The 110,445-nt window shown below is 46.3% G+C and overlaps 2 protein-coding genes across 2 annotated transcripts; both read left to right on the top strand.

The window, feature by feature from the left end:
- The first annotated feature begins 10,312 nt into the window (after window positions 1–10,312).
- On the top strand, window positions 10,313–23,992 carry LOC132836730 (potassium channel subfamily K member 1-like). The gene is made up of 3 exons (XM_060856152.1): window positions 10,313–10,695; window positions 19,778–20,173; window positions 23,339–23,992. The coding sequence occupies exons 1-3, from the start codon at window positions 10,395–10,397 to the stop codon at window positions 23,650–23,652; spliced, it is 1,011 nt and encodes a 336-aa protein (XP_060712135.1). The 5' UTR covers window positions 10,313–10,394; the 3' UTR covers window positions 23,653–23,992.
- A 19,245-nt stretch (window positions 23,993–43,237) lies between these two features.
- ppp5c (protein phosphatase 5, catalytic subunit) lies at window positions 43,238–97,258 on the top strand. The gene is made up of 13 exons (XM_060856078.1): window positions 43,238–43,342; window positions 53,203–53,444; window positions 59,156–59,303; window positions 63,321–63,442; window positions 77,319–77,384; window positions 79,133–79,231; window positions 82,603–82,708; window positions 85,891–86,033; window positions 87,513–87,600; window positions 88,495–88,535; window positions 89,661–89,839; window positions 93,104–93,185; window positions 93,653–97,258. Exons 1-13 carry the CDS (start codon window positions 43,258–43,260, stop codon window positions 93,713–93,715), a joined length of 1,464 nt encoding a protein of 487 aa, XP_060712061.1. The 5' UTR covers window positions 43,238–43,257; the 3' UTR covers window positions 93,716–97,258.
- The last annotated feature ends 13,187 nt before the right edge of the window (window positions 97,259–110,445 follow it).

Here is a 110,445-nt window from a genome sequence, read left to right as displayed (position 1 = left end):
CTGGAACACACGCACCAAACAACCCCACCATCCTGTGGCCAACCACTTCAACCCTACCTCCCACTCCCCCAAGGACATGCAAGTCCTGGGCCTCCTCCACCGCTAAATCCAAGACACCCGCCAACTGGAGGAGATTGCCTCATCTTCCGCCCTGGGACCCTCCAACTTCACCAGTTTCATCTCCCCTTCCCACCACCTCATCCCAGTCCAAAGCCTCGAACTCAGCACTGTCACCTTGACCTGTCCATATTCCTTCCCACTATCCGCTCCACTCCTCACCAACCTAACATAATCACCCCCCAACTGCATCCACCTATCGCCTTCCCAGCTGCCTTTCCTTCCATCCACACCCCCACCCTCCTATTTATCCATAAGCCTCTTTCCCCAACCCCCACCCCCCCCAACCCACACTCCTGACAAAGTGCTTATACCCAAAACGTCGACCTCTCCAACTCCTCAGATGCTACCTGACCTGCTGTGCTTTTCCAGCACCACCCTATCTGACTCTGACGCTCCAGCATCTGCAGTCCTCACTTCCTCTTTTGGCCCATCATGACGATGAGAACCAACCAATACCAAACTGTATTGATCCCATTTCCCTGCACTTGGTCTCCCATGCCCCGACATTTGCCGTTCTCAAAACTTCAAAGTTTGTGCAAAGATTTGTAGCTCGGGTGCTTGTTGTTGTGGTTCTGTTCGCCGAGCTGGAAGTTTTTGTTGCAAACGTTTCGTCCCCTGGCTAGGAGACATCATCAGTGCTCTGGAGCATCCTGCGAAGCGCTTCTTTGATGTTTCTTCCGGCATTTATAGTGGTCTGTCCTTGCCGCTTCCGGGTGTCAGTTTCAGCTGTCCGCTGTAGTGATTGGTAAATTGGGTCCAGGTCGATGTGTCTGTTGATGGAATTTGTGGATGAATGCCATGCCTCTAGGAATTCTCTGGCTGTTCTCTGCTTCTTAAATGCTGTGAGAGTACCTGCCTCCACCGCCCTCTCAGGCAACATGTTTTGTTTCTGAAGATAAACAACAAGACTCACTGTTTTTTTTCTTAGTCCCCTTTCCCTCTGACACCTTCGAGGAGGAGAGTCCTTGTACATGTGCACACACTTGCACTGATCCAGCACTCAAGTCAGGGAAAACACCTGTGTGGTCAAGTGACAAGCAGTGCCCTTCACATCAAAGGGGACACTCCTGTTTTTTTTCCCCCACACTACCGCCTAACTGCGATAGTGCTTACTTTTCCCCAGCACCCATGGTGTGTGTGCAGGTGTGAGACACAGTGAAAGACACAAAGTGTACAAATCTTTATTCAATTTCCACTACCAGGAAAATTGGAAAACACGAAGTGGCCAAGGACTCACTGTTGTAATCGTTTTGCCTCTTGTGGGCATTTAGAGGAGGTGACGGCCTCCTGGTAATGTCCTGGGAACCCAGGTTCAAATCCTGCTGGGGTGGGTGGTGGAATTTACATTCAATAATCTGAGATTAAAAGTCTAATAATGACCATGGAACTGCTGCTGATTGTCAGGGAAAATCCAGCTGGTTCACCAATGTCCTTTAGGGAAGGAAATCTCCCGCTCTTTTCCGATCTGGCCTACACGTGTCTCTAGACCCAGCACAATGGAGTTGACTCTCTTGGTAAGGATGGGCAGTATATACTGGCCCGGTCAGCTACATCCACATCTCATGAATGCATGAAAAAAAATTTGCAAGGGGATGTTATAATGCACCCTCTGGAGAAAGAGGTCTTGAACTGAACCTCCTATCCTAAAGGTAGGCCATTACCACTGCACCACAAGCACTTTCACTTTACTGTGGAACCTAAGACTATTACATAAGGGATATATCACACTCATAGTATATTGCAGGAAGTGAATATTGGCATACATTGCTGGAAGACTTTATCACACTGTGTGTATACTACAAAAGGAAAGAAATAAGTGTATTCTAAATGAGGGGCTTATTACATTGAGTGTATATTACAGGAAGGATGTCTTGCAATGAGTCTATATTGGACAAGAGTATCTTACACTGAGTGTACGTTACAGGACGATGTATGCTGAATGTATATTACAGGAGGAATTTATGACAAACTTTGGCTTCCCCGTACAATAAGCACATCTTTATCACGTGTCGCTACTTCAAAACGCCAGCCCAAGTAACCTCCTTCTGAAATGCATAGGTCTCCAGAGAAAAGTCATGCCGGACTCAAAACATTTAGCTCTGTTTTCTCTTCTGGAAGATGCTGCCAGACGCGTCGTGTTTCTCCAATGTCCTCCATGTTTGGGCTCACTTTCATTCATTCACAGAAATAAATAGTTGCCCTCCTGTGGCATTGCTCCACTCCAGTTGCAATGGGGCTGGAGGCCGGGGAGGTCAGTGAGTGGATTCTGTTTCAAACTTATAATTCGCGTCCTTCTAGTGGGATCTTACAGCAGAGATGGAGGCCATTCAACCCACAGGGCCTGTGCCAGATCTTTGCCAGAGCTATCCAAACAGTTCCATTTCCTTGGTTGGTCCCAACTGGGGAGGTGTATGTTATAATATGGGCAGTATATATTATACTGAATGTATATTACAGGAAGAATATATCACACTGAGCATGTCTTATAGGAATAACCTATTGCACTGGGTGTATATTAGATAAGGGATATATGACACTCACTAATATTACATGAAGCAAATATTACACTAGATATGTATGATGCTGTATATTACAGCAAGTGCATATTAAACTGAGTGTATGTTACATGACATATTATATGGTTGTATATTACAGGAAACAATACACAAGTATATTTTACAGAAGGGTCTAGTTTAATGGTGTATATTCCAATGAGGATGTTGTAATATTCTGTTGCATGTTTACTACACTGAGGATGTATCATTTGGGCTGCATATTATATAAGGGATATATTACACTTTTTAAAATTCACTGATTGGACGTGAGCATTGCTAACTGGTAAGTATTTCCTTTTCGCATCAGAGAGTGGCAGGAACTGGGCAGAAGTGATGTCGGAGCGCAAAGCCGGTCAGGAAGGTAGGTGATTGTTATTTGAGTGGGTGTGTTCCAGACAGAGTGTGGGAAATTCTCGAGGACGAAGGTGAAGAGCCAGAGGTGGTGGTACATGTCGGCACAAATGATGTCGGGAAGAAGAGGAGGAACATACTACAGCGGAACATCGGAGAACTAGGGAGAAGGCTGAAAAGCAGGACGTCCAGGGTGGTTATCTCCGGTTTGCTTCCAGTTCCTCGGGCTGGTGTGGCCAGAAACAGGGAGATAATGGACTTGAATGTGTGGCTGCGGAACTGGTGCAGGAAGCAAGGATTTAAATTCTTGGATCATTGGGGTATGTTTTGTGGTAAACATAAATTCTACAAGAGAGACGGTTTGTACCTTAATAGGTTAGGGACCAGCATTCTGGCAGGCAGGTTTGCTACTGCAACACAGCTACGTTTAAACTAAGTAGCAGGGGGAGGGGACAAACTGGATGTTTAAGAAGGAAATTGGAGGGAAAGTTAGAACAAGGGAAGTCAAGAAAGACAACTGTATCAATGAGGCAGAAAACTCAGAAAGGGATCATGCTGTAAGGTTGAATGAAATAGGAGTTGATGGGAAGGGTGAGGGCAGTAACAAATTAAAAATTCTATACATGAATGCACGAAGCATTAGAAATAAGATGGATGAGCTTGAGGCTCTTTTGGAAATTGGCAGATACGATATTGTGGGGATAACTGAGACATGGCTTCAAGTGGACAGGGCCTGGGAAATGAATATTCAAGGCTACACGTGCTATCGTAAGGACAGACTGACGGGCAGAGGGGGCGGGGTGGCCATGTTGGTAAGGGATGATATTCAGTCCCTTGCATGAGGGGACCTAGAATCAGGGGATGTAGAGTCAGTGTGGATAGAGCTGAGAAATACTAAGGGTAAAAAGACCCTCTTGAGAGTTACCTACAGGCCCCCAAACAGTAGTCTGGATGTCGGATGTAAGTTGAATCAGGAGCTGAAATTGGCCTGTCGCAAAGATGTTACTACAGTTGTTATGGGGGATTTTAACGTGCAGGTAGACTGGGAGAATCAGGATGGTATTGGACCTCAAGAAAGAGATTTTGTGGAGTGCCTCCGAGATGGATTCTTAGAACAACTGGCGCTGGAGCCAACCAGGGAGAAGGCAATTCTGGATCTGGTATTGTGCAACGAACCAGAATTGGTCAGGGACCGCGAAGTGAAGGAGCCATTGGGAAGTAGTGACCATAATACAATAAGCTTCAATCTTCAATTTGAGAGGGAGAGGATACAATCGGAAGTGACAATATTTCAGTTGAATAAAGGGAACTATGGAGCTATGAGGGAGGAGCTGGCCAAAGTTCAATGGTGCAATACCTTAGCAGGGATGACAGTGGAGGAACAATGGTGGATATTTCTGTGTATAATGGAGAAGTTGCAGGATCAGTTCATTCCAATTTGGAAGAAAGATCCTAGGAGGAGGCAAGGGTGGTCGTGGCTGACGAGGGAAGTTAAGAAACATATAAAGTTAAAAGAGAAAAAGTATAACATAGCAAAGCTAAGTGGGAAAACAGAGGACTGGGAAGCTTTTAAAGAACAACAGGGGATTACTAAGAAGGAAATACGCAGAGAAAAAATGAGGTACGAAGGTAAACTGGCCAATAATATAAAGGAGGATAGTAAAAGTTTTTTTAGGTATGTGAAAGGCAAAACAATGGTTAAGACTAAAATTGGGCCCTTGAAGACAGAAACTGGGGAATATATTACGGGGAACAAAGAAATGGCAGAAGAATTGAATTGGTACTTCAGATCTGTGTTCACTGGGGAAGACACAAGCAATCTCCCTGAGGTAACAGTGGCTGAAGGACCTGAACTTAAGGGAATTTATATTTGCCAGGATTTGGTGTTGGAGAGACTGTTAGGTCTGATGGTTGATAAGTCCCCGGGGCCTGATGGTCTACATCCCAGGGTACTGAAGGAGGTGGCTCGAGAAATCGTGGCTGCGTTGGTAATTATTTTCCAGAGTTCGATAGATTCGGGATCAGTTCCTGCGGATTGGAGGGTGGCTAATGTTATACCACTTTTTAAGAAAGGTGGGAGAGGGAAAGCAGGAAATTATAGACCAGTTAGTCTAACCTCAGTGGTGGGAAAGATGCTAGAGTCTATTATAAAGGATGAAATTACGACACATCTGGATAGTAGTAACAGGATAGGTCAGAGTCAGCATGGATTTATGAAGGGGAAATCATGCTTGACTAATCTTCTGAAACTCTGTAACTCTGAAGATGGATGAGGGAGATCCAGTGGATGTAGTGTACCTGGACTTTCAGAAAGCCTTTGACAAAGTCCCACATAGGAGGTTAGTGAGCAAAATTAGGGCGTATGGTACTGGGACAAAATACTGACGTGGATTGAAAGTTGGTTGGCTGTCAGGAAACAAAGAGTAGTGATAAACGGCTCCCTTTCGGAATGGCAGGCAGTGACCAGTGGGGTACTGCAGGGATCAGTGCTGGGACCGCAGCTTTTTACAATATATGTTAATGATATAGAAGATGGTATTAATAATAACATTAGCAAAGTTGCTGATGATACTAAGCTGGGTGGCAGGGTGAAATGTGATGAGGATGTTAGGAGATTACAGGGTGGCCTGGACAGGTTAAGTAAGTGGTCAGATGCATGGCAGATGCAGTTTAATGTGGATAAATGTATGGTTATCCACTTTGGAGGCAAGAACAGGAAGGCAGATTACTACCTCAATGGAATCAATTTAGGTAAAGGGGCAGTACAGAGAGATCTGGGTGTTCTTGTACACCAGTCAATGAAGGTAAGCATGCAGGTACAGCAAGTAGTGAAGAAGGCTAATAGCATGCTGGCCTTCATAACAAGAGGGATTGAATATAGAAGCAAAGAGGTGCTTCTGCAGCTGTACAGGGCCCTGGTGAGACCACACCTGGAGTACTGTGTCAGTTCTGGTCTCCAAATTTGAGGAAATACATTCTGGCTATTGAGGGAGTGCAGCGTAGGTTCACGAGGTCAATTCCTGGAATGGCGGGATTACCTTACACTGAAAGACTGGAGCGACTGGACTTGTATACCCTTGAGTTTAGAAGGTTGAGAGGGGATCTGATTGAGACATAAAAGATTATTAAAGGATTGGACACTCTGGAGGCAGGAAACATGTTTCTGCTGATGGGTGAGTCCCGAACCAGAGGACACAGCTTAAAAATACAGGGTGGACCATTTGGGACAGAGATGAGGAGAAACTTCTTCACCCAGAGAGTGGTGACTGTGTGGAATGCTCTGACCCAGAGGGCAGTGGAGGCCCAGTCTCTGGATTCATTTAAGAAAGAGTTGGATAGAGCTCTCAAAGATAGTGGAATCAAGGGTTATGGAGATAAGGCAGGAACAGGATACTGATTAAGGATGATCAGCTAAGATCATATTGAATGGTGGTGCAGGCTTGAAGGGCAGAATGGCCTACTCCTGCACCTATTGTCTATTGTCTATTTATTGCCCGTCTCTAGTTGCCCCTTGAGAAAATGGGAGTGAGCTGCCTTCTTGAACCGCTGCAGTCCATGTGCTGTGGGTTGACCCACAATGCTCTTAGGGAGAGAATTCCAGGATTCCGACCCAGCAACACTGAAGGAACGGTGATGTATTTCCAAGTCAGGATGGTGAGTGGAGGGGAATTTGCAGGGGGTGGTGTTCCCATGTATTTGCTGCCCTTGTCCTAGATGGAAGTGGTTGTGGGTTTGGAAGGTGCTGTCTGAGGAGCTTTGGTGAATTTCTGTAGTGCATCTTGTAGATGGTACACACTGCTGGTACGGAGCGTCGGTGGGGGGGGGGGGGGGGGGAGGGGATGTTTGTGGATGTGGTGCCAATCAAACCGGCTGTTTTTTTCCTGGATGGTTTCAGGTTTCTTGAGTGTTGTTGGAGCTGCCCCCATCCAGGGCAAGTGGGGAGTATTCCATCACCCTCCTGACTTGTGCCTTGTAGATGGTGGGACAGACTTCGAGGAGTCAGGAAGTGTGTTATTCCCCACAGTATTCCCAGCCTCTGACCTGCTCATGCTGGTATGTGGTGACTCCTGTTGAGTGTCTGGTCAATGGTAACCACCCTGGATGTTGACAGTGGGGAATTCAGTGACGGTAACACCAATCAGTGTCAAGGACAGTGGTTAGAATGTCTCGTTTTGGAGATGATCATTGCCTGGCATTTTTTTTAGATTAGATTAGACTACTTACAGTGTGGAAACAGGCCCTTCGGCCCAACAAGTCCACACCGACCCGCCGAAGTGCAACCCACCCATACCCCTACATTTACCCCTTACCTAACACTACGGGCAATTTAGCATGACCAATTCACCTGACCTGCACATCTTTGGACTGTGGGAGGAAACTGGAGCACCCGGAGGAAACCCACGCAGACACGGGGAGAACGCACGAACGTTACTTGCCACTCTTCAGCCCAAGTCTGGATATTGCATTCAAACACGGACTACTTCAGTATCTGAGGAGTCGTGAATGGTGTTGAACATTGGGCAATCATTGGTGAACACCCCCATTTCTGACTTTAATGGTGGAGGGAAGGTCATCGATGAAGCAGCTGAAGATGGTCGGGCCTAGCACACTACCCTGAGGAACTCTAACAGGGGTGTCCTGGAGCTGCGATAGCTGACCCTTCACAACCCTGACAGTCTTCCTATGTGCCAAACCAGTGGAGAGTTTGCCCCCTGATGCCCATTGATTCCAGTTTTTCTAGGGCTCTTTGATGCCACACACGGTCGAATGCAGCCTCAATGTCAAGGTCTGTCACTCTCACCTTACCTCTGGAATTCAGCTCTTTTGTCCATGTTTGAACCAAGGCTGGAATGAGGTCAGGAGCTGAGTGACCCTGGTGGAACCCAAACTGGGTATCACTGAGTTGGTCATCGCTGAGCAGCGGTGTTGCTGACACCTTCCATCCCTTTACTGATGATCGAGAGTAGACAGATGGGTTAGTATATTACAGGAAGTGAGTATTACACTAGATGTATATTACAGAAAGAATATATTGCTCTGAGTGTATAGTACAGGAAGAATATATGAGAAGTGTATTTTATGTGAGGGGTTTGCTACATTGAGTGTTTATTACAGAAGGGATATATTACAACGAGTGTATATTGCAGGATGTCTTACACTGAGTGCATATTATAGGAGGGCCACATCATAATGAGCATTTATTGCATGAGGAAACATTGCATTGCCTCTATGTTACAGGACGGTTAGTGTACACTGTGTGGGGATTGCTCGCTCCGTTGGTGGGGAGGTTCCAATAATGTGAGTTCAGTTTCCATCACCAGCTGATGTTACTATGAAGCTCCCACCTTCTCAGCCTCACCCCTCGCCTGAGATATGCTCTCTCTAATCAGAGAGCAGTCTCTGATTCTCTGAAAGTACGCCTATTCAGTGACAATGTAAATTATCCTGTTATATCCACACACAAGGTACACTACAGCATGTACGTTACAGGATGGTTTACACTGAGTGTATGTTACAAAGTGTATCTTTCAGGATGGTTTACACTGTGTATATTACAGAGTGTATATTACAGGATAGTTTGTGCTGAGTGTATAGTACAGAGTTTATAGTACAGGATAATTACACTGTCTGTACATTACAGACTGTATATCACTGGAGGATTTATACTGAGTGTATATTACAGCGTGTATATTACAGGATTATTTACACTAGGTGTATATTACAGAGTGTATATTACAGGATTATTTGCACTGTCTGTACATTACAGACTGTATATTACTGGAAGGGCTTATGCCCGAAACGTCGACTCTCCTGCTCCTTGGATGCTGCCTGATCTGCTGCGCTTTTCCAGCAACACATTTTCAGCTCTGTACATCACAGAGTGTACGTTACAGGATGGATTACGCTGAGCATTATTAGAGTGTACAGGTATGTTACAGTATGATTTACACTGAGTGGATATTACAGAGTGTATATTACAGGATGGTTTGCACTGTATTTTACAAAGTGTATATTACAGGATGATTTACACTGAGTGTACATTACAGAATGTGTGTTACTGGATGGTTTATGCTAAGCATTATTAGAGTGTGATAGATTAGATTACTTACAGTGTGGAATCAGGCCCTTTGGCCCAACAAGTCCGCACCAACCCACTGAAGAGCAACCCACCCAGACCCACTCCTCGACATTTACCCCTTCACCTAACACTATGGGCAATTTAGCATGGCCAATCCACCCTAACCTGCACATTTTTGGACGGTGGGAGGAAACTCACACAGACACGGGGAGAATGTGCAAACTCCGAACAGACAGTTGCCTGAGGCGGGAATTGAAGCCAGGTCTCTGGCGCTGTGAGGCAGCAGTGCTAACCACTGAGCCACCGTGCCACCCACAATGTTACAGTATGATTTACACTGTGTGTGATTTACACTGTGTGTATATCACAGAGTGTATATTACAGGATGGTTTGCACTGTATATTACAGAGTGTATATTACAGGATGATTTATACTGTGTGTATATTACAGAGTGGATATTACAGAATGGCTTACACTGAGTGGATATTACAGGGTGGTGTACACTGAGTGTATTTTACAGGATGGTGTACACTGAGTGGATATTACAGGATGGTTTGCATTGAGTGGATATTACAGGATGGTGTACACTGAGTGTATTTTACAGGATGGTGTACACTGAGTATATTTTACAGGATGATGTGCACTGAGTGGATATTACAGGATGGTGTACACTGAGTGTATTTTACAGGATGGTGTACACTGAGTATATTTTACAGGATGATGTACACTGAGTGGATATTACAGGATGGTGTACACTGAGTATATTTTACAGGATGGTGTACACTGAGTGGATATTACAGGATGGTTTGCACTGTATATTACAGTAAGAATACAGCACACTCAGTGTATTATAGAAAGATATAGAGTGGGATGTAACTTACAAGAAGACTTGATTTGGAGATGCTGGTGTTGGACTGGGGTGTACAAAGTTAAAAATCACACAACACCAGGTTATAGTCCAATAGATTTATTTGGAAGCACAGGAGCGCTGCCCCTTCATCAGGTGGTAGTCACTCCGAAAGCTAGTGCTTCCAATTAAAACCTGTTGGACCATAACCTGGTGTTGTGTGATTTTTAACTTAGTGCAAGAAGACGGTACCACACTGTGTTTAAAATTCCCGGAAAGGTGAGATGTCTGAAGGCGTTTTCCTGAGTGTCACAGCCGCCACTGAGGCGGGGACTCTGAGCGTCTCAGTCGTGCGGAAACTCAAAAGTTGTGGCGAAGTTTGTGGGTTCGGGGCAGAGGCTGGAGATATCCCTTTGGAGGGTTCTCCGGGAAAGGGGGGAGGATGGCAAAGTGCGGCTGCCTGTGGATTGTTCTTTTCTACCTGTCTTACCTGCTGCTGGGGGCAGTGATCGTGTCCCTGATAGAGCGACCTTACGAACGCAGTCTCCGGAACCAATTGCGTTCCTTGAAGTCCGGGCTCCTCAACGATACTCCTTGCCTGGCTGAGTCCGACCTGGACGACTTTCTAGAGCGGGCACTGGAGGCGCATCGGTACGGTGTCTCGGTCCTCACCAACAGCTCACAGACCAACTGGGACTTCGCCTCTGCTTTCTTCTTTGTCAGCACCTTGGTCACCACAGTGGGTGGGTGTCAGGACTGTTTATTCTGTGTTGCATGTTGATAACATTGTTAACATAAGTTTTTAAAGACGTTCACAAAAGTTTTCAACATTTTGAAAAGGTTTTTAAAAAGGTATTTTTGAACATTTAAGCAGCTTATCAAAAGTTATTCAGCATTCGATAATGTTTATGTAAAAATTTTTTCACCAATTGATAGTTTTTTTTAGATCTTGTCCAATATTTGAAAATGTTTTAAAAAATACTTTTCAACATTTCACCAAGTTGTAAAAAAGTTATTCAGCATTCGATAATGTTTATGTAAAAAATTTTTTCACCAATTGATAGTTTTTTTTAGATCTTGTCCAATATTTGAAAATGTTTTTAAAAATACTTTTCAACATTTCACCAAGTTGTAAAAAAGTTATTCAGCATTCGATAATGTTTATGTAAAAAAATTTTTTCACCAATTGATAGGTTTTGTTTAGATCTTGTGCAATATTTGAAAATGTTTTTAAAAATACTTTTCAACATTTCACCAAGTTGTAAAAAAGTTATTCAGCATTCGATAATGTTTATGCAAAATGTTTTTTTTCACCAATTGGTAGTTTTTCAGACCTTGTCCAACATTTGAAAAGGTTTTCAAAATATTTTTCAACATTTAATCAAGTTGTAAAAAGTTGTTCAGCATTCGATAATGTTTATGTAAAAATTTTCTTCAACGATTGGTAGATTTTTTTAGATCTTGTCCAACATTTGAAAAGGTTTTCAAAATATTTTTCAACATTTAATCAAGTTGTAAAAAGTTGTTCAGCGTTCGATAATGTTTATGCAAAATGTTTTTTTTCACCAATTGGTAGTTTTTCAGACCTTGTCCAACATTTGAAAAGGTTTTCAAAATATTTTTCAACATTCAATCAAGTTGTTAAAAGTTGTTCAGCATTTTTTGATTTTTAATTGTCCAAGATTTGAAAAAGCTTTTTTAAAAATGATTTTCAGCGATGATAAAGTTTAGAGATGTTTTCCAACATTTGAAAATATTGATTAAAATGTTTTTCAACATTTTGATCAAGTTGTTAAAGGTCAATTATTTGGAAGTATTTTTGATAGTTTATTAAAAGTATTATTTTTGAGAAAAGATTTTATAATCTATTTTAGATAATTAATATTTTTTAATACATAGTAAAAGTAATTTCAATAAGTTTATTTGAAGTTTTTAATGTTCAAAAAATGCTTTTTAAGAAGTTCCTCAACGTTTGGAATAAGCTTAAAATGTTTACCAGTGTTTTTAAGAAAAGCTCTGAAGTTTTCTTAAAAGTGTTTGCACACATTTGAACGATGCATTATTGCCTATCTCCAACTGGGAGGTGAAAGAGACTGTGTTTTTAAGTGGGTGATGTAATGACTGAAAGGGTGATGGAAGCTGCTCTAAGTTTTTTTAAAAATCAGATAATTAAAAGGAAATATTCATAGGGGTTTGAAGAATGAGTTCTTGCACTGAGCTAGCAGAGACTTGGGCTGAATGGCCTGCATGAATTATTTAACTGGTTTGTGTGTTGTCAATGTGACGACAACAATAACCAGCTGAAGTTATGTGAAGGACTGTCCTTCTCAACCTCTTATTAGATTAGTTTAGATTCCCTTAGGGAGGAGCAGGCCCTTCAGCCCAACCAGTCCACACTGCCCCTCTGAAGAGAAACCCAACCAGACCCATTCCCCTACTATATATTTATCCCTGACTAACACTGTGGGCAATTTAGCATGGCCGGTTCATCTGACCTGCACATCTTTGTGATTGTGGGAGGAAACTGGAACAAACCCACACAGACACGGGGGAGAATGTGCAAACTCCACACAGCCAGGTGGGAATTGAACCCAGGTCCCCGGTGCTGTGAGGCAGCAGTGCTAACCACTGAGCCACTGTGCCACCTCTTATTGCCAGGGTTGGAAATTTTAAGCCATAGCAAGAGGCTGAATAGGCTGGGGCTGTTTTCCCTGGAGTGTTGGAGGCTGAGGGGTGACCTTATAGACGGTTATAAAATCATGAGGGGCATGGATAGGATAAATAGACAATGTCTTTTGCCCAGGGTAGGAGAGTCCAAAACCAGAGGGCATAGGTTTAAAGTGAGACGGGAAAGATTTAAAAGGGGCCTAAGGGACAATATTTACAAGTGTGTGGAATGAGCTGCCAGAGGAAGTGGTGGAGGCTGGTACAATAACAACATTTAAAAGGCATCAGGATGGGTATATGAATAAGAAGAGTTTAGAGGGACATGGGCCAAGTGCTGGCAAATGGGACTGAATGTTTTAGGATATCTGATTAGCGTGGACGAGTTGGACTGAAGGATTTGTTTCTGTGCTGTACAGCTCTTTACTCTCCCCTTGCCTTAGATGTGGTGACCCTCAGGATAACCCACCAACAATCATCGATGCTATTCGCTGTCTTGGGATGTACCAAAGTGTTTCAGAGTCACTTAAAGACTTTCTGAAGGGCAGTCCCTGTTGAAATATCAGAAACATTTTTTACACAGGGAGTGATTCATGTGAGGAATGAACGTTCAGAGGGAAGTGGGGGATGTGGGTACAGTTACAATGTTTTAAAGACATTTGGATAAGTCCATGAATAAGAAATGTTGGAGGGATGTGGGCCAAGCGCAGGCAGGTGGGATTAGTTTAGTTTGGGATTATGGTCAGTGTGGACCGAAAGGTCTGTTTCCCTGCTGTATGACTCCAAATGGAGCAGAGACTTTGTGTTCAGAACGTGACATGGTAATGCCTGAGAGGCTGTAAAAACTGGGGTGGCACGGTGGCTCAGTGGTTAGCACTGCTGCCTCACAGCGCCAGGGTCCCGGGTTCGATTCCACCCTTAGGTCTGTGCGGAGTTTACCCGTGTCTGCCTGGGTTTCCTTGGGTGCTCTAGGTTTCCTCCCACAATCCAAAGATGTGCAGGGTAGGGTGGATTGGCCATTCTTAAATTGCCATTAGTGATAGGTGCGTCAGTCAGGGGTCAATATAGGGTAGGAGAATGGGTCTGGGTGGGTTACTCTTCAGAGGGTCAGTGTGGACTTGTTGGGCCAAAGGGCCTGTTTCCACACTGTAGGGAATCTAAATCCTACTTGTAGGAGAGTAGAACGGGCAGATATGGTTTAGAAGTCATGTTAGTCTTGGCCTTTCAGAGGCACCGGATTTCATCCAGAATTAAGCTCCTCTGACAGTGTGGAATTCTTTCCATAGTGCACTGGGAGTTACACCCTGGGTTATCTGCTCAAGGAACTGGAGCAGGGCTTGAGTCCACAAGATACAGAGACAAATGCAACTACTTTGGGTCACTAACAGTCTGTTGGCATAGTCCAACTTGTTAGGGACCAGGCCAGACCCCTCAAAATATTTTAAGAAGGTCACCTACACCCTAACTTTTCCTTATTTTAAAGGCAGATGTGAAGTGGATGTTCCAGGTGGGATACAGCTGGTCAAACCACCCGGCTTTAAGCAAAACAGAATTTACTGAAACTCTACACTCGCAACACAAACAAAAGAAAGCAGAATTTAACCATTAGAAAACTTAATTCACCCGACTCAGCAACTTGACCAAGGAGTTGTTCCAATTCCCATGACATCCCCATTAATACACCCTTGGCCAAAAGCAAATTCCGATGCAGGTTCTTACAAGCAGGAGAGGTTTTTTTTAGATTAGATTACTTACAGTGTGAGGGTCGAGACTGCCATTATTGTGGATTGCAAGTTCTGAGGTACAAATGGCCAACTCCACCCCGCACTGGTAGCCTTCCGTCTATCAGTCACCAAAGGGTTATGGTACTTTTCAAATCTCAAAATGGAGTCACAACAGGGAAAGTTTTGGGAAACACAGTTCCAGGGGTTAGAGACTACAGGTTTGGGGCGATGCTGTTAGTGGAATTATTGCTGACACTTTTTTGCCCAATGAGAATGGGGTTAGAGGTCAGAGTTGGGGCTTGTAGGCTCAGGTTTAGATTAGATTACTTACAGTGTGGAAACAGGCCCTTCGGCCCAACAAGTCCACACCGACCCACCAAAGTGCAACCCACCCATACCCCTACATTTACCCCTTACCTAACACTACGGGCAATTCAGCATGGCCAATTCACCTGGCCCGCACATCTTTGGACTGTGGGAGGAAACCGGAGCACCCAGACACGGGGAGAACGTGCAAACTCCACACAGTCAGTCGCCTGAGTCGGGAATTGAACCCGGGTCTCAGGCGCTGTGAGGCAGCAGTGCTAACCACCGTGCCACCCCGTATCAGGGAGAAAAGTCAGCCAGGGATCATCTGCTGAAGCATGGAACTTTTTTTTGCATTTCAGCAGCTTCCGTTGCAGCTAAACCAAATTAGGGGAAAAAAAACCTGAATTGGGAGGATTGACCATTCCCCTGCTATTGTTATGGTAGGCATTTCCAGACATTTTGGCAACTCTGCTTTTACAACCTCTCTTGAAAAAGACCCAAGGACAAAATAATCTTGTTAAAGTGAAAGCATCATCACAAACTTCACGGATCCCCTTCCTAATCTACCCAGCTTTCTCCCTGATAAACTCTTCACCGCACAGCTCCCTGTGCAGTAACATGTTCCTCTGGGTCAGGTGGACACCGTCCTCAGTTTGCTAGCTGTGGGCGGGACTTATTCCGAGAGACTTCATAGCACCGTGCAGTTTTTGCAGCAGCCAATGATGTCTTTTGTTTCTGCACTGGTCATCAAACATCCATCTATTTTAATTAAAAACAGAAAGAACTGCAGACGCTGTAAATCAGAAACGAAAGCAGAAGTTGCTGGGAAAGCTCGGCAGGTCTTGCAGCATCTGTGGAGAGAAATGGGAATTAATGTTTTGAATCGAGTGACCTTCCTCAGAACTGATGGTATCTGGGACAATATTGGGTTGAATGCAGAAGGTAGGGTGGTGAGAGTGGAATCTCATTGTTAGCCACTAACAGTGCCCTATTAACAACTTTTCACCCTCCCAGCCAGATCGCTATCCACACCTTTGTCTGTCCAACTGTTCCTCTCTCTCTCTCTCTCTCTTTAGGCTCTATACCCACCTCTCGTCTGCTCCTTCCCCTGCTTCCTGCACCCTCTCTTCTGCATATAAACTGACATTTTCCCAGCTAGCGCCAGTTCTGAGGGAAGGGTCACTGGACCCGAAACGTTAACTCGGATTTCTCTCCACGGATGCTGCCAGACCTGCTGAGCTTTTCCAGCAACGTCTGCTTTCATTTCTGATTGACAGTATCCACAGTTCATTCTGTTTTTATTTAAAATAGATGGATGTTTGATGACCAGTGCAGAAAGGGTTGGCTGAATTTCCAGCAATTTCTGTTTTCCGTTCATTTTAATGCCATTTCCCAGTGTTCAGCCCCTACAGCCCTGTATGTGTTGACATTTTGAGGACTTGCCTAAGTATTTCTTAAATGTCTTCAGGGTTTCCAAGTCTACTATCCTTTTGGACACTGATTTGCATATTCCCTCCATCCTCTGGGTGATTAAAAAAAACATCTTTCGATCAATCCCCTTTAAAGCTTCTACACTCAACCTGTTTCCCCTCCTTTATTTATTGGCCCCTTTACAAAAGGGAAAGTTATCTCTGTATCTAACCTGTCTTTACTGCTCAGACCATTGTACATCTAAATCAGATGGTTCCCCACTCCCACAGCCTTCCCTGCTCTAAGGAAGACAACTCCAGCCAACTGATCTCTCATAGAGTCACGGAGATGTACAGCACGGAAACAGACCCTTCGGTCCAACTCGTCCATACTGACCAGATATCCCAAATTAATCCAGTCCAATTTGCCAGCACCTGGTCTGTATCCCTCTAAACCCTTCCCATCCAGATGTCTTTTTAAATGTTATGATTTGGAGGTGCCGGTGTTGGACTGGGGTGGACAAAGTTAAAAATCACACAACACCAGGTTATAGTCCAACAGGTTTAATTGGAAGCACTAGCTTTCGGAGCGACGCTCCTTCATCAGGTGGTTGTGGAGAATAAGATTGTTTGACACAGAATTTATAGCAAATTATGGCATTTATTACTATAAATTTGGAGGGATATGGGCCGGGTGCTGGTAAGTGGGACTACATTGGGTTGGGATATCTGGTCGGCATGGACGCGTTGGACTGAAGGGTCAGTTTCCATATTGTACAGCTCTATGACTCTAAAAATTATGTGTCTTACAATCTTATACTCCACAGTCACTTGATGAAGGAGTAACGCTCCGAAAGCTAGTGCTTCCAAATAAACCTGTTGGACTATAACCCGGTGTTGTGTGATTTTTAACTTTTAAATGCTGTAATTGTACCAGCCTCCACCACTTCCTCTGGCAGCTCATTCCACGCGCACCACCCTCTGTGTGAAAAAGTTCCCCCTTTTATATCTTTCCCCTCTCACCCTAAACCTATGCCCTCTAGTATTAAACTCCCCTATCCTGGGGAAAAGACCTTGTCTTTTCACCCTATCCATGCCCCTCATGATTTTATAAACCCCTATAAGGTCACCCCTCAGCCTCTGATGCTCCAGGGAAAACAGCCCCAGCCTGTTCAGCCTCTCCCTGTAGCTCAGATCCTCCAACCCTGGCAACATCCTTGTACATCTTTTATGAACCCTTTCAATTTTCACGACAACTTTCCTATAGCAGGGAGACCAGAATTGAATGCAGTATTCCAAAAGTGGCCTAACTAATGTCATCATCGCTGGATGACCCCAGGCCAGGTGACATCCTGGTGAATGTCCACTGCAGCCCCTCCAGTGCAATTGCTGTTGGCTGCTTTTGTGGCCAATAACGTCTCTAATGTGTTTGGAACACCAGTCTGTCATGGGTTAATATTCTAGTCTTGCTGTTCAGCTTGTGATCGAGTACCCTCCACTATTCCTGCACAGGGAATCCAGTCAACAGGAATAACAGTTTGTTCCGGATGAGTTCTATAAAGAAAAAGTCCTCTCTGCATCAGCCATGCTAGCTATTCACAAAACAATAAAGCCTTCCAGCAAGTGTTTAAGGTATCTGAAATGCAGCCCTGTCGAATCTTAGAAACACAACACAGTGTATGACTGACACAAAACACAATTGCTGGAGAAACTCAGCAGGTTTGACATTATCTGTGGAAACAGAAACAGGGTCAGTGTTTGAAGTCACTTCTTCAGAACTGGATCCACTGGGCTTGAAGTGGTAACATTTGGGAGAGTGCACATGCAGGTGTGCGCACATCCAAGACGTGGTATTTGCGAGTGTGTGGAGCTTTGAGCTGCATACATGAGGACATGTGCAAGGCAGTGTGTTTGCACATGAGTGAGTGTGCAAATGAGTACATGAACAAGTTTGTTTGTGTGTGTGTTTGCATGTGTGTATGTGCATGTGTGATTGAGTTTGCATATATACGTGAGTGTGTATGCACGTAGGTGAGTGCATTTGCAGGTATTTGTGTGTGCATGTGTGAGTACGTATGCATGTAGATGTGAGTGTGTGCACATATGAGTGTGGCTGTGTGCGCGTGCATGAGAGTGTGTGGACACGTGTGTTTGCACATGCATGTGAGTGTGTGGATGTGTGAGCGTGCATGTGAGTGTGTGCGCACGTGAGTGTGTGTATGCACATGAGTATGTGTGCACGTGCATGTGTGTGTGTGCATGCATGAGTGTGTGTGCACGTGCATGTGTGTGCAAGTGTGTGTGTGCATGTGTGTGTGCAAGCATGTGTGTGCATGTGCATGTGTGTATGCACGTGTGTGCGCATGCATGTGTGTGTGTGCACGCGTGAGCGTGTGTGCGCGTGCATGTGTGTATGCACATGTGAGCGTGTGTGCGCGTGCATGTGTGTATGCGAAAGTGTATAAATGAGGGAGTATATTTGCATGTGCATGCAAGTGTAAATGTGGGAGTGTTTGCACATATGTGTAAGTATGTGTATGTTGGAATGTGTTCATGTGTGTGTAAGTGTTTGCACATATGTACAAGTGTGCATGTCTGAGTGTGTTTGCATGTGAATGTGAGCTTGTAGGAGAGTATGCATGTGTGACTGTGAGAGAATGGGTGTGTGTGTGTGAGAGTAGGTGCGTTCGTGCATCTGTGTGTGAGAATGTATGTGTGCACGCACGCACACACACACACCTGCTATGGTTGTTGGCAGTGCCCATCACTCAGATTAGGCACTGGAGCAAGTTGAGTTGTGGGTAGCGTTGACTGGATGTGACCAATCCACTCAACGCCTTGGTACACTCTCCAGAGGCTCTGCATGGTGGAGTGCTGAGTGTGGACAGTGCAACTGGAACCGAGGCAGTGAGCAGATCAAAGCAACTCAGAGACAGTGAGGACTTCAGATGGTGGCGAATCAGAGATGGCAAAGTGTGGTGCTGGCAATTAAAAGTCACAAACAACAGCAGCATCAGTTATCCAATTGGATTGTCCACCCTCTGGGGTATTCCAGGTGCCTGCAGGTGTGTAAAGGAATTGTCAGGTGAAAGTTGTCTTAACCACAAATCATGGGACATTCGTGAGACTTTGATCTCCTTCGTTTAGAAAAGGTACTGCAAGGGAGAGTTTCTGTTTTGAGGAGATCATTCGATAAGGAAAGATTTGGGTTTTGGTTAATATTTATCCCTGAAAAGCAGATGATTAGGTTTAGGATGCGAGGGGAGGATTTAAAAGGGATCTAAGGGGCAACTTTTTCACACAGAGGGTGGTACGTGTATGGAATGAGCTGCCAGAGGATGTGGTGGAGGCTGGTACAATTACAACATTTAAGAGGCATTTGGATGGGTAGATGAATAGGAAGGGTTTGGAGGGATATGGGCCGGGTGCTGGCAAATGGGACTGGATTAATTTAGGATAACTGGTCGGCATGGATGCGTTGGACCGAAGGGTCTGTTTCTGTGCTGTACATCTCTATGACTCTATTATCAAGTTGTGGGATCTTGCTGTGTACAATTGGGCCACCACATTCAAATGTTGACTGCTCCTCCCCAATGAAAAGTACTTGATTAGCTGCAAATTGTCTTGCAGTGTCCTCGGGACGTGAAAGGCGCTTTGTAAATGCACGTCTGTATTTCCTCGATGTTTTGAGACTGAAATGGGGAATTTCTGCTCTCCAGGTTATGGCCACACGACCCCAATCTCTGACGGGGGAAAGGGCTTCTCCATCTTCTTCGCTGCCCTGGGGCTCCCCTTCACCATGCTGCTTCTCGCTGTGCTGGTGCAGAGGCTGATGATCTACCTGACCGATCGGCCCATCCAGGCGGTCCAGGAGAGGTTAGGCTACTCGAAACGGCGGGTGACCCAGGTGCACTGCCTCGTGATGTTCCTGTTCACCGTCATCGGCTTCTTCCTCATCCCCGCCGCCATCTTCAGCGCCATCGAGAAGGATTGGACCTACCTCAATGCCTTCTATTTCTGCTTCATCTCCCTCAGCACCATCGGCCTGGGGGACTATGTTCCTGGAGACCTAGACAACCAGATCCTGCAGCCACTTTACAAGATATCAGTCACCTGTGAGTAACAGCTCCTCACCCGTACCTGACTGGCTCAGCCTTCTGGCTGGAATCTCTCTCTCTCACTGTCTCTGTCTCACACACTCTCTGTGTCTCACATTCTCACTGTGCGTGTGTGTGTGTCTCTCTCTCTCTCTTTCTATCCGTCTGTCTCCCCCTCTCTCCAATGTCCATCTGTCTCTCCTTGCCCTGTGTCTGTCTTGCTCTGTCTGTCTGTCTCTCTCTCTTTCTATCTCTCTCTCTCTCTCTGTCGACCTCTCACTGAATGTCTCCCTTGCTCTGTGTCTCTCTGTCTCTCTGTCTGTCCGTGTCTGTCTCTCTCTGTCTCTCTTTCTTTCTCTGTGTCTCTTTCTCTTGCTCTGTCTCGCTGTCTGTCCATGTGTGTGTGTCTCTCTCTCTCTGTGTATCTGTGTGTGTCTCTCTCTCCCTCTGTCCCTCTCTCTCTCACCATCTCTCTCTGTCTCCCATTCTGTCTTCCTTTCACTGTCTCTCTCTCTACCTCCCCCCAACCACACTCTCTCCCCTCTGTCATGTCATTCTCTCTGTGTGTCTCTCTCGCTCTCTGTCTGTCTGTCTCTTTGTGTGTCTCTCTCTTTCTGTGTGTGTGTGTCTCTCTCTCTGCCTCTCTGTCTCTTTTTGTCTCTCTTTCTGTCTGTGTATGTATGTGTGTCTCTGTCTCTCTCTGTCTCTGCTTATCTCTATCTCTGTGTCTCTTTCTCTCTTTCGCCATCTCTCTGTCTCTCCCTCTCTCACACACACACACACATACACCAGCCCTCAGCCACTCTCTCTCCCCTTGTCCTGCCCTCTCAGCCTCTCTCTCTCTCTCTCTCTCTCTCACACACACACACTCTCTCTCTCTCCTGACAATATGCCCCCCCCCCAGCTTCACTCTGTCCTGCGCCCTCTTTCTGCTTTTCTCGCTCCATCTCTCCCCTCCTCTCTCTCTTTTCCCCCATCATCCTTTGTCTCCACCGAGCTCCCTCATTGTGTTAAATGAATACTCTCAGAATCTCGAATCGCAAGATCTAACCCTGTGTTGCCCCAAGGGCTGGTGTCGGTGATGTGGCCAAACAAAGCAATAAGTGCAGGGTCTGAGTGGAAACGAGGCCGCGGAGGGAGCTCTGTGAATTGCTCCATCACCATCTGTCAGCCCGACTTATTTTGTTAAAGGAAGAACTTGCATTCATATAGCGCCGACCACAACCTTGGGATTTCCCATTTTAATGGCCTGGAAGATACTCCCATGAGTGGAGTCAACAGCAGTGTGCATTTGTGTGGACCCTTTAAAGTTACAAAATATTTTAAATAGGTGCTGTGTTGTGGAGAGAGATGCTAAACCCTGGTTTCTTCACAGATAGATCCCACAAACTGATCCATTTGTTTTAATCAGTGAAAGGCACAAGGATCATGGGGGATCAAGGATCAAGAAAAGGCAGAAAAGTGGATTTGAGGATAATAAGCTCGACCATGATCACATTGTAGGCTGAACATATTTCTCCTCCCATGTCTTAGACACTGAAAATGGTGTTAAAGGCAGATAAATATCCTGTGCTGTCCTTCAAACAGAGAGTGTTCTGAGGTCCTTTGTGTCCAAATAAGTGAATAGATTGAGGGTCTCATCTGAAGTAAGACACCTGCGACAGTGCAGCGCTCCCTCAGCACTGACCCTCCGACAGTGCAGCGCTCCCTCAGCACTGACCCTCCGACAGTGCAGTGCTCCCTCAGCACTGACCCTCCGACAGTGCAGCGCTCCCTCAGCACTGACCCTCCGACAGTGCAGCGCTCCCTCAGCACTGTCCCTCCGACAGTGCGGCACTCCCTCAGCACTGACTCTCCGACAGTGCGGCACTCCCTCTGCACTGACCCTCCGACAGTGCGGCACTCCCTCTGCACTGACCCTCCGACAGTGCGGCACTCCCTCTGCACTGACCCTCCGACAGTGCGGCACTCCCTCAGCACTGACTCTCCGACAGTGCGGCACTCCCTCAGCACTGACCCTCCAACAGTGCAGCGCTTCCTCAGCACTGACCCTCGACAGTGCAGTGCTCCCTCAGCACTGACCCTCCGACAGTGCGGCTCTCCCTCAGAACTGACCCTCCGACAGTGCAGTGGTCCCTCAGCACTGACCCTCCGACAGTGCGGCACTCCCTCTGCACTGACCCTCCGACAGTGCGGCACTCCCTCTGCACTGACCCTCCGACAGTGCGGCACTCCCTCTGCACTGACCCTCCGACAGTGCGGCACTCCCTCAGCACTGACTCTCCGACAGTGCGGCACTCCCTCAGCACTGACTCTCCGACAGTGCGGCACTCCCTCAGCACTGACTCTCCGACAGTGCGGCACTCCCTCAGCACTGACCCTCCGACAGTGCAGCGCTTCCTCAGCACTGACCCTCCGACAGTGCTGCGCTCCCTCAGCACTGACCCTCCGACAGTGCAGCGCTCCCTCAGCACTGACCCTCCGACAGTGCAGCGGTCCCTCAGCACTGACCCTCTGACAGTGCGGCACTCCATCAGCACTGACCTTCTGACAGTGCGGCACTCCCTCAGCACTGACCTTCCGACAGTGCAGACTCCCTCAGCACTGTCCCTCCGACAGTGCGGTGCTCCCTCAGCACTGACCCTCCGACAGTGCGGCACTCCCTCAGCACTGTCCCTCCGACAGTGCAGCACTCCCTCAGCACTGACCCTCCGATAGTGCGGCACTCCCTCAGCACTGATCTTCCGACAGTGCAGACTCCCTCAGTTCTTACCCTCCGACAGTGCGGCACTCCCTCAGCACTGACCCTCCGACAGTGCAGCGCTCCTCAGCGCCGATCCTCCGACAGTGCTGCACTCCCTCAGCACTGCCTCTCCAACATGTGGCACTCCCTCAACACTGACCCTCCAACAGCGTGGCACTCCTTCAACACTGACCCTCAGAGAATGCGGCACTCCCTCAGCATTGATCCTCTGACAGTGTGGTGCTCCCTCACCACTGACCCTCAGACAGTGCGCTGGTTTTGTGCTCAACGCTCTTGGAGTAGGACTTGAACCGTGACCTTCTGACTCACAAAGAATGCGAGGGAGCGAGTGACAGTTGTGAACGTGGGGTTGACAGGAGTTATCATTGGCTTCTGCGTGGATAAGTTAGAGAGTAACTGTGCACCTTCATCTCCTGCAGTTTACCTCCTGTGTGGCCTCACAGTGATGCTTCTTCTCATCCAGACTTCCCAGAAGGCAATGGGACTGCACTTCCTGACCCAGATCTTCGACCTCCCCCTGGCTGAAGACGATGAAGAGGGGGATGAGGAGCTTGTCCTACATTCAACGGGCACCCACCCCTCCCTCCAGCTCAATGGGCTGAAAGCTGACACCCGACCTCTCGCTCACTCTGAACCCCCTTCCTACAATTCCATTTTGCCTTCCAGCGATCAGCGAGAGAGCCAGAGACTGGAGCCTCTCCCTAACAGTGGCGGAATGCCGAAATGTGGTTGACATGGTGACCGGGTGGGAATGGGTTAATGGTCAGAAGTGGAGGCTCGTGCCCTTATCTCTTGAGGCTGAGTCAATATTGGGTTGGCCAACAACAGGACTTGGCACCCCCCAGGGCTCTTGCGTCTCCATTTTGGCTCCCCCCCCCCACCCCGGGCTTGCTGGCGCGGCCTTCTATCTGGACCCCTGGCAGGCATGGGGTGGGGGGGAGTGGAGCAACCCTCACTTTGCCATCCTGCCCAGTTGGCATCTCAGATCAGAACCCCACTCCCACCCTCCCTGTCACCACCCTCCTCCCCATCAAACCATGCCAGTGAAAAGTGAGGTCTGCAGATGCTGGAGATCAGAGCTGAAAATGTGTTGCTGGTTAAAGCGCAGCAGGTCAGGCAGCATCCAAGGAGCAGGAGATTCAACGTTTCGGGCACAAGCCCTTCATCAGGAATGCCTTGATTCTCATTCCTGATGAAGGGCTTGTGCCCGAAATGTCGGATTTCCTGTTCCTTGGATGCTGCCTGACCTGCCGCGCTTTAACCAGCAACACATTTTCAGATCAAACCATGCCAGCCAAGCCCTAGCTCTGCCACCTCCAGTCTGCCCGTTGCCACGGTAACATGACGTTGATTGGAACGTTGGTGCAAGATGGCGGTGTCTTTCCAAGTTCTGCTCTCAAGTATTTACAGCAATTCTGTTTAAAAGGAGGGAGGAAATTGTCCATAGAAACCCAACGGCATGGTGGGCAAGTGTGCCATCTGGGATGGCCTTTTGGGGGTGAGAGCTGCAGCAACGGCCCCTGTAGTCCATAGCTGGCATAGAATAAGGCTATTCACTTCCCTGCATGTCAGTCTTCTACGTTGTGCGAGGAGCCAAGACCATCTTATTTCTAGTGTTGAAATGGTATCTCCATTCACACTTGGAAGGCCAAGATCTACAACACTGCTTCTCATAGACTCATCCAGCATGGAAACAGACCCTTCGGCCCAACCAGTCCATACTAAACATAATCCCAAACTAAACAAGTCCCATCTGCCTGCTCCTGGCCCATATCCCTCCAAACCTTTCCTGTTCGGGAGCTGAAATAAATGTCTTTTAAATGTTGTCACTGGACGCACCTCCACTTCTTCCTCAGGAAGTTCATTCCACACCCTGTGTGTAAAAAAATTTGCCTCTCATGTCTTTTCTAAATCTCTCTCCTCACCTTAAAAATGCTCCCCCCATCTTCAAATCCCCCATGCTAAGAAAAAGACAACTTTAATTAATTCTATCTGTACCTCTCATTATTTTATAAATGTCTATCAAGTTGTCTCTCAAACTCCTACAGTCCCATGAAAAAAATTTCCCAGTCTATCCAACCTTCCTTTATAACTCAAACCTTCCATACCCAGCAACATCCTGGTAAATCTCTTCTGAACCCTCTCCAGTTTAATAATATCCTTCCAAAAACTTGCTGACCAGAACTGGATACAGCATTCCAGAATAAGCCATTGTCCTTCTAAGGAATCTGAAAACATGAGTCTGTGAATACCATCCAGGTGCACATAAATAAAATGGGGAGTTCAGGAGAAAGGTATGTCCACATCTCCATGTCATGTCCACATCTCCCATCGCCATTCCCAGCAGTTCCTTCGCCACGTGCCCCCTGCTCCTCACCTTTACTCTCACTGTCTACGACCCCCATATCATCATCAAACCCCTTTGCGTCCTGACCCGCTTCTGATCTGTGCGGCCTCCTCCTCCTCCAGCGCTGTGTTGTTCCTGCACCCTGCCTTACTCGGGCCTTCTTTGGCCTTCAGCTGATGGCCTATTAATCCAGGTAATGCTCTGGGGACCCAGGTTCAAATCCTGATGGCGGAATCTGAATGGAATAAAAATCTGGAATTGGGAGTCTACTGATGACTGTGAACCCATTGTTGACTGTTGAAAACTCCATCTGGTTCATTAAAGTCCTTGTGAGAGGGAAACTGCCATCCTTACCTGGTCTGGCCTACATGTGACTCCAACCCCACAGCCATGTTATTGACACTTAACTGCCCTCTGGGCAATTAGGGATGGGTATTAATTGCTGGCCTAGCCAGTGACATCCACATCCTATGAATGAATAAAATAGCTGTGAATTGGTGAGTAGCACTTCCACCTTCATATCAGCTGGACATGGGTTTAAGCCCCACTGTAAACTGGCAGAGGAATCTTCCCAGAAGTTTTGTTCAATATTTATCCTTTAACCAAGACAGAGACACATTAACACTTTGCAGTTCTCTCTATCTTGCTCCTTCTCTTCTGTCTGTCATAGAATCCCTGCAGTGCAGAAAGAGGCCATTTGGCCCATTGAGTCTGTACTGATCCTCTGAAGAGCATCCCACCCAAACCCCTCCCAACTCCATCCACGTAATCCTTCACTTAGCGCGGCCAATCCACCTAGATTAGATTAGATTGCTTACAGTGTGGAAACAGGCCCTTCGGCCCAACAAGTCTACACCGACCCGCCGAAGCGCAACCCACCCATACCCTTACATTACCCCTTTACCTAGCACTACGGACAATTTAGCATAGCCAATTCACCTGACCCGCACATCTTTGGACTGTGGGAGGAAACCGGAGCACCCGGAGGAAACCCACACAGACACGGGGAGAACGTGCAAACTCCACACAGTCAGTCGCCTGAGTCGGGAATTGAACCCGGGTCTACAGGCGCTGCGAGGCAGCAGTGCTAACCACTGTGCCACCGTGCCGCCCACCTGACCTGCACACCTTTGTTGCTCAGGCTCTTCAGCTGACAAACATAAGGATGCCAACATTTCGAAGAGATCACAACAATTTGTACCACTCCAGGAACGAAAGGTGATAATTGGCTGACAGGTGGACTCTGATTGGCTAATACATTGTCATGGAGTGGTGAATGGAGAATTATTGACTTACCGAATTTGTGAGTAATTAGAAAAAACGCACAAAGGGTTTGGACATACAGAGGAACCTCGATTATCCGAACGAGGTGGGCGGGCACTATTTTGTTCGGATAACCGATTATTCGGATAAGTGATTTTGCCTTAACCAAGGGAAGCCATTAAACAAGGTGCTGAACAGCTTCTACAATCGGAAGAGCACTTGTCAGTTTCCAGGAACTCAGTCTCGCGATAGCACCGTCTCGCGCATGCGTTTACGCTATTGGCGTTTTTCTCATGAACGGCCCGGTAAAGTGATGGGAATACTTGGACAGTAATGTAAAACACTTACTTTTGCAAAGGGCTGTAAAACAACCCTTACCTAAAAAATATCCAGTCGCTGATACTTGAGGTGCTTGCATTTCTTTGTTTTTGCCAGCGTTTTCGCATGTTCTTCAGTACAGATAAATTGATACCTCTTTGGTGTAATGTTTTTGGTGGGACCTTGAAATCTTCGGATAATCGAGGTCCCTCTGTATACCTTTTGTTTGCACAAAATGGGAACTGGGGGAAAAGAAATGGCTGCTGATTATTTCCCAAGTTGACCCTGAGTTATTGTTGTCCTCCTCCAATATAAATGGTTGTGCTTGTTTGAAATTTGACACCCTTGCGTGTGTCCTGATGTGAGTAATGTTGTCTTTTCAGTGAGATTCAAATTCTGTACCACTGATTTGGTTTGATTTACTCTAGTCACATGTACCTAAGTACAGTGAAAAGTTCTGTTTTGTGCGCAGTACAGGCAGGTGGTAGCTCACAAGGGCACACAGATCGTAGGGTGCTTAGACAAAGCGAGGTACGTAGGGTTACCCAGCACACGAGGTGCACAAAGCAAGATGAATGTTAGCAAGATCAAAATAAAAACCAAGAGAACTGTGGATACTGTAAATCAGGAGCCAAAAGAGAAATTGCTGGAAAAGCTCAGCAGGTCTGGCAGCATCTGTGGAGAGAAATCAGAGTTAACGTTCATAGATTTCATAGAATCCCCCTATAACTCTATTTTGATTTAACCTCCCCTTCACTGTTTGATCACACAGCATTACCCTCTGAGAAGGGCACTGCTTGTCACTGGCCACTCAGGTGTTTCCTTTCTTCCTGGTGGCGGAAACTGAATAAAGATTCATGCACCTTGTGTCCCTCACTGTGTCTCACACCTGCACACACACACACACCATGGGGGCTGGGGAAACATAAGCACTACCGCAGTTAGGCAGTAGTGTGGGGGTAAATTTTAAAAGAAAAAAATCCCTACAGTGTGGAAACACCCCATTCAATCAAACAAGTCCACACCGACCCTCTGAAGAGTAACCCACCCAGACCTATTCCCCTACCCTATTACTCTACACTTACTCTACATTACTGTACACTTAACCTGCACATCCTTGTACACCACGGGACAATTTAGCATGGCCAATTCACCCTAAACTGCACATCCCTGAACACTATGGGCAATTTAGCACGGCCAATCCACCCTAACCTGCACATCCCTGAACACTATGGGACAATTTAGCGCCGCCAATCCACCCTAACCTGCACATCTTTGGACTGTGGGAGGAAACCAGAGGAAACCCACGCAGACACAGGGAGAATGTACAAACTCTACACAGACAGTTGCCCTGAGGTGGGAATTGAACCCGGGTCCCTGGTGCTGCGAGGCAGCAGTGCTAACTTCAGAACTGAGGAAGGCTCACCAGAACTGTAAGGTTAACTCTTGATTTTTCTTCACAGATGCTGCCACACCTGCAGAGCATTAGCTGCAACTTCTGTTTTTGCTCCGTGAGTGAGGTCAGCGTTATTAAAAGTTAGAGAGGTCCATTCCGCAGTCTAGGAGGCAGGGAAGAAGCAGGTCTTGAACTTGATGGTGCGTGTGACTCTTTATAATATCTGTTCCCAGCTGGATCCTCACCACTTCTGGCATCTGGATGGGTACTTGAGTAGGACGGTTTTAGAAGGATATGTGCCAAGTGTTGGCAAGTGGGACTAGATTAATTTAGGCTATCTGGTCAGCATGGACGAGTTGGACCAAAGGGTCTGTTTCCGTGCTGCACATCTCTATGACTCTACAACTGCTCTCCTTCCCTCTAAGATTCACTTTCTATGATTCTCAAGAAAAAGGCTGTTGTTTGCCCCTTCAGGTCTGTCACCCTCCTGTACTTTGATAATTAGCTTTTCTTAATTCCATGAGCATATTTCCTTGGGCTGGCCGATGGTCTGAAAGGTAGAGCATAGCAAGAGACAGTTTCGCCCACTGCGACCCCACAGTCAGACATTCAGGTCCTGGGTTTTTTATCCACAAGGAATGGGGGAGCTGGGGGGTGGGGGGGTGGTGTGTGCTTGAAACTATATCCTCGGAACTGTACCCCTGCAACACTGACCACTTTCTATTGAAGCAGAAACTAAAATGGAGTTATATTTCACAGTGTCATAGAGATGTACACCTTCAGTCCAACTCATCCACGCTGACCAGATATCCCAACCTAATCTAATCCCATTTGCCAGCACTTGGCCCATATCCCTCCAAACCTTTCCTATTCATATACTCATCCAGATGCCTTTTAAACGTTGTAATTGTACCAGCCTCCACCACTTCCTCTGGCAGCTCATTCCATACCCGCACCACCCTCTGTGTGAAAAAGTTGCCCCTTATGTCCCTTTTATATCTTTCCCCTCTCACCCTAAACCTATGCCCTTTAGTTTTGGACTCCCCCACCACAGGGAAAAGACCTTGGCTATTCACCCTATCCATGCCCCTCATGATTTTATTAGGCTCCATAGGGTCATCCCTCAGCCTCCGACGCTCCAGGGAAAACAGCCCCTGTCTATTCAACCTCTCCCTACAGCTCAAACCCTCCAACCCTGGCAACATCCTTGTAACGCCTTTCTGCACCCTTTCAAGTTTCACAACTTCCTTCCATTAGCAGGGAGACCAGAAAAGAACCCAAAGGAAGGGATACTCTGAATGTAAAAACAGGGATGCCGATTTTAGTTGGAAACAGTCCCATCCAGGTCAACCAATCTCTCCATCTTGAGTTAAATGAAGCAGGTATTTATTTTCAGGTGGGGGGTGCTGTTAAATTGTCCTATGACCCACCCACTGGTCAGCAGACCAAGGAGATTATATCTTAATCCTCAAGGATTTCAGGACATTTTTTCGGAGATCCTGCACCAACTGGCTGTATTTATGACTGACGTGTTAATGTATTGCTCCTGATGTCAAGGTGACCTCATGGCTCTGAGCTATTTTCAGCTTGTGACTGGTTATGCCGGTGTTCATTTGAATAATGACTCATTGAATGTGCATGTGTTTGTCTGAGCAGGTGTCATTATCTAGAATCCTCTTAGCTCTCACTGACACCCAGCCCTTGCAGAGATTGGATTGTGTGACTGGTCTTAGACTGTGTGCTCAGGGCTCTTGGTAGTGTCTCCATCTCCAAGCCAAGAGACCCATGTTCAACTCCCAGCTGTTCCAGAGAGTGTTCATGACGATCTCTAAAAAGGTTGATTTAAAACGAAGGCCGGACTACGTTTTCAATATTACTTGACCACCCAACGAGGCAACAATTACTCAGGTTCAATTAGGTTTTAGCAGACAGGCAGGAGGCTGGAGAAACACAGCAAGCCAGGCAGCATCAGGAGGGACAGGCAGGAGGCTGGGGGAACACAGCAAGGCAGGCAGCATCAGGAGGGACAGGCAGGAGGCTGGGAGAACCCAGCAAGCCAGGCAGCATCAGGAGGGACAGGCAGGAGGCTGGGGGAACACAGCAAGCCAGGCAGCATCAGGAGGGACAGGCAGGAGGCTGGAGGAACACAGCAAGGCAGGCAGCAACAGGAGGGACAGGCAGGAGGCTGGGGGAACACAGCAAGCCAGGCAGCATTAAGAGGGACAGGCAGGAGGCTGGGAGAACACAGCAAGGCAGGCAGCATTAGGAGGGACAGGCAGGAGGCTGGGGGAACACAACAAGCCAGGCAGCATCAGTGGGCGGAGAAGTCCATACATCTCTGTGACTCCGTGAAATGTAATTCCATTCCCTCCTTTAGTTTCTCCTTCATGTTTTTGCTTTAAGCAAAAGAAAGTTGCCAGAGCCCCATAGGGCTGCCCCTGAGGCTGAGAGAAACAACTGGTGGTGAGTCTAAGCTGGGGCTCACTGCAGTTAAAAAGCTGGGACTTTCACAGTAACCTCAGCCAGTTTGGGAATTCAACCCATCCACTGTTGGTGTCACTCTGCATGGCAAACCAACTGTCTGGGAGATATTGAGGACTGCTTAGAACATTACAGCGCAGTACTGGCCTTTTGACTCTTAATGTTGCGCCAACCTGTGAAACCAATGTAAAGCCCATCCAACCTACACTAATCCATTATCATTCATATGTTTATTCAATGACCATTTAAATGCCCTTAAAGTTGGCGAGTCCATTACTGATGCAGTGGAGAGTCAGAGTCAATAGAGTGTGGCGCTGGAAAAAGCACAGCAGGTCAGGCAACATCCGAGGAGCAGGAGAATTAATGTTTTGGGCAGGACCCTTTATTAGGACTGGGGAAGGGGACTGAGAGATAAATATGGAGAGTGGTGGGGCTGGGGGAAAGGTAGGTGGGATGGTGTTAGGTGGACCCAGGTAGGAGATGATTGTGACGGGTGGGTGAGCAGATAGGTGGGAAGGGAGAAGGACAGGTAGATGAGGTCAAGGGGTCAGTGCTGGGTCAGGCAGGAGTGTTGGATCTGGGATGGGGTCAGGGAGGAGCGGGATGCAGAAGGGATATTCAGAAACTGGTTGGTTCAACATTGAGGCCGTGTGGTTGTAGGCTCCCGAGGCAGAAGGTGAGGTGTTCCTCTTCCAAGGGTGGCCTTGTGTAGGAGCCCAGAATGGAGATGTCATGGGGCGAGTGAGAGTTGAAATGGATGGCCACTGGAAGGTTGGGTTGGTTGGTGCGTACGGACCAGCTATCCATCCAACTGAGCTAACTAATCCCCAGCTAGGGGCAGTAACACTGGGGTAACCACTTTGGTGTCACTCATTAGATTAGATAAGATTAGATCCCCCATAGTATGGAAACAGGCCCTTCTCAATTCTTGAAAAAGAATTGTTACAGCAAACCTCCCATTTATAGCCCACTACTGGTTGCCCTTGTGAAAAGGCAGTGCTGAGCAGTGTCCTTGTGCGGTAAGTACACCAGCCCCTATGGTCCTGTTAAAGAGGACATATGGCCTGGTGATAATGAAGGAATGGTCAAAAAATGTCCACAGGGGTATGGTGCGTGACTCCAATGGAGTGGTGTCCCTTCAAGATCAAAGGTCAGCCTTGCCCAGCCCCTGAACATCGGATTGGCAGCTCTCACCCTTCCCCACTTGGATCATGGGAGGGCACTGGTAACGTCACTGGGGCTAGAATAGCCAGGCTTGTGCTCTGGGGTAAACAGAAAGTGCAGGAAAAACTCAGCAGTGCAGATGTACAGCACGGAAACAGACCCTTCGGCCCAACTCATCCATGTCTACCAGATACCCAACACTAATCTAATCCATCATTTGGACCATAGATTTGCCATCATTTGGTGAGAGGAACTGAGTTAACGTTTTGAGGCTGTTGTGACTTCATTAGAAATGTTCATGGCACATGGGTTCAAATGCTACCAGGGCAGATAATGAAATTTGAATTCAATTTAAAAAATTATTTAATTAGCAGCTGATCTAATCATGACTGTGTCACTTGTCATAGCAATCCATCTGGTTCACTGCTGCCCCTTTAGGGAGAGAAATGTGCCATCTTTACCTGGTCTGGGCCTACATGTGACTCCAGACCCACAGCAATGCGGGGTGGATCCTTAACTGCCCTCAGAAATGGCTGAGCAAACCATTCAGTTCAGGGGTAATTAGGGATGGGCAATAAATGTAGGCCTAATTAGCGACACGAGTAAAAAGTGAGGTCTGCAGATGCTGGAGATCAGAGCTGAAAATGTGTTGCTGGTTAAAGCACAGCAGGTCAGGCAGCATCCAAGGAACTGGAAATTCAACGTTTCGGGCCAGAGCCCTTCATCAGCTCTGGCCCGAAACGTCGAATTTCCTGTTCCTTGGATGCTGCCTGACCTGCTGTGCTTTAACCAGCAACACATTTTCAGCTCTAATTAGCGACACCCACATTCTCTAAATGAACTTCAAAAAGGTGATCACGATTAGGTTAGATTAGATTCTCTACAGTATGGAAACAGGCCCTTCGGCCCAACAAGTCAACACCACCCCTCTGCAGAGAAACCCACCCAAACCCATTCCCCCTGACTAACGCACCTAACACTACGGACAATTTAGCACGGCCAATTCACCTGACCTGCACATCTTTGGATGGTGGGAACAAACCGGAGCACCCGGAGGGAACCCACGCAGACACAGGGAGAATGTGCAAACTCCACACAGACAGGCGGGAATCGAACCCAGGACCCTGCATCATGTCTAAAGAGAATCTTTAAAAAAAAGAATATGTCCAGAAAAAAATGAGAGCTGTGTTTTTATTGTGGAGCATGCTTACTCTAAAGGCATGGCTAAGGACTAGGCCAGACCACTCAAAACATTCTTAAGCAGGCAGCCCCAGACCATAACTTTGCAATTTGTTTCGGGAAGTGTACAGTGAAAGTTACCTGGAATAGTTAGCGAGGTTGACTACTAGCTTTTAAAACAGACAAACATTTATTCACAAAATTACTCAATGAAACACAAAGAACAGAATAAATAACCCCGACAGAACTCCATCTATCTAAACTAGACTTAAATATGCTGTTCCGAATATACACAATAGTCCCAATAAACAAACTCCCTTTGGGGTGGCACGGTGGCTCAGTGGTTAGCACTGCTGCCTCACAAGGCCAGGGACCCAGGGTTGATTCCAGCCTCGGGTGGCTGTCTGTGTGGAGTTTGCACTTCCTCCCCGTGTCTGCGTGGGTTTACTCCCACAGTCCAAAGATGTGAACTGGCCATGCTAAATTGCCCATAGTGTTAGGTGCATCATGGGTCTTGTTGGGTTGCTCTTCGGAGGGTCGGTGTTGACTTGTTGGGCCAAAGGGCCTGTTTCCATACTGTAGGGAATCTAATATTTAAAATATATATATATAAATGGAACGCATGCTTAAAGGTTGAAGTTGAAGGTCAGAAAGAGAGAGTTTCCATGCAGCTCCCTGTTGAACTCCTCACCAGTTCAGGACTGAACTAAACTGCTCAGCTAGAGAGCCGACCACTTCCCGTTCATTATACAGATCACTTCTAAAAGATGACCACTTTGGCCTGAAGTCTCATCTGTTTACATATAAACAAAGGGCTTCTCAAAATCCTTTTCATCTCTGTACCAAACCAGACTGATGGGAGCCCGGCCTGGTTTCTTACCCCTCTGAAAAAAGTCAAGGACAGAGTCTTGAGCCAAGGAAGCTTTTAGGATAAAAACGGGACCAGCTTTGTGACAATAAAAACATACTAAAAAGTGATAATTAAGAATTAGGTCTATTTTAATTGATCCAAATGATGTGTTTATGAAAATGTATTTGTGTATGTATTTCTAAATACACTGAACATAGAATCCCTATGTTCAGATTCAGGGTGGAAGCAGGCCATTCAGCCTATAATGTCCAAACCGACCCTCTGAACAGCATCCCACCTAAACCCACCCCCTACCTATCCCTGGAAACCTGCATTTCCCATGGCCAACACACCTAACCAACACATCCGTGGACACCATGGGGCAATTTTCCATGGCTAATCCACCTAACCTGCGCATCTTTGAACTGTGGGAGGAAACCAGAACACCTGGAGGAAACCCACGCAGACACGGGGAGAATGTGCAAACTCTCTACAGATAGTCACCAAGGCTGGAATTGAACTTGAGTCCCTGGCACTGTGAGGCAGCAGTGCTAACCACTGATCCACTGTGCCACCCTCTGATGTATATGCAGATATGGACATATTGGAAACAACATATATTGGTGCATGGGGCCCTGTTCTTTGTAAACAGAACAACATGTGGTGCACTGCACCATTTTCAACTCACAACACAGGTGACATCCATTCACTGATTCATTCCTCAAGACAATGCCTTGGCCAATCAGAGTCAACGTGCCCACTTAAATTGAAGCAAAGTTTGGCTGTCAACTAAAAACCAAAAGAACTGTAAACATTGGAAATTCTTGTCTGTTCTCAGAATACTTCTAAAGAAGGGTCACTAGACCTGAAATACTAACTCTGATTTCTTTCCACAGATGCTGCCAGACTTGCTGAGCTTTTCCAGTAATTTCTGGTTTGCGTTTTGGTAGTTAACTGTCAGTCATCATCCAGCTAATGCATTGTCCATAGCAATGTCTCGACCAATCCAACTCCACTTGTTACTCAATTAATTCAGCCTCCTCTGACAGTGTAAAAATATTGTTCTTCCTTTACATTGTGAAATGTAATGATGAGTGCAAGATACAAAGAATTGACAAAATTTTCTAATGCAAAACATACGATGGACAATTTGTACAAATTGCATGTTCTACTAGAGACACTTGGTAATTTGCTGTATATTTGGTTTAAAATATATAATTAGATTAGATTACTTACAGTGTGGAAACAGGCCCTTCGGCCCAACAAGTCCACACTGACCCGCCGAAGCGCAACCCACTCATACCCCTACATTTACCCCTTACCTCACACTACGGGCAATTTAGCATGGCCAATTCACCTGACCCGCACATCTTTGGACTGTGGAAGTAAACCGGAGCACCCAGAGGAAAGCCAGGCAGACACAAGGAGAACGTGCAAACTCCACACAGTCAGTCGCCTGAGTTGTGAATTCAACCCAGGCCTCTGGCGCTGTGAGGCAGCAGTGCTAACCGCTGTGCCACCGTGCCGCCCACTAATTAATTCTCATTCTTTTTATTTCACATTTTTGTTTTAATAAACAGCTCCTTAAAAATACGCTTTAAGTAAAAGATAATGTTCCAGGTACTCACACTGCAGAGATGTCTCCAATGACATTGCAAAAAGTACATAAATTTAGGTTTTTGGGCCTGTTTCGACGAGACGGTTGGGGGCAGTCCACTTAAACAAATCCTTCATAGTGTTTTGTGTCATAAGTCAGCAACTTGTCAAAGCTCCTTCGACTACATCCAAGACCACTACACCCACAGATCCTTCGATCCACCCCATCTACGCCGACCAGTTATCCCAACCCAATCTAGTCCCACCTGCCAGCACCTGACCCATATCCCTCCAAACCCTTCCTATTCATATACCCATCCAGATGCCTTTTAAATATTGCAATTGTACCAGCCTCCACCACTTCCTCTGGCAGCTCATTCCATACACACACCACCCTCTATGTGAAAAAGTTGCCCCTTAGGTCCCTTTTATATCTTTCCCCTCTCACCCTAAACCTATGCCCTCTAGTTCTGGACTCCCCCACATCAGGGAAAAGACTTTGTCTATTTATCCGATCCATGCCCCTCATAATTTTGTAAGCCTCTATAAGATCACCCCTCAGCCTCTGATGTTCCAGGGAAAACAGCCCCAGCCTTTTCAGCCTCTCTCTGTAGCTCAAATCTTCCAATCCTGGCAACATCCTTGTAAATCTTTTCTAAACCCTTTCAAGTTTTACAACATCTTTCTGATAGGAAGGAGACCAAGACTGCATGCAATATTCCAACAGTGGCCTAACCAATGTCCTGTCCAGCCACAACATGACCTCCCAACTCCTGTACTCAATACTCTGACTGATAATGGAAAACATACCAAACACCTTCTTCACTATCCTATCTACCTGTGACTCCACTTTCAAGGAACTATTAACCTGCACTCCAAGGTTTCTTTGTTCAGCAACACTCCCCAGAACATTACCATTAAGTGTATAAGCCCTGCTCTGATTTGCCTTTCCAAAAATGCATCACCTCGCATTTATCTAAAATATACCATGAACATAAAACATAGAACATTACAGTGCAGTACAGGCCCTTCAGCCCTCAATGTGGTGCCGACCCATCAAAACCAATCTAAAGCCCATCCAACCTATACTATTCCATTGTCATTCATACATTTATCCAATGACCATTTAAATGCCCTTAACGTTGGTGAGTCTACTGCTGTTGCAGGCAGGGCATTCCATACCCTTTCTCCTCTCTGAGTAAAGAACCTAGCTCTGCCATCTGTCCTATATCTATCAACCCTCAATTTAAAGCTATGTCCCCTCGTGTTCACCATCACCATCCGAGGAAAAAGGCCTCAATGTCCACCCTATCTAATCCTCTGATCATCTTGTAAGCCTCTATTAAGTCACCTCTTAGCATCTTCTCTCTAATGAAAACAGCATAAAGTTCCTCCACCTTTGCTCATAAGACCTTCCCTCCGTACCAAGCAACATCCTGGTAAGTCTCCTGTGCATCATTTTCAATGCTTCCACATCCTTCCTATAATTCGGTGACCAGAACTGTACTCAATACACCAAGCACGGCCGCACCAGAGCTTTGTACAGCTGCAACATGACCTTCAAGCTTTGGCAGAAGATTTGTACCTCGGGTGCTCGTTGTTGTGGTTCTGTTCCCCCGAGCTGGGAATTTGTGTTGCAGACGTTTCATCCCCTGTCTAGGTGACATCCTCAGTGCTTGGGAGCCTCCTGTGAAGCGCTTCTGTGATCTTTCCTCCAGCATTTGTAGTGGTTTGTACCTGCCGCTTCCGGTTGTCAGTTCCAGCTGTCCGCCGCAGTGGCCCGTATATTGGGTCCAGGTCGATGTGCTTATTGATTGAATCTGGGGATGAGTGCCGTGCCTCTAGGAATTCCTTGGCTGTTCTCTGTTTGGCTTGTCCTATAATAGTAGTGTTGTCCCAATCGAACTCATGACCTCATGGCTCCGAAACTCAATCCCTCTACCAATAAAAGCTAACGCAACATACGCCTTCTTAACAACCCTATGAACCTGGGTGGCAACGTTCAGGGATCTATGTACTTGGACACCGAGATCTCTCTGCTCATCCACACTACTAAGATTCTTACTATTCACCCAGTACTCTGTATTCCTGTTACTCCTTCCAAAGTGAATCACTTCACAATTTTCTATGTTAAACTCCATTTGTCAGCTCACAGCCCAGTTCTGCAGCTCATCTATGTCCTTCTGTAATCTGTAGCATCCTTCCACACTGTCCACAACTCCACCGACTTTAGTATCATCCACAAATTTACTAATCCGTCCTTCCACGCCCTCATCCAGGTCATTTATAAAAATGACAAACAGCAGTGGCCCCAAAACAGATCCTTGCAGTACACAACTGGTAACTGAACTCCAGGATGAACATTTCCCATCAACCACCACTTGCTGTCATCTTTCAGCTAGCCAATTTCTGATCCAAACTGCTAAATCACCCTCAATCCCATGCCTCTGTATTCTGTTCAATAACCTACTATGGGGCAACTTATCAAATGCTTTACTGAAATTCTTATACACCACATCAATTGCTTTACCTTCATCCACTTGCTTTGTCACCTTCTCAAAGAACTCAATAAGATTTGTGAGGCACCACATAACCTTCACAAAACAGTGTTGACTATGCCTGATCAAATTATTCCTGTCTAGATGATTATAAATCCTACCTCTTATAATCCTTTTCAAAACTTTGCCCACAACAGAAGCAATGGGAACAGAGACAACCCTGGTAATTATAAGGCAGAGTGGTCCATAATTATCAGGGTTGTCTGTACTCTCCTTCTTGAACAAAGGTACGACATTTGTTATCCTCCAGTCTTCTGGCAATATACACTCCTTCTGCACTACTTGGCCCACTGGCCCATCCATCTGAGGTCCCGTTGCACTCTGAGATAAACTTCTTGGCTGTCCACCAGACCTCCAATTTTGGTATCATATGCAAAGTTACTCACCACACCTTCTATATTCACATCCAAATCATTCACAGTTGGGTATGTTTCAGTTTATTGTGCACGCGGTGGGGTATATGGGAGTTAATTGTAGAAACAATGGGTTTTATGAGAGTTTATTGTATATACAATATATACACAGTGAGGTATATCAGAGTGTATTATACACACAGTGGAGTATATCAGTGTGTATTATACACACAGTGGGGTATGTCAGAGTATATTATACACGCAGTGGAGTGTATCTACATTATACACACAGTGGAGTATATCAGTGTGTATTATACACACAGTGGGGTATATCAGTACGTATTATACGCACATTGGAGTACGTCAGAGAGTATTATACATACAGTGGGGTATATTAGAGTTTGTTATAGTCACAGTGAGGGATACCAGATTGTAGTATACATACATTAGGATATATCAGATATTATACACACAGTGGAGTATATCAGAGTGTATTATATACACAGTGCAGTATATCAGAGTTTATTGTAGGTACAGTGAGTTCATTAGAATGTATTATACACACAGTGGAGTATATCAGAGTTTATTATACACACAGTGGAATATATCCGAGTGTATTATACACACAGTGAGGTATATCAGAGTGTAGTATACACACAGTGGAGTACATCAGAGTGTATTATACACAGAGTGAGGAATATCAGAGTATTATACACATAATGGGGTATATCAGTGTGTATTATAAATACAGTGAGGTATATCAGAGTGATTGTACACACAGTGGGGTATATCAGAGTATATTATACACACAATGAGGTATATCACAGTGTATTATACACAGTGGGTTTTAGAAGAGTGTATTATACACACAGTGGGTTACATCAGAATGTAGTATACACACAATGGGTTATATCAGTGTTTACTATAGACACAGTGCCGGATATCAGAGTGTATTATACACAGGGCAGTGTATGTCAGAGTTTATTGCGCACTCAGTGAAGTATATCAGTGTATTATACACACAGTGGAGTATATCACAGTGTATTATTCATGCAGTGAGGGATATCAGAGTAGTATTACACACAATGAGGTATATCAGAGTATATTATACACACAGAGTATATCAGTGTATTATATACACAGTGCAGGATATCAGAGTTTATTATACACACAGTGGAGTATATCAGAGTGTGTTATACACACAGTGGAGTATATCAGAGTGTATTATCCATACAGTGAGGGATATCAGACTATTATACACAGTGAGGTATATCAGAGTGTATTATACACATGGAGTTTATCAGAGTATTATATACACAGTGCAGTATATCAGAGTTTATTATATACACAGTGGAATATATCAGAGTGTATTATATACACAGTGCGGTATATCAGAGTTTATTATACACACAGTGGAATATATCCGAGTGTATTATATACACAGTGCGGTATATCAGAGTTTATTGTAGGTACAGTGAGTTCATTAGAATGTATTATACACACAGTGGAGTATATCAGAGTTTATCATACACACAGTGGAATATACCCGAATGTATTATATACACAGTGCAGTATATCAGAGTTTATTATACACACAGTGGAGTATATCAGAGTATTATATACACAGTGCTATATATTTGAGTTTATTATACACACAGTGGAGTATATCAGAGTGTATTTCATACACAGTGCGATATATCAGAGTTTATTACGCATACAGTGCGGTATATCAGAGTTTATTATACACACAGTGGGGTATATCAGAGTTTTTTATACACACAGTGGAGTATATCAAAATGTATTATATACACAGTGCAGTATGTCAAAGTTTATTGTAGATACAGTGAGGTATGTTAAAATGCATTATACACGCAGTGGAGTATATCAGAGTTTATTGTATATACAGTGAGGTATATTAGAATGTATTATACACACAGTGGAGTATATCAGAGTTTATTATACGCACAGTGGGGTATATCAGAGTTTATTGTAGATACAGTGAGATATATTAGAATGTATTATACACACAGTGCGGTGTATCGAGTTTATTGTAGATACAGTGAGGTATATTAGAATGTATTATACACACAGTGGGGTATATCAGAGTTTATTATACACACAGTGGAGTATATCAGAGTTTATTGTAGATACAGTGAGGTATATTAGAATGTATTATACACACAGTGGAGTATATCAGAGTATATTGTAGATACAGTGAGATATATTAGAATGTATTATACACACAGTGCGGTGTATCGAGTTTATTGTAGATACAGTGAGGTATATTAGAATGTATTATACACACAGTGGGGTACATCAGAGTTTATTATACACACAGTGGAGTATATCAGAGTTTATTGTAGATACAGAGAGGTATATTAGAATGTATTATACACACAGTGCGGTGTATCGAGTTTATTGTAGGTACAGTGAGGTATATTAGAATGTATTATACACACAGTGGGGTATATCAGAGTTTATTATACACACAGTGGAGTATATCAGAGTTTATTGTAGATACAGTGAGGTATATTAGAATGTATTATACACGCAGTGTGGTATATCAGAGTTTATTATAGATACAGTGAGGTATATTAGAATGTATTATACACACATTAGGGTATACCAGAGTTTATTATACACACAGTGGAGTATATCAGAGTTTATTGTAGATACAGTGAGGTATATTAGAATGTATTATACACACAGTGCGGTGTATCAGAGTTTATTGTAGATACAGTGAGGTTTTATTAGAATGTATTATACACACAGTTGAGTATATCAGAGTTTATTATACGCACAGTGGGGTATATCAGAGTTTATTGTAGATACAGTGAGGTATATTAGAATGTATTATACACAGTGGAGTATATCAGAATGTATTATATACACAGTGCAGTATGTCAAAGTTTATTGTAGATACAGTGAGGTATATTAAAATGCATTATACACACAGTGGAGTATATCAGAGTTTATTGTAGATACAGTGAGGTATATTAGAATGTATTATACACACAGTGGAGTATATCAGAGTTTATTGTAGATACAGTGAGGTATATTAGAATGTATTATACACACAGTGCGGTGTATCAGAGTTTATTGTAGATACAGTGAGGTTTTATTAGAATGTATTATACACACAGTTGAGTATATCAGAGTTTATTATATGCACAGTGGGGTATATCAGAGTTTATTGTAGATACAGTGAGGTATATTAGAATGTATTATACACATAGTGCGGTGTATCAGAGTTTATTGTAGGTACAGTGAGGTATATTAGAATGTATTATACACACAGTGGAGTATATCAGAGTTTATTATATGCACAGTGGGGTATATCAGAGTTTATTGTAGATACAATGAGGTATATTAGAATGTATTATACACATAGTGCGGTGTATCAGAGTTTATTGTAGATACAGTGAGGTATATTAGAATGTATTATACACACAGTGGAGTATATCAGAGTTTATTATACGCACAGTGGAGTATATCAGAGTTTATTTTAGATACAGTGAGGTATATTAGAATGTATTATATACACAGTGCGGTATATCAGATTTTATTATACACACAATGCTGTATATCAGAGTTTATTGGAGATACAGAGAGGTATATTAGAATGTATTATACACACAGTGGAGTATATCAGAGTTTATTATACACACAGTGCGGTATATTAGAGTTTATTGGAGATACAGTGAGGTATATTAGAATGTATTATACACAAAGTGGAGTATATCAGAGTTTATTATAAACACAGTGCGGTATATCAGAGTTTATTGTAGGTACAGTGAGGTAGACTGGAATGTATTATACACACAGTGGAGTATATCAGAGTTTATTATACACACAGTGGAGTATATTAGAATGTATTAAACACACAGTGGGGTATATTGGAGTGTATTATACATACAATGTGATATATTAGAGTGTATTATACACACAGTGGGGTATATTAGAACGTATTATACACACATTGGGGTATATTGGAGTGTATTATACACACAGTGCGATATATTAGAATGTATTATACACACAGTGGGGTATATTGGAGTGTATTATACACACAGTGGGGTATATTAGATTTTATTATAAACACAGTGGTGTATATTGGAGTGTATTATACACACAGTGGGGTATATTAGAACGTATTATACACACAGTGGGGTATATTGGAGTGTATTATACACACAGTGCGATATATTAGAATGTATTATACACACAGTGGGGTATATTGGAGTGTATTATACACACAGTGGGGTATATTAGATTTTATTATAAACACAGTGGTGTATATTGGAGTGTATTATACACACAGTGGGGTATATTGGAGTGTATTATACACACAGTGGGGTATATTAGATTTTATTATAAACACAGTGGTGTATATTGGAGTGTATTATACACACAGTGGGGTATATTAGAATGTATTATAAACACAGTGGGGTATATTAGAGTTTATTATAAACACAGTGGGGTATATTGGAGTGTATTGTAGATACAGTGGAGTATATTGGAGTGTATTATACACACAGTGGGGTATATTAGAATGTATTATAAACACAGTGGGGTATATTAGAGTTTATTATAAACACAGTGGGGTATATTGGAGTGTATTGTAGATACAGTGGAGTATATTGGAGTGTATTATACACACAGTGGGGTATATTGGACTGTATTGTCCTTGGGACAGCCTGTGACGTCAGCGCCGTGAGGCCGGCACTGCTTGACGGCACTTTACGGCAGTTACCGGCTGCCGGTGTTTGTTTTACGACCGGTTGCTAAGGGCCCCGGGAGTTGTGGGCAGGGACTTTCCGCCCGATTGGGAAAATGGCGGAGGGCGCGGACGGGGCAAGCGGCGAGCAGCATGATCAGGCCGAGGGCATGAAGGCCAAGGCGAACCAATATTTCAAAGGTGGGGGGCGGCCGCCCGCGAATCGTCGAGAAGGCGGCACCATATCTCCCGGGCTGGGCTTTCCCGGGTCCCACACTCCGACCGGCATCGGGCCCCTCGTGGCTCTGAGGAGAGGGCCTGGTATCCATGCTGCCAAGTAATCTGCAGTTCCTCACGCCGTGAAACTATTGCTACCAAACAGGGGCTATTACCTACAGTATGCAAGGATAGCTGCCAGATAATGGGCTACTGCCTACAGTGTGCAAGGATAGCTGCCAGATAATGGGCTATTGCCTACAGTGTGCAAGGATAGCTGCCAGATAATGGGCTACTGCCTACAGTGTGCAAGGATAGCTGCCAGATAATGGGCTACTGCCTACAGTGTGCAAGGATAGCTGCCAGATTATGAGCTATTGCCTACAGTGTGCAAGGATAGCTGCTAGATAATGGGCTATTGCCTACAGTGTGCAAGGATAGCTGCCAGATAATGGGCTATTACCTACAGTGTGCAAGGATAGCTGCTAGATAATGAGCTATTGCCTACAGTGTGCAAGGATAGCTGCCAGATAATGGGCTATTACCTACAGTGTGCAAGGATAGCTGCCAGATAATGAGCTATTGCCTACAGTGTGCAAGGATAGCTGCTAGATAATGGGCTATTGCCTACAGTGTGCAAGGATAGCTGCCAGGTAATGAGCTATTGCCTACAGTGTGCAAGGATAGCTGCCAGATAATGAGCTATTGCCTACAGTGTGCAAGGATAGCTGCTAGATAATGGGCTATTGCCTACAGTGTGCAAGGATAGCTGCCAGGTAATGAGCTATTGCCTACAGTGTGCAAGGATAGCTGCTAGATAATGGGCTATTGCCTACAGTGTGCAAGGATAGCTGCCAGATAATGAGCTATTGCCTACAGTGTGCAAGGATAGCTGCTAGATAATGGGCTATTGCCTACAGTGTGCAGGGATAGCTGCCAGCTAATGGGCTACTGCCTACAGTGTGCAAGGATAGCTGCCAGATAATGGGCTACTGCCAACAGTGTGGAAGGATAGCTGCCAAATAATGGGCTATTGCCTACAGTGTGGAAGGATAGCTGCCAAGTAATGGGTTATTGCCTGCAGTGTGCAAGAATAGCTGCCCAATACAGTGTGAAATAATAGCTGCCAAATAATGGGTTATTGCCTACAGTGTGGAAGGATAGCTATCAAATAATGTGCTGTTGCCTACAGTATGCAAGGATAGCTGTCAAATAATGGGCTATTGCCTACAGTGTGGAAGGATAGCTACCAAGTAATGGGTTATTGCCTGCAATGTGCAAGAATAGCTGCCCAATAATGGGCTAATACCTACAGTGTGAAATAATAGCTGCCAAATAATGGGGTATTCCTTACAGTGATGAAGGATTGCTGCCAAATAGTGTGGTTAGTGTGAAAGGATAGCTGCCAAATCATGGGCTGTTACCTACAGTGTGAAAGAATCGTTGCGAAATAGTGGAGTGTTCCTTACAGTGGTTAAGGATTGTTGCAAAATAGTTATACTCCAACTGGTTTATTTGGAAGCACTAGCTTTTGGAGCGCTGCTCCTTCTTCAGGTAGCTGTGGGACAGGATCATAAGACACAATTTAAAGCAAAAGATTACAGTGTCATGCAATTGAAATTATATGTTGTGGTTCTGTTCGCCGAGCTGGGAATTTGTGTTGCAGACGTTTTGTCCCCTGTCTAGGTGACATCCTCAGTGCTTGGGAGCCTCCTGTGAAATTATATATTGAACAAACCTAGATTACGGTTAAGACTTAAATCTTTTAGACTAAGCTGTAGGTTTTGGTTCATTAATATGTAAATCCCAGAACTACTATTAAGTCGCATTCTCAAGATGGCTTAAGATTTATTTTAAAAAAGTGAATCTCTGCTCAGACAATGCCTTAAAGGTGTGAGGTTAATCTCTGCCTGTATCCCGGTCTTGAGTCAGACTGGTTCTATTTGCGAAGTAGGAATTTATAAAATATTACATGGATTGACTGGCGGCAAGTTGTCTTTTTGAGCAAAATAGAATGTATCTGCAAATATAATTCTGTAAAAGCAAATTCACCCCTATAGACTTGAGTGCATGCATTAGAGAGAGAGTGTGAGAGAGAGTGTGCTTGCGTGTGACGAAGGATTTATGCTCGAAACATTGATTCTCCTGCTCCTCGGATGCTGCCTGACCGGCTGTGCTTTGCCAGTACCACACTCTCGACTATAACCTGGTGCTGTGTGATTTTTAACTTAGTGTGTAAGGATTGCAGCAAAATAGCGCACTTTTACTTCCACTGTGAAAGGATTGATGACAAATACCAAAGAATCTTGATTATCCGGCATTCAGTTATCCGAATATCGGATTATCCGGCAAGATCGTATGGTCCCAATGCTTGGCTAACCTATGTTATGCAGCATTTGATTATCCGGAATTTGATTAACCGAACGAAATACTCCCTGTCCGTGTCTTTGGATATTCAAGTTCCTCTGTACTGGGATATTGCTTATAGTGTGAAATAATTGATGCTAAACAGTGAGCTTTTAGTGACAGTGGGGAGGGCCCACATGCCAAATGGTGGGCTGTTAACCAAAGTTACGTTGAGGAAATGTTGAATGCCAAATGCTGATCTGTTAGAGTAATCAAGTCAGATAGTGAGCTATTAGTTACATGTGGACCATTGGAACAGGAGTACGCTGTTCAGTCCATTGGGCCAACCCTGCCATTCTAGATCATGGCTGATTATCTCTGCAATGCCATTTTCCCACATTATTTCCCAATCCCTAATGTCATTTGTCTTCAGAAACCAATCTGTTTCTGTCTTGAACCTGCTCAATGACTGATCCTCCACAGGCCTCAACAAATACACAATGTTTGAAAAACCACTGCCCATAGTCTTAAATAGCCTATCCCTTATCCTGAGGTTATGTCCCCAGATTCTAGAGTGTGGAATAACATGCTGTCTATATCCACCCTGACGTACACTGTTAAAATGTAATAAATTTCAATGAGATCATAAGTTTATCATTTAAAATTTCCCTGAGATCAACTGTTACTCTGGACAATACAGAATCAGAATCCTCAAATAAAAACAGAAAGTGCTAGAGAAACTCAGCAGGTCTCACAGCATCTGTGGCGTGAGAAACAGAGTTGATGTTTCAAGTCCATAATGACTTTTTTTCTTCAGATCTAGACCTTTTCCAAATGAAGAATAGTTCTCTCAAAGCTTTAACTTTCTTTTTCTTTCGATGGATGCTGCCTGGCAAGCTGAGTTTTTCAATACTCTGATTTAATCTTAGAACTCCGGTATGGTAAAATTACAACATTTAAAAGGCATCTGGATGGATACATGGATAAGAAGGATTTAGAGGGCTATGGACCAAATGCTGGCCAATAAAACCAAAAGAGACAGGAGCAGAAATTAGGCCATTCAGCCCAACGGGTCTTCTCTGCCATTCAGTCATGAATGTTTCTCAAACCCATTCTCCCTGTAACCTTTTATCCCCTTAGCAATCAAGAATCTATCTATCTCTGTCTTAAGTGTACTCAATGACCTGGCCTCCACAACCTTCTCTGCCAAGGATTTCCATAGATTCACTACTCTGTGGCTGAAGAAGCTTCTCCTCATCTCCATTCTAAAGGGTCATTCCTTCACTCCATGGCTGTGCCTTCGGGTCCTTATCTGTCCTGCTCATGGAAACATTTTCCCAAAGTCCACTGTACTGACCATTCATCTTCTGTAAGTTTCAATTAGATTCCCTCATCTTTCTAAATGCCATCGAGTATAGACTTTGACTCCTCAAATGTTCCTCAATGTTAACCTTTTATTCCTGGGATCATTCTCATGAAGCTCCACTTGATTCTCTTCAGGGCCAGTACATCCTTCCTGAGATATGGGACCCAATATTGCTCACAATATTGTAAATATGGTCTGATCACATGGGACTAGATTAATTTAGGATATTTGGTCAGCATGGATGAGTTGAACCGAAAGGTCTGTTACTTTTCTGTACAGCTGTATGACTCTACTTGCAATATTTTGCTTTTAAGTCAGTGTTGCAATATAGAAAACAAATGGAGGACATTTCAGCATCCAGTTCAGAGGGTAGGCACAGCCTCAATTTAGCATCTCTATCCACATGTCAATACTGTTAAGGTCATTTGTCAAGCAGCTGCTACAGGTAACTGCAGCTGCCCAAAATCAAGAAGATGGGAATAATATCTGCTTGGAAACCTCAGGCTCCGAGCTTATTGCTGTAAAGTAGTCTGTCTTTGTAAAGAAACAATGTGCAAAGAATCTTTTTAGATAAATTGATTTATCTCAGGTTCTAACCATCTTAGACATGATAGTGACAAGACTTACCCATAAGTATGTAAGTTAGCTTGCTGAGCTGGGAGGTTTGTTTTCAGATGTTTCGTCATCATGACTAGGTAACCTCATCAGTGAGAGTTGGTGAAACACTGGTGGTATGTCCCACCTCTCTCTTTATAGATTTTGGTTTCTTAAGATGGGTGATGTCATTTCCGGTTCTTTTTTCAAGGGAAGGTAGATGGAACTTAAGTCAATGTGTTTATTGATGGAGTTCTGGTTAGAGTGCCATGCCTCTAAAAATTCTCGTGCATGTCTTTGTTTTGCCTGTCCTAGGATGTGTGTGTTGTCCCAGTTAATGTGGTGTCCTTCTTTGTCTGTATGTATGGAAACTAGTGATAGTAGATTGTGTCTTTGGTATCTTTCTGGTACCCATCATGGCTTAGCAATTGACATTCAGTTTTGCTCACAGTGTCACTGTTTGGCACTCAGATCGTCTGCACAGTAACCAGTAGCTCTCCAGTCCTATTAACTTGATGCCTATCGTAGGGAAAAATTTTCAAATCTGTTATTTTAACTAAACATTTAGAAAAGAAATGGCAAACTTGGGAGGTGTCAACATGAATTTGTGAGAGCGCAATTGTATTTGACAAAGTTGGAGCTTTTTCAAGGTGTCCAATAGTGAAGGCGGTGTATTTAGATTTTCAGGAAGGCTTTTGATCAGGGTCCCTTGCAGGAAGTTATCGAATTAAGATGTGGAGGTGCTGGTGTTGGACTGGGGTGTACAAAGTTAAAAATCACACAACACCACGTTATAGTCCAACAGGTTTATTTGGATTTGTGATTTTTAATGTTTTTAAATTAAATTAGAATGCATGATATTGGGAGAATATATTTGTGTTGATTGAGAATTGGTAAATAGACATAAAGCAAAATGTTGGAATCAATGCAGAGAGTAGTAATAAACGGATCATTCTCTGAGTGGTAGACTGTTATTAGTGGGGTACCACAAAGTCCAAAGTGGTTCATCCACAACTGAACAGAATATTTATGAATGATTTCGATTTGGGGACAGAATGTATTGCGACATTTGCTGACATCACCAAACTGGGTGGGAGTGCAGGTTGTAAGGAAGGTATAGTGAGGCATTAAAAAACTCAGATGGGCTTGAATATGACAGCTGGAATAGAACATAGAACAGGACAGCACGGAACACGCCCTTCAGCCCACAATGTTGTGCTGACCATTGATCCTCATGTAAGTTTAAACCTAATGTACGAACCCTCAAATATCTATGACCATATGCATGTCCAGCAGTTTCTTAAATATCCCCAGTGACCTCGCTTCCACAATTGCTGCTGGCAACACATTCCATGCTCCCATAACTCTCTGCGTAAAGAACCCGCCTCTGACATTTCCTCTATACTTTACGCCAAACAGCTTAAAACTATGACCCCTCATGTTAACAATTTCTGCCCTGGGAAAAAGTCTCTGGCTATCAACTCTATCTATGCCTCTCATTATCTTGTACACCTCAATTAGGTCCCCTCTCTTCCTTTTTTCAAATGATAAAAGTCCAAGCTCAGTCAACCTCTCTTCGTAAGAGAAGCCCTCCATTCCAGGCAGCATCCTGGTAAACCTCCTCTGAACACTCTATAAAGCATGCACATCTTACCTCTAATAGGGCGACCAGAACTGGACACAGTATTCCAAGTGCGGTCTAACCAAACTTTTACAGAGCTGCAACAAGACCTCACGGCTTTTAAACTCAATCCCCAGGTTAATGAAAGCCAAACAGCATGTGCTTTCTTAACAACCCTGTCCACTTGGGTGGCAATTTTAAGGGATCTATGTATCTGCACTCCAAAATCCTGCTGTTCCTCCACACTGCCAAGAATCCTGTCTTTAATCCTGTACTTGGCTTTCAAGTTCGACCTTCCAAAATGCATCACTTCGCCTTTATCCAGGTTGAACTCCATCTGCCACCTCTCAGCCCATCTCTGCATCCTGTCAATGTCACACTGCAGCCTACAACAGCCCTCTATACTGTCAACGACACCTCAAACCTTTGTGTCATCTGCAAACTTGTTAACCCATCCTTCAATGTCCTCATCCAAGTCATTAATGAAAATTACAAAGAGTAGAGGTCCAAGAACAGAACCCTGTAGAACACCACTCACTACTGACTTCCAGGCAGGATACTTTCCTTCCACCACCACTCTCTGTCTTCTGTAGACCAACCAATTCTGTATCCAGACAGCTAAATTTCCCTGAATCCCATTCCTCCTGACCTGAATGAGCCTACCATGGAGAACCTTATTAAATGCCTTGCTGAAGTCCATATACACCACATCCACCGCTCGACCCTCATCAACTTGTCTCGTAACATCCTCAAAGAACTCAACAAGATTTGTGAGGCATATCCTGCCCCTCACAAAGCCATGCTGACTGCATTTAATCAAGGAATGCAATGTAAAACATGAAGTTTTCGTTTTGTTAGATAAAAAAAACAGAATATTACTTAAAGGTGAAGAGATTGAGATATCCGAAAGAATTGGGGTTTCCTTATCCATGGATCACTACAAGCTAGTTTGCAGGTGGAGCAAGCAATTGGACAGGCAAGTAATTTTAAAAGTTATCTAGAGAGAGTTTGGGTATGACTCTGTCTCCTGATACCCCCAGAAAATTCACAATGTGCATGTTGAAAGATGCTCTGCTGGTTTGGAAAAAAAATTGCTCTGTCCAAATAAGAGTGAATGGGTTGGAATGACATTGCATGAGGGGTGCAACATTGTGCATGTTTGTGTATGTGTACATGGAGTGCTAGCAGATACACTCTGAGTACAGGAATATAGATCTCTTGCTGCAGTTTTATAGAGGTTTAGTTATGTCCAGTTTTCGCCTCCTTATCTAAGGAAAGATACCTTTACCATAGAGAGAGGTTCACTCGGTAATTCCCTGGGATTGACTTATCAGGAGATATTGAGAAACCCGTAATAAAAGCAAAGTACTGACAATGCTGGAGATCTGAAAAAAGAAACAGAAACTGTGGGAGAAACTTGGCCAGACCCGGCTTTTATTTGAACAGTGCCTGCCTGGTTGCTCATAGCTTTTTGTGATTCATGTACAAAGTACCCAGATTGTCTCAAAACCACTGCATTATTCAGTCTCCTGATTTAAATAATCTTGTTTGCTGTATTTCCCTACCCCTCTGCCACTAGGAACAAGTTCTCTCGTTTATTTCTAGCAAAACAGTTATCGGTTTTGAGTATATCGATCAGTTCTCCTCTGGCCTGGGAGGAACAATCCCAGTTTCACCAATTTCCAAATAATTGTCATTCTCTTGTCAATAATGACATTCTCAGAACCCTCTTTTGCTGTCTAGTAAATAGCCTTTTGAAGTTCTATTGGGTACAGGCAGCTATATTATTGACCTAACAAGTGATAGTAGACAAGGGACCTCCAGAAAATTGAATGTTAAATTTGAACGAGTGCATTACTATTACATGTTTCTTGTCTGTCCACTTTTGCATCTTGGGACATTGGAGTGTAGTCAGTGTTGCTGTGTTAAAATTGGCAGATAATTGATGGGCAGCAAATATACATAAAGTAGCAAGATGAATGATTGGCTCACCTCTTGCTCATGACTTTTACTGAGGGGCCACTATTGGCCAAGACTATGAAGGAAATCACATAAGGCAGTGCTCACATGCTATTTCATGTCCATCTAATTGGATAGATGGGTTTTTGTTTTAATGTTTCACATGGAAGTAAATACTTTTGATAATACAGCAATCTGTCCTTGAATATTGGCTGATGCAAGTAATTGAAAGTCATAATATGGGCATCAGACGTGATCTGATGGAATGGTGGGATAGACTCTGTTACTGCTATGTTAATTGAATCATTGAGATATACAGGTGCAATACATTGATTATGTACTTTGAACATACAAAGGCATGCTTCTGGCCTTGAGCAATATGTATTCTGAATGTACCCTAGCTATGTAAGGCAACGGTCCTTTTTTTTTACCTTTTTTTGGAGTCTCCTCCTTAATTTTGGTTGAACTTGAGCCCCAGGCTACTAATCTTTGGCCACTTGGCCTGTGTGTGTGGGAGAGGTATTGTAGCCAAATCAAAGGACTTCCTCGCAGGCCTAATCCTGGGCCTTGCCAAGGTGACCATCAGCAGATCCAAGCAGCAGGCCATGGAGGCATTAATTAGAACCAACGTCTTGGAGGCAGAACATACATGTAAGTTCTTCTCTGACACGTGGGCACTGCAGAAGCTGGTGTGTATTTTAGTCAATGTCAACATTTAAATTTTTTTTATTTGGATTTTTGTTAAGTTTCCTTTAAGAGGCTGCCATTTGTTAATTTTGATTATTTTGGTTCAGTTTAAACTCATTTTCAAAAGAGGGTAGAGAGTGAGTGTTCTCAGTATCTGAGGACATCTTGGTTAGTGTGTTTGGCTATGAACTGAAAGGTTGATCGTTCACCAGCACCCAGGGATGGAAGGTGTAGCTGTCTGAATATTTCATCTGCTGATCAGCAGCCAGTTAGCTAAATGGTTAGAGCTTGGTGGTCACAATGCGAAGGTTGTTGTTTGATGCCTGTGCTGGCCATCAAACCTGTTGCCAAAGCAAGACTTATCAGGAGTATAAAGCGAGCTTTCTGGGACATGAGGTGCTGATTCAGGAAGAGGCAGACATTTGTGATGTTGCATTCTGTAAATAAATCTAATATTGAGTTAAAGGTTGGCATCTGGCCTCCTAGTTTAATGACTGGATTCAGGATGGATTAACAGGCTATAGGCATGTTCCTCCTTCTGTGTTTCTATCATGTACACAAATCCAGGAGAGAAATTTTTACCTGCAGCCTTCTGAATTTGAGGCAAAGACATTGCTATTGAACTGATTTGAAGTGGTGTTCCACACTAGAATGGACTGATTCTGAACAGACACTAAGCATTTTAATGAATAAAATGACTTAGTTTCCTCTGTGTGTGCGCTCCTTTAACATTTTAAATTCCACTTGATGTGAAAACGCTAATTAAAAGTGAGAGGTCCTGTGACCCAGTAATGAGGTAATTCCACTCTTGGCTGTCAGCATAGCCACTGGGTCATAGCTATATTATTCCTGATTGGTTGCCAATGAATCAGGCTTGGAAAGAGCACATGCTGGTTGGTGATGCTGCCCATGGCTGCACTACCGAGTCACAGACGAACGGTGAGCACCCTGGGAAGGGACTTGGGGGGGATGTAGCCCAGGTTCATTTTGCATCTTCAGAAAAGGATGAGAACCAGTTAAGGCTATAGGTAGGGAGCAACAAATTTGAAGATTGGACTGTTCATCCTGGCTTCTGTCTTGCACTTATACACAATCTGTGACAAGTGCTAAATTTGAAATGAGCCAACGTGACCAAATTGATAGTTTCTAATATATGATTACTGTGTGCCCTGTTGGTCACCAATTGTATAATTTCTAGTGAACTCCACAAACTTCAGTTAGCTGCATTGCCCGTTGTCAATTTTTTTTAATACCAGTCTGTTCCCCTTGCAGATAAGGATTACGATAATGCCATTAAGTATTATACACTGGCCATCGAGCTGAACTCGGAGAATGCTATTTATTATGGAAACCGCAGCTTGGCATACTTACGGACTGAATGTTATGGGTACGCCTTGTCGGATGCCACCAAGGCAGTGGAGCTGGATAAGAAATACATTAAAGGATACTACAGGAGGGCGACAGCCAACATGGCATTGGGCAAGTTTAAGGCAGCACTCAAAGACTACGATACGGTGAGTGGGAATCTAATGACTTTGCTCTTTTAAAGAAAATGGAGGAGGCTATTTAGCCCCATAAATCTATCCTGTTGTTGCAAAAGGTTGGCTGATTTGTGATCTAATTCCATGCACTTACCTTTGCTCCAGATCATGCAATACCTTTTGGAATTAATCCAGTGTCAACTAGAGTTTTGTATCGGCATTTTTTTTCAAGTCAACTGTGCAAATAATAATCAGACTCCCTTGGTCTTGTGATTTAGACGCAAATTTTAAAAATCAGAAACGTTAAACAGATGAAAGACTGACATTTTTAGAGTGGCTCTCATGACCAGAAAGCATTTAAAAGTATTTTATAGCTAATAATGTTTTTCTGAAATCACTGTTGCCATGTGGAAGCCAGCTTGCGCTCAGCAAGATCGTAACAAAGACCGATATGAAAATGAAAAGGTGATCTGCTCTTGTGTCGGCAGAGGGATAAATACTGGCCAGATCCCCAGGAAGAGCTATCCTATTCTCCAAAATAGTGTTGTTGGATTTGTGCACCCACCTGAAGTGGCAGACAGAGTCTTGTTTCAACCTTGACCGACAGATAGCACTGTTGGCAGTGCAGCACACCATCAGTATGGCATTGGGTGTATTGTACATATTTTGTTCATGCCCTGGTTGAACTCTGAACTTTGTGACTCAGAGATGAGTGTGCTACAAGTTGAGTCACGATTAACAAGGGGCTTGGCTGTAGGGTGTGAAAGCTGGAAACAGTCAGCAAGTCAAATAGAACTTGTCAACACGTGGGACTTGAGGGATTTCAAGTGTACAAAGAAAGAATCTGGGTAAACAGAATAGGAACAGTAAAACAGAATGGAATCAGAGTTAGGATCCAAATCCTTTTAGTCATTTTCATGGCATGTTGGAGCAGATTTGAGAGGCTGCCTGGCCTACTCCTGCTCCTATGTCCCTAACACAGCTGGCTTAATAAACATGCTGCATTCTTCCATGTTTTACTTTGACTCTGTTTTATTTCCCACCTCCGCCCAGTAATAAGGTGAGTGATAACTGGCACTGCAGGGGAGGTCCCACTATCCACTGGCATTTTTTTTGCAGAGTACTTATTCCTTAGAGCTCAATGGCAGGAATCCTGTTTGGAATTCACTTTGCCATGGAAACCAGTGTTGTTGTCTTTACTGCAATCCCAGTCAAGATGGGCTCATATCAATGCAAGCGGTTGAACAAGCCTCAAAGCTTCTGTATTGCAGCTAATCAGCAACGACTTGTATTTGCACAGCATCATTGACATAGTACAAGGTGCGATGTTTTACAGTGGTGCTATCAAACGCAATCTGACTTGAGAAAAGATACTTGGGCATGTGACCAAACTTCAGGTCAAAGAGGCAGAGTGTCTTAAAGACCCTAGGTTGGAGAGACAAAGGTGTGGTGAGAAAATTCTAGAGTTTAGAGCAGAGGCAATCTCCAGTGTTGGAGCAATTAAAATCGAGGTGCTCAAGTGCAGACATCTTAGTGATTATAGGACTAGATAAGATATTAGAGATTGGTGGATGAGGCCATGGAAGACTTTGGAAAAACTGGTAGGAATATAAAAGTTGCTGGACCAAGAGCCTGTGTTGGTTGGCAAAATCATTGCAAAACCCCAGTGATTTATTTCAAATTGCTCACACCCCCTACCATTAGGCTTCTAAGCATAAGTACTTTCCACTGTTTAGACGTGCTTGGACACAACTCTTGCAGTGAAAACTCTGCAGTCTGACTATACTCACAAAATTGTAAAAGACAGTGTGCGAACAGAATTAAAGTCATACAGCATGGATACTGTACCTTCGGCCCAGCTCATTCGTATCGACCAGGTTTCCTAAACTGAACTCATCCCATTAATATTGAACTATAATGGGATGTAATGTTCTCCCCCTCTAACTTCCCCACCGCCTTCCAGTCAGTCCACTCTTCTTACAGTCAATGTTCCCAAAATGTCTTTATTCATTCGGGATCACTGGTTAGGCCAGCATCTATTGCCTATCCCTCAAAAACTCTGCAATATTTATGGTTTCGCTGAATTTATTTCCTACTGTCTGTTACAGATTTAAAATAGAAAACTTGGCCAAGGTTTTTAAAAAATCTTGGCCATTTGAGACCAAACTCTGTGGATTTTGTATGGGCTCTGTGTGTCCAGGCGGTTAGATTATAAATTTCTAAACTTCACAGAAGGGAGGATTTATACCTTCACGCAGATTTTATTGAAGAGTGGGTATTAGCCTGTTTGGCATAGTGGATGGCAGTATATTCACCTCTAAATCAGAAGGTGAGAGTTTCAGCTTCATTTTGGGACTGGAGGATTAGTCATGACTAGTGGAGTACTTGGGGTGTCCTGCATTTTCAGATGTCGCTTTCAACTGAGCGGTCATGTCAGAGCCATGTATTTAAAAGACCCTGTGGTTCGTTATTTTCATACATTTACAGCATTAGGATGTCCCTGGCTAGGCCCAGCACTTATTGCCATCCCTAATTGCTGTAGAGAGTGGTTGAGCCAACCACATTGCTGTGGGTCTGGAGTCACATGTAGCCAGATCAGGTAAGGATGGCATTTTTCTTCCCTAAAGGACATTAGTGACACAGATGGGTTTTTCTGACAATCAGCAATGGATTCATGGTCATCATTAGACTCTTAATTCCAGATTTTTATTGAATTCAAATTCCACCATCTGCTATGGCACGTCCCCAGACCATTACCTGGATCTCTGGATTAATAGTCAAGCCGTAATACCGCTGGATCATTACATCCCTTTGTTTTGCCACATAGAGCAGAGATGATTACCAGGATCCTCTCCAACTTTTGTGACAAGTGACCAGTTTTACCTTTTAAGTAGCACCAGAACTGTTTGTGGGACCTGGCTGTGCGCATGCATTTTCCTGTATGTGTGACAGCGTTTCATATGCAATTCATTAGCTGGAGACTACTTTGGGCTATCCTGCAGATGTGCTTGGTAATATGTGAATGTGCATTTCTTCCTCCTTGTTATTTATCTGTTGTGATTGTGAGCCTTGTGTTTGTTTTGTTATTAATTCAGTTTGTCATTTTCTCTTTTCCTAAATATATTAACATGTTAGGGTCCATAAAACTGTTTGGTTGTTGATTCAGTGCAGTTATTTGAACATGGGGGCCATCATAATGGGGTTTGGCTTTTGTCTGCCTCCACCCTACAGACCTGGCTAATAAGAACTAAGAGCAGGACTAAGCAATTCAGCCCTGGTTCTGCCATTTGATCTGATTGTGGCTGATCTCATCTTGGCCTCAACTCCACTTTCTTGTTTACTCTACATTACCCCTCAACCCATTACAAATTAAAAATCTGTCTATATTCCCCTTAACTTTACACATTGTCCCAGCATCCACTGTATTCCACAGATTCGTGACCCTTTGAGAGAAATAATCTCTCCCCATTTCTGTTATAAAGCTGCTAGCCCTGATCCTAAAACTATGACCTCTTGTTCTACGTTGCGCCACATGAGGAAACATCCTTTCCATGTCCACCTTGTCAATCACCTTTAGCATCTCATACACCTCAATTAAATCTCCTGTCGTTCTTCTAAACTTTAGAAAGGAAAGGCCCAAACTGCTCAGTCTCCTCTCTTTATTAGACAACCCCCTGTTTGGAATCGATCAAGTGAACATGCTCTGAACTGCCTCCAATATAGCTAAATTCCTTCTCAAAGCGACCTGTATTGTATGCAGTACTCCAATTGTGATCTCCTTGACGTCTTGTTCAGTTGCAGCAACACTTTGTTACCTTTATACTCTCTTCCTTTAGCGATAAATGCCAAGATTCCATTTGCCTTCATTACTTGCTGTACCTGCATGCTAGTTTACTGCAAAGCCCTCTGAAATTCCCCGGTTAGTCACGCAGATCCGTAAACAACTGAATCTTTACAGGGCCCTGACCAGTTAACGAGGAGAGATTTAAAAAAGATGTGTGGAACTTGAAGCTGTGAACACAAGCAACGTGGTGGGAGGGAAGCGTTTTGTAGGATGGCTTGCATTTGGTATTTGGAAGTGCAGTGAGTTCATAGTATTCAAACAAGATGTCATCCCGCTCATCCACACAAACACCTCTGCTCCGAACTGAGGGAAGCCTTGCACTCAGGCAGTCCTGTTATTGCACTGTAAGTTTATTAAAAAAGCAAGCCGATGTGTAAGTTTAGATGTTCTTGTTTTTGACTGACTCCTGATGTTGGTCCTTTGTGCCAGTTTGATTCACATATTGAGTGTGTCACTCTCCAGCAGATTCTCGAAGCGCTGGCAGTGTTTGTTTTTAAACCGTTGCTACAGTGCATGGTTTGGAGCATGCACTGAACTGTCATGGTATTTAAAGTGGAACTAGAAGGGTGATGAATCTTCAGTAAAAGCTTAATAGAAAATCATTGTGTTCAGTCAGTTGTTATAAATCCAGGTTGGGTGTATTTGTAACTTATTTTAGCAGCAGACTTTTGATCCCGCCTTACCCCACGACATTGCTGCTCACTCACGGTCATCTTCACAGCTTTAGTTTGAAGGTGGGTTTCATACTTCTGCTTTGTTTTCTTGTCCGTGTTTGCTTACTTGTTGGCCTTGTAATTTTGCTATTCACTGAGTGTTTAAGGCTCCTATGTGCTTATGGTTAAAGACTTTCCTGTGCATTTCCAAGAGTTAAGACGGTTTCCAATCTGAAATGTAACCGTTTCAGGACAGTCTGAGTGAACCCTTTTTAATGTCTTGTTAAATTCACATGGAAAGTTCAGTCCAGATGCACAAAGGCGTGATTGCTAAATATATTTGAAGTGTGTGTAAAGTAAAATGAAAAAATATGCCATTTTTGTAGTGTATCCATATGAACTGAGGGAAGTGAATTGCAGCTTGCATCCTAGCAAACTGAGGTTGAACAGAGCTGGGTGTTATGAGTGCCTGTCTGTTGGCTATTGATCTGATGCCCTGGTAGGAGCCAGTTCCATTGGTTTCAGAGTTGCGCACACGGTGGATCATGTACTGTGCTGCTTGTGATTTTTCAAATGAGCTTTGGCATGAAATTGGCCTGTTGACGATGCTCAGATGTGAGTGAGCCAGACAACTTTTGATCTGTGAATGATGGCTTTGCATTAGGTTGTTCTTCATAAAGTTATCCTGAAATCAATTCAAACAAAAAGAAAATCCAGTTGGTAGCTTTGGCTGCAATGTCTTGGCGATAAAGTCAGTTTCTTCATCACTGGACTTTTCCTCTGTTCCTGCAACTAAGAGTAAAAAAACGTAAAATGACCATAATCGTGCCAGACTATGGGGCTCCTCACATTCCCGAGTGATGACTGGTGGTTAAACTGAGGGTCACTATATCTCAGGCAAGGGGAGAGGTTAAGAAGGAGAGTTCTTCATTGTAACCCCAGCTGGTGCAGGAATTTAACCCACACCGTTGGTGTTACTCTGCATTGCACACCAGCCATCCAGCCAACTGAACTAACTGATTCCCATGCAATTTAGTGACAATTAGATCAATAGATTTGAGAGGGAAGGGAGAGCAGAATATTGTAACTTTAGAAGGAGCAGACTTGATGGGCAGAATGGCCTTTTCCCACTTCAGACTTTGCTTTGAATTTTTGGTGAAATGGCATAACCTGTTTCTTCAGGAAATGAATCCCTTTATTAGATTTGCATTCAGTTATAACCTTTGTCTCTTTCTGCTCTGTTGCAGGTCGTTAAGGTGAAGCCAAACGATAAAGATGCTAAAATGAAATACCAAGAATGTAACAAAATTGTCAAACAGAAAGCATTTGAACGTGCAATAGCAAACGATGAACTGAAGAGATCAGTAGTGGACTCTTTAGACATAGAGAGTATGAGTAAGTATTTTAGACTGTCTGTTTTAAGAATGGAGACTTCATGTTTCACACTGAACCTATGTTTGAATCAAGCTCTGACTGCATTTTCTGTTTTATTAGAACTATTTCACCCAGAAACGGGCCATTTGACCCATTGTGCCCCTGTCTGCCCATCAAAAGAGCTGTCTAATTTGACCCAATTGCTTTTTGAAAGTTCCTGTTGGGTCTGCTTTCACCATCCCTTCAGGCAGTGCTGTTTGGCTCAGCGCAGCTTTTTTTTATGTAAAACGTTCTCATTTCACCACAGGTTCTTTTGGCACGTTTCCTGATGATGCTGAGTCTTGCTGGGTACAGGTTCCAGGATACCTCAAGTACGCCCTTGAGTTACTGTTACTCTTTCTTCTGTTTTGAAGATAAGTGCTGCTCAGAGATTTGCCCACAGAAAGCATTGTGTGAACTTTGGCTGATTTTGTTTTTCCCTGAAAATGTGTTGCTGGAAAAGCGCAGCAGGTCAGGCAGCATCCAAGGAGCAGGAGAATCAACGTTTCGGGCATGAGCCCTTCTTCAGGATTTTTTTTTCCTCCTGCATTTCCTGAGACCATTTGCCCCTTCCCATTCTGCAGCTGTGCTCAGCTCAGCTGCATTAGTTCAGGGCAAGACTTGGACCTCAGATTTTGCAATCTGCATGTCTCAATGGTGAATATCCATGGAGACATTCCAGGGGTCTGTGAAGTAGTGAAACAGTATGTGAATAAGTGGTGGACTTGATAGGGGCTGTGCGAGACTCCTGTATGTGTGTCCCGAAGAGTGGACTGGCTGTCTAACCTCTGAAGGGGCCATGTATGTGAAAGTGCTGACTAGCACGTGAATAGCCCGAGAGGTCCAAAGTTATCAAAGCTGCAGGAGGGTGCCAGGAGAGGAAAGTTTTTAAGATGCTCAAGTTTTGGGCGGTGGCACAGTGGTTAGCACTGCTGCCTCACAGTGCCAGAGACCCAGGTTCAATTCCCACCTCGGGCAACTGTCTGTGTGGAGTTTGCACATTCTCCCCGTGTTTGCGTGGGTTTGCTCTGGGTGCTCCGGTTTCCTCCCACAGTCCAAAGATGTGCAGGTCTGGTGAATTGGCCATGCTAAATTGCCCATAGTGTTAGGTGACGGGGTAAATGTAAGGGTGCTTCGGCGGGTCAGTGTGGACTTGTTGGGCTGAAGGGCCTGTTTCCATGCTGTAAGTAACCTAATCTAATATACTAAAGCTCAAAGCAAGGACACAAAAATACAAGCTTGTCCTGAAAGAAACACTGTTGTGTTATAGAATTGATGTAGGTCAGGGTCCATGATTATAAATTCATCTGAAAAGTCTCTTTTCAATCTACTGCCTTGGTTATCTGGGAGCAGCTAATGGTCCCTCTCCTGATGCAGAGAGTGACGTGATCTGACAGGCGGCATTTTCAGTGGCTTCCCCCCAATTTGGGAAATCCAGGGTTTCCTCTTCAGTTTGTGCTTGTTGCTGTCAGGTGGCTGGGTGACATGAGTATGTTCTGGCTAGGTGAGTGCTTGTTACAGTTTGTGCCTTTTGGTTTTTGCAATGGGGAAATCAGCTGGTGTTCCAGTTCTTGTTTGCTACCCAGTGCTTTTTGTTTAAACCTGTGAGTGCCCAAACCTTAGGTAATTGTTGTGGTCCAGTTTTCCTTGCTGTTAGTGTTGTTGTGAAGATCGGCCATGAATGAGAGACAATGAAGTGTACTCAGCATCCAAGGAACCAGCATGCCATTTCTACCATCAGAGAAGTAAACAAGTGGTAATAGTGACAGGGATGCAAATTCCTATCTAAATTCAGTGCAAAAGACTAACTTTTCTTTTTTACTGGATGGGAGCTTGGATTGGCAAATTAAGACCTCACTGTTGTAGTATTTGAGGTGTCTCCTATTTTGTGTTCTCATTTCCATGAACTTTTTGCTGCTCTCCCTCATCTTTCACCTCTCAGCTGGTGCCCCTGAACGCTGTTGTGAGTTGTTGACTTGATATCACAAGTTGTTATGATGCTTGTGGCTTTAACTCGTCTAAAAATAAATAGGTTTGGTTCCCAGAGTAACCTTCAAAGTTGGGACAAGAAAGCTTCTGCCCAGCCAGGGGGCTGAAAATATACAGACCAATTTTTAAGTGCGGTTTGAGGGATAACTGCCTGAATAAATTCCCCTTTTCCCCCTTAGAAATAGCATTTGCAGTGTTTGAGATAAAAGCATTCTCTTTCGTGTTGCTGAGTAGATGACGTGCAGTACAACCTGCTCTCTCACCTTCCACCCTCAAAAAGGTTTTTAAACATTTATTCATGAAAGGAATCGGGATGTCTCTGGCAAAACCAGTGTTTATTGACTGTTCCTGATTGCCCCTTTGATAAGATGGTGGTGATCCAACTTCTTGAACCAGTGTCAGACTTGCTGGGCCATTTCAGAATGCAGTTAAAAGTCAACTGGGTAAGGGTAGCAAGTTCCTCCTGGGCATGGATTTTTAAAACAATCTGGTAATTGTGGTCACCATAACTTTTTATTGCTGATTTAAAAGATTGACTCAATTTAAATGACCAACTACGTGGTGAGGTTTGAACTTGGATCTCTGAATTACAAATCTATTAACATGACTGTTCTGCTATTGTGCTGTTATGTCAGTCTCCTAGGATAGGGGTCACTGAAGATGGCTTGTGGCAATAGGCTCTTATTTGTTTACAATGTGATGGGAGCTTGATTCTTTTCCAAGGTCTCATCTCTCTCACTGCTGCTTCTGCTAATCCTTTGCCTCTACTGTTGGTTCTGCTGGCACTAGTCCCCCTCTCCATAGGTGATCCCAGACAGTGGATGTCACAGCTATGCTGTTAACAAACACATGAAAGGTCAGGAGATGACCAGATGCAACAATTTGCTGACGACTCCTTCTCTCGCATCCCACTTCCCCATCCTGGTCATGCAATCTCCTAAGTAACCAAAAAAAGGGATAAAAATCTAGATATGTGAAGAGAAACTTGAAATCACCAGGGATCTGCAGGTTATTTGTATCAAGTAATATGTACTTGATTTCCCCACTCCCTCCTTACCTACCTTCAGTAACTCGAGGTGACCTCTGCTCTGAGGACTTTGTCGGCTACCCTTTTGACAGTTTGTGGTAAATTCCTATTTATCAGTCTGCTGCATGTTTGATAACTTTTGTGGGAAAAAAAAATGTTTTGTGCCATCAAAATTACTCCCTCTTGTATTTTATACTTGCCTTCCCTCGTTCTCCAATTCCTATTGGGTTCAAATAGCAAGAAATCTGATCAACCCCTCTTGACATTCAATTGCATTGCCAACACCGAAGCCTCTATTGGCATCCTTAGGATCACCCTTGACCAAACACTTGGACACAAATAGTCTGGCTGCAAGAGCTGGTCATAGAGCAGGAGTTGTGTAGAGAGTGATTCACATCCTGACTTCCAGTTGCTTGGATGACTGAAGCTTTGACAACACTCAAATCTTGACATCCAAAACAAAGCTACCCATCCTCCAGCATTCACTGTGCCGGACGCTGGAGCAACGTGGCAGCAATCTGCAATATCCTCAGGATGGACTGCAGCAACACACCAAGGCTCCTTCAACACCTTCCAAACCTGTGACAGGACAAGCAGAACATAATCCATAGGAAACATCACCTGGACATTGCCCTCACAAGCCGCACACTAGCCTGATTTAGAACTATATCCCCTCCAAGCCTGGCACCTAATTTGGAACTGCATTGTGCTGTACCTTCACTATTACTGGGTCAAAGTCTTGTAACGACTGCCCTAGTAGCACTGTGGGTGCAAGACTGCAGTGGCTCACCACACCTTAATACAGTTACTTTCATAGGATGGAGGCATTGTTGGCTGGGTTAGCATTATCCGTCCCCAGTTGGATGGATGACAAATGCTGACCTTTCCAGCTATGCCCAAATAAAGAAGGGAAGATGTAATGCATTTTTTGATGCTGATTATGTCATCATCTCTCAGTCTCCCACCTTTAATTTTGTATTTAGCAATCGAAGATGATTATACCGGTCCCAAACTGGAAGATGGGAAAGTCACTTTAAAGTTCATGAAAGAGCTAATGCAGTGGTTTAAAGATCAGAAGAAATTGCACAGAAAATGTGCTTATCAGGTAAGGAGCTGTTGCTTTCTCCAATCGCGGTAGTTAACAGCAGACCCTGGGCATGCCGTGGAAGACTGATGTGTTTATTGACAGTGTGGCTCATTCGTCTAACGGTAAGGTGCTCCTACTAATTGGTTCTGGTCTCTTCTGTTTCCATTACTCATCCTATGTCTTTGCTGTTTGTGACTATTCTTGACACTACATATTGTACTCACTCACTCTTTGTGTCCAGTCCACTGTCCAGTCTTTCTCAGGCTTTCCCTAGGGACTTACCCATGCAGTCTGGGAAGTAATGACTTTGAGCGTTGTGGCCAAATGCTCATGCTTCCTGGTTGATGAGCGTACTTGAGCTTTTGAGTTGTCATCCTTTGCTGGTTTCCACATCAGGAAAGGTGATCTGGCTTCCATTTGCGATCGTAGAACTGAGAAGGTCTGAAAACATTGAACCGCTTGGGGAAAAGTGTTTAGAAAAGTGAAGGCTGGGGAGTATCTCGGAAGAGAGTTTGAAGACTATTGTTCAGTTGGCTGCTGTAGACTTAGGAGAAAATGTTCCCCCTTATGGGTGGGATCGAAACAAATCTAAGAATTTCCCTGGAGAGTTCAGTAAGCAAGTCAGGAGGAGCTTCCTTATCCAGAAAGTGCTGCAAACGTGGAGCTTGCTACCTCAAGGAGTGAGAGAGACAAACTTAAGGTTGGGCCTACATGCAACACGCTAATTCTTAATTGCCCTCTAGGCAGTTGAGAATGCACAATGAATGCTGACCTAGCCGGTTACACCACATCCCTTGAATGAACCTTTGTGAAAAAAACAAACAGCACTCGGGGATTCTCGACAAGCACGTGAGGAGAAAGAGAAGGTTAGAGATCAATTTGGAAGATTTGGCTGGGAGTTGGGGGTGGTTTGTGTGGAGCCTAAACACCTGCATTGATCTATGGGTCAAAACTCCCAATGCTGGCCAGGCAGGTATTTGTTGTCCATCTCTAAATGCCCTTGAACTGAGTGGCCTGCTAGGTCATTTCAGAACATAGCATTGTGCTTGACACTTAACTGTGGGTCTGGAGTCGCACACAGTCCAGGCCCCAGGTAAGCAGAGCAGACTTCCTTCTCTAAAGGATTTTTTTTACCCATGATCAATGAAGTTTCACGGTCACTATTACTGGCATTAGCTTTCAGTTCTTTTATGTGCTGTGTTGCACACTCCATCTAACCTAAATTTACAACTTGTACCCACTGGGAGCATGCAGCAGCGTGGATGTTTTCCCACTTGAGTTGGAAGGTGATTCTGCTGTTGGGTCCATTTCAAAGGCTTGTTCTAGCACATTGTAACCAGGTGATGGCAGGATAACATGGCACAAGATTGAAAATCTTCAATATCATGGCTTACCCAGAGCAGTGTGACAGAAGCACAGAAACAACAGGCGCTCTTGTTTTGTCTTATTTTTATAACGCACCACATAAACTTTACTAACCTAAAGGCACTGTGTGAAATACAAGTTGTCATAATCCGGTCTGTTTTATTGATTGATTTACAGCTCCCACATTATGACCTTGAAACATTAGCCGTCATTTACAGCAGTAAAACTTGTGGAAATATGCTTATTAATATTGTCTCAGTGTTCTCTCCCTTTCATGTTTCATTTCTCTTCCTTATTTCCGCTTCCTTCTCACCTATTTAAAGGTTTAATATATTGTATCATAATCCTGCTCCTTACCTGCCTTTCCATGGCAACAACTTTATTTTTGATGGGAGGTTTTTACTGGCTTCGAGCCTTTAATGCTTCTTTTTGGAACAACTATATTTAGAAGATCATCACGTTGCTGGGAAAGTTTCATTTAGACACCTGGTAAAACTTGCCAAGTACATTGGCAGTCTAACAAGTTAAACTGGCCTGCAAGAGAGGCTGTGGCTTACGAGCAGTTCAAAACCTGCCGACAAAGAGGCACATCCTTCTGTGCTGAAGTCACTATGACGATATACTTCAACCCTAGTTCACTTGGGTGCGCTCTTTCTCTTTTTTTCTCTCTCTCCCTCATTTCTCTCGTTTTCTCTTCTCTCCCTCTCTTTTTTTCTCGTGCTTTTTTCTCTTGCTTTCTGTTCTTTCTTGTGCTTTCTTTCTGTCGCTCTCTTTTCTCTCTCTTCGTTCTCCCTCTCTCTCTCTTCGTTCTCCCTCTCTCTCTCTTCGTTCTCCCTCTCTCTCTCCGTTCTCCCTCTCGCTCTCCGTTCTCCCTCTCTCTCTCTTCGTTCTCCCTCTCTCTCTCTTCGTTCTCCCTCTCTCTCTCCATTCTCCCTCTCTCTCTCTTTGTTCTCCCTCTCTCTCTCTTCGTTCTCCCTCTCTCTCTCTCTCTCTTCGTTCTCCCTCTCTCTCTCTCTCTCTCCGTTCTCCCTCTCTCTCTCCGTTCTCCCTCTCTCTCTCCGTTCTCCCTCTCTCTCTCCGTTCTCCCTCTCTCTCTCCATTCTCCCTCTCTCTCTCTTCGTTCTCCCTCTCTCTCTCTCTCTCTTCGTTCTCCCTCTCTCTCTCTTCGTTCTCCCTCTCTCTCTCTCTCTCTCCGTTCTCCCTCTCTCTCTCCGTTCTCCCTCTCTCTCTCTCTGTTCTCCCTCTCTCTCTCCGTTCTCCCTCTCTCTCTCTGTTCTCCCTCTCTCTCTCTGTTCTCCCTCTCTCTCTGTTCTCCCTCTCTCTCTCCGTTCTCCCTCTCTCTCTTCGTTCTCCCTCTCTCTCTTCGTTCTCCCTCTCTCTCTCCGTTCTCCCTCTCTCTCTCCGTTCTCCCTCTCTCTCTCCGTTCTCCCTCTCTCTCTCCGTTCTCCCTCTCTCTCTCCGTTCTCCCTCTCTCTCTCCGTTCTCCCTCTCTCTCTCCGTTCTCCCTCTCTCTCTTCGTTCTCCCACTCTCTCTCTCCGTTCTCCCACTCTCTCTCCGTTCTCCCTCTCTCTCTCCGTTCTCCCTCTCTCTCTCCGTTCTCCCTCTCTCTCTCCGTTCTCCCTCTCTCTCTCCGTTCTCCCTCTCTCTCTCCGTTCTCCCTCTCTCTCTCCGTTCTCCCTCTCTCTCTCTCTGTTCTCCCTCTCTCTCTGTTCTCCCTCTCTCTCTCTGTTCTCCCTCTCTCTCTCCGTTCTCCCTCTCTCTCTCCGTTCTCCCTCTCTCTCTTCGTTCTCCCTCTCTCTCTCCGTTCTCCCTCTCTCTCTCCGTTCTCCCTCTCTCTCTCTTCGTTCTCCCTCTCTCTCTCTCCGTTCTCCCTCTCTCTCTCCGTTCTCCCTCTCTCTCTCTCCGTTCTCCCTCTCTCTCTCCGTTCTCCCTCTCTCTCTCTCTCTCTTCGTTCTCCCTCTCTCTCTTCATTCTCCCTCTCTCTCTCGTTCTCCCTCTCTCTCTCGTTCTCCCTCTCTCTCTCTCTCTGTTCTCCCTCTCTCTCTGTTCTCCCTCTCTCTCTCTGTTCTCCCTCTCTCTCTCTGTTCTCCCCCTCTCGCTTTGTTCTCCCCCTCTCGCTTTGTTCTCCCCCTCTCGCTTTGTTCTCCCCCTCTCGCTTTGTTCTCCCCCTCTCGCTTTGTTCTCCCCCTCTCGCTTTGTTCTCCCCCTCTCGCTTTGTTCTCCCCCTCTCGCTTTGTTCTCCCCCTCTCGCTTTGTTCTCCCCCTCTCGCTTTGTTCTCCCCCTCTCGCTTTGTTCTCCCCCTCTCGCTTTGTTCTCCCCCTCTCGCTTTGTTCTCCCCCTCTCGCTTTGTTCTCCCCCTCTCGCTTTGTTCTCCCCCTCTCGCTTTGTTCTCCCCCTCTCGCTTTGTTCTCCCCCTCTCGCTTTGTTCTCCCCCTCTCGCTTTGTTCTCCCCTCTCGCTTTGTTCTCCCCCTCTCGCTTTGTTCTCCCCTCTCGCTTTGTTCTCCCCCTCTCGCTTTGTTCTCCCCCTCTCGCTTTGTTCTCCCCCTCTCGCTTTGTTCTCCCCCTCTCGCTTTGTTCTCCCCCTCTCGCTTTGTTCTCCCCCTCTCGCTTTGTTCTCCCCCTCTCGCTTTGTTCCCCCCTCTCGCTTTGTTCTCCCCTCTCGCTTTGTTCTCCCCCTCTCGCTTTGTTCTCCCCCTCTCGCTTTGTTCTCCCCCTCTCGCTTTGTTCTCCCCCTCTCGCTTTGTTCTCCCCCTCTCGCTTTGTTCTCCCCCTCTCGCTTTGTTCTCCCCCTCTCGCTTTGTTCTCCCCCTCTCGCTTTGTTCTCCCCCTCTCGCTTTGTTCTCCCCCTCTCGCTTTGTTCTCCCCCTCTCGCTTTGTTCTCCCCCTCTCGCTTTGTTCTCCCCCTCTCGCTTTGTTCTCCCCCTCTCGCTTTGTTCTCCCCCTCTCGCTTTGTTCTCCCCCTCTCGCTTTGTTCTCCCCCTCTCGCTTTGTTCTCCCCCTCTCGCTTTGTTCTCCCCCTCTCGCTTTGTTCTCCCCCTCTCGCTTTGTTCTCCCCCTCTCGCTTTGTTCTCCCCCTCTCGCTTTGTTCTCCCCCTCTCGCTTTGTTCTCCCCCTCTCGCTTTGTTCTCCCCCTCTCGCTTTGTTCTCCCCCTCTCGCTTTGTTCTCCCCCTCTCGCTTTGTTCTCCCCCTCTCGCTTTGTTCTCCCCCTCTCGCTTTGTTCTCCCCCTCTCGCTTTGTTCTCCCCCTCTCGCTTTGTTCTCCCCCTCTCGCTTTGTTCTCCCCCTCTCGCTTTGTTCTCCCCCTCTCGCTTTGTTCTCCCCCTCTCGCTTTGTTCTCCCCCTCTCGCTTTGTTCTCCCCCTCTCGCTTTGTTCTCCCCCTCTCGCTTTGTTCTCCCTCTCGCTTTGTTCTCCCCCCTCTCGCTTTGTTCTCCCCCTCTCGCTTTGTTCTCCCCCTCTCGCTTTGTTCTCCCCCTCTCGCTTTGTTCTCCCCCTCTCGCTTTGTTCTCCCCCTCTCGCTTTGTTCTCCCCCTCTCGCTTTGTTCTCCCCCTCTCGCTTTGTTCTCCCCCTCTCGCTTTGTTCTCCCCCTCTCGCTTTTTTCTCCCCCTCTCGCTTTGTTCTCCCCCTCTCGCTTTGTTCTCCCCCTCTCGCTTTGTTCTCCCCCTCTCGCTTTGTTCTCCCCCTCTCGCTTTGTTCTCCCCCTCTCGCTTTGTTCTCCCCCTCTCGCTTTGTTCTCCCCCTCTCGCTTTGTTCTCCCCCTCTCGCTTTGTTCTCCCCCTCTCGCTTTGTTCTCCCCCTCTCGCTTTGTTCTCCCCCTCTCGCTTTGTTCTCCCCCTCTCGCTTTGTTCTCCCCCTCGCGCTTTGTTCTCCCCCTCTCGCTTTGTTCTCCCCCTCTCGCTTTGTTCTCCCACCTCTCGCTTTGTTCTCCCCCTCTCGCTTTGTTCTCCCCCCTCTCGCTTTGTTCTCCCCCTCTCGCTTTGTTCTCCCCCTCTCGCTTTGTTCTCACCCCCTCTCGCTTTGTTCTCCCCCTCTCGCTTTGTTCTCCCCCCCTCGCTTTGTTCTCCCCCTCTCGCTTTGTTCTCCCCCCTCTCGCTTTGTTCTCCCCCTCTCGCTTTGTTCTCCCCCTCTCGCTTTGTTCTCCCCCTCTCGCTTTGTTCTCCCCCTCTCGCTTTGTTCTCCCCCTCTCGCTTTGTTCTCCCCCTCTCGCTTTGTTCTCCCCCTCTCGCTTTGTTCTCCCCCTCTCGCTTTGTTCTCCCCCTCTCGCTTTGTTCTCCCCCTCTCGCTTTGTTCTCCCCCTCTCGCTTTGTTCTCCCCCTCTCGCTTTGTTCTCCCCCTCTCGCTTTGTTCTCCCCCTCTCGCTTTGTTCTCCCCCTCTCGCTTTGTTCTCCCCCTCTCGCTTTGTTCTCCCCCTCTCGCTTTGTTCTCCCCCTCTCGCTTTGTTCTCCCCCTCTCGCTTTGTTCTCCCCCTCTCGCTTTGTTCTCCCCCTCTCGCTTTGTTCTCCCCCTCTCGCTTTGTTCTCCCCCTCTCGCTTTGTTCTCCCCCTCTCGCTTTGTTCTCCCCCTCTCGCTTTGTTCTCCCCCTCTCGCTTTGTTCTCCCCCTCTCGCTTTGTTCTCCCCCTCTCGCTTTGTTCTCCCCCTCTCGCTTTGTTCTCCCCCTCTCGCTTTGTTCTCCCCCTCTCGCTTTGTTCTCCCCCTCTCGCTTTGTTCTCCCCCTCTCGCTTTGTTCTCCCCCTCTCGCTTTGTTCTCCCCCTCTCGCTTTGTTCTCCCCCTCTCGCTTTGTTCTCCCCCTCTCGCTTTGTTCTCCCCCTCTCGCTTTGTTCTCCCCCTCTCGCTTTGTTCTCCCCCTCTCGCTTTGTTCTCCCCCTCTCGCTTTGTTCTCCCCCTCTCGCTTTGTTCTCCCCCTCTCGCTTTGTTCTCCCCCTCTCGCTTTGTTCTCCCCCTCTCGCTTTGTTCTCCCCCTCTCGCTTTGTTCTCCCCCTCTCGCTTTGTTCTCCCCCTCTCGCTTTGTTCTCCCCCTCTCGCTTTGTTCTCCCCCTCTCGCTTTGTTCTCCCCCTCTCGCTTTGTTCTCCCCCTCTCGCTTTGTTCTCCCCCTCTCGCTTTGTTCTCCCCCTCTCGCTTTGTTCTCCCCCTCTCGCTTTGTTCTCCCCCTCTCGCTTTGTTCTCCCCCTCTCGCTTTGTTCTCCCCCTCTCGCTTTGTTCTCCCCCTCTCGCTTTGTTCTCCCCCTCTCGCTTTGTTCTCCCCCTCTCGCTTTGTTCTCCCCCTCTCGCTTTGTTCTCCCCCTCTCGCTTTGTTCTCCCCCTCTCGCTTTGTTCTCCCCCTCTCGCTTTGTTCTCCCCCTCTCGCTTTGTTCTCCCCCTCTCGCTTTGTTCTCCCCCTCTCGCTTTGTTCTCCCCCTCTCGCTTTGTTCTCCCCCTCTCGCTTTGTTCTCCCCCTCTCGCTTTGTTCTCCCCCTCTCGCTTTGTTCTCCCCCTCTCGCTTTGTTCTCCCCCTCTCGCTTTGTTCTCCCCCTCTCGCTTTGTTCTCCCCCTCTCGCTTTGTTCTCCCCCTCTCGCTTTGTTCTCCCCCTCTCGCTTTGTTCTCCCCCTCTCGCTTTGTTCTCCCCCTCTCGCTTTGTTCTCCCCCTCTCGCTTTGTTCTCCCCCTCTCGCTTTGTTCTCCCCCTCTCGCTTTGTTCTCCCCCTCTCGCTTTGTTCTCCCCCTCTCGCTTTGTTCTCCCCCTCTCGCTTTGTTCTCCCCCTCTCGCTTTGTTCTCCCCCTCTCGCTTTGTTCTCCCCCTCTCGCTTTGTTCTCCCCCTCTCGCTTTGTTCTCCCCCTCTCGCTTTGTTCTCCCCCTCTCGCTTTGTTCTCCCCCTCTCGCTTTGTTCTCCCCCTCTCGCTTTGTTCTCCCCCTCTCGCTTTGTTCTCCCCCTCTCGCTTTGTTCTCCCCCTCTCGCTTTGTTCTCCCCCTCTCGCTTTGTTCTCCCCCTCTCGCTTTGTTCTCCCCCTCTCGCTTTGTTCTCCCCCTCTCGCTTTGTTCTCCCCCTCTCGCTTTGTTCTCCCCCTCTCGCTTTGTTCTCCCCCTCTCGCTTTGTTCTCCCCCTCTCGCTTTGTTCTCCCCCTCTCGCTTTGTTCTCCCCCTCTCGCTTTGTTCTCCCCCTCTCGCTTTGTTCTCCCCCTCTCGCTTTGTTCTCCCCCTCTCGCTTTGTTCTCCCCCTCTCGCTTTGTTCTCCCCCTCTCGCTTTGTTCTCCCCCTCTCGCTTTGTTCTCCCCCTCTCGCTTTGTTCTCCCCCTCTCGCTTTGTTCTCCCCCTCTCGCTTTGTTCTCCCCCTCTCGCTTTGTTCTCCCCCTCTCGCTTTGTTCTCCCCCTCTCGCTTTGTTCTCCCCCTCTCGCTTTGTTCTCCCCCTCTCGCTTTGTTCTCCCCCTCTCGCTTTGTTCTCCCCCTCTCGCTTTGTTCTCCCCCTCTCGCTTTGTTCTCCCCCTCTCGCTTTGTTCTCCCCCTCTCGCTTTGTTCTCCCCCTCTCGCTTTGTTCTCCCCCTCTCGCTTTGTTCTCCCCCTCTCGCTTTGTTCTCCCCCTCTCGCTTTGTTCTCCCCCTCTCGCTTTGTTCTCCCCCTCTCGCTTTGTTCTCCCCCTCTCGCTTTGTTCTCCCCCTCTCGCTTTGTTCTCCCCCTCTCGCTTTGTTCTCCCCCTCTCGCTTTGTTCTCCCCCTCTCGCTTTGTTCTCCCCCTCTCGCTTTGTTCTCCCCCTCTCGCTTTGTTCTCCCCCTCTCGCTTTGTTCTCCCCCTCTCGCTTTGTTCTCCCCCTCTCGCTTTGTTCTCCCCCTCTCGCTTTGTTCTCCCCCTCTCGCTTTGTTCTCCCCCTCTCGCTTTGTTCTCCCCCTCTCGCTTTGTTCTCCCCCTCTCGCTTTGTTCTCCCCCTCTCGCTTTGTTCTCCCCCTCTCGCTTTGTTCTCCCCCTCTCGCTTTGTTCTCCCCCTCTCGCTTTGTTCTCCCCCTCTCGCTTTGTTCTCCCCCTCTCGCTTTGTTCTCCCCCTCTCGCTTTGTTCTCCCCCTCTCGCTTTGTTCTCCCCCTCTCGCTTTGTTCTCCCCCTCTCGCTTTGTTCTCCCCCTCTCGCTTTGTTCTCCCCCTCTCGCTTTGTTCTCCCCCTCTCGCTTTGTTCTCCCCCTCTCGCTTTGTTCTCCCCCTCTCGCTTTGTTCTCCCCCTCTCGCTTTGTTCTCCCCCTCTCGCTTTGTTCTCCCCCTCTCGCTTTGTTCTCCCCCTCTCGCTTTGTTCTCCCCCTCTCGCTTTGTTCTCCCCCTCTCGCTTTGTTCTCCCCCTCTCGCTTTGTTCTCCCCCTCTCGCTTTGTTCTCCCCCTCTCGCTTGTTCTCCCCCTCTCGCTTTGTTCTCCCCCTCTCGCTTTGTTCTCCCCCTCTCGCTTTGTTCTCCCCCTCTCGCTTTGTTCTCCCCCTCTCGCTTTGTTCTCCCCCTCTCGCTTTGTTCTCCCCCTCTCGCTTTGTTCTCCCCCTCTCGCTTTGTTCTCCCCCTCTCGCTTTGTTCTCCCCCTCTCGCTTTGTTCTCCCCCTCTCGCTTTGTTCTCCCCCTCTCGCTTTGTTCTCCCCCTCTCGCTTTGTTCTCCCCCTCTCGCTTTGTTCTCCCCCTCTCGCTTTGTTCTCCCCCTCTCGCTTTGTTCTCCCCCTCTCGCTTTGTTCTCCCCCTCTCGCTTTGTTCTCCCCCTCTCGCTTTGTTCTCCCCCTCTCGCTTTGTTCTCCCCCTCTCGCTTTGTTCTCCCCCTCTCGCTTTGTTCTCCCCCTCTCGCTTTGTTCTCCCCCTCTCGCTTTGTTCTCCCCCTCTCGCTTTGTTCTCCCCCTCTCGCTTTGTTCTCCCCCTCTCGCTTTGTTCTCCCCCTCTCGCTTTGTTCTCCCCCTCTCGCTTTGTTCTCCCCCTCTCGCTTTGTTCTCCCCCTCTCGCTTTGTTCTCCCCCCTCTCGCTTTGTTCTCCCCCTCTCGCTTTGTTCTCCCCCTCTCGCTTTGTTCTCCCCCTCTCGCTTTGTTCTCCCCCTCTCGCTTTGTTCTCCCCCTCTCGCTTTGTTCTCCCCCTCTCGCTTTGTTCTCCCCCTCTCGCTTTGTTCTCCCCCTCTCGCTTTGTTCTCCCCCTCTCGCTTTGTTCTCCCCCTCTCGCTTTGTTCTCCCCCTCTCGCTTTGTTCTCCCCCTCTCGCTTTGTTCTCCCCCTCTCGCTTTGTTCTCCCCCTCTCGCTTTGTTCTCCCCCTCTCGCTTTGTTCTCCCCCTCTCGCTTTGTTCTCCCCCTCTCGCTTTGTTCTCCCCCTCTCGCTTTGTTCTCCCCCTCTCGCTTTGTTCTCCCCCTCTCGCTTTGTTCTCCCCCTCTCGCTTTGTTCTCCCCCTCTCGCTTTGTTCTCCCCCTCTCGCTTTGTTCTCCCCCTCTCGCTTTGTTCTCCCCCTCTCGCTTTGTTCTCCCCCTCTCGCTTTGTTCTCCCCCTCTCGCTTTGTTCTCCCCCTCTCGCTTTGTTCTCCCCCTCTCGCTTTGTTCTCCCCCTCTCGCTTTGTTCTCCCCCTCTCGCTTTGTTCTCCCCCTCTCGCTTTGTTCTCCCCCTCTCGCTTTGTTCTCCCCCTCTCGCTTTGTTCTCCCCCTCTCGCTTTGTTCTCCCCCTCTCGCTTTGTTCTCCCCCTCTCGCTTTGTTCTCCCCCTCTCGCTTTGTTCTCCCCCTCTCGCTTTGTTCTCCCCCTCTCGCTTTGTTCTCCCCCTCTCGCTTTGTTCTCCCCCTCTCGCTTTGTTCTCCCCCTCTCGCTTTGTTCTCCCCCTCTCGCTTTGTTCTCCCCCTCTCGCTTTGTTCTCCCCCTCTCGCTTTGTTCTCCCCCTCTCGCTTTGTTCTCCCCCTCTCGCTTTGTTCTCCCCCTCTCGCTTTGTTCTCCCCCTCTCGCTTTGTTCTCCCCCCTCTCGCTTTGTTCTCCCCCTCTCGCTTTGTTCTCCCCCTCTCGCTTTGTTCTCCCCCTCTCGCTTTGTTCTCCCCCTCTCGCTTTGTTCTCCCCCTCTCGCTTTGTTCTCCCCCTCTCGCTTTGTTCTCCCCCTCTCGCTTTGTTCTCCCCCTCTCGCTTTGTTCTCCCCCTCTCGCTTTGTTCTCCCCCTCTCGCTTTGTTCTCCCCCTCTCGCTTTGTTCTCCCCCTCTCGCTTTGTTCTCCCCCTCTCGCTTTGTTCTCCCCCTCTCGCTTTGTTCTCCCCCTCTCGCTTTGTTCTCCCCCTCTCGCTTTGTTCTCCCCCTCTCGCTTTGTTCTCCCCCTCTCGCTTTGTTCTCCCCCTCTCGCTTTGTTCTCCCCCCTCTCGCTTTGTTCTCCCCCTCTCGCTTTGTTCTCCCCCTCTCGCTTTGTTCTCCCCCTCTCGCTTTGTTCTCCCCCTCTCGCTTTGTTCTCCCCCTCTCGCTTTGTTCTCCCCCTCTCGCTTTGTTCTCCCCCTCTCGCTTTGTTCTCCCCCTCTCGCTTTGTTCTCCCCCTCTCGCTTTGTTCTCCCCCTCTCGCTTTGTTCTCCCCCTCTCGCTTTGTTCTCCCCCTCTCGCTTTGTTCTCCCCCCTCTCGCTTTGTTCTCCCCCTCTCGCTTTGTTCTCCCCCTCTCGCTTTGTTCTCCCCCTCTCGCTTTGTTCTCCCCCTCTCGCTTTGTTCTCCCCCTCTCGCTTTGTTCTCCCCCTCTCGCTTTGTTCTCCCCCTCTCGCTTTGTTCTCCCCCTCTCGCTTTGTTCTCCCCCTCTCGCTTTGTTCTCCCCCTCTCGCTTTGTTCTCCCCCTCTCGCTTTGTTCTCCCCCCTCTCGCTTTGTTCTCCCCCTCTCGCTTTGTTCTCCCCCTCTCGCTTTGTTCTCCCCCTCTCGCTTTGTTCTCCCCCTCTCGCTTTGTTCTCCCCCCTCTCGCTTTGTTCTCCCCCTCTCGCTTTGTTCTCCCCCTCTCGCTTTGTTCTCCCCCTCTCGCTTTGTTCTCCCCCTCTCGCTTTGTTCTCCCCCTCTCGCTTTGTTCTCCCCCTCTCGCTTTGTTCTCCCCCTCTCGCTTTGTTCTCCCCCTCTCGCTTTGTTCTCCCCCTCTCGCTTTGTTCTCCCCCTCTCGCTTTGTTCTCCCCCTCTCGCTTTGTTCTCCCCCTCTCGCTTTGTTCTCCCCCCTCTCGCTTTGTTCTCCCCCTCTCGCTTTGTTCTCCCCCTCTCGCTTTGTTCTCCCCCTCTCGCTTTGTTCTCCCCCTCTCGCTTTGTTCTCCCCCTCTCGCTTTGTTCTCCCCCTCTCGCTTTGTTCTCCCCCTCTCGCTTTGTTCTCCCCCTCTCGCTTTGTTCTCCCCCTCTCGCTTTGTTCTCCCCCTCTCGCTTTGTTCTCCCCCTCTCGCTTTGTTCTCCCCCTCTCGCTTTGTTCTCCCCCTCTCGCTTTGTTCTCCCCCTCTCGCTTTGTTCTCCCCCTCTCGCTTTGTTCTCCCCCTCTCGCTTTGTTCTCCCCCTCTCGCTTTGTTCTCCCCTCTCGCTTTGTTCTCCCCCTCTCGCTTTGTTCTCCCCCTCTCGCTTTGTTCTCCCCCTCTCGCTTTGTTCTCCCCCTCTCGCTTTGTTCTCCCCCTCTCGCTTTGTTCTCCCCCTCTCGCTTTGTTCTCCCCCTCTCGCTTTGTTCTCCCCCTCTCGCTTTGTTCTCCCCCTCTCGCTTTGTTCTCCCCCTCTCGCTTTGTTCTCCCCCTCTCGCTTTGTTCTCCCCCTCTCGCTTTGTTCTCCCCCTCTCGCTTTGTTCTCCCCCTCTCGCTTTGTTCTCCCCCTCTCGCTTTGTTCTCCCCCTCTCGCTTTGTTCTCCCCCTCTCGCTTTGTTCTCCCCCTCTCGCTTTGTTCTCCCCCTCTCGCTTTGTTCTCCCCCTCTCGCTTTGTTCTCCCCCTCTCGCTTTGTTCTCCCCCTCTCGCTTTGTTCTCCCCCTCTCGCTTTGTTCTCCCCCTCTCGCTTTGTTCTCCCCCTCTCGCTTTGTTCTCCCCCTCTCGCTTTGTTCTCCCCCTCTCGCTTTGTTCTCCCCCTCTCGCTTTGTTCTCCCCCTCTCGCTTTGTTCTCCCCCTCTCGCTTTGTTCTCCCCCTCTCGCTTTGTTCTCCCCCTCTCGCTTTGTTCTCCCCCTCTCGCTTTGTTCTCCCCCTCTCGCTTTGTTCTCCCCCTCTCGCTTTGTTCTCCCCCTCTCGCTTTGTTCTCCCCCTCTCGCTTTGTTCTCCCCCTCTCGCTTTGTTCTCCCCCTCTCGCTTTGTTCTCCCCCTCTCGCTTTGTTCTCCCCCTCTCGCTTTGTTCTCCCCCTCTCGCTTTGTTCTCCCCCTCTCGCTTTGTTCTCCCCCTCTCGCTTTGTTCTCCCCCTCTCGCTTTGTTCTCCCCCTCTCGCTTTGTTCTCCCCCTCTCGCTTTGTTCTCCCCCTCTCGCTTTGTTCTCCCCCTCTCGCTTTGTTCTCCCCCTCTCGCTTTGTTCTCCCCCCTCTCGCTTTGTTCTCCCCCCTCTCGCTTTGTTCTCCCCCTCTCGCTTTGTTCTCCCCCTCTCGCCTTGTTCTCCCCCTCTCGCCTTGTTCTCCCCCTCTCGCCTTGTTCTCCCCCTCTCGCCTTGTTCTCCCCCTCTCGCCTTGTTCTCCCCCTCTCGCCTTGTTCTCCCCCTCTCGCCTTGTTCTCCCCCTCTCGCTTTGTTCTCCCCCTCTCGCCTTGTTCTCCCCCTCTCGCCTTGTTCTCCCCCTCTCGCCTTGTTCTCCCCCTCTCGCCTTGTTCTCCCCCTCTCGCCTTGTTCTCCCCCTCTCTTTCTCTCTTCGTTCTCTTTTATACTGAGGGAAATTAAGACACATGCTGGAGAAACTCAACAGATCTGGCAGCATGTACAGAGACAGGAATAGAATTAACATTTTGAGCCCAATGTTTTAATCCTTTTTTAATCCCCTCCAAGTATTCTGAGAGACAGGATTTACCTGCATTTGGAAAGGCAAGGACTGCTTAGAGAGTCGTCATGGCTTTGAACGTGGGAAAACATGCCTGATAAACTTAACTAAATGTTTTGAAGAGGTGACCATGAAGATAGTTGATGGCAGAGCCAAGGTCTTTACCTCAGATAGGGCACTCCAAAACTAGAGGGCGTAGGTTTAAGGTGAAAGGGGAAAATTTAAAAGGGGCCTGAAGAGCAACTTTTTCAGAGGGTGATGAGTATGTGGAACGAACTGCCAGAGGAAGTGGTAGAGGTGAATACAATTACAACATCTAAAAGACATTTAGACAGGTATATGGATAGGAAAGGTTTGGAGGAATATAGGCTAAACGCAGGCAAATGGGACTAGAAACCTGGTTGGCATGGTGAGTCGGACCAGAAGGTCTGTTTCCGTAGTGTATGACTCAGTGACTCTATCTCCTGTTTATAGTCCATTCCGATGTTATCTTTTGAATTTAGTTGTGTGGTCAATTTTCTGTGCCTTCAAAGAATTTTGTGAAATAATGCACATGCAGAATACATCACAGAAACGGCACACACGTAGCCTCTTTCCGACAGGAGCATTGGTTCTGTTTCCCTCATGTTCCTGATTTATTTTGTCGTCTTTTACAGATTCTGGTTCAAGTGAAAGAAGTCTTATCAAAACTCCCGAGTTTAGTTGAAATCACGCTCAGTGAGGTAAGGACTTTGATTGACTTGTAGTCCTTCTGTGGACACAGATGGGTTGGAACTAGTGATGGTTTTGTGTCACTAATTTCAAGTAATTGGGAAGTCAAACCATGTGTTATCCTTTATCACGAAAAGATTTGAATATAGGAACAAAACAAGCTTTGTTTGTATAGAACACTGGGAAGATTGCTCCTGAAGTTTTGTGTACATATCTGGTCCTTTTCTCATAGATAGGGATAGAGTGCTGTGGAGGTTCACCAAGTTGACACCTGGGATGGTGCAGACTATCCTGTGAGGAGACATTGAGGTGACTGGGCCTGTATTCTCTGGAGTTTAGAAAAAGGAGAAACTGAAACTCACAGAAACTTCAAAAAAAAATTGAGAGAGATCAACATAGTAGGTGCGGAAAAGATGTCTCCCTGGATGTGAGGTTTAGAACCAGGGGCACATTAGAGTTGCAGATTAGAGTTAAGTCATTTTGGATTGCAAGAATGTGCAGGTTAGATGGATTGGCCGTGGAAAATATGGGGTTACAGGGATAGATTAGGAGGGGTGGGTGTGGGTGGGATGCTCTTCGGAGGGTCAGTGTGGACTCGATGTGCCAATTGGCCTGCTTCCACGCTATAGGGATTCTATGAGGAGAAGTGTCTGGGTGCAGAGGGTAGTGAATATTTGGAATTCTCTATCACTGAACTCTGAGAGTCAAAATAGAGATTGATGGATTTTTACTTACTGAATACGTCAAGGGGTATGGGACTAGCACAAGAATATGGTGTTGCAGCAAATGATCAGCCATGATCCAGAATAGCTTGAAGGGCTGAATGATCCACTCTTGTTCCTTTAATAAAGAGGAAAGGGATGAATTGCATGACTCTTCCAAAGGACTGACCCAATGCGCTGAATGTCCCCTTCTGTGTTATTGGGTTCTATAATACAGAACCCACAGGGAGGAGCAAAAGCTCAAGATGTGCCGCTGTATTAAAGCAATGTGGAGTAGATGTCTGCTATTGTGCAGTGCTGTGTGAGGATTTTGACAATATCCCAATTTTCTGTGCAAATACTTGGCCTCCTTGTCCACCAAAGGTGATCTGCCAGTACAAAAGCTGCTGTGTGACAGTCGAAGGTTGTGCTGATGTGGGGTGTGGTGGGTTGGGGGGGTAGTAGGTAGAAGAACTTCTTTGAACCAATGGTGTCTAACATTTTCCTGCTGCATTTTTGCAATTCTGTTTGTTTAAAGTTTAACCCCCTTGATTTTTTTTTCTTCCTGGAAGAAACTGCTCCCTAGCTACTCCAGGGCAATTCCAACCCTCTTGAGTCTCGCCCACCAGTCCATGTGCCTGAGAGTTTCAGGACATCAACATCCTGGCGAAACACAACTCTGGTTGCCTGTCTCACATTTTATAGTTGAGGTCACTGTAACTAATTTAGTTTGGGCAGCACGTGCTGAGGACAGTTAAGGGCCTCCTATTACTGCCACCCTGGTCAACATCTATCAAGAAGCATCCTGATCTAAAAGGAACAAATGGTGGAGATACTCAGCTGGTCACTTATCAACCATGGAGAGCGAAACAGAGTGATGTTTCTGGCCAATGAGTCTTTTTGTCAGATGTTACTTGAATGAGACCATTACTGTACAAACTGCCCATGGCCTTAGAGACTCCTCTGTCGTTTTCTGATAGCAAAAGGTTTGATTGTCTGTCTATTCTATCTGTGCCTCTGTTCCACATTTATACTAAGCTGACTGGTTTCTCTTTCAGAAAGAGTCCATTACCATTTGCGGAGACATTCACGGACAGTATTATGACCTGTTGAATATATTTGAACTCAATGGATTACCTTCAGAGTCTAATCCTTATGTATCCTTTTCACATTGAGAGTCTTGAGAAAGTGAGTGAGGTACAAGTGCAGTTCTGTGAGGGATAGAAAATAAACCAGCTGTGCTCAGAATATCTGAAAGCACCTTGCTGCCATTTGACTCCTGTTGAAGTGCAGTGCCTAGTGGTTGTGTAGGTTTTGTAGCTAATATGGAACTCCATCCACAGGAGAATTAACCAGTGAACCTGTGGTGGTGATGTTGGTTTAGCTGTCAGTATTGCCCAGGGCATTGAGTCCTCCCTATCCTCTTGGTCAAAAATGCTGCAGGGCTCACAGGACAGGCACGAAGTGATAGAAGTTTGCAGCACGGATGAAGGCCATTCGACTTGCTGTCTCCATGCTGGCCAGCAAAGAGCGACCAAGCCCAATCCCATGTCGTGACTCCCGGTCCATACTAACCTCGTAGGTCATGGTGCTTCGAGTGCTTGTAAAATGTTTGTGTTTACTGCCTCCACCACCCGGGCAGACTGGACTCTGATCTTGCCTCCTGACCGTGTGGTGCAGCTATATCCACCTGAGGGTGCAGATAGGGCTTCAGGTTAGAGTTCCAGCTAACAGGCACCCTCTCCAACAATCCGGCAATCCCTTAGCATGGCTCAGAGATCTCCGTGTAAGATTTGCGTTTGCATTCTAAAATGGGGCTTGAAATTAATATGAAATGCCATAGAAACAAATGTTCCCAACCATTGAGTGCAGATGAATAGAAGTACTGCACGGTGATGCGCACAGAGTGTTGTGTCTTTGAGCATGACTGTCATATTGCTGACGAGAAAATGGTGTCCAAGCCTGTGTCTGTTTCCCTTCTACTGTTTGTTTCTCCTCACTAGTCTTCTCCACTGGTTTTGACCCTTTGCTGTCATCCCATTCTGTAAGTGTCACCATTCTGGTACTTGGCCCAATGGAGCATTAACCATTCGGCCCATCGTGTGCACTCCAAACCTTTGAAGAGCATCCTACCCAGACCCATTCCTATCCTATCCATGTAACCCTACATTTCCCATGGCCAATCTACCTAGCCTGGACAATCCTGGACAACATGGGCAATTTAGCTTGGCCAATCCACTTCGGGCTGTGGAAAGAGACCGGAGCACATGGAGATCGCCCACACAGACACAGGGAGAATGTACAAACTCCACACGGAAAATCGCCTAAGGGGGGAAATTGAACCTGGGTCCCTGGTGCCTTGAGGCATCAGTGCTAACCACTGAGCCACTATACCAAGCCAAGCCATTCCTTTATCATCACCGTGTAAGACAATAACATACACTATGTAGTGGTTGAGTACAATTCTACTTTATCTCTCATCCTCTCACACACATTCATTCTCTCTCTCTCACACACACACACACACACACACACACACACACACCGCGCCCGCCCCCACCTCCTCTCCCTCTCTGTCCACACACGTTTGGGTTTGTGAGGCCAAAGCAACTTGACTAAGATTCCTTTGAATGCAGCCTTTCATGGAATGTGGGTATCTCTGGCAAGGCTAACAGTTCTTTCCCGTACCTAACTCTCACTTGAAGCTGAACTATCTTCCTGAATCACTGCAATCCTTGGGATCTAGAGGCATCCATGATGCTGTTCTGGAGGAGGGTTTATGTTCCAATGTTACTGAACCGATGGTGATATCATTCTAGGTCAGAATGGTGCCTGGTTCTGAGCAGGTGGTAGTGGTGTTCCTACTCATCTGCTCCCTATGTTCTGGTGGGTGCTGTCCCAAGATGCTTTGATGAGTCACTGTGGTGCATCTTGTAAATGGTACACATTGCTATCACTGTGGAGGGTGTGAACATTTAAAGTGTTGAATGGGATGCCACTCAAGTGGGCTCCTGGTTGGTGGCTGTGCTACTTAGATGTTGTCAGGGCTGTACTCTCCTGAGCAAGTGGGAGTACTCCAACACAGTCTTGATTGAGACCAGGAGAGGAGAGGCAGCCTTTTGGAATTCAGAAGGGGAGTTACTTGAGTGTAGAATTCTCAGCCTCTGACATGCTGTTTTAGCCCATTGTTTATCTGGCTGGTCCAATTCCAGGTTTTAACAAGCCGACGTCCACAAATTGAATTAGGCACCATAGAGTTTCAGGGATTTACAAGGATTTTAGTGTAAGCCTATAGTTTCGCACAAACGCCAGTTTCCATTTTTCCTTTCTGAACTGTTTCCCTGGCCAACATTGCTGTACATGTTCTTCAGTATCCTGCTCAGACATGTATGACATAGCTTTGGAGCAGGTTAGACTTGAACCGGGATACTAGTGGCTCAGAGGTAGGAAGACTGCACTGTGAGAAATCCAACAAACATCACCTGTGCTCAGTCAGCTCTGGAGCTGTTCTTTGTTGCCCCCTGTAGTGGTTCTCTTGTAGCACAGAAGGCGGAGTTCATGTCCCGCCAGCTACAGAGGTGTGTGGTTATATCACTGAGCAGCTTGATTAGACAAAGAGATAACATTTTTAAAAATTTAGAGAGAGACAAGGGGCCCTCTACTAGCATAGTGGTAGTGTCCCTGCCAGTGGACTGGGAGGCCCACGTTCAAGTCCCACCAGTCCCAGAGGTGTGTAATACATCTCTGAGCAGGTTGATGAGAAAAATAGTTTTGTCATTGACCCTTATGGGTGCAGTGGCAATGTCCCTACCCCGGACTAGGAGGCCAAGTTCAAGTCCCACCTGCTGCAGGCGTGTGTAATAACATCTCTGCACACGCTGATTAGAAAATAGATGTTTTATTGATCCTTCAGTGGGCCTTTATGAAACAATGATAGTGCCCCTGCCTCTGATCCAGGAAGCCTGGCTTCGCATCCAGCCTGCTCCAGGGGTGTGCAATAAAAGTCTGAGCGAGTTAATTAATTTTTTTGTTGTCCCTTAAAGAGACCTGGATATCTAACACTGGATCCAGTTTAACTTCCTCAGGATGTATTGTGCTGTTACTGTCTTTTAAGCCTTACAGAACCATTTCTTTCAGAGAATGGATTTCGATGGCTCTGGTGCAACAATATATTGTTTGTCCAAATTCCAAATCTTCTCATAAGCAGAAGAGGACAACAGAGTGACAGCTCAATCTCAGTTCAGACCTTGGGCCTCTGTACCTTTGTAAAAGCTACCCAACAAAGCAGCAAATACTCAGCAATTGCTGTGATGGGATCCAGGATCGTCTTTCCCATGTGTAGTGTATATTACAGGATTTCTACTAGAAATATCACGAATATAAAACAGTTTGGGGGACTGGAGGCGCGAGTGTGCATTCACAGAATTTCTCACAATATTTGTTGCTGCTCCCTGCCTTTGTGTTATTTGATGTCTGATGTTCTCTGTTGCTAATTCAGTTCTTCCTCCTTAATCTGCGTGCTGTTCAGTTATTTAATGGAGATTTTGTAGACCGAGGGTCGTTTTCTGTGGAGGTTATATTAGTCCTGTTTGGGTTTAAGCTGCTTTTGCCAAATCACTTCCACGTTCTCAGAGGTAAGATTTATATTCCCTGTGATACTTTTGTAAGAACTGTTTGTTTTACTCTTTCACGGGATGTACATTTATTGCCCATCCCTAATTGCCCTTGAACTGAATGGCCACGGCAGAGGGTACTTGCAAGTCAACTGCATTGCTGAGAGTCTGGAGTCACATGTAGGCCAGCCCAGGTAAGAATGGTAGATTTTTGTTCCTATAGGGCATTATTGAACCAGGTGTTTTTTTTTAAACTCCCATCACTATTGGTTGTCGTGGTCACCATGATGTTTGTATTCCAGACCTTAGTACTTAATCTTAATTTTACCAACTGGCATGGTGGGGTTTGACCCATGTCTGTAAGAGGAATAGCCTGGCCCTCTGGGTTAATAATCTACTGCATAATTTGCCCTGCCCCAAAACCAGCATTGCTGTGCGATCTTTTATAACTTCAGGATATCCCAAAGCCCGTTACAGCACATGGAATACTTCCTAAATGTAGTCGCTGTTGTGCCATAGGAAACACAACCAGTTTGTGCACACCAAACGCCCACACTCAGTGAGCCATCAAGTTCATCAGTTTTTCTTTGAAGGTATGTCTTGCCCCTTTGATCTTAAATGGGTGGGTTTTTTTTCTTGTTCAGGGGACAGTTTCCCTTTCACTCCAACTCCCTGAGCCCTGGAACCTTCCTCTAAAAGATATCCCATGTAACCAGGGATACATCAAGAAAATTTGGTAATTATCTGAAGGGAAGAAATTTGCAGAGACAGTGAGATTTAGTTACTCCCTTGTAGAAGGCCTGCACAGACAATGAATGACTGGCTGCCTCCTGACTGCTTCTTGATTCTATAAGTGAGGAAGATTCTGACCAGCTATTGGGACGGGCAGCAGTCCTGGTCCATAAGAGGCAAAAAAAAATCCCTGTCGAGTGTGTGGTGCTGGAAAAGCATGGCCGGTAAGCACAGGCAGCATCCGAGGAGCAGGAGAGTCGACATTTGGAGTATAATCTCTTCATCAGGAATGAGGCCTGTGGACCCACAAATCCTCAGATGCTGCCTGATCCTGCTGTGCTTTTCCAGCACCACACTCTCGACTCTGATCTCCAGCATCTGCAGTCCTCACTTTCTGCCAGAAAAGAATCCCTTCCCACTTCAAAAACAGAGAGTAGCAGCCAGAAAATTGGCAAGCACGGGAGTTAACTGAAAGTGGTGGCAGATCAGAGAAATTAAGTGGAGCGAAGGAAAATTGTAGTCCCCAAGGAAGGGCGGTAACTAGAAATAAGAGGGGACTTGGCGGATAAGTTTGTTGAGGGAGCAGAGCTTAAATGTTGGCAGCTGGTACCTGTTTATATTTCATAGTGTTTACTGCCCCACGCACTGGGTGTTTGAAACAGAAGCTAAACACTGAACAGGAGTATTTCAAGTTAGGGCAGAGAGAAGGGATGAGAGGAGACAAAATAGTATGTAGTTATGAAATTAGATGAGCTGAGAAGCACTGATTAAACACTGACAGGAGGCTGGTAGTTTAACCAATCCATTGCAACACTGATCCATAGTAACCATTGGCCTGGGACACGGGAAAACTCACCTGATCTTCCAAGTGGGTGCTACAGGAGATTTTATGTTCATTCGAGGACAGAAGCCACCTCAGTTTGTCTGCTGTGCAACTGTGCTGCACCCCTTCATACTTGCACGGGCAGGTCAGCCTAGATGATGTGCTCAAGTCTGTGAAAGTTGGGAAGGGAGGGGCTATACTGGAATCCTAAACCTGTGTACAAGTGCTACCACATGAGCTGATGTACATTGAGGTAGTGTTCAGTTGTGTTTTGGCATTAAGTTACTGACTCACAGTTGGCACCAAGACTAGCATGATGAAATCTAATCCCATTAGACGAACTGACACAGAGGAACTAGGGAGAAAAATGCAAATAGCACAAAAGTGAGCAAAAATGGGGGGGGGGGGGGGGTTGCAAAAGGAGGAGTAGACAGCGCACAATTAGTTGAGAATAAATTCAGATAATAAGCTTTTGAAAGTAAGAAAGGAGCATCCACTGAGCAGAGGTCATTTCATCCGTTCTACTTTTTTTGCTGCCTTTTCTTTATCCCCCTACCGTCTCTACCCTACCTTTCTTCACCTGTTCTCTCTCCACCAGAATGTTTTGCCACAAGGACTGTATTCCTGTCCTGTTGGTACCTTGCCCTTGCAGCCATACGATGCCTTTTATTGTCAGCTTTGACTGAGTGGTCGCTCTTTCATCTCTGAGTCGCATGGATGTTAGGTCAAATCCCCACCTGGGGACTGGAGCACTAAAATCAAGGCTGACACCTCAATGCAGTGCTGAGGGAGTATTGAGCTGTCAGTGGGGTCCTCTTTTGGATGAGACATGAACCCATCTGCCATCTCGGGTGAACCCCAAAGATCTCATTGTCACTGTTTTGCAGAGTTCTCCCTGATGTCTTGGCTGATTGTTATCATAAAATCAACATCACAAAACCGGTGATCTGGTGAAAATGTAATCCTGCAGATGCTGGAAATCTGAAATAAAACGGGACAGAAGAGACTCCGCAGGTCTGGCAGCACCTGTAGGCAGAGAAACAGAGTTAATGTTTAGAGTCTAGGATGACTTTTCTTCAGAACCTTTTCTCTCCACAGATGCTGACAGATCTCTGCTGCTCCAACTCTTCCTGTTTTCTTTTCAGGTTTATCTAGGCATGTTTGTGGGGGCTTGGTGTGCACACATATTGGTTTCCTCAGCAACGCTGACCACACTGTCCTGGCTGTACAGCTGTTTGTGGTATCTGATGGCTGTTAAGGCAGCTACAAAAGTCTCTGCAAATCTAGATTTTCTGCAGTTTGGCCTTGAGCTAGTTTGGCAGCTGAGAGCCCAACTGTCTCTGCACCAGATCAGTAAAGGATCTGGGGGTCTGCACTGGTGACTGAGGTAAGATTGTGGGCTGGAGTGAAGGCTGCCTGACTTTCTTTCATTCTCCCTTGACCCTGTGTGACCTGGAAATATCGGGTCCAGTTGGATGGGTGTTGCCCTTGGTTGTGCCCCAGTGCACTCTGCACTGCGTGGGGTCAGTGACAGGCTGCAGGTAAATTTTGAGAGCTGGCCAAAGGGCTTTTGAAACCTAAGTTGATGACCATAACAAGGACATTCCTAGATCACAGGGTAGAGTTTGTTCTCTCTCCACTCTTGCAGGTAACCACGAAACAGACAACATGAACCAAATGTATGGCTTTGAGGGTGAGGTGAAAGCCAAATACACATCACAGATGTTTGAGCTCTTCAGTGAGGTCTTCCAGTGGCTGCCTTTGGCTCAGTGCATTAACAGTAAAGTATTGGTGAGTGGACACCTTTCTATTCCATTGGATGCTGATGGCATGGGGTGATATTATGACTCTTCCTGCCAGTATATTTGAAGGTTGGAATGGGGTGAGGGGGGGGTGGAAAGTGGCCAAAATGCTGCCTCCTAACCAATTTCTGAGCTGGTAGGATAAGGCAGAAGAAAGGTGATAGGGCACCTCAGCAGAGTGTGTTATCGATCAAGTAGATGGGGTAAACCCCTGGGTTGGAGAGTGTACTACCCAGCATCCATCACCTCCCTCCCATTCCCCAGCCCAGCCTGTCTAACATAATGACTCCACACCCTTTGTTGGAATCTCCCACCAACTCCATCCCCAAAATCCGGGCGACACCTTGTCTTCAGGTGGAATTTGCTGTAGTTCCACAGTGGTCACCACTGTGTCCTGGCCTTGCTGGGACTACCGAGCAGTTGTCTGGGGCTGGACTTGCTGTCTCTGAGGGGCAGAACTACCACATGGCTGGGCTGATGTATTATCACTATGGACCAGTCAGATTTCATACCAGTGGGATGCTGACTGATGTCACCCATGCGCTCCCCCCTCACTGACCTCCACCCATTCATTTCTTCACTTTCCACTGTTTTAACCAGATCTATAATCAGCAGAAACAGCCCCTGATGGACAAATCTAGTCTATTCCAACCTTGTCCTCATTAGACAATACACCTTAGTCCAGTAAGGCTGCTCTAAACTGCTTCCATCACATCCCTTTCCTCAAATAAGGTGTTCGATACAGTGTGTAGTCTGCCACATGTGGTCTTGCCAGTGCCCAATGTAGCACAAACATGACCTCCTACTTTTGCAATCCATTAGACTCAGTCATGCAGCACAGAAACAGGCCCTTTTGTCCAACTTGTCCGCACCGACCACGTACTCTAATCTGACCGAGTCCCATTTACCAGCATTTGGCCCATATCCCTGTAAATCTTATCCTATTCGTGTACCCAGCAGACATTGTCATTGTACCCCCTCCAGCAGCTTTCCTAATTGTTTGCCTGTACCTGCCCATAACCTTTTGTGATTCACACACAAGGACACCCAGACACCATTCCATCTGAATGTTCTTGCTGTTGTGGGGATCTTTAAGATCCGCGTACAGCAGCAGCTTCCAGAAGTTGAAGCTATGCATCAACACGCCTGTCTGCCTGTTTGGTTGTCGCAGGAGTCATACCACTTAGAGGGAACATTGTACCCTGATCTCAGAAAACCAGCCCATCCCAGTCTTAAACAATTAAGCAAGTATGACTTCCTGGGGTAGAGAATTCACAGTTATTCACGTGAAATGGTTTCTCCTCATCTCAGTCTGAAATGATCGGCCCCTTATCTTGGTCCCATGTTTTTGATTCTGAGACCAGTGTGACCAATCTCTTGGCTTCTACCCTGTCAAGCCCGGTCAGAATCCTGTCTGTTCCAGTTAGCTTGCCTCTGGTTCTAAATTATTCCATTCACCGTATAATAGATAATGCATGGAGGACTCTTCAGCGAGGATGGTATAACCCTGGAAGACATCAAGAAGATTGATCGGAACCGACAGCCGCCAGATTCAGGTATGAAGTTGTAACCTACACGTGATCAGTCCATGATTGATGGTGTGTGCCCGTGACCAGGTGATCTATCTGGGTCAGAATCTAATGGGAATCCCTGACAACTCCTTAATTTGTTTGGGTGTGCAGCACAAAAGTAATTTCAGTTTTGTTTATTAAGCTGACCAGTTTCTAATAACTATGTTTGTTTTTCAAGAAGATTAAACATAAAAATATAAAACATTCTCATTGCCGTTTTGAGGTAAATTTAAGCCCTTGAATATTGTATACTGAATAACGCACCTGATCATGTCAGACACAGTTCACTCGCTCAGGTATACTTTACCAGTCATACACACTTGTCTCAGTTGCAAATTAGGCTTCTATATTCCATAAAACTGAGCAACATTTTTACACGTGAAAGGATGTAACAAGCTGAGTTTTGTTTTATTCCTCCTTTCCCTTGGTTTTCTGTCTTTCCCCCTGCTATTTATCTCCTTTACACCCTGCTGTCCTCTCCCTCCTCTTTCCATTATCTGCCTTATTACTGTTTCTCTACATTTTTAAACAAGACAAGGTCTTTTCCCTGGGGTGGGGTGAGTCCAGAATAGAGGGCATGGATTTAGGGTGAGAGGGGAAAAATTTAAAAGGGACCTAAGGTGCAACTTTTTCACGCAGAGGGTGGTGCGTGTATGGAATGAGTTGCCAGAAGAAATGGTGGAGGCTGGTACAATTGCAATATCTAGAAGGCATCTGGATGGGTATATGAATAGGAAGGGTTTAGAGGGATATTGGCCAAGTGCTGGCAAATGGGAATGAATTAGGTTAGGATATCTGGTCAGCATGGACGGGTTGGACCTAAGGGTCTATTTCCCTGCTCTGTCTTTAATTGTTCTCATTTCCTGTGTTTTGCAACAGGTCCAATGTGTGATTTGCTCTGGTCAGATCCACAGCCTCAGGTAAGAGTTCAGATTCCGACATACTGCCTTCAGATCTGAGTGGTGTCCTATCTTTTAAAAACTTGGACCATATTTTGCTGAACATGTGGGGTTAGGGATCCCAGATGTGCCCTGATGTCAAAGCTTTGGTCATAAATTAAGAAGATGGATGGGATTTTATCTTGGCAAGTGGCCTGCTGTCTTTGAGCTCTGTGTGTCTCGACATTTGGAAAGGGCAGTTAGTGGAGTCACCTCATTTAATGGACAGAGCCTAAAGTGGAACACCAAGTTTGGTTATTTATTACCAGCCAGAGAGAATAGTGAAGTTAGGGGATCTCTATTTCAAACTTCTGCTCAGTCATTGAAGATATTCAATAATGTGGTTTTGTTTTTGGTGTTTGGGGACTGTGAAGAGCTGAAATTGAGGCCATTGTCGTATCGGACATGATCACATTGAATGTTCCTGTGGTTGAATGGCCTACTCCTCTAATTTCTTATGTTCTAACCCATTGAGACACCCACAACATCCACCCAATTTGATGTTGCTAAACGAGATGCATCGATTGGCGATGCTAGCTAAATTTGATCTCTGTTCTCAGGAGCTCAGATGACTAAGAGGCAATCGCAGTGGACTTGAGAATCCATAAAGGTTTAATTGGATAGGCAGCGATTTTTCTTTTTCCCCCCCTGCTGTGTGAGAAATCTAAACAGTCTCGGGATAAGGGGGCTGATCATTCAGGATTGAAATGGGGAGAATTACTTCAAACAGGTGGTGAAGTTCTCCACCAAGATGTTGTGGATGTTGCATGGTTGAATATGTTTGGAGCTTGGATAGACAGATTATTGGTCTTCAGAAATCAAGGACAGTAAATGTGATAGTGACGTTGATGCCCAAGATCAGCCATGATCATATCGAATGATGGACCTTACTTAAGGGGCCGAATGGTCTACTCCACGTTCTATGCCATGTTCTTGAGCTGGGGTGATGGCTCAAGTTGAGGTCTCCCGAGGTGCTGCCCCAGACACAGTTTTCTCAATTGGCTGCACCAATAAAACCCAGACACCAAACTGGTGCTGCATGCTCCGTCACTCATGGCTCTTGTTATTGCCCTGAGTGAAAGTGTCCATTTCTGTTGTCTTTTCTAGAACGGGAGGTCAGTCAGCAAGCGTGGCGTCAGCTGCCAGTTTGGTCCAGATGTCACTAGCCGATTCCTGGAAGAGAATAAACTGGATTATATCATCAGGAGCCATGAGGTGAAACCAGACGGCTATGAGGTTACACATAACGGCAAATGTATCACTGTGTTTTCAGCGCCAAATTATTGGTAAGTATTCAAAAGAACATAGTTTTCTATAGTTATGATTCCAGCTGATGGTAATACTGGGAGAGTCAGTTTCTAGAGTGTTTCCTGGCTCAACAGAGTTTATCTTTTGTATTAATTTTGCAATTTGTTTAGTATTGTCAGTTACTGATAATATTCACATGAGACTGCTAATGCACTTTACGCAAAAGAATGCAAGTGGGGGAAAAAAGTGTTGGAACAAATTTAAACAGAAACTTCCCAGCAACAGCAAAAAGAAAGGGTCAGTCCTTTTTCCCCAGCAGTATCCTTTACAGGTTTGCAGCCCCAATTGCTTCTATCTCCACTTGGAGACTTCTTACTCGACTGATGAGGTCACAAGCATTTCCTTCCACCAGCTCAATGTAGTTCTCTCCACCTATCCCTGTGACACACAAGACATGGGACTAAACCGCTGTGTTTTTCTCACTGAACTGTAAAGACAGTTTAAAACTAATTTTGAGTTCTCATGGCCTGCAGTTTCCACAAAGTATTAAACTGCCTTTCTGCTAGAATGGGTATTTCCTTCTGAACTCAAACTGCCTAAGATCCCTGGCCATCTACCTCTGTCGATCATGAGTTCAGTTTTGTAAAACTTGATCTCTCCAGCTGGTTTGCTAGTCATTTAACTAAATTCAGACGTTAGCTTGGAAAGGGTGTTTCAAACTCACTGTTCGACAAATGATTGTCTGACATTTTTTTTAAAAAAGACCTTCACAGAACTAAAACCATAACTCCGTTTTAATTCCGCTTTGTAATCTAAATTCCCAAACGACAATAACATGTTATAAATATGGGACAGCGATGACTGCCTTAAACAATTAATCGAGGGACCCTGATAATGTCCTGCGGACCTGGGTTCAAATCCCACCACAGCAGAAGGTGAAATTCGAATTTAATAAATAAAAATCTGGAATTAATAGTCTAATAATGACCATGAATCGGTAGCCAATTGTTGGAAAAAACCCATTTGGTTCACTGATGACCTTTAAGGGAAGGAAACTGCCATCCTCACCTGGTCCGGCCTACACGTGACTCCAGACCCACAGTAGTGTCGCTCACTTTTTTTTTAAAAAATCTGTCCTCTGGGTAATTAGGGAAGAGCAAACTGGCTCAAATAGAGTCTAAATTTGTTCTTTAAAAATTGTTAATCTATCACAACGAAGGCTATTTGGCCAGTCTTGTCAGTCCCAGCTCTGTGCTAGAACAATTCAAACCTAATCCCACTGCCTTGTGGTCTCCCCACTGCGTTGCCTTCTCTGTGTTGAAAGAGAAGGTGGGGAGAAATGTTTGCATTGGCAAGAAGATTAGTCACCAGCAAATACAGATTTAAGATCATTGACAACAGAACCAGAGAGGGGAGATAGGATTTCTCACGTCACCTGTGATCGGGAATGTGCTACCTCAGATGTCAGTAGAAGCAGAATCGAGCAGCTAACGAAAGGGAATTGGATAGGTTACTTGAACGGAAGATGATGGCAGAGTAGTGGGGAAAGAACAAGGAGGACTGCCAGAATTTGAACTAACTTCAAAGAACTGGCACAAGCTCTACGGGCCATGTGGGGAAGTTTACCTGCTGAAGGAGCAGTGCTTTGAAAGCTCTCGGTTCCGTGATCGGTCAATAAGCACACCCAATCAGTCTGGTTCTTTAAGACTTCACTCTTGATTTCTTCATACGGCCGGGCCCAGAGCTTCCGGGAATACACAAGTTGAGCACTTCTGCATTCCTCAGAGGAGTTGCATACATGATTAAAACAAAGACATTTTTATATTTTTCTTAAAGAAGGCCCATGATCGCATAGTACATTCAAGCAATTACCAATCCATACATGATCCTACTTTATTTGGCAGTTACTTGGCCCAATGATATTTCCTGGGAACCAACTTAATTTTCCAACACTAAGGCCACCCTTATCCCACGAACCGAGCCATTGCACCTGACCCGAAGGTCAGTAAGGATGGCTAGTAATGTCATATCTCGTCGAGTTATTTCTGTGATTTAAAGGGTGCATTGTGTGCCAACTTCTATTGAAGCAGACTGCGGTTACTCACTTATGCAGCTAAAGCAGAACTAGCAGTCAGTAACTTAAACGCCATTTTATGCGGCTTTAGCAGAATTGTCAGTCTGCAGCCGAGAAGCCATTTTGTCATGTTATTTGCACCGAGAAGCCATCTTGTTACCATCTAGGTTAAGAGCATCTGTTAAATGGTTGTCCCTGACTACAAGTAGTCACCTCAACCTGTGTTCAGGTTTCAGCTCCTCATTGTGGGAATGAAAAGAGTAGCTTTCTTTTCAAATTTATTTATGAAAAGTGTGCAAGGTCAGCAATTGTTGTCCATCCCCTAGTTACCTTAGAACCAAGATCAGAGTTGACCACATTGAGTCGAGGTGAGTGATCAGATCGGAAACCAAGGAGCGTACACTCACCTCAGGGCCTCCAATCTAAAGCCTATCATCCATCAGTTCAAAACTTTAGAGTGGAAAAGCTGTCTTAACATAAGTTATGGTGTATTGGTGAGAGGGTTTTGGGCTTTTAATGAGTTGGCCGTTGAATCAACCATATTGTGGGTCTGAAATCTCGCTTACGTCAAACAGGACGAGGACAGTAGATTTCCTTCCCTAAAGGACATAAGTGAGCCAGATATTTCTATTTTACAGCAGTCAAAGGTAGTTTCACAGTCACTATAATTTTTTTTTATTCTTTAATTTTAAATTCTCCCACTTGCCATGGTGGACCTGTGCTCCTAGAGCATTGGCCTGGGCCTCTGCATTACAGCCCAGTGGCACTACCATGGCGCCATTGTCTTATCCCCTAAACCCAGTTCATCAAACCTGATCCACAGGTTAGGGTGGATTGGCCATGCTAAATTACCCATAGAGTCCAGGGATATCCAGGCTATATGGATTAGCCATGGAAAATGCAGGGTTACAGGGATAGGGTAGCGGGGTTGGATCTGTGTGGGATCCACTGAGGGTCAATGTGGACTCAATGGGCTGAACGGCCTGCTTCCTCACTCTGGAGATTCTATTCTGTTCTGATCAATTGTATTTATTAGAGCCATGATTAAACACCATCTCCTCCCTTCCCTTCCACAACTTGTTATCCCGGAGCAATCTCCTGTGATTTAACATTGCGTCAAGTTATCAGTATGTGCTGTACATACCAGTGCACATTTGCTGCCTCTTCCTTTGCATTGCAATTGCCTGTGTCTGAATCCATGTCTTAATGATTGCTCTTTCTGTCTCAGTGATCAGATGGGAAACCAAGGAGCGTACATTCACCTCACGGGCTCTGATCTAAAGCCCATCTTCCATCAATTTAAAACTGTGGTAAGTTCAGAGTGGAAACGCTGTCTTAGTGTGAGTTGTGGAGTGTTAGAGCTGACCGGGGACAGGGGAGTTGGGCTTGAGGGCAGGGAAAGGGCGCCTGTTCAGCAGTAGGAACAGGTGGACAGTCGGGTGGGCAAGGAGGGGAGTGGGGTTCAGGGACCTAACGATGTTTGCAGGGGACAGCCTGGATGGGGGGGGGCAAGTTCATGGCACCAAGAGACAGGAGATGTGGTCGATTCAGAAGCACCGTCAAACTTGGGTTTGTGCAGCTTAATCATGTACAAAAGCACTAAAGGGGGGTGCCAGATTGCACCATTTTAATTTAATGGAAACAAATTGAGTATAAGAAACTGCATAGGGATGATTTCAACAGGAAAGTGTGAGCTCAAGGAGGTGGTGTGTATGTGGGGCTGATATACTGGGGAGTATGTTTTATCTGAGTAATGCCCTGTTTCTCTCTCTTCCAGCCTCACCCGAATGTTAAGCCAATGGCGTATGCGAACTCACTACTGCAGATGGGGATGATGTAGCATCCATGCATCTGGTTTGGACAGTATTCCCTCCCGTGGTGGGTGGGGCATCAGGGTTTAATTTAATCTTCCTCACTAACTCTACCATCTCCGAACCAAGTCTCCCGCCTTCCCTGGGCCTTCGCTGACTTGGGTTCTCTCTGAGTGCAGGGTCCTCCTGGTACGGAGAGGTAAACGTGTGTGATGCCTGCACACTCATGCACACAGTAACAACATGGCCTGCCCTTACAAACATGGTCTCCAATCAAGTTCTTAATATCTAGATCAGTTAGGCTCTGCAGAATAAATTAATTTAAATTCCTTACCTGCTGTAGTTTTTCTTTCAACTTCCAGAGGTGAACAGTTCTATGACTGACTGTTTTCAACTGCTTCTTAATGAACAGAGGGAAAGCAAAGATGGTCTGTGGTCTCTGATTGGCTGCTCGATCCCCCAGATTCTCCTTTGTTTGCAGTCACCCTCAATCAGAACCTGCTCCGCGGTGTTCCAAAGGCAAAACCGCGAGATCTCAAAACGTAAACGCAATGTTAATTACGATTGACCGTGGCTTTACACAGGGCAAGAAGCACATTGGCAAAACTAGCTTCCAGTTTCATATCGTTACTCGTGTGCATGTTTGTGCAACTTACTCAGCCCTGGGGCAGTCAGGCTGTGGCCTGTGATTTCCCCCTCCTAACCAGACAACGTCAACCCCCTACAAGCACGTCTCCCCATCTCCCAGCTGGCATCTGGATTTTTCACACGTGTCCATCTTTCCCTCCTGGCTGACTTAACGCTGTTTGAATTTTGCTGGGACTGTTCCTGGGGTGTTCACCATCAAAAATCGGAATCTCTCTGGACCAGCAGTTTATCATCGATTGCAAATCTGATAGGGAGGCAGAGGTTCTATGCTTTCTCGGCCGGTGAACAGACTGGAAAGCTTAAACCACCTGCAGGTTTCAGTGTAGAATTATGTGTCTCATTGGGAAAGTGATGTTGGAGAAGGCCAAAGAGCTCAATTCATGAAAGACAGACTTGGGAGAACGTTTGATCCAGTGACAAACTCACTTTTTGTGGGAATGGTTGCAGAAGATGCAATAATCTGGGACCGTACCAGTACGTTTACTCCATCCTCTTCAGTGCAGTTGAGCAACTGTGATCCACTAAGAGAGAGATTCCCATCGCACCTTTCAGCACCTGGAGATGTGTCCCAAAAGCCCTGTACAGCCAGTAAGGTAAAATTTGAAGTGCAGTCACAGTTGTAAGAAATACAGCAGCCAACTTGTACACACAAAGCTCTAGCAAAGAGACAGGTACATAAGAAATAGGATCAGAAATGGACCCATCAGTCCATCGAGCCTACTCTGCCATTCACTAAGATGGTGGCTGATCTTCCATCTCCATTCCACCTCCCCATATTCTTGGATTTACTTTGTATCCGGAAAAATCTATTGATCCCAATCTTGAGCGTTCTCCCGTTTGTACGGATTCCAAAAATGCAATTTAACTTGTCCCGATTCAGAGAGATTAAAATTGCAAGATAATCGATGATGCCTGCAGGACTGAGCGGTCATTTGACCCGTGTCCACTTGTCCGTGCAGAAAGCACCTCCAGTTTATTCCCCTTTCCAATATCCAGCTGCTCTTTTCAACACTTAATTGTCCTATTCAGTAAGAACAAAATACTGCAGAAATCTAAAGTGAAAACTGAAAATGCTTGAAAAACTTAGCCAGTCTTGCAGGATCTGAGGAGGATTAATGTTTGGTTCCTGGACTCAAAACCTGCTGAGTTTCTCCAACACTTTCTGTTTTTGTTTTTATACATGATCTTCTGCTGCTTTCTATTATGGTTATATTACCCCCTCCCCCAGGTCCCCTCCACTACAACAAATTGAGGGCTGTGTTTTCAGTCCGACTGTAAATCTGAGCTGCCCTTCCTGCTGGAATCCTGGTTTTCTGTCTGTACACATTCCCAACAGCCTCACCTAATGTTCGTGTGATTGAAACCTCCCAGACCATTTCTCAGTGAAGTCCATCCATGTGTGATCACTTAGTCTTCAACACATGGATATGCCCCCACACCTCCCAACACACACAACTCTCCTCTGCATAGACCAACCCTCCCAAACACACACACACATATATACGATCCGTGCAGTTTTATTTTCACAGAACAGTCACTGCAGTACACTTAGGAAAAGCCAGTTAAGAAGAAGGAAGACCCAAGGAGTCTTGTATCCATCATGAAGCAGATAGGATTGGAGTTGACTCTGTGTCCCTTGTTCCTGTGCTTAGCCCAGCGCCCCCATGTCTGAGTGTCCTCCGGTACTGAGGCGGTTTTGTGACTCTGCCCTCTGAAGTGAAAACTGCACCATACTTGGAGCATTTGCTAAAATGAATAATGATAGGAGCAGCTGGAATGTTTGGGGAATATGACCTAGGTGTCTGTCAGCAGGTGGAGAACATTGATCTGGGATGGAGTAAGGTGTACGCCTGTTTCAAGAGAAGCAATTCTCTTTAAGGTATTTGCGTGATTGTGTGATGTTGTTGCCCAAGCCTACTTGCCCTCCTGTCGGCTGCGGTCCGTGTGGTATCAGTGTTACCTTCAGTGCTGTTTGACAGAGCTTCCCAGGAATTAAAGAAACAGCATTGAGACCTGTAGGTAGTGGAGAGCCACCGACTTGAACTACTGTGGCCCGTGTGGTATCAGTGCACCTTCAGTTCTCTTTGGTAGAGCTTCCCAGGGATTTGACCCTTAAAAAAACAGCATTGAGAGACCTGCATGTAATGGTGTTCCCTCATGCCCGGTTACCCCTCTGGCAGGTGGAGGTCACCGATTCAGGCAGTTGTGTCGGGAAGTGAAAACAACACCTGTTCTGGACCAGCCCAACACTCCGCAATTTGTCACCGCCTCCCTTTTGCTGAATAACTTCAGATCCTCCTGTCAACTGTTAATAATCCTTCTGGATATAGTTAACATCCATGTTACAAGGGGAGACCTCCTCCAGTGGGGAATGTGACAATCATTCAGAGCTTCTAGAAAGTCAGACAGCATTTCCCTTATGAAAATGGCACGATCATTTCCCTCCTGAGATTTCCCAACGCACCAGGGAAGCGCTCTGGTTGTTACGAACGCACACTTGTGGTTTCTCCAAACGGTGAGGGAACAGTGGCCAACGTAGTGTGCAGTGCATTTCCTCTTGTTTCTGCCAAGCTGAGTGGTTTGGTGTTGTTTTTTTGGCGCACTCATAATTGCAAAGCCAAGTGTGATCTGCAGGCAAAGGGGCCTTCGGACTCCCCATGCTGTCAGTTTTGATCTTGGGTTTGGATTGAGATGGTTGGGGGGAGACTTGACAACCTGGTGCTCAGTTTAGGCACAAAGAGTTTTATAATTGTGTGTGTTTGCCATCAGAATGTCACTGTCAAATAAAAATTTATTCAAATGTTAGAATTCTGAATTATATTTAATGACAATGTGCATTGTGGTGTTTGAAGGCTTGTGACTTCCTGAAGATTGTATTTGCCAGGAGGAAGCAGTATGTTGAATAAAGTAAAGGTTGCAGGAAACCCTGTGTTGTCTGAGTCCTTGGGAAATGGTCAGTTTTGAGTGGGTCAGGTGGTCACCTTGTCTAACCCTAGCTCCTCGATGTCTTCCTTAACCTCCTGACTTGCCTGTTCCAACACAGCCCAGGCAGTTTCCCCCATGCTCTGCCCCTGCAAACTGGAGGTCACTGAAGCTCTGCTGTCTGCTGTATTCTGCTCACTGTCACACTGTGTTCTCTGATTCCTGCTTAAGCAGTGCTTGGGTTTCAAAATTCTCTTCCTTGTTTTCAGACTCCTGTGATACTTTCCCCTCCCATCTCTAATCTCCTCCAGCCCCAGTCTGCACTGCAATATTTCTCACTGGAGGACCCTGATTTTAATTATTCCATTTCTGAAGTGCCATCAGTTGCCTGGGCTTCATGCTGTGCCATTCCCTCCTTAATTTTCATCATTTCTCTCTCTCTTCCACTTAAGGATGCAGCTTAAAATCTGACTGAGCAAGTTTTTATTTACCATTTGAAGCATCTCAGCATGGTTTGCTGCATTAAAGGTGTAATATTGCGTTGTGTGGACTGACTAGCCTTCTGTACTGGAACACTTCTGTGGAAGGGCAGCACGATGGCTCAGTGAGTTGGCACTGCTGCCCCCCCAGCGCCAGGGACCCGGGTTCGATTACACCCTCAGGTGACTGCGTGGAGTTTGCACGTTCTCCCCGTGTCTGCGTCAGTTTCTGCTGGGTGCTGCGGTTTCCTCCCACAGTCCAAAGACATGCAGGTTGGGTGGATTGGCCATGCTAAATTGCAAGTACAAGTGAGGACTTCAGATGCTGGAGATTAGAGTTGAGGGTGTGGTGCTGGAAAAAAGCACAGCTGGTCAGACAGCGTCCGAGGAGCAGGAAAATCGACATTTTGGGCAAAAGCCCTTCATCAGAAATGGGGATATGTGGGGAGGAGCTGGGAGATAAATGGGAAGGTGGGGGTGGAGCTGTGGGGAGGGGGGAAGAAGGTAGCTGAGTGCATGAAGGTGGGGGGTAAAGGTGATAGATCAGAGGGGAGGGTGGAGCAGATGGGTGGGAAGGAAGATGGACAAGCCATGAGGGGGGTGCTGAGCTGGAAGGTTGGAATTGGGATAAGGTGGGGGGAGGGGAAATGAGGAAACTGGTGAAATCCACATTGATACCCTGGTGTTGGAGGATCCTGAGGCAGAACATAAGACGTTCTTCCTCCAGCTGTTGAATGGTTAGGGAGTGGTGATGGAGGAGGCCCAGGACCTGCATGTCCTCTGAGTGAGCGGGGGAGTTGAAGTGTTCAGCCACAGGGCAGTGGGGTTGATTGGTGCGGGTGTCCCGGAGATGTTCTCTGAAGCGCTCTGCAAGTAGGTGTCCTGTCTCCCCAATGTAGAGGAGATCACATTGGGAGCAACGGATACAGTAAATGAAACTCTGATGGATGTGGACAACTCCTTTGGGGGGTGGGGGGGAGGTGGAGAAAGGATATGTAGGTTGGGTTGGTTAGCCATGGGAAATGCAAGGTTATAGGATAAGACCATAAGACATAGAAGTGGAAGTAAGGTCATTTGGCCCATCGAGTCCACTCCGCCATTCAATCATGGCTGATGGGCATTTCAACTCCACTTACCAGCATTCTCCCCGTAGCCCTTAATTCCTCGAGACATCAAGAATCTATCAATCTCTGGGGGATAGGGGGATGGCTTGTTCCCACAGTCTAGATTCTGAGTTATGCTAAATTAATCAAGTCCCTTTCTGGTGGTGGAAGGTTGTTTTTCAGACTGGAGGCCTGTGACCAGTGGAGTGCCACAAGGATCGGTGCTGGGCCCTCTACTTTTTGTCATTTACATAAATGATTTGGATGTGAGCATAAGAGGTACAGTTAGTAAGTTTGCAGATTACACAAAAATTGGAGGTGTAGTGGACAGCGAAGAGGGTTACCTCAGATTGCAACAAGATCTGGACCATATGGGCCAATGGGCTGAGAAGTGGCAGATGGAGTTTAATTCAAATAAATGCGAGGTGCTGCATTTTGAGAAAGCAAATCTTAGCAGGACTTATACACTTAATGGTAAGGTCCTAGGACGTGTTGCTGAACAAAGAGACCTTGGAGTGCAGGTTCATAGCTCCTTGAAAGTGGAGTCACAGGTAGATAGGATAGTGAAGAAGGCATTTGGTTTGCTTTCCTTTATTGGTCAGAGTATTGAGTACAAGAGTTGGGAGATCATGTCGCGGCTGTACAGGACATTGGTTAGGCCACTGTTGGAATATTGCATGCAATTCTGGTCTCCTTCCTATCGGAAAGATGTTGTGAAACTTGAAAGGGTACAGAAAAGATTTACAAGGATGTTGCCAGGGTTGGAGGATCTGAGCTATAGGAAGAGTTTGAAAAGGCTGGGGCTGTTTTCTCTGGAGCGTCAGAGGCTGAGGGGTGACCTTATAGAGGTTTATAAAATCTTGAGGGGCATGGATAGGGGGAATAGACAAAGTCTTTTCCTTGGGATCGCGGTGTCCAGAACTAGAGGGCATAGGTTTAGGGTGAGAGGGGAAAGATATAAAAGAGAACTTTTTCATGCAGAGGGTGGTACGTGTATGGAATGAGCTGCCAGAGGATGTGGTGGAGGCTGGAACAATTGCAACATTGGAGAGGCATTTGGATGGGTATATGAATAGGAAGGGTTTGGAGGGATATGGGCCGGGTGCTGGCAGGTGGGTCTAGATTGGGTTGGGATATCTGGTTGGCGTGGACAGGTTGGACCGAAGGATCTGTTTCCGTGCTGTACATCTCTATGGCTCTAAGAGATTTGCCAGGAATGGAGGGTTTGAGTTTTCAAGAAAGGCTGGGACGTTTTTCACTGGAGTGAAGACGTTTGAGGGAGTGACCTGATCGAGGTTTATAAAATGAGGGGCATAGTTAGGTTTAATGGCAGGTGTCTTTTCCCCAGGGTGGAAGATTTCAAGACTTGGAGGTAGATTTTTAAGGTGATTAGATTAAATTAGAATCCCTACAGTGTGGAAACAGGCCCTTCAGCCCAACAAGTCCACACCGACCCATTTCCCTACCCTATACTGACCCCTGACCAATGCACCTAACACTAAAGGGCAATTTAGCGTAGCCAATTCACCTGACTTGCACATCTTTGGACTGTGGTAGGAAACCCACGCAGACACGGGGAGAATGTGCAAATTCCACATCGACAGTCACCTGAGGCTGGAATCGAACCCAGGTGCCTGGCGCTGTGAGGCAGCAGGGCTAACCACTTGAGAGGAAAACAAATGTAAAATAGACATGGGGGAATTTGTTTACACAGAGAATGGTTCCTGTGTGGAATAAACTTCCTGAGGAAGTGGTGGACGCAGGTACGATTGCAACATTTAAAAATCATAGATAAGCGCATGAATAGGAAAGATTTGGAGGGATATGGGCCAAGTGCAGACAAATGGGACTAGTTTGGGAATATGATTGGCACAGCTGAAAATGTATTGCTGGAAAAGCGCAGCAGGTCAGGCAGCATCCAAGGAGCAGGAGAATCGACGTTTCGGGCATGAGCCCTTCTTCAGGAATGACTAATCTCCAGCATCTGCAGTCCTCACTTTCTCCTAATATGATTGGCATAGACTGGTCAGACTGAAGGGTCTGATTCTGTGCTGTGTTACTCTACAACAGTCATAGTATGAAGGACAGCAACTTCAGCAGCACTCCAACCAGTAATACACTCGATATAAGCAACACAATATACAAAAATTATAATCAACTTGCTGAATGGATAATGCGCTCTCTCTCTCTGTGGTTCCCTGACACTGATAAACTTTCACCTGGAACAAATTGGCACCCATGAGTCACCTCTCCTGTTAGAAAGGAGAGACAAAAGCTGATGCACTTTCTCCCAGTCCCTTACCCAATTTACAACACTACAGCACAATGAGTCAGACACTGAGATTAACACCAGACAACCAGAAAACAGATCAATGAAGAGTGTCTGGGAGATTCTGATTTGGTCCCTCCTCAATCTGCGTAGAGCACATTATCCAGCAATACCAGGAAGGAATAGATCAGACTGAAAAAGCTGCAGGAGACAACAGAAAATCATTCTGCATCAAACTCAGCTACAATCAAATTCCGATTTAATGTCCTTTTAGGAAAGTATAGTTCATCACAAGGGAGGCAATTTGGATTTCATAGAATCCCTAAAGTGTGGAAGCAGGCCCATTGAGCCCATACCACCGCTCCGAAGCGCATCCCATCCAGACCCACCCTCCTACCCTGACCCTGTAACCTTACATTCCCCATGGCTAACCCACCTAACCTGCACATCTTTGGATTGTGGGAGGAAACAGGAGCACCCGGAGAAATCCCACACAGACACGGGGAGAACGTGCAAACTCCACACAAATGGTCACCAGAGGGTAGAATCGAACCCAGATTTTGGCGCTGTGAAGCAGCAGTGCTACGATCATCCTCCCCTAAACTCCCCTAATGTGAAGGATATGGGCTTCACATTAGCATCCTTCCAGCAGTACAGTGACCAAGACTGAACACAGTAATCCACACGCAAACACATCAAGCCTTGTATCACCGAAACATACTCTTGAAAGGTGGTGAATTTTGAAACATTTTTTAAGGCAGAGGGAGGTACAACAAGGGAGGCAGGTTAGATTTATGCTGCTGTCAAGGGGCAGGCTGCTCAGAAACATTGTGCAGAGCCCTCCACAATCTTATCCCATTGACTTTTATTTGAAAATGCATGCTCCACATTCCACACTGCAGCTAACAGAAATCTAAAAGAGGAATGCATTCCATTGTGGTGTTGCTCAACAGTAAATGCTTTGTAGATTCTGGCCATGTCAGTGTTGAATGTTCACTGTTAACCACCCTGCTTTGTGGCATTTGTCTGCAGGCTGGAGTTAGTCAGCGTGTAGGGCACTCAGTGTCTGGCACAGTGAAATATGGCATTGGTAGGAGGTAAGGGATAGACAGACCGGGCTGATTTTTAGCCAGACTACAGTGTGTTGTCTGCAGGGTCAGGGGGACAGTGAAGAAGCCGCAAGAGGACATGGGAGCAAGAGTGCGGCTACAAAGGAGAGAGAACTATTTTAAATCTGATCACAACAGAATATTCCATTAACTAGCAACAATTTTTCTTTCAGAAATTGCTGATGCATACTTTTCCACAAAAAAATGCCAACATATCAAAAAACTTCCACAGTGATGAGTTCATAGATAAGGCATTTCCACTGCATATGCACAGTGTTAAATGATTTTAATCTAATGGGTATTAACTTGCATTTCAAATTTCAATCTCAAATTTAAATCTACACAAACATTCCCACCCCCACACGGGAGCTCCTGAACACATGAAGCTTTAAGCTTGAGGTTCCTTATTCATTTGTAAAGATATCATTACTTTGGTGATTCCCAGTTTTACTGACTGCTAGTTAGCTGTGAACTCCTTTGTTAATAAGTTTAAAACAGTTCACTGTCTTTTGCAGACTCGTTCCCTGTTATGTGTCCCTGTCCCATTAAGCCTCCTCCTCCTTCCCCCTATTTTCCTGTAGGCTCCCTTTCTGTCCAAATCCTGTTTGTAGCCTCTCTCTTTCTCTCTCTGCTTCCTCAATCTTGCAGCCTCCCACGCTCCCTCCTCCCTCTCTGTCTCCCTCCCTCCCCACTTTCTCTCCCTCCCTCCTTCCCCCTCTCTCTCTCTTCCTTCCTCTCTCTCCCTCCCCCCCCCCCTCTCGCGCCCCTCTCACCCCCCCACTCTCTCCCCTGCTCTCGCCCTCCCCTCCTTCCCTCCACCTCTCTCTCCCTCCCTCCCCCCTCCCTCCTTCCCGCTCTCTCACCCTCCCCCCTCCCTCCTTCTCTCTCCCTCCCTCTCCCTCCTTTACATCTCTCTCTCCCCCCTTCCCCCTCCCTCCTTCCTTCCCCTACTCTCTCTCTCCCCCCCTCCCTCCACCTCTCTCTCCCTCCCTCCCCCCTCCCTCCTTCCCGCTCTCTCACCCTCCCTCCCCCCTCCCTCCTTCTCTCTTCCTCCCTCTCCCTCCTTTACATCTCTCTCTCCCCCCTTCCCCCTCCCTCCTTCCTTCCCCTACTCTCTCTCTCCCCCCCTCCCTACACCCCTCTCTCCCTCCCTCTCTCTCTCCCTCTCCACCTCCCTTTCTCCCCCATCCCTCTCATCCCCTCCCTCCTTCCCACCTCCTCCCCTCACCTCCTCTGTCCCACCTCCTCCCTCTCATTCCCTCCATCCTACCTCCTCCCTCTCACGCTCTCCCACCCCTCCCTCCTACCTCCCTCTCACCCTCTCTCTCCTCCCCCTCCCCCCCTCTCTCTCCCTCCTCTCTCTCTCCCCCCTCTCTCTCTCTCCTCCTCTCCCCCATCCCCTCCCCCTCCCTCCCTCCCCTCCTTCTCACCACCTCCCCCCTCCCCTCCCTCTCACCCCCTCCCTCTCCCCATCTCTCCCTCTCCCCATCCCTCTCCCCCTCCCTCCCTCCCCCCCTCTCCCTCTCTCTCTCTCCCTTCCCCTCCCGCTCTCTCTCTCCCTCCCCCTCCCTCCTCTCTTCCTTCCTCTCTCTCTCTCTCTCTCCCACCCCCCTCTCCCTTTCCAGGTCTCTCCCTCCCCCGCTCCCTCCCTTCCCCTTCTCGGCCCCCCACTCTCTCTCCCCCTCCCTCCCTCGCTCTCTCACTCCCCCTCCTTCCCTCCACCTCTCTCTCCTTCCCACCCCCTCTCTCTCCCACCCTCTAACTCTCCCTCTCCCTCCTGCTCCCTCCCTCCCTCTCTCCCTCCCCCTTCCCCCTCCCTCCTTCCTTCCCCCACTCTCTCCCTCCCCCTCCCTCCCTCTCCCCCCTCTCCCTCTCCACGTCCCTCTCTCCCCATCCATCTCATCCCCTCCCTCCCTCCCTCTCCGTCCAAACCCCTCCCTCTCATGCCTCCCTCCCACTTCCTCCCTCTCCCTCCCTCTCACCCCCTCCCTCCCTCTCTCTCCCCATCCCCTCCCCCTCCCTCTCTCCCCTCCTTCTCACTCTACCCCTCTCCCCCTCCCTCCCCATCCCTCCCTCTCCCCATCCCTCTTCCCCTCCCTCCCTCCACCTCCCTCTCTCCTCATCCCTCTCACCCCCTCCCCATCACTCCCTCTCTCCATCCCTCTCCCCCCCACCCCCTCCCTCTCATGCCCTCCCTCTCACCCTCTCCCTCCCTCTCTCCCCTCCCTCTCACCCCCTCCCCATCACTCCCTCTCTCCATCCCTCTCCCTCTCACCTCCTCCCTCTCACGCCCTCTCTCACCCTCTCCCTCCCTCTCACGCCCTCTCTCACCCTCTCCCTCCCTCTCATCCCCTCCTCTCCCTCTCTCCCCTCCTTCTCACCATCTCCTTCCTCTCCCCCTCCCTCTCACCCCCTCCCCATCCCTCTCCCCCTCACTCCCTCCCCCTCTCTCCAGCTCTCTCTCCCCCCTCTCTCTCTCTCCCTCTCTCCCCACCTCCTCTCTCTCTCCCTCCCTCCCCCTCCCTCCCCCTCCCTCTCTCCCTCCCCCTCTCTCTTCCTCCCTCCCTCCATCTCTCTCTCCCTCCCCCTCTCTCTCCCTCCCTCCCCGTCTCTCTCTCCCTCCCCCTCTCTGTCCCCCCCTCTCTCTCTCTCTGTCCCTCCCACTCTCTGTCCCCCCTCTCCCCCTCCCCCTCTCTCTCCCTCCCTCTCTCCCCCTCTCTCATCCTCCCTCCCCCTCCCTCCCACTCCTCTCTCTCCCTCCCTCCCCCTCCCTCTCACCCCTCTCTCCCTCCCTCACCCCCCTCTCTCTCCCTCCCTCCCACTCCTCTCTCTCCCTCCCTCCCCCTCCCTCACCCCCCTCTCTATCTCCCTCCCTCCCCCTTTCTCTCCCTTCCCCTTTCTCTTTCCCTTCCCTCTCCCCCTCCCCCTCTCTCCCTCCCCTCTCCCCCACCCTCCCCCTCTCTCTGTCCCCCTTTTTCCCCCTCCCCTTCCCCCCTCTCCCTTCCCCTCTCTCCCTCACCCTCTCTCCCCCCTTCCACCCCTATCCCTCCCCTCCAACCCCCTCCTCCCCCCCTCCCTCCCCCTCTCCTCCCCCCTCCTCTCTCCCTTCCCTCCTCCCTCTCCCCCCTCTCTCTCCCCCTCTTCCCCCCCCCTTTCCCCCCTCTCTGCCCCTCTCTCCCTCTTTCCCCCACTCCCTCTCTCCCCAACTTTAATGCCGCCCCTCTCACAGAGAATCCCGTGTAGACTACATTCAGTCTAACTCTCTGGTCATCCAGCCTGTCCACGCTCAAACATAGAACAAAGAAATTAGGAACAGGAGTAGACCATTATGTCCCTCAGCCTGCTCTGCCTGTTATGTCAGTATCTAAGATTCTTTGTGACAATGCTGTGACTTTAAGAAGTTATTTTGTCCTGCCTTTTTGGAGAGAGGTTGTAAGGCAGAGGTATAGAGCAATCTGCTAAAACCACTAGAATAAACAGCTCAGGAGGCCTTGGTTCTGTTTTAACGGCCTGAATGGGTGTGGCCAGCTCTCTCGGATTAGGATATTTTGGGTTTTAGGTTCAGCTTTAAGCAGAAGCCATTGGGATTTCAACAGAAGCTTCAGTGAATATCTCCTGGATGCTATTCTCTGAGAACTTTTTGTTGATTTTTTTTTTCTCCTGGGTTGGAGAACTACATGTGAGAATCTGTGTCTGAATTTGCATGTCTGTACATTTACGGTAAGTTACAACATTGGAACAGTTAATTACTAATAGTTACTGTATCAATTATTCTGTTAGGTTTTCCAATAGAGTCAAGTTACTCTAAATTCCTTTTTCTTTGATTGTATTTTAACTATAGTATTTAAATAAATTGTGTTTTGCTAACAGAGTATAATCATAGAGATGTACAGCACAGAAAGAGACCCTTTTGTCCATGCCAGATATCCTAAACTAATTTAGTCCCATTTGCCAGTACTTGTTCCATATCCCTCTAAACCCTTCCTATAATTTGATCATGATTTGGAAATGCCGGTGTTGGACTAGGGTGTACAAAGTTAAAAATCACACAACACCAGGTTATAGTCCCCTTCATCAGGTGATGTCATCTGATGAAGGAGCGTCACTCCGAAAGCTAGTGCTTCCAATTAAACCTGTTGGACTATAATCTGGTGTTGTGTTATTTTTAACTTTATAATTTGACCAGTCGCATTGCACCAGGAAGGTAGGGTCTAGGCTACCTTAAAATATTTTGAGGGGGTCTGGTTTGTTCTATAACATCCATGTGGTCTGGATAGGATGGATGTGGGAAATCTTATGACCCCAGCTGATATTGCCACTGGATCCCAGATTGCAATCTGCCTTGATAAACCATTTCTGTTCTTTTTTGCTTACTTAATGTGGTGGTCCTTCACTGAAACAGAGGCACACAATGCCACAGATTTGGTTTTAACAATAAAACAGAAGTTGATTACACAAATACATTGAGATAAAGTACACTATTTACATATAACACAATTTGAAAAATGTTGAGACACAAAATTACACTCACCTCAATGCCATCACAGTACCCAAATAAAACAGAGAAAGTTCCCTTCGCTATCTATGGGTTCAACTTAACTATTTCTTTCAGTTCCTTGTCTTGAGAGATTGATAGACTTTTCCTTGAGTAATCATAAAACAGGTTAAATTGTTATAGCGTCAGCCACTCTAGCTTGATCTATCATTGAAGAACTGAAAATGTGTTGCTGGTTAAAGCACAGCAGGTTAGGCAGCATCCAAGGAACAGGAAATTCGACGTTTCGGGCCAGAGCCCTTCATCAGGAATTTAACCTACTATCATGGAAGAAGCCTCCTTCATCCCTACAAGTATCTATGCTTCTGTGTAAGTGTTCTGAGGAAAGGACATTTTAAATACATTTTTTATTAAGCCCCCCCAACCCCCTTATTTTTGTCTCCATAGTTTTTTTCCACCAGGGTGCAGGAGATTGCATTTTAAATCCATAGGGTACTCTAGTGATTGCCTCATCATTTGTAGTGAGTGTAATAAGGCCAGCCAGCTGACCAGTGTTAAGTGGTGGTGTGTTTATGGATTGAGCTGCCAGAGGAAGTGGTGGAGGCTGGTACAATTGCAACATTTAAGAGGCATTTGGATGGGTATATGAATAGGAAGGGTTTGGAGGGATATGGGCCAGGTGCTGGCAGGTGGGACTAGATTGGGTTGGGATATCTGGTCAGCATGGACGGGTTGGACCAAAGGGTCTGTTTCCGTGCTGTACATCTCTATGACTCTATGGTCAGCGTGGATGGGTTGGACCGAAGGGTCTGTTTCCGTGCTGTACATCTCTATGACTCTATGGTCAGCATGGACGGGTTGGACCGAAGGGTCTGTTTCCCTGCTGTACATCTCTATGACTCTATGGTCAGCATGGACGGGTTGGGCCGAAGGGTTTGTTTCCGTGCTGTACGTCTCTATGACTGTATAACTATAATGCACATGTAACTAAAGGGTGAGTAGGTCAGAGGATCTCCTTGTGGGTCTGCTCCTGGGCCTGGCCGAATTGACTATAAACAGGTCTAGGCACGGGCCGTGGAGGGGGTTGTTAGGGCTGACTGCCTGTACCTCTTCCGAAGCTATGTTAGAGCCCGGGTGTCTCTGAAGAGGAAGCACACGGTATCCACCAACACCCTCGAGCTGGTCAAGGAAAGGTGGGTGCCACAGGGAATGCAGTGTCTTATTTCCCCATCCAACTCTATTTTGATTTAACCCTTGCTCTCCCCTCCACCCTTTGATCATGCAGCATTGCCCTTTAAGAAATGCACTGCTTGTCACTGGCCACTTGGGTGTTTCCATTCTTCCTGGTGGTGGAACTTGAATAAAGGTTTGTACACCTTGTGTCTTTCATTGTGTCTCACACCTGCGCATACACAACATGGGTGCTGGGGAAAGTATAAGTGCTACCGCAGTTAGGTGATAGTGTGGGGGTAAAGTTAAAAAATCATACATAAACAGGAGATTTAGAGTCTCAGACAAAAAAAAAGGTGACTTGGTGATGGGATACCAGCCTCTGTGGAGTTATTTCACTCATTTGCTGAGTTTGAGGTGATTCGCTTGCCGAGAGCGAGGAAACTCCTCGGGAAAGTGCAGCACCTCTATATAAGGAGTAAATGACTCTTGAGGGGCTTGACAGGGTAAAGGTTGAGAGGTTGTTTCCCCTTGTGGGAGCATTTAGGACCAGAGGGCATAGTCTCAGAATATAGAGGTGCCAATTTAAAATTTAGAAGGAAAGGGATTTCTTCTCTCAGAGGGTTGTGAGTCATTGGAACTCCTTACAGAGAAGGCTGTGGGGGCAGTGTATATTGAAGATGTGGAGGTGGCGGCGTTGGGTTGGGGTAGATAAAGTTCGAAGTCACACAACCCTAGGTTATAGCCCAACAGGTTTTGGAGCACTGCTCTTTTGTCAGGTGAAGTAAAGGGAAGCACACAAGCATAGAATGTGTAGTTGGAGAGATCATTGCAAGATAATTCCAGGGAATTAAGAGTGTCAAAAGATAGCACAAATGGTATGAATAAAGTGTCAACAGCTGAATAGTGAGTGAAGGGATGATCTATGATCTGATTAATTAAGATGGAGAGATGATTACAAAAAAACAAAAATAGGATGCTGTATATTTAAGCTGAAAATGTGTTGCTGGTTAAAGCACAGCAGGTTAGGCAGCATCCAAGGAACAGGAAATTCGACGTTTTGGGCATAAGCCCTTCATCAGGAATCAGGTTCCTGATGAAGGGCTTATGCCCGAAACGTCGAATTTCCTATTCCTTGGATGCTGCCTAACCTGCTGTGCTTTAACCAGCAACACATTTTCAGCTGTGATCTCCAGCATCTGCAGACCTCATTTTTTACCCTGCTGTATATTTAAGGCTGAGATAGATAGATTCTTGATCAGTCGAGGATTCAAGAGTTATGGGGAAAGGGCAGGAAAGTGGACGTGTGGAATGTCAGATCAGCTATGATCCCATAGCAGATCCCATAGCAGATTCTAGGGGCCGAATGGCCTACTCTTGTCCCTATTTCTTATGGTCTTCTGGTCTCTCTTTGGAACTCCTTGCCACAAAGAGCTGTGGGGCAGAGACAAAGACCATCACAGCACAGGAAAAGGCCCATTGGCCTACCAAACCTATGCTGTCACATGATGCCTTTCTAAACTAAAAATCTTTTCCCTCTATGCTATCTGTATCCCTCTGTTCCCTGTCTATTCATGTATCTGCCAAGATGTCTCTTAAATGTTGCTATGATATCTGTTTCTACTACCTCCTGTGGGAGCACATTTCAGGCACTTACCACTCTCTGTGTAAAAACATTCCCCCTTAACCTTAAAGCTATGTCCCATTGACTATTCTATCCATGCCTTTCATAATTTTGTGAAATCCTATCAGGTTGCCCCTTAGCCAGGAATGTTGCCAGGGTTGGAAGGTTTCAGTTATAGGGAGAGGCTGAATAGTCTGGTGCTGTTTTCCCTGGAGCATCGGAGGCTATAGGGTAACCATATAGAGGTTTATAAAATCAGGAAGGGCATGGATAGATAAGGTATTTTCCCTGGGGTGATGAGTTGAGAACTACAGACCATAGGCTTATGGGTGAGGGGACTCAAAGAGCAACTTTTTCACACAGAGGGTGGTGTGTGTATGGAATGAGCTACCAGAGGAAGTGCTGGAGGCTGGTACAATTACAACATTTAAAAGGCATCTGCATGGGTATATGAATAGGAAGGGTTTGGAGGGATATGGCCCAAGTGCTGGCAAATGGGATGAGATTGTCATAGAATATCCAGTTGGCAAGAATGAGTTGGACCATGTTGTACAATTCTAGCCTCTGATGCTCAAATGAAAATGATCCAAGATTGTCCATTCTCTCCTCAAAACCCTCCAAACTAGGCAACATTCTGTACCCTCCCCAAAGCCTCCACATCCTTTGGCAGTGTGGTGCCCAGAACTGTACACAATATTCCAAATGTGGCTTGACTGAAGTTACACACGGCTGCAACATGACTTGCCAATTTTTCTTGCCAATGTTTAAGGATGAGGTAGATTGATTCTTCACCAGTCAGGGAAATGAAGAGTTACATGGAAAGTGAACGTGATCAGCCATCTGGGTCAAGACTAGAGTGGTGCTGGAAAAGCACAGCAGGCAGACAGCATCTGAGGTGCAGGAAAATAGATGCTTCGGGAAAAAGCCTTTCATCAGGAAT

The sequence above is a fragment of the Hemiscyllium ocellatum genome, chromosome 47 (genome assembly GCF_020745735.1).
Source record: "Hemiscyllium ocellatum isolate sHemOce1 chromosome 47, sHemOce1.pat.X.cur, whole genome shotgun sequence".
NCBI lineage: Eukaryota > Metazoa > Chordata > Chondrichthyes > Orectolobiformes > Hemiscylliidae > Hemiscyllium > Hemiscyllium ocellatum.
The sequence above is the reverse complement of the archived record's forward strand: the minus strand, read 5'-3'. Positions and strand labels throughout refer to the sequence as shown.

Coding starts and splice junctions, on each gene's coding strand:
- LOC132836730 (XM_060856152.1), top strand. CDS start 10,395: ATGGCAAAGTGCGGCTGCCTGTGGATTGTTCTTTTCTACCTGTCTTAC. Junction 10,696..19,777: donor CACCTTGGTCACCACAGTGG/GTGGGTGTCAGG, acceptor TCTGCTCTCCAG/GTTATGGCCACACGACCCCA. Junction 20,174..23,338: donor TTACAAGATATCAGTCACCT/GTGAGTAACAGC, acceptor CATCTCCTGCAG/TTTACCTCCTGTGTGGCCTC.
- ppp5c (XM_060856078.1), top strand. CDS start 43,258: ATGGCGGAGGGCGCGGACGGGGCAAGCGGCGAGCAGCATGATCAGGCC. Junction 53,445..59,155: donor CACTCAAAGACTACGATACG/GTGAGTGGGAAT, acceptor GCTCTGTTGCAG/GTCGTTAAGGTGAAGCCAAA. Junction 79,232..82,602: donor CTTCAGAGTCTAATCCTTAT/GTATCCTTTTCA, acceptor CGTGCTGTTCAG/TTATTTAATGGAGATTTTGT.